Below are 121,896 nucleotides of genomic sequence, written 5' to 3'. Positions count from 1 at the left end.
CATCTAAGGGGATTATTCCACGATCCACCATCTTTTATCCACAATCCTGAAATCCAAAAAGCTTTGGAAACCAACAGATTTCCCACAAGTTGGGCACCATTTGGTTACACAACTTGACCTGACTTAACCAGGAACAATTTTTTGGTCCTGTCTTATCCCACTTACTGTGAAGGCCCACATAATTCCTTGAGGAAATATTAAGATGTGTGTGTTGCTGTTTTTTTGTTGTTGTTTTTTTTTTTTTGTTTTTTTTTTTTTTAATGAGGCAGTCTCAGATCCCGCTGAGAGTGTTCAGTAATACCTTGTATGCATTGGGGAAAATTTCCAAAATCTAAATTATTCCGAATTCTGTAAACATACCTGAGTTTAACCTTGGCCTGGGCAGTTTTTACAGCTAAGGAAACTGAGGCATTCCCTCCCAAAGCCAGATCTCCACGGTTCTGAGGCAGTCCCAGGCGCATTGATATTCTAAAAGCGTGAAGGGTCTCTCCATTGCAACACAGTTCTGGTTCGCAGAACTGCCAAACCGCAGAACTGCCAAACTGGCGCCCCTGAAGACTGGGCGCCTCAGGGGCTGAGAGCCCGGCAGGGAGAATCCTTGGCGGGCGGGGCGAGGGGGCTTCCGGGGCGGTGGCCACCTGGCCCGACCCGCTTAAGCCCCGCCCGCTTCTGCTCTGCGCGGTGATTCACTCCCTCCTTCGCCTCGGGGGCCCCCTTCCCGGCCAGACGGCTGGCAAGACGGCTGGGTGTGCAGCGTCCTCGAAAACACGAGCCAGCGAGCAGGTCTTTTGCGCCTCTTGGGACTCGGGTCCACACCATGGCGGATTCCGAGCGCCTCACGGCTCCCGGCTGCTGGGCCGCCTGCACCAGCTTCTCGCGCACCCAAAAGGGATTTCTTCTGTTTGCTGAGATTGTGAGCGTCCCGGGACTGGCGGGTGGGCAAGGGCGGGGTGGGGTGGCAGCAGCACGCGGAGCGGGGCAGCTCCGGGGGAGGCAGGCGCACGGCTGGGGGCTCTCGGCAGTGGGGCGCCAAGTGGGTGGGTTGATGGCGGAGGCCCGAAACCAGGGGCGCACGCAGGGCCAAATCAGTGAAGTCTTGGAGAAGGTGGTCAGGAGCTGCTGGCCCACGCGGTCAGGCAAGAGGCCCACAGGGCGTATGGCGGGCCCGGTGGAGACCCAGTAGACTCATCGGTGGACTCCTCGAAGGTGTCCCCAGGTCCTGGGTTTTGGGGGGACATCCCGTGGCAGGGCGTGGCGCGGCCTGGGCACAGGCAGGCGGGCTGGCAGAGGGCCCAGAGGCGGGACCTGTTGGGGTGGGGCCCCGCGCGCTCTAGTCCGTCAGGGTAGGGTGACTAGCTCTCCCCCAGTTCTTCCTAGACCCTCTGTGGTGGGGCCAGAAGGTCTTTAGCTATCTGGGCCGCTCAGGAGCCTCGGTTTCCCGTACTCCTCAAAGTGGACGCCTCCTTTGAGTCCTTTGTAAAAGGTGCAGCGCCTTTAATGGAGCCCTGCCCCTCTGGTGTTACTCTCACCGATTTCCAGAGAGGTTGCTGGGGGAACTGCATGTCCCGCCCTGTCAAAGCCCTGAAGCTGGTGCCCCGAGTGCTATAGGCAATACTCCCCATAGGGCATCCTAGAAGGAAAAAGATGGGAAACCGAGGCACCCAACTTTACCTATTAGCTGGGTGATTGTGGATAAGTCACTTCACATCTCTGTGCCTCATTTTCCTCATGTATAAAAAATAAAGGTACTAGTAATAGTACCCAGTTCACTAGGTTATTGTGATGACTGAGTGAATTAATACTTGTGCAGCTCTTAGAACAATATTTGGAACACAGTGTGCACACACTAAGAGTTTAGCTATTGCTATTTGTCCTTTTCCCAGTCCTGAGTTTGAGATGACCCCCCTTCCCCCACAATTGAAACCATTCCCCTCAGCCCTGGGAGTTGACTGAAGCCCCCTTTCACATGTCCTTCCAGATACTATGCCTGGTGATTCTGATCTGCTTTAGTACCTCGACATCAGGGTACTCTTTCTTGTCGGTGATAGAGATGATCTTTGCCGCCATCTTTTTTGTTGTCTACATGTGTGACCTGCACACCAAGATACAGATCATCAACTGGCCTTGGAGTGTGAGAAAGGGGCCACAATGGCAGGGCTAGGGAGGGATACGGGAAGTTGTGATTGTGGGGGGCAATTCTGAATGCTGACTTCGCTCTTCTCCCTACACCTCGCAGGATTTCTTCCGAACCCTTGTAGCAGTCATTCTCTACCTGATCACCTCCATTGTGGTGCTCGTTGAGAGAGGAAACAGCTCCAAAATCGCTGCAGGGGTAAAGGCTATGGAGTCAGCTTCTAAGCACAGAGAGAAGGGTTTGAGGATCCTGGGGCTATTTCTGCCTCTGCTTCTGCCAGAAAGTGTGTGACTCACAGTAGGTCACATTTGTCCTCAGGGCCTGCAGGGAAGTCAAACTGAGGCCCTGGTTTTCTTCCCCAAATCATCATTTGCTGTAAAGAGCCATCCCTTGTCTGACACAAGGATTTTTGTGGGAAGCACATAGAGGTGGAAGCACAAAGCACTATCACTGTCAATACATTAGACTAAACCATCTGCTAGAGCTTTGTTTCAATGCACAGTATGAATGCCATCCCCTATATGTGGGGCCTGGCTTCCCTGGTGGCTCAGTAGTAAAGAATCCACCTGCAGTGCAGAAGACCTATGTTCAATCGCTGGGTCGGGAAGATCCCCTGGAGAAGGGAATGGCAACCCACTCCAGTTTTCTTGCCTGGGAAATCCCATGGATAGAGTCGGACATGACTGAGGGACTAAACAACAACAACATATACGGGGCCACTGTGTCACTGTACTGTGTTGAGATGTACTAGGAAGAAGGAGGGTGGGGTAGAATCCAGTCTCTGGTCTTTCCCCAGGGCTCTCTGGGATCCCCACTTGCAGCTTTAACCATAATCCCTGCGTGGACTAGTCACTGGAGGTGGTGGATACAAGGAGATAGGAGGCTGGGTAGGCTGACCAGTCTAATATACCTGCCCTAACTCCCATCCCCAGGTGCTGGGCCTATGCGCTGCAGGCCTCTTTGGCTATGATGCCTACATTACCTTCCCCTTGCGGCAGCAGAGACATACAGCAGCCCCTACTGGTAAGTGTGTGGGTGTGTTGGGGGTGTTGCTAAGGGGGCTGAGAAGAAGATGGGTTTCCCAAGGGGCATGAATGCCAACTCTGTCTCTTGTTGGTACTTAAGGCTTTAGTGCCAATAAGTACCATAAGTTTCAGTATTCTTATCTGTAAAACAGGCATATGGATCCAACCAATGCTTTCTCTCTTTTCCTCTTGCAGACCCTGCAGATGGCCCGGTGTAGGTGAACTCTCTTCATTTCTCTCAGCAATCTGCAAATAACACCTCTATTGAAATAATTCCTCCCCACCCCTACAACACTCCCAGTCAACTCCCAGCTCCCTATTGAGGTAAAAGTGCCTTTGTCATGGAATTTTTCTTCCAGCCTGCCAATCAACCCTCCTGGGTATGGCTACCTTTATGGGTGTGCCTAGGGCCCCCTTCTGCAGTATCCGGAGACATCAGTTCTGCCTGGACAATGCCCCACCTAAGTCACAAAATGACAGGAGAGGGTACCTCAGATTTCAGACTCCAGGCTCCATGTTGTAACCCACTCTAAATAACCTCAGTGTGTGTAGGGGGTGGGGGTGTTCTGTGGAGCAATAAATAAATACTATGCAGATTATTAGAACATATGATAGTGAATAAATTAATCCTTTGATTAAATGTAGATAAATCTCAAGCATCAGTAGGGGGAAAATTGGGGAGGGGGGATGCTGGAGCAAGGAGGTAAAGAAGACAAGCCTGTTTTACAACAAATATTAAATTACTTCAGTAATACAAACAGACAAAGGAGGGAGGAAGGAAGGGGATCAATGACTTAAGTTGGGGTGTAGGTCTTCATCTACACTGACTTGAGAATGAAGCCCCCCCCAGAACTGTCACTCCTTCAAGCCAGGATGCAGTTCTTATCTCTGGCCTGTCGAGACATTCCTGGGCGAGAGTTCCCAGGGAGCTGTGGAGATGGGGAGTTGGTGGTCTCAGCCACAGTGTCTTGAGCAAGCACTGGCCTGCACAGGTGCGGGGACAGCGGGATGCGTTCCCCTAGGAAGTAGCCGTCCTCCTCTGAGGACTCTGAACTGGAACTGGAGGGTGAGCTGGAGCAAGATCCTGAGTCCGACCCTGATCCCAAGTCACATTGATGGTGGCGACGTCTGCCAAAGTGGCAGCGGTGGTGGTGATGGTGGTGGTGATGATGGTGGCGGTGGCGGTGGCGGCGACGACGTGTGGGGCCCCTGGGCGGGGGGCTGCGTGGTCTGCGGCGCTGGGCTGGGGGCGCACTCAGGGTCCGCCGAGGACCTCCCTCAGACACCAGAGGGTCGCGGAAGCTGACACGAGGGGCGCTCTGGCGACCAAAGGCACCATCTTCTGGTCGCGGATCCGGCTGGCTGGGAGGCCCCAGGGGTGTTTCGGGGACACTGCGGAGCCCCAGCTCAGGCATGGAGTGGCGGTGGGGGGCCCCTCTCAGAAAGTGGGTGGGCTCCTCAGGGCCTGCAGCTGGAAAAAGATGGGAGAGTCGCCCTATACCTCCTGCCCCACTCCCACCCCACCCAGGAGAGGCCTCTGGAAAGGACCTTCTCTCTCCCCAATCAAGACTGGGAAAATGGGGGCAGGCATCGGGGTGGGGCAGAAAGGTGGGGAGTCCAGGAAATATGAGGCCTTAGGCAGGTTCTGGGTGGAGGTGAAAGCAGGAGTAACAGGACAGGATTGGCGTATGAGGTGTGGCCCGGGTGGGGGCGTGGCCTCTGGTAGAAGGGGCGTGGTATAGGATGGAGCAGAATCCCGGCGAGGCCAGGGAACAGAGGGTGAGGGGTCAAGGGTTTGGAGGAGGAACTTGGGCTCAAGCTGGGACAAGTTGAGGTAGGGGAAGGGCCCTGCACAGAAGTGGGGCGGAACCAGGATTCACATGGGGTGTGGTTTGGGCTGGAGATTAGGCCTGGAATGGTTTGGGGATGGAGCCAGGACTGAGATAGGGGTTGGGCCAGGGATGCCAGGGTGAAGGGCCGGGGCTGGTCAAGGGGAAGGGACAGGGTTGGGGGAGGTGGGGTGGCTCACCAGGCACTGCCTCGGTGTTGGTGCCTTTGGTGGTAGTCTCAGATGCCCCCTCCACAGCAGAAAAAGAGGCTGTAGAGGCTGTGAGAGGTGTGGAGACCGTGCTTGTGCTCCAGCTGCGGCGGCTGTGCGCTGGAGCCATGGGCTCAGACCCCAGGCTGCAGGCTCGTGAGCAGAAGATTAGGCCACGGCGTGGCAGGAAGGGGCGGCCCAGGAGAGCTCGCCCGCAGCGACTACAACAGAAGCAGCGCTCTGAGGCGTGCCAGTGCTGGCCCTCATAAGCCATCTGGCCTTGGTCCAGGCCTGCAGGGATGGACAGGAGGGGGAAAACTGAGGCAGAGCCCTCAGGCATATCTCTGACCCTACTGAATAGGGGCCCTTCTTGGGAATCTGGGACAGGGTTCCTGGAGATGCCCTCTTGCCCCACCTCTCCAGACTGGGGCCCTTCCTCACCCTCCTCTCCTGGAAACTGGCTGATAAATGTCTCCTCTGCCTCCCTTTCTTTCCCCAGGTGGCCCCTCCCAGAGTGAAGGTGGGTATTAGACTCTAAGATGCGGGTCAGGCTTAGACATTAAGAGGTGGCTTCAGGTGGAGGGAGAATGGAAGGTAGACCTGAAGAAACCTGGGTGGTGGCAGCAGGACAGAGAAGGTAGGGCGTGGCTTTGGTGGGGAGGAAGTAGATCTTAGAAGGTTGAGTCTGGCTTAGAAGGTAGGGTTTACCTAGGCTGATGGAGGAGAGTGTGAGAGAACAGGGCATAGCTTAGAGTAGGGGCTAGGTTGAGAGGGTAGGAGAGTAACTTGGGGGGCGGGGTGCTAGAAATTAGAGGGCACTCTGGAGGTGGGCCTAGATATGTAGTGGTGCCTAGTGTAGCTGGGTTTAGAAAAGATGGCATGATGGGGGACATCAGTAATGGAATTGCAATGAAGGGTATAGGGCTACAGTGCTGGGGCTAGGATTAAAGTATGGGGTATAATGGGAGATGGGGCCTGGAAGACAGGGGAATCCTGGGGGTGGGGCTATGACCCAGTTGTCCATCCATTGCCCAGCCAGTCCCATGTTCACCCACCAATGTGCTCCCCGCAGCCATCACAGTACTCCGCGTGGCGGGCCTCATAGCAGGCACAGCAGTGGGGGCGACTCTGACGCATGACATAGCGCTGCCCCCCGAGCGATGCTTCACACTCAAAGCAGCAGAAGTGACCCATGTGCCAGTGCCGGCCCTCAGCTTCCGTGCACTCAGGGGAGAAGATGATCTGGCAAGCAAAGGCCATCGTGGCCATCAGAAGGGTCTGCCCCTGGCCCTGCCCACCCTCCATTCCCACCGTTGGGCAGAAAGGCACAAACCTCGTCACAGGCTTGGCAGCGTGGGCGCAGGCGTTCGGCGTGGTGGCGACCACAGTAGACCTTGCCAGCATGGTAGAAGTAGATGAGGTCCACCAGCAGCTCCCGGCACGTGGAACACACAAAGCACTGTGGGTGCCAGCAGGCACCTAGGCCTGCACGGCTGGCAAACACAGCAATGTCCCCACCTCCAATCTGCTTCCCACACTGTGGAACGACAGGTGAACACTGTCACCATCACCAAGATGGGCAGATGGATGGGGCTCAGCCAAGGTGTGTCACACCTGGGCCTTCCCCATGGTCTATGTGACCAGCCCCATCCAGGGGGTAACTTCAAGATAGGCCCTGCCTACATGGCTGGGGGTAAAGGTGGGAGCAGGAGCCTTTAGAGAACAACCCTGCTCCTGGAGAAAACCACAGAGACAGGCCCTATCTCTCGTGGGTGGCCTCAAAGGCAAGTCTCGCCTTTAGGGGGTTGGGAAAACCATAGAGTCAGGTCAGGCCCAGTTGGGGGATCTTAGCACAGACCTCACCTAACAGTAAGATCTAAGGTTAGGGTCCACCCACCGGGGGGGGGGGCCTCAGAGACAAATTCCACTCATTGCCCAGCTCTGAAGACATGCCCTGCCACTGTGGGTTGGTTCTTAAGAACAAGTCTCGATCATAAGAGGGCCAAAGAGATAGCCCACATCCCATGTCCACAGCATGGAAGGGAGGAAATGAATAGAGAAGGTCTACTAGGCTCTCCTTAGAGGCAGACCATACCTGACATGGGATCTGAGAAACAGGCCCCAGTCCACCAGGGAGCCCTACAGACAGACCTGGCTGGTCAGGGAGGCCTTAGATATGGTCCCTGCCCAACAGCAGAACATGAGGAAAAGACCCCACCTACCAGAGGGGACACTAGACAGACCACTAGGGCTTAGGTGGCCAGCCTCATCTTCCCAGGGCCTGGGAGATGGAGCACCCCAAGGCTTGGAGCAAAGGCACTACTTACTCACTGAGGCCCTCCATGGCTCACCTCCTCGCAGATGGCCCCAGTGATGGTCACGGGGAAGATGCGCACGGTGCCACGCCCCAGATTCTCCCTCTTCCGCTGCTGGCTGAAGGCTCTGAGCTCTTTCTTCTCCTCCTCTTCCAGTGCCGTACAGTACTGTACCTGGAGTAGCAGGGGTCTTCCAGGCTCTTCCCCTGATGCCTGCCCCACCCCGACCTTCTTCCAGATTTCATCCTTGCTCAGAAAGTTTACTTCTAGGCCTTTGTACAGGTATCTCAAATACCCACCCCTTACCTCTTCTCCCAAGGCCCAGCTGCAGTTTTTACCAAGGAATGTCCCCTGATTGCTCCTGCCTGTTTAGGCCTGTCCCCTCAGATCAGTTCACCTTTCCTCCTCTGAGCCTGCCCACTGCTTTCCAGCTCCCAGCATTTGTCCAGGCCGTGCCCCCTACCTGGCATGCCCTTCCTGTCTTCTGCCTCCTTACCTCACTGTCATGTGGGGGCAGCTGGTGCAGCAGCTGCTTGATCCTGTATTTTTCCCCAGGACTGTTCACATAGGGGACCTTGTCTTCTGGGAGGCAGCTGAAAAATTGGTATACCTGGAGGGACATAGGGGATGGCCGAAAATAATTGAGACTAGAGGCGGTGCAGTGGGGTGGTTGTTGTTCAGTGGCTCAGTCGTGTCTGACTCTTTGTGACCCCATAGACTGCAGCACACCAGGCTCCCCTGTCCTTCACTATCTCCCAGACTTTGCTCAAACTCATGTCCATTGAGTCAGTGTTGGTGGAGCCCTACTTTTCTGAGAAAATTAAAGTCATCAGGAGGGAATTTCTACTGACCCTGCTCCATCTCTCCTTCCTACAGGCCAGATCGTTCCTGCCACATCTCAAACATACCAAGAGTCCCTTAATGTCTTGACCCTTCATCTGCTGCTTCACTTTTCTTTCCACATTTACAGCAAAATTCCTCAAAAATGTATGCGTTTGCTATCTCCATTTCATCTCCTCCCATTCTCTCTAGACCCCACTCCAGTTGGGCTTCTCTGCCCCCTCTGTCTCTGTCCCTCCTCCAAAGCTATTCCTGTCATAGTCATTGATGATATCCAGATTGCTAAACTCATTTCTCAGGTCTCAGTCTTAATCCAGTTTGACCCATCAGTAACACTGGACACAGCCAATCACTCCCTGTTCCTGAAAACACTCTGTTCTGTTAGCTTCCACAAGACCACACAGCCCTGGGTTTGCTTCCTCCTACCTTATTGACTGCTCCTTCTCTGTCACTCTTTTGGTTCCTCTTCAGCTAGTTGATCCCTAAATGTGGGAGGGTCCTTAGTCTCAGTCCTTGGTCCTCTTCCCTCTGTCTACCTTCAGTTCTTTGGGAATCACATCCAACTTCATGGCTATAAATACCATCTCCTGGCTAATGCCTCACAAATGCATACCTCTAGCCCTGTGACTTCTTGTTGAGTTCCATTTTCATGTGACCACTCAGATGTCCAACAGGCATCTCAAACTCCAGACAGCCAAAACCAAATGTATGCTCTTAGCCTTCAAACTTGCTCCTGCCTTGGCCTGCCCCATATCAGTCAATCCATCCATCCTTTGTGTCATCTTTGACTCCTCTCTCATACCCACAAGAAAATCCTCTAAGCTCTAGTTTCAAAATATAACTAGACTCTGACTACCGCTCACTACTTCCACGGCCAATGTCATGATCAGGATCAGTCACCTGGACCACTGCAGTTGCCTCCTCTTCACTAATCCCCTGCTTCCATGCTCACTCTCACAGTCCATTCTACACTCAGCAGCCAGAGGGATCCTGTTAAATCCTAAGACAAATCACATCCCTTCTCTGCTCACAATCCTCTGGTGTCCTCTCCTTCATTCAAAGTGGAAGTCAAAGTTGTGTCCATGGCCCCCACCATCTCTGACCTCATCTCCAACCACTGGCCCCATTGCTCACTATGCTCCACATACACTGGCATCCTCACTGTTTCTCACACATGCCAAGCACACTCCTGCCTCAGGGCCTTTGCATTCGCTTTTCCCTCTGCCTGGATTGTTCTAACCTCTGATATCTGCATAGCTCACATCCTCACCTTCTTCAGGAAGCTCAAACATCATACTGCCACAGAGGCTGACCTGGGCACCTTATTTACAATTCCAACTTCTCTGTCTTTCCCCCACTTCCCTGCTCTATTTATTCCATAGCTCTTCCACCATTTGACATATTTTTTTAGGTTTGCTTATTGTCTCTTGTTCCCTTTGGGAATACAACCTCCAGGTGGGCAGGTGTATTTTTGTGTGGGTTTTTTGCTCTTTGTTATGTTCTCAGAACAGTGTCTGACATGCAGTAAGTGCTCAGTGACTGTTGAATGAATGAATCAATGGAAATACGGTGAATGAAAAGAGCTGGGATAAGGCCTGAGGTAAGGTGAGAACAGGAGTGGGGTGATCAGGTCCTGAGGAACTGGCCCAGCCATCAATCAGGGTTCCCTGCTAGATCACAGAGGGGTCAGAAGGACATGCACAGTCTGACCACATACTCTAGTGTTTCTCTGGAAATAGGTTCCCACCTGAGTGTGTGTGTGAGTATGTGTGTGTGCGTGCCCACTGGTGAGCAAGAGTGGGTGGTGGTGTTTGGTCACCTGCTCAGGCTTGAGACCAGGGGGCACCCAAGCATACTCCTCTGAGGCACAGCCTGAGTCATCATCGGAGATGGAGTGGCGCTGGAAGTCTGAGATTAGCCGACACATGATGCGTTCCAGGTCCACAGGCACTGCATGCACGGCGTGCTCCTCCCGCGGGCATTTGCAGTGCTGGCAGATCTTTCTGAGGGGGCCGGAATGGGGGTCAGTTCCAAAGGGATAGCCCACTGGGATCCCCCTTGGCGGCCCAAGGAAGTCTAACTGGAGGGGCAGAGACACTCAGATTATCGCCAGCAAAAGACTTGGAGCCTGAGAGGGCTCTGGGCTTGGAGGCGGTGCAGAGCCGACGTGAGGCTGTGAGCCAAACCGCTGTGGGGGAGTGGGCGGGGGCTGTGAAGGGCGGAGCAGCCACCTGGGCTGGGAGCTGCGAGCGGGGCTGTGGGCCTGGCCAGAGGATGTGAAGCGAGTGGTGGGGCTGTGGGAGGTCTCAAGGCCCTGACTTTCAGCACTGGGACTTGGGTCACACTCTCCTGGCAGCGGACCTGAGTAGGGGCGGGGCTGAATCTGAGATTGGAGTCCCCTTAGGACTTTGGAAGTTGTTGGGGGAACTTTTCCTAGAGGCGGGTTCTAGCTTGTGCTGAGGCTCTGAACTCGTAAATGGGTCGGGCTCTGAGCTCGTGAGTAGGGCTCTGTCTGTTGTATTCTGTGGGAGGTTTTGGGTACAGGGCTTCACTAGGAGGATAGGACCTGGGTGTGGGAGAGGAGTTCTGAGCCCAAGAAGGGGGCGGGAGGTCAGTGGGCGGTGCTCAGAACCCGGGACCCAGGCTCTCCCTAGAGACGAGACTCGGAAACTAGGATAATTATGGGGGCGGGGACATATAGTAGGCGGAGATCTCCTGGGAATGCCACAATTAGGACCGTGTCTGCCGAGGGAGGGGCTCTGGACCTGAGCTTTTCTCGAAGACCGGGCTCCAGGCTAGGGGAGTGGCCTACGTCTTGGTGGGTTCCCCTAAGGGCAGGACCCTGACGAAGGCAAGGTCACCTACCTCCAGCCGTGTAGCAGGAAGCCGGGGCACTGCTCCCTGCAGGAGTTGCAGGGCTGGCCGCGGTCTGGGTCCTCTGCCTCTGGAGGCTGTAGTGGGCGGGGACAGACGCGGGACCGGGCGAGGTGCGCGAGGGCGGGGAGGGAGAGAGAAATCAACGCCCGCCTCTCCATTCCAAGGACGGCAACCACAGGCCAGGGCCTGTCCCACCAGGGCAACGCCAGGCAGGCTGGGACAGAGCCCAGAGCAGAGGGGGACACCACCGAGGTAGAGGCGGGGCAGCTGAGGCTACCTCCCTACATGCCCCCCTTTCAGGGAATTTCCCCTCCCTGGGCCAGCCTCCGACTCCCCTCACCCAGCCTGGACACCTCCCACCAGCCTCTGAATCCTTCAGGCCTCAAAACACCTGAACTGAGTACTCTCCCCACCAGAGCAGAGACCCTAATCTGGGTGTCTCTTCCCAGGCCTCATCTCGCTGGGCCCCTTCTCCACTCAGGAACCAGCAGCACTCCAGTTCCACAGGTTGGGAGTCTGAGACCCCATCCTTACTTGGCATCCCCATGTGAACCCTATTCCTATTTCAGAAGCTCAAGAGCTCTTCTGGAGAAGGCAATGGCACCCCACTCCAGTACTCTTGCCTGGAAAATCCCATGGACGGAGGAGCCTGGTAGGCTACAGTCCATGGGGTCTATAAGAGTCAGACACGACTGAGCGGCTTCACTTTCACTTTTCACTTTCCTGCATTGGAGAAGGAAATGGCAACCCACTCCAGTGTTCTTGCCTCGAGAATCCCAGGGACAGGGGAGCCTGGTGGGCTGCCATCTATGGGGTCGCACAGAGTCGGACACGACTGAAGCGACTTAGCAGCAGCAGCAGCAGCAAGAGCTCTTCCCCAAACCCTGGCTTCACCTTTTCAAACCCAAGGAACTGAGACCCTTCTCTGGGATCTCAGGAGGCCCTTGAGCCATTCAGAAACTCACACCCCAAGAAGCCTTGGCCCTTATCCCTCATATCCTAGGGCTATTCACTCTTCTGGACCAGACCCCACCCAGACAGCCCCTCCAAAGGAAGACAGAGACCCTCCTATCTAGGAAGTCAAAAGCTCCGTGACTCAAGTGGAAGCCTGGAAGCTCTTTTACCCCCATATCCCTACCACTTGACTCTCAATATTCGGACACCCCAGGAGTGTAAGGCCTCACCCCTCAGTTCACCTTCCACCCAGGTACAGGGGGAGGTCCCTTTCTTCAGAAGCTCAGGAGGTCTCTGCTCAATCTAGGACTTCAGGACCCAATCTTTTGGCTCTCAGAATCCCCTCCCATAATTCACCCAAGATGGGAGTGCACCAAGTCCCCTGTGTACTGATAAAGGTGTGCGGAAAGGTGATTAGGGAGCAAGGACCACCAGATTTCTACATTCCTTCATCCACATGACTTCCAGCAGTCCTCCGGTCTGGGTATCCTGGGGATGGGGATTCCCAGATCCTCTGTGGAACACCTCCTCTCTATCCCTTGCTTCCTCTCCTGGGTCTCAGTTTATCCCGACCCCCATCGCTGCCCCGAGTCTCGCTCACCGCACGCCCGGAGCGGCGCCTCCGGGACCCACGCGCGAACATGGCGCGCCCAGGCAGGGTCCAGCCGGGCCGGGTCAGGCGAGCGGAATCCTTGTGGCCGTCTGGCCACCGCGCGTCCGGCAGGGGAGCTCTCGGTTCCGTAAACCTGACACCGGCGTAGGAGGAGCGCGCCCAGCGGAGTCCGCCCCTGCGCCTGTTGTCTCTCCCAGGCCAAGGCGCCCCCTGCCTAGAGGTGAGGGGCGCGCAGCCCAGGAGCGCCGTGCGCGACAGCTTCCCGGCACTCCTGCCTGGGCGGGAGCTGGGCCTCAGAAATCACAGCCCCCAGAACCCCAGGGTTCCATGTGATCTCTCACTAGATGTTCTAGGGCTGGAGGGCTCCGTTGTGGAGGAGGGGAACTTGAAAGTGGTGACCTGACTGCAAGGAGTGTGCGCTACAGTACTTGTATTGGCACTTTGTGTCAATTTATCTTGGATGTTTATTTGGGGGATGGGTTAAAGCCACCTCTTGGTCCTCCCCTCACTGGTGATGATCTGAGGGTCTCTTTCCCTCCAATTAATGCTGCACGAACGGTCTCCAATCCTATTGTAGGCCCGTCTGAAAGCTAGACCTTGTACACCCCCGCTCCCCATGTCCTCGCTCACATCCGCTTTCAGAGAGAGCCAGGGTTATTTGAGATTTATGGGAAAGGACTTAAACTGACTGGCCAGGTTCCGCGGCCCTCTTCCCATCCTTATAGTTCCAACTGCGAGGCCCCGTAAGTCCTTAGAAATATATTTTAAAGGCTTCTCTCCCCTGCTCCCGCTTTTCTCTCTCCAGGTATTCTTTCCCTGAGCTAGGAGTCTCTCCTTCGCCCTCTCAGGCTTCGCTATGCCTCAGGGTGGGAGGAGGGGGTCCCTGGCACACAGTCAGAACTCTGATGCCCGGCCAAGGTAGGCACTGCAACGGGCAGCAGTCCACCGGCCCTTCACGGTGGGCTCCGGGGACCCCGCCCCTCACCCCTCACCTTCCCACCCCCCCAACCCCCTACCCGCCTACTCTACCCTACCCCACCCCACCCCGGGCCCATTACGCAAACCGGGTCATTTCCCGCCCCTCCCTGCCCCAGGGAGGAGCCAGGAAAGGTTATGAAATGAATGAGAGAACTAACTAGTCCCCTCGGCGCCCCGCCTCCGCCTTGCTGCCTGGACGGTCTCCCAGTTCTCCAGCAGGAGCGCAGGCAAGGAAACGGAGAGACAGCAGGGTCTGAAGAATGCGAGGCAGGTGACTAGAGGGAAGTCTCCTTGTGAAGCATGGGGATCCTATTTTAACCCTTTGGGGATTCAAGGACAGGGCTCCCCAGAGTCTGGGAAACGGCCTAAGGAACCCAAATTAGAACCGAACTGTAAAGAGACTCACTGGTAAAGAATCTGCCTGCAGTGCTGGAGACACAGGAAGCTTGGGTTTGATCCCTGAGTCAGGAAGATACCCTGGAGGAGGAAATGGCAACCCACCCCAGTATTCTTGCCTGGAAAATTCTATGGACCGAGGAGCCCGGTGGGCTACTGTCCATGAGACCGCAAAGAGTCGGATGCGACTAGGCATTCAGTGGCGAGTAGTAGGGCAGTGGGCAGGGCTACTCTGAGTGTGACTTAGAACAATCGGCAAGTGAGGCTTCACAGAGGATGCAGCTCAGCAAAACACTGTTGGAGGGGCCGAAAATGGGTTTTCTTGAACGGTGTCCAGCAAGTCAGAGGTGGAGCTTTCTCTCACCTTCTTTTCCCTTTGTCCCCTGCCTCCGCGCCCCACCCCCACCCCCCGCAAAGACACTGAGAAGTCAGAGCCGCGTGGACTAGGTGGTTGAGGAATTTATTTAGGGGAGAATTAATCATATTTGTTCTTCCTCGGGGAGGGAGTCTTCAAACAATATCCAAGGGCACGGGAAAGGGAGAAGGTCTGGAGGGGTGGGGGAGGGGCAACAGCCAGACAAAATGGCAACACACGATCACAGGCACTACAGACGCCACAGACACAGCAGAGGGTGCAGGATAGGGGCTCCAGACCGGGCCTCCAACCACCCCGGGGAGGAAGCGGGTATGGAGGGAGGGAGGAGGCAAGGGAAGTGGGGAGAGAGGGTGGGTTGGCCCCACAGACCCTTTGGCTCTGTCCACTAATTGCCTAGCTGGCCCATCTCAAGGTGGGCAAAGGTGTGTGGGGGGTGCCTCTCTCTGGATCCCACCCCTTAACCTCCAAGTCTTATTTCTCAGCTCTTCCTGGGCCACCTCAGTCCCCAGCCTTGGCCAAAGATATTGCCCCCACCCCTAACAAAACCCATCCCTCAGCCCCAGCCAAGCTTCTCATCCTACCCTCCCCACTGCCAAGCCCATCCACTTTAAAATATATTTTCTTCACTGCTTCATTGTGGGGGCAGGGCTGCCCTTTTTGAAACCACCAGGCAGGCCCCACTATGAGCCCCCAACTGTCTAGAATCCCCACCATGACCTCACTCCAAGTTTGGCCCATTCCTGAACCCCACTTCTAGGCTTGCCCAAGGTCTGCCCCCTTTAGAATCAAACTCAGTCTATGGAATGTTCCAAGTCACACCCCTTTCATAGATTCTGGTCCCAATCCGAGACCCGTCCCCTCTGGAGCCTCATCCACTGTCTAGTTCAAGCCCCACCCTCTCTAAAACCAGCCCTCAGCATTTTTCTCTACCTGGTTCCCGGGTCTCAAGTCACACTTCTTCCTTAGAACTCTGTCCTACTCTAAACCCTGCCCACTGTGGGCCCTACCACTGCCTCACTTAAAGCTCCATCCCTTCTAGACCCCCACCCTCAGCCTCCTTCCAAGCCCCATTCTAGAATGCTGTAGGGCACCCTTCTTCTTGAGACTCCAAATCCAGTATGTCTGGAACCCAACCCATCAGCTTATTAGTCTCCTCCACTCCAGAACTCCTCTCCAAGACCACCTTGGGTCCCAGGCTCACCCAGTCTCTGCCTTTCTTCCCTCTTTAGTGTTGGATTTTCCCTAATGGCCCCTGTTCAGGAATTGCTGGAGGAAATCAAGGCCAGAGTCAGGAGGAGGAGAGGAAGAAAGGGGAGATAGTCTGAACTCACACCCACCCTCCCCACGCAGCCTTCTGTCTCCTCTCTGTGCCCCTTAAAGAGTCCCCCCAACCTCAGGGCACAGGGCCAGGGGCCAAAGGATGAAGGGGAAGGGGTAGGGGTAAGAGAAGGGCCCACTCAAGATCGGGTCCTTAATGCACAAGGGGAGTGGAGCGGGGGCAGGGCTTAGACAGATAAATAGATATTTATATATAATATATATATATATAAACAGCAAAGACAGTTAAGGGTCTCCTGGCTTGAGGGGTGGAGACCTGGGGTGTAGGGGTGGTAAGTGGGGGCAGGCCTTCTCCTGAGCTCTTGCCTACCCATGGGGTCCTCCCAGGCTGCACTGACCTGTGGAGACAAAAGACATAAAAAGGAGAGGTGGTCTAGACACAGGTAGTGCCTTTAGGGAAGGGCTGGGCTGCTATGCCTCTGCCCAGGCTTTACCCTCTATCTGCCATGCCCTTCTTCCTTCCTTCTTCCTTCACTTATAGTCTTGGGATCAGCTTCATCCCAGCTGCTCCTGTTGGGAAGATATACCTTACCTCCACTAGATTAGGTACCAAAGAAATTATGGTTTCCTTTTGGATTGGTTTCCCCTAATCCAAAAATATCTGTTAACAGGTACTGTTCTCCTCATTGCTGATAAACTACATTGAGCAGAGCAAAGATCCATATCTTTGTGGCGCTTACATTGTAGCAGGGGAGACAGAGAGACTTCAAACAATGACCATGATGTGTAAATAAATTATCTAGTATGACATAAGGTGATAATAAGTGAAATGGAAAAACAAAATTAGACTGGGATGAGGGGGATTAGGAGTGCCAGTAGGGAAAGAAAGGTTGCTCTAGTAAGTAGGTAGTCAGAGAAGACCTCATTGAAGAAGTGACATTGGAATAAAGACTTAAGGAGGTGAGGGAATGAACCATGCAGATAACCAAGGAGAATTACATTCTGGGCAGGGAGCACAGCTGCCAGTGCAAGGGCCCTGGGGTGAGACCACATCTAGTGTGTTTGAGGAACAGCAAGGAGATCTGTGGGGCTTCAATGGAGTGAGCAAGGGAGAGTGATAGAAGGTGATGTCAGAGAGATAGGTAATGGGGTCACATAGGACCTTGTGGACAAAGTTGTGAGGACTTCTGCTTTGACCCTGGATATTTTAAAATGATAGTAAAATGTTTCATGCTATGTTGTTTCAGTAAATGTTTCTTAACATTAGTAGTGCTCTGATTTATCTATGGCATGAATTAGTCATGGAGACATCCCCTAATCTAGTAGAAGAGATAGTAAATAAACATATCAACTAATAATTACAGACTGTGATAAAACATAGGGAAAGGTAAGAAAAGGGTCTTGTAAGGAGTTGGCCAGGTAAGGTTATCAGTGTGTGTGGGTTTGAAACTCCAAGGAGAAAGCAAGTACCAAGACCATGAAGTTGGACTGTGCCTGACACATCGAGATGGCCAGTGTGGCTGGAACAGAGTCAGGGGGAGTGGTTGGGGATGAGAGGTCAGAGAAGTGAGGGGTGGGGCTAGATAGTGTAGGGCCTCGTGGGCCATAATGAAGGCTTTGGCTTTTAATCTGAGTGAGCCTCAGCAGAGATCTGAGTTCTGAGCACAGGAAGGCTGTGGCTTGATTTAGGATTTAACAGGGTCCTTCCCCAAGCTGTAAGCAGAATATAATGGGAATGGGAGTGGAAACCAGTGAAGAGGTCCAGGGGGACAGTGTGAAGATTATAGATATATTTTGAAGGTAGAGCCAACAGGAATTTTTAATGAATTGTATATGAGATACCTAATAAACTCCTCCCTGCCCTTTCCATCCTGGCCAAGTGCCAGAAACTACCTCCACCTGTGTTGCCATTTCCTTGCCTTTCCCTCTAACGCCATCAGCCTGCCTCTATTTCGCATCTTCCCCTCTCATATGCGAGGGACATCTCGCTTCTCTTTAGGGTACCAACAAGGCAAGCAAGACTTTCCAATGCCCCCTGCTTCGCTTCGCCTCGCCCCTTTCCTTCTTGGAAATTCCACACCATCCCCCTCATCTCCACGGTTGCGGAGAGGTGGCGGATCTGTCACCTCCTTCCAGATTAGTAATCGCTGACCTTCATGATTCAAGCCCCTTTACCCTCATCATCCATTGGCCTTATCATAACACATTGGCTAAGACCCACCTCCTCTTCCTTCCTCGGCGCCTGCGCCCAGCCGACTTTCCAATATGCAAATCCTCCTGTTATTCCTCCTCTCATTGGTTGCTCTGCCCGCTTCTCTCCCCTCCCTTCCATCAGAGCAGCACTTCCACCTCTCTCCCATTGGCTCTTTATTCTGCCTATTTTCAAAAGCCACTCTTCTCCTCTCCACCATTGGCTAGTTACTCACCCTTAACATGTAGCTCCGCCTCTCTATTGGGGCCTTCAAACGGCCGTCCTTACTTGTCCAGCTAGCGTCCTATGGACCATATACTCCTGCCTCTTATTGGTTCATTGACCCGCCCATCTCCTTTCATGAGCCCTCATTGGCTACCTCACCCGTCTGTCACTCACCAGACTACATCTGATTGGAGAAGGATGTGGGTGCACCCTGAGGGCCGTAGCCTTGCTGCCCGTAGTCGCCCTGAGGCCCATAGCCACTGCCGCCGCTGCTGGCCGGCTGCCCGTAGTCTGGCTGATAGCCGCCCTGGGGCCCGTAGGAGTCCTGGGGCCCGTACCCGCCGGGGCCCTGCCCGTAGCCTGTCTCGCCATAGGCGTCCCCGGGCGCTGGTTGCTTCTCGGGGGCACCAGGAGGAGCGCGCAGGAATGGGGCGGCCCAGCCTGTCTCCTTGAACACGAACCACAGGTTGCCGACCCAGAGCACTAGGTTCAGGAAGCCAAACACCTGCGGGGAGACAAAGCTCTGCTGTCATCTAGCGCCCATTGCCCTGGTGGTCCCAGGGAACACTGAGGCTGTTTGCATCGAGCTTGGATTCACAGGCGCCCAGAGGGTGGTGGTTTCTGAGACCCTGACCCTCTGAGTCCAAGCACATGAATGTCTATGTGCAAAAAAATCACCCTGGTGGGGTGATTAGAATTCACATTCCCAGGGATATATGTGTTTATGTATTTGCATATATACACGTTTATACATGTACAGAATATAGTAAATCAATCTAATTTTGTAAGATATAGTAAAATGTTAAGCATAACTTTTTATTAAATACGTAGGCATAACACTAATAAACACATATACACAAAGTACATAAATGGGATTTTCCAGGCAAGAATACTGGAGTGGGTTGCCATTTCCTTCTCCAGGAGATCTTCTTGACCCAGGGATCAAACCCGCGTCTCCTGTGTCTCCTGCATTGCAGGCAGTTTCTTTACCACTAAGCCACCAGGGGCTTATGTATAAATACACATGTGTAAAGTATATAAATATATGATTTATACTAAAACAAAGATATGGAATTTGTATAAATATGTAAATGTAATTCAGTTTGGGGCCAGAAAGTAATATTTCTACTTTACAGTTGAGGAAACTGAGGTCCAGAGAAGCTAAGTGGCTGGAGGTCTGATAGCCAGCAATTGACAGAAAAAAATTGGAACCTTAGCATCTGTAACACTTGTATACGACTTACCATGTGCCAGGTCCTTTTCTAAGCATTTTGTATGTTATTATTCCACTAATCAACTCTTGTTTTCTATTTATATGCTCAAACTGAGGTCTGAGAGGCTATCTATTGATAGAGGTTATAGAGCTTGCAAGTGGCAGAGCCGGGATTTGAGCTCAGCCTGACTCTGGCCAGTAGGGGGCGTCCAGATGAGAAATAGTTCAAGTTCTTCTTTCATTTTGCATGTAAGGAAACAGGTTCCTAGTGGGTACTCACTGAGTTGCCAGAGATTCTACATGACTAGGCTGAGCCTGGGATCCAGGACCTAACTGAACAGAAAATCTCATGTCCCCTTTTTGGGAACAGTTTGTGGTGTCACAGTGATTATAATTACTATCTCATCCTTCAAGGCTCTGTTGTTTGCATGCCTCCTCCAAGGAGCCCTCTCAGATTTCTTCGGAATTCTCCTCTCATTTTTTTCTCTCCACCACTTCACCTCCCCATGCCAGATTAAGTTTCCCAGCCACCCTCCCCAGCTGTCTCAGCCAGCTTCCCAGGACTTACCACCGAGGTGTTGAGGCCAGAGGTCACAGGGTCCCTCAGCTCCTTGCATGTATTCCCTGGCTGGTGGCAGACATGCATCCCCTTAATAATGTTCTCTGGGTCTGTGGCCATCTTCACGTCTGACAGCCCCTTGGCCCAGGCCGATGAGCTAACCAGCCACATGAAGGCAAACACTGCCGTGGCCAGAAAATCCTAGGACAGGCAGGGGAGAGGGATACAGCACCATGAGTGGGCTGCTTCATGCTGGGATGTGGGGCCTCCTCAGATCACAGGCTTTCTTGGGGGGGGTCCCCCAGAATAAGCTTGTCTCTCCCTTGCCTTTCCAGCTCTTGAAGCCCCCAACACTCACTTGAAGGTGGTTCTTCTTGCTTGGACGTGTGTGTGTTTGTATATATATATGACCCAGAGGGTGTGAGAGTGTGATTGTGGTATGTGGGGTGTGTGTGTGTATGAGGAGGGTTCTGTGAGTTGGTTGTCTAATCTGTGGCAAGTAGTGTGTCTTTCCACTTTTGTCTGAATGTGGGGATTTGTGTAATTTTGTATCTGGAATGAGGGTGTATGAGTACAGCTGTATAGGAATCCAGTGTGTCTGTGTGGTGTGATGGATGACAAGCATGACTGATGTAATGAACCTCTGTGTGCTCCTTTCTTTCATCTAGACTGTGGGGTTTGGTGAGAGGTGGTAAGTTTCCAGGTGTCTGGAATTCCGTGTGGGCTGTAGATGTGTCCCTGTCATTCAACTAGTCAGTGTCTCTGATGCTCGTAGCAGCAGTGCTTGCGTGTGAGCCTGTCTGGAATTTGGTGTGGCCTCTGAAAATGGCTGTGTCCCCGAGGCTCCATGTCCCCTGGTCCCTGCATGCATGTGAGTGGCTGTGGGAGCTCACCAGCATGGGCCCTTTGTTGTTCTCTCGGTACTTGTTCTGCAGGAAGATGTAGGTAGCCAGAGCCCCCATGGAGTAGAGGAAGGCAAACACAGCCACGGTGACAAAGAATTCAGCTGATGAGGAGTAGTTCCCCACCAGGAAGATTTTTTTAGGGTCCCCTTGGCAGGTGGGTGCCTCAAAGTACACTTCGTGCAGCCTGTGGAGAGAGGTGGGCAGGTGTGGCCTAGGCCCTAAGAATTCCCTTCCCCTCCCCACTTCCCAGTCATGGGGCCTCCCAGATTCTGACATGGTCCCAGGAAGAGGAGGAGATAACCATTCACGAGCACCTACTGTGTACCAGTCACATTTCATGATTTGTTGTTGTTTGGCTTTTATGGTTGCACCACAGGGCTTGTGGGATCCTAGTTCCATGACCAGGGATTGAACCCGTGCCTTCAGCAGTGAAAGCATAGAGTCCTAACCACTAAACCACCAGGAAAGTCCTGCAGTCACATTTCAGGAGAACATCCCGGTGAAATAGGTGTTATTCAGCCCTCACTCCAATCTAAGCACTTGGCCCCTTAGTTATTCATAGAACACACCAGGCACCCTCCCACCCTAGGATATTTACACTAGAAAGCTCTCCTAGATATCTCATATCTTACCCACTCCATCTCCTTCAAGCTTTGCTACACTTGTCATCTTCTCAGTGAGGTCTTCCCTGATCTATTTAAAATTAAATCTAACCATTCCCTCCCAGCACTCCTTAGCCCCCTTCTTTACTCCATTTTCTCTGTAATTGTGATACCCTTGGACATACCATGTATGTTACTTTTTTCCTTGATTTTTGCTGTAAGTACAAGAGGGCAGGGCTTTTCCTTGGTTTTGTTCACTGTTGTGCCCTTAAGTCCCGGAACAGTGCTGCCACATAGTAGGGGCTCAATAAGTATTTATTAAATGAAATATGTGGAGGCAGAAACAGAGGCTCCAAGAAACGCAATGACTTGCCTAAAGTCACACAGCTGGCATGGGAATGACAGAATTGGGATCTGAATCCTGTGTTTTTTCCCTATGTCATGTTGACTCTTCTCTCCACCTCACTTCAGGTCCTCAAAAGAAAAACAAATGTGTACATAGCAGAGGAGAGCCCAGAGACTACAAGATAGGAGGAGATGGACAGAAAGACAGGAGGGTAGAAGGGATGCAAGAACAGGATGGGTGTATCTGAGGTGTGGGTGGAGTGGGTGGGGGGAGACTGGGAAGACATGTGGTGTGAGGGAAGAGGGGTCATAAGGAGGAATGTGTGTGGGGAGAAAGACTGGAGTGATGTCCCTGAGCTCCGACCTCAGGTTGGGGGGGCAGGATCCTGAGATAAGCAAATGGTGCCGATGCCCTTGTATAGCAAAGGGCCTAAGGGAAGGACTTAAACGTATTGATCAGCTCTAAGCATTTTACATAATTGCCTCTTTTAAGGACTCTCCCCCACAATTCTCTAAAGGAGGCATTATTATACCTGTTTTACAGAAGAACAAACAGAGGCTCTGCAAGACTAAGTTACTTATCCAGGGCTGCAAGGCTGCTAAATGATGGAGCTAGGAGTTGGGTCTAGTTTGAGTTTTTGGGTTTCTAGGGGGAATGAAGGGTCCTTAAGGGGGGTTATTGGGGCAATGGCAGGATTGGTCAAGGGAACACAGGCTAAAGATTTTTTCCCTGGCAGACTTGTGGGTAAAGGGCAGATCCTCAGGACCTGAGGCTCTAGGCATGGGAGGTGTTGGGGGCCACAGATTTTTGTGGCCTTCTAGATTCCAAGGTATCCCATGCTGCAACCCCTACTCCTTCCCCAAACTCCTTGGCTTCTGTGAGCTGGTGGATCCCTGGTTGCCATGCCCCCTCCCCAGCCTCTCAGACCATGCCTCCCTGGCACTTTTCTTTTGATTATTGCTCAGGGCCACTGCTGGACTATCCTCTCTTCAGTCTTCCCTCTCACCTTGGATGATCTCTTGAGCCTACATTTACCCTTAAAGCTCAAAAATCCCTAATTTCCAACTCAAACCCTGACCTCTTTCCCCAGTCCTTTAAACTTCTTTATTTCCCTTATTTTAACAAACACTTATGGAGTGCTTATTGTGTGTCTGGCACTGTGCTAAGCATTTTACAAGTATTAATTCACTTAATATGTATCATAACCCTGTAGGATGAGTATTATTATCCCCTTTGATGGGTGAAGAAATGGAGACCTGGAGCAGGTACGTGACTTGTCCTAGTAGTGGAAGAGCCCTTTAGGAGCCTCCATTAAAATTGTTCCTGTAAGTCTCTGTCTTTCCATGGCTAGGAGGGAAGCTTCTCCATTAGGGCAGCCACTTTGCCTGCTTGTGCTCACTCTCATGTACCTAGCACCCAGCATACAGTAAGAGCTCAAAAATTCTCAGAACTGCTTAATTGGGTTTAATCCTTCTCTATGGCTAAGCAGCACCCCCTCATTATTCTCTATCATAAGACCCTGCAGGAGGATCCCCTCCTTGGATTTCTCCCAATCTGCAATTATCTTTATTAATTTGTTTATTTGTTATAATTTTGGCTCCATGAGGGTAGGGAGCTTGGTCTGTTTTGTTCACTGTTTTATCCCCAGCACTTTGAGCAGTACCTGACATACAATAGGTTCTCAAGAAATGTATATGGAATGAATGAATGGGAATTAAATAATAATATTGGCTAACATTAGTATCCTATGGCATTAAGAATACATATATATGTGTGTGTGTGTGTATATATATATATATATAATTTTGAATCTTATTTATTGCTAGTCTCCTGTCCCTCCCCTTCACTAGAACATAGCCAGAGGGCAACAGCCTATACCTGTCTTGGTTGCCACGTGTCCTGGATGTCCAGAGCAGTGCCAGGCACAAGGTAGGTGCTCAGTGCATGCGCAGTGACCTGAGTGGGTGTGGTCTCCCGAGGTGGAGGCTGGGCAGGAGCCTCTGGGGTGGAGGTGTTGGCCAGTCCCAAGCCCCCACCCCCATCCCAGGCCTGTCAGGATCCCAGGGGTGGGCTAGAGTGGGGGCACACCTGAAGGGGTACTCGAATTCGACCTCGATGTTGAGGTCACTCTTGGTCTTGTTGGCACAGTCCACACTCAGCTGGAACTCCCCACTGTAACTGCCGCATGTGGCAAAGGCGAAGATGGCAAAGACCTTGGGCAGTAGGGGTGGGGATGGCCACAGTGAGCCTGTGTGCAAGTGGGATGGGGCTGCCCTCCTCTGGACAGATCAGGACCCAGCAAAGGCAGCAGCAGATGGACTAGTTCCCACCCCCACCCCCTAATCAGGGCTCATGGGGCCCAAGGACAAGCTGATTAGAGGGGTGTGACTATCTCTTCCAATCTTTCTCCCACTGTCTCTCTTGGGATCTACATCTCAATAATGCTCTGATTCCCCTTGTTCTGTCTCAGTCTCTATTTCTCTCTCTCTGTCTCTCTCTCTCTGTATTCTGCCTGTCTCTGTTGTCCTGTGTCTCTAGTTCTCTCAGTCTCTCTCTCTCTGTATTTCTCAATGTCTTTGTCTTTCTCAAATATCTCTGTCTTTGTTTCTCTCTCTACTTCTCTAGTATCTATGTGTGGCTCTTTCTGCCTCTTCTCTCTCTCTCTCTCTCTCTCTCTCTATCTCTCTCTCTCTGAATGTATGTCTCTCTGTGTGTGTGCCTTTCTGTTTCTTGGTCTGTTTCTAACTCCCTGCTTTGTCTCTGACTCGTTGTCTCTATGGTGCTCTCTCTGTCTCCCTCTTGCCTTTCTGTTTATCAATTTATCTCTTTTCGCAGTGGGTCTCTTCTTCTTCTATCTCTTTCTCTCCCCCACCCCACTTTTCTTCTTCTCTTCCTGTGTCTGTTTCTCTTTGCATCTCTGTTCATCTTTCTCTGTCTTCCATTTCTTTGTCTCTTTCTCATCTCTATATCTTTTTTCTGGGTATTTCCATCTCTGTCTCCATCATTCCTGATCTCCCATTCTCTCTGTCTCCTTCACTGTCTCTGGGTTTCTTTGGCTTTGTGTCTCTCCCTGGAGCAACCAGCTTCAGGCTTCACCTCCCTTGCCCCTCTCTCACCTCAGGAGAGGAAGTAGCACATCACAATATTCCACTTCATGATGTGGGTACCCTTGACCTTATGTGATGTTACATCACAGCCCATCCATTCTATGGCCCCAATGCCCTGGGACTTCACCCTGGAGCCCAATTTCCCCATACCCTTTGCCCCCCCACCCACCCATCTATTCCTCCCTCCCCATTCTGAATCCCAGTACCTCCCTCTTTCTCCCCACAGCTCAGACCACACTCACCCATTGCAGCACCTTCACGAAGCCGAGGGGCTCCTTGACCACCCGGAACTGACCCCCAGCCACCAGCTGAGGAGAGAAGTAGTGGGGAAGGGTGGGGTTGTTGGGGATGGAGAGGGAGGTGAGGGACAAGGCCACCAGGCAATAACCCCTGGGGATAAGGCATGTGATCTTGGGGAGAGAGTGACGTTTGGAGAGAAGGTGAAAAGGAGAAAGTGACACTTTGGGGAAGGTGTGAGCTCAGGGTCTCTGAAGAAGATCCCTGGGGTTCAGGGAGGTGGGGAGATAGATGGTAGAGGGGTTGAAGGGTGAGGAAGATGGGGATGGAGTCAGGACTAATTAAGGAGAGAAGGTTTGAAATCGTAAAGATGAGTCAGATGGCAAAGGGGATCAGGTGGAGAGACTGAAGAAGGGGTTGGGGCTCATTAAGGTGGGGGAAATGGTCTTGGATGGTGAAGGTGAGTCACAACAGGGAGGGAGTTGGGTTGGCTAGGGTGGGGGAGGGGTCTGCAGCGGTAAAGGTGAGTCAGATGATGGTGGTGGGGTGTCTGAGATGATGAGGATGGGGAGGGGTTAGTCCTGGTTAGAGATGGGCAAGGTTCTGAGGTGGTGAAGAAGAGTGCGATGGCAGAAGGTCTGGGCTGATTAAGGTGGAGGAGAGCTGGGACATGGCTTCACTGTATATGTGCTGGGGGAAGGGAGACTAGGGGTTTGGGAGAAGCGAAACCGATCGTCCCCCTTGGTCTGTTCTGGGGGAAGAGGTGGTCGTCTACCAGGGTACCATCTGGAAGGGTCTGGGAGGGGCAGGTGTCAGCCCTCCCTTGCACCCCCGCCCCCACTCCTTCTGTCGCTCTATTTCCTAGCTCATCCGCAGCACCCCCCAATCTTCCTTCCATTCTCCCTTCCCATCCCTCCTTGCCTTGCCTATACCCTAGCTCTAAGACCCCTCTTCTTCCTTGCTCGCCTGTAAGGAAATGGCTTCTGGCGGCTCCCGCTGCGGCAGTCAGGACAGCTCTCGCTGCGGCAAAGGGCGCACTCCTTTTCTCCACCTCCCCTTCCCTCCCCTCGTCTGCCGCAGACCCCAGCCCCAGAGCTGGGACCAGGCGTCCGCTGCTAGAATTCTGGCCACCACCTCTAAGAGTAGGCAGATTCACTGCGACCCGGGCGAGGAGGCCGGGCAGCGGCGGGCTCTGTCCGCGGTGCTGGAACACGTACCTGATTCACCACGTCCATGTCGGCCAGCAGCAGCATCAGCAATGCGGGGGGCGGGAGGCGCCTGCTAGCAAGGGCGGGCGCAGGGCGCGGCGGGGGCGGCGCGCGATCGTCGGAACAGCCCAGGCGGCCGCAGCTCCGCCCCTCGCACCCTCGCCTCACTCGCCAAGGGAGCCTGCGCACAGCGGCAGTGTCTAAATCTCACTGGTCGCCATTCCAGCCGGGAGGTTGGAACAGTGAAAATTCTCTGGGAAGGTCGTGATCTCTGAAAGCACGGCTAGAGATCTGGGGAGGTGGACCGTTCCGTCCTACAGTAGGACAGTTTGCCAGCCCTTTACTGAATTTGTTGAATGTGTTCATTTATTTAATCCTTAGAACGTCCCGATGTGGTAGGGACCATTGTCCCCGTTTTTACAGGTGAGGAAAATTAGTCCCCAGAGAGGTTAAGCGACTTGTATAAGGTTACCCAGCTAGTTATTGACAATGCCCAAAGTCCCTGCAATTTAAACGTAGTTCCCAAAGTCCCACCAATTTAAACGTAGTTCAGGGTCTTGAGGGTTTCTTCTTTTCTGAATTTTCAGCACATTAAAAAAACCCCAACACCCTCCCACTCCACCTGTCTCCCCTGTTTCTCTCTTCCTTAGTCAAAGGAACAACTTAGTCAACTCCCTACTCCAACTCTACGCTTGATACAACCTGTTTATTCCTCAGTCCTCCCTTAATTGGATTACACCTCCTTCATGCTGCCAAAACTAGGCTCACCGAGGTCAATGGCAATTGCCACGTTGTAGAAGCCAATGGATAAATACAGTTGGAATTTAAAATGCTAAGCCTCACTCATACTAAAAGAAATGCCTATAAAAGCTACCAAGACATTGTTTTTCACCTTTGAGGGTGGGGAATATAAAACAGTTTGATAATGCTCAATATTAGCATGTTGGCCAGAAACAGGCATTCTCATAAATTGCCCATGGAAGTTAAATTGGTATAACTTCTGTAGAGAATAATTTGGCAGGATGTAGCAAACCAACAAGTCCATATATGTGGCTCAGCACTTAACACTTGTAGAAATCTGTCTTGCAGGGAGATACATACACGTGCTAAAGGAGGTATGTATAAGATGATACACTGCAGTGCTCTTTATTTTTTATTATAAAAATAAGGAAGTGTGGACACTTCCCAAGTGCTCATTACTGGTGGCCGGTTTAACAAAAAACTCAGCTAGAGGCACAAAATGGAGTACTATGTAGCTGTCATTATTAATAATATGGAGCTGTGTAATGATATTCAAGATACTTAAGAAATGCAAGAGGCCAAACTATGTGGGAATTGTGTACAAACAGAAGGGATTACATCATAATGATAGAATAACTAACATTTTAAATTGTGGCGATTCTGTGAGCTTCTCATATATCACTCATTTAAATCTTCACAACAACTCTATGAGTCAGGTACTACTACTATCCCAAACTAAGCTGAAGGAATTTTCTAAAGTAATACAGTTGGAAAGTGATAGAACTAGAATTTGAACAGCTGGTAAGTGGTAGAACTTTGAACAGCTGGTAAGTGGCAGAGCTAGGATTTGAACCCAGGAAGTTTGGCTCCAGCACCTGTTACTGTTAGCCATTGTGCTAACTTATCAGTACAGCATCCTCTAACTGTATAAAAGATATCTGATAATACTGGTTGCCTCCAGAGGGAAGGGAAACTTTCACTTTATACTTCTCTGTACTTTTGAATTTTGAACTATCTGAATGTATAGTTCAAATGTATGTATGAAGAGCTTGGGCTTTGGCATCCAATTGCTGGAATTTGCATCCCACCTCTAATATCTGTTCCTGTATGACTTTGGACAGGTAAGATAATTTAAAATGGTAGTTATAGGATAGTTACACTGTTAAACAAGATAATCACTGTAACACACCTAGTTTGGGGCCCAGTAAATGGTTCATTTTACCTCTACACATCTCTGGAACCTACTCCCTTCTCTCCATTTCCTCTGCCACCTCCCCTGGCTAAGGCAACCATCATTCCTGCCAAATTTAGCATCTCCAGTCTCTTCCCCCTCCCTTCTGTTTTCAGCACAAACGTCAGAGCATCTATTTAAAATGCAAAGTTAACTATATCACTACCCTGCTCAAATTCCTCTCATGGCTCCCTACTACATTCAGGAAAAACCCCAGGGGTTGGGGCTTGGCATTTAAGGGTCTGCATCATCTGGCCTCAGGTGGCTTGTCCCACCTCATCCCTCAACAACTCCCTTCCCTCTCTTTACCCTACCCACAACTTACTTTCCCACCATACACAAACCCAACCACCCTAAGCCTTTGTTTCCAGACCTAGTGCAACTCTATATTCTGAGTCCCAGATCTCCAATTTTGGTTTCTCTCAAATTTCAGTCCTGGTTCAATTGGCACAAATTATACAAATGAGAAACCCCTGCTATGAGAGCTGGGGGGAGACTTTAGTTCAGACCCTCCCCATAGGTGGCCCCATCCTATGCCACTTCCAACACTACTTCAATTCCTTTGGCATGGGGATGACTAACACTTTGGACAAGTCTTGACACATGTCTAAGCCAGCTCAGTTTGTGCTAAGGGAAACCCAGAACAGTGCCTGGTACAAAACAAATGCCTGTTAAACCTTCACTGAATGAATGAGACCCCAAAGTTTGGGCAACGACTAAAGGTAGGAAAAGAAGCAGAAAGAGGAGCTGTGGGATCTGGGAATGGGGTACTCTAAGTTGGTCTCAGGAAAGCCAGGTTGGCCCTGAGTGGGTTCTCCCAGGCTAGAAACCTCACCCTAAGCTGTCACCCATGTCTTTTACAAATGGAGTTAGATTGTCTCTCTCTCTCTCTCTCTCTCTCTCTCTCTCTCTCTTTCTGGCCATGCTGTGTAGCATGCGGGATCTTAGTTCCCCACCAAGGATCGAACCCCATGCCCATGCAGTGGAAGTCCAATCTTAACCACCATACCACCAGGGAAGTCCTAGATTTTATTTTGTTCCAGCAGAAAAGGCAAAGTAGGAGACAGGGTGATCCCAATTTAGTCTCCCTCTCTGACACTGTCAGAGAGCCCCGCTGCCTAAGACACATCACATGGCAGGCTAATTCTAACCTCCAGGCCTTACTGCTGGCAGGCCTCGCCTGGAGGTTTCCGTATCTTTCCTTTCCATCCATCTGTCCTGCCTCAGTCTGATCTGCCTGACCCCTTGTGGAATCTCTGACTTTCCCCCACCCCTCATCCAAACCCCCACACATCCTCTCTCTCTCTCCACTTCCCTCCATCTGTCTAGTACCCTCCCTTCCCCCAGCACCTCCACTTTGTCTCCAGCTTTTTTTGGCTGCTGTCTCTTCCTCCTCCTCCTCCCTCCTTCCCTGACGCTGAATAATCAGGCCTGGCTGTCCTGGTTTCTGGAAATACCCATGTGTGGGCAGTGGCTCAGGGCTGATACAGGAGATGGATAGATGGGAGCCACTGGGCAGCCCCAGGCCTCCAGTGCAAAGACACCAAAATCCAGGAGTGTGGTCCACGGCTGTCTCCTTCTGAGGAAGGGAGGGAAGGAAGTTTATTGAGCAGTGGGGGAGGGGTAGGACTTCAGAGGGCATGGACGCAGGCCATCTCGTCTCCTAGGTCCTCCTCATCAAAACGGGAGAGGATGGACTCTTCGTCACTATACAGTGAGCTGGTCCCCTGTGCCAGCAGGTCACTGGCAGCACTGTCCATCTCGTCCAGGGTCAGGCGACATGCATCTGCAATCTCCTGCTTGGCCAGGGCCACGAAGCGTGGGTCTCGGGCAAAGAGGCCCAGGCCCTCAGAGATGAGCACCTAGGGGGCACAGATGGGATCTATGTTGACAGTGGGTGCAGCATGGAAGCAAGGCAGTATGCACAGAAGAGCTGCTGTGAATTAGTGATGAACCCATGAAGGCACACAGGGATGTCTGTGGAGGACAGTGGGCACACATCTTGCTGAGCAGAAGTTGCAGAGCAAAGAGAGAGCTACATGCACAACACAGAGACTGGGGACCCCTTTCCCCTCCTTCCCAAGCTCCCACCTCCTCCCCTTCTCTCCCGTCCCTCCTGCCCCCTCCCCTTCTGGACTCACAGCCTCCACCAGGCTGTCAGCACTGCCCCTTTTGCCATGGCTGGGGTCCAAGTGGGTTCCAGGCACATGCAGACAGGTGAAGGTGCGCAGTGGACTGCTGGATTTGCCGATGTATCCCTCCCCTGCTGCACCCTCCTCCACCAATAGCAGTGGGGCATATAGGAGTCGGCCCCGCTGAGGAGGGGTTGCCCAGGAACCCTGGACCAGAATAAACATCAGGGGCATAGTGATGGATGGATGGGGTATGAGGATCTAGGAATCACTCCCGTGCCTACCTCTTATCCCAAACCACAACTGGAGTCAAACTTAAAGGGTATAAATCAGACTTGAGTTTATTTAAGAGCACAGAAGGCCTGGCTTTGCCACCTACTAGCTGTGTGATCTTGGGTAAGCTTCTCTGGGCCTCAGTCTCTTCATCTGTAAACTGGGGCTAATAGTACCCACCTTACAGGCACAGTGAGGATTGTGTGAATTCACATGTGCCCCCTTCTTCAGAAGGAACTAATATATAGTGTATTTGATAAATTCAGCCTCGGCTGCCCCCACCCCTCCAGACCTCAGCCTCCCTCCCCCACCTCACCTGTGCCCTACTGGGCCCTGAGTTTCGTCCACGATGATAGGTGCCTGGGATGGGTAAATCTTCACAGCTGCCCTGGCGCCGCAGACACTGGATGGTGAAGGATGGCTTCCGACCTGGGGGTGTGGGGGGCACCATGAGCAAAGAGGAATGTCAGTGCCTCCCGAGCCCTCTGCCCTGATGGCCCAGGGAGGGGGGCCCACGTCCACTCTCACCTGCAGGCGTTGGGGGCAGCAGACGGCGGCGTGGTGCTTGGCGGCCATCCACGTATCTCTGGGGTCTGTGAGATGGCAAAAGGATGGGGCGTGGGGGAGCCCCTGCCTGTTCATCTAGGTAGGAGAGCCTGTCCATGAGGAATGGCTGGGGTGAGCTCAGGCCTGGACATGTGCAGTGGGTTACCATTCCACCCACACATGGGCTCATGGGCTCATCCTACGTGTCGTGGCCAGAGTGCTGGCTCAGGACTTCCTCTTGCTCATCCTGCTTCTCTTGCCCTTTGGTTGCCTTGGACTGAGAACTTCTTTCTTCTGGAATGGTGAAAATGAGAACCCCAGAGCTTCTCCTGGGGAAAGTGAGGCAAGTTAGGTAGACCAGACCCTCTCAATGTGGTCCTGAGCCCCTGATTCCCTCTCATTCCATGCCCTACCTTCTACAGAAACACCGGACTTTTAATTTTTTCCTAATTGAGAAAATTCACAAAACATAAAGTTAACATGTCATAATTTTAAGGCAAACGTAAGCTTTCTTTTAACAGTTGTCCGTCTCATTGGAAGCACCCAAAGTTTCCAAAAAATCAAAGCAGGCTCTCTCTTTGGCCTGTTGAAGAGAGCTTCAAAACAAGAACTGGAGGTGTGTTGGGGATGTGGTGAGGGGGAGGCTGTAAAAGCTAGGTGTGACCTCATTTCATCCATCATTCCCATGAGGTAAGTGCTACCATCACTCCCCATTCACAGGTGAGGAAATTGAGGACCACAGAAACTAAGTGACTAGCTCAAGGTCACTTAGCAAATGGCAGAGCCAGGATTTGAACTTAAACCCATTTTGCTCCACATCATGTGTTTTTGTATATTAAACCTCTTTATTGCCTCTCTCATATGAATCTCTTAGTACCCTCCGTTCCCACCAGAGCCATTGCATCCCCTCCATTTCTCCCCACATTGCCATTTGAAGGCCCTCTTATGCTAACCACCTCTGCGCCCTGAAGTTCCCATATAGTGGCTAGTCCCTGTCTTCCCTCACAAGCCTCCTGCAGAGCTTTGGTCATACCTGTGGGCATGGGACCCAGACTGGGGAACATTGGACTGTCTGGAGTTGGGAGCCCCCCCATCGTCATCACTGGGTCCAGGGGAAAGTGAATCTGGAGGTTTGTCTCCAGCAGGTAGAGACACAGAAATCACGGAGCTCCGGCGAGATGGGGGCTGGGAGCCCATCAGGGCCTGTGGAAATCACAGGATTGAGGATTGCATCCAGGTTATAACTAAGTCACTTGGTCACATAGTGTGTATCCAGCAAGTGCCCCGGGGGCTGAATCTGGGTCTTGCCCCCAGCCCAACAGCGGGTTCAGTTCAGTTCAGTTCAGTCACTCAGTCGTGTCTGACTCTTTGCGACCCCATGAATCGCAGCACGCCAGGCCTCCCTGTCCATCACTAACTCCCGGAGTTCACTCAGACTCATGTCCATCATACCAAATAAATGTTTGTCTACTGTAGGGTGTCTTCTCTGGGGGGCTTCCTCCCAGAGGCAGTATGGAAGTCACTCAAAGGGTTGAGGGAGTATTCAGTTCAGTTCAGTCACTCAGTCTTGTCCGACTCTTTGAGACCCCATGGATTGCAGCACGCCAGGCCTCCCTGTCCATCACCAACTCCCAGAGTTTACTCAAACTCATGTCCATTGAGTCGATGATGCAGTTGGCCAAAAAGTTCATTCAGGTTTTTCCGTAACAGGGTACTGAAAAGCCCAAACGAACTTTTTGGCCAACCCAATATTTTACGATCAAGAGTGTCTGGGGGAGTGAAAGCTTATTGTCCTTACTGTGTACGTTTCCAGGTCCTCGTGTTCCTCCTCTCCCTCCTGCCCCTCTTCCCCTTCCTCTTCCTCTGTGTCACAAGTGAGGGCCTGCCGCATCTCCGGACCCAAGTCTTGCAGGCTCCTCAGGCCAGCCTGTGGGGGTAGAAAAATAGGGAAGCAGGCAGCTCAGGGTCTAAACTTCCCTGCCCTTGGGTAGGAGTGTGGGGTGGGAAAGGAGCCCCACAGCCACCCCTGACCCTCTATGGGTCCTGGGGCCTCAGTTTCTTCATCTGTGACATGGCTTCCATGAGATCAGGAAGGCAGTCAACCTCAGCTACAATGCTCCCACATATCCCCACCCAGCTCAGCCCCTGCTCCCAAGACCTGAAGGGCAGAGGAGGTGCTTGGGGGGGCCTCGGTGCCTAGTAGCCCCTTTTCTTTCCTCCGCCGGAATTTGCGGAAGTAGTCCTGGATCAGAAATGTGGCGTAGAATTTGCCCACGGTAACTTCTTCCTCTGGGAGCAAGGGAGAAGAAGCAAGGTCACACAGAAGTCCTCTGTTCTCCCACCAAGGCTTGGACTCTCTCCCTGCACCCCTCCGTCTGTAGCCAGGGATGGTTTGGTGGTGGTGAGCAAATCCTCGACATTCAGAGGCGGGATTAAGAAATTGGGGTGGAGCCAGCTCACCATCAGCTGGTGGGATGACCTCATCTAGCAGCTTCTGCTTCATCCGCTTCCAGATCTTTTTGATGACAATCCGCAGCTCCTGATTGGCTTGCTCCAGGTTTCCTGCATCGGGAGAGGATATTCGCATAAGCCAATGGGAAGAACACTTCACAGCTACTCCCTCACTGTTGGAGGGGGCGTCACAAGCTTCTACTGCAGCCATACACTGCTCCGGTTGGACAGGTGGGAAAACAGACCTGGAGAAGACAAACTCACCTATTTTGAGGTTCAGAGCTAGGAGTGGGGCCCGTTCTCCAATTAGTTTGCTCCTAGCACCTTACCCAGGCACCCTCTCCCTCCTGCCCCTCCCCCTCTTCCCCACACACCTTCCGTCTTGATCTTCAGTGATGTCCGGACCAGGGCAAAGAGTGTGGCATTGAATGTCACTGTCCCATCTGAGTTGAGGGGCATGTTCATCGCCACAAGTCTCTGTGCACAGCAGGGATATGGAAGCCACTTTGGGCAAATGCCAGGGATGCAGGCATGTGATGCCCAAGGGCAGAAGCCTTTGAGGATGCCACCAAACACCCCTTCCCTACCCAAGGCAGGGTCCCTGCCCACCCCGGTCATATGGTGGACAGTCCTCTCCGAGGCAGTGGTGGGCAGGTGCACAGACCTTGCAGGCCACTCGGTGCGGGCACAGCTTCCCGAATCCCAGGGGGGGCTGAATGCGTCTCAGCAGGGCAACCACATCCAGGTGCTTGATGCGGCCTCTGGGGAAGGTAGGGGTGGATAGGAGGCACTACTGGGTTGGAGATAACCCCTCTAGTCCTTACTCAAGGTCCTACCAGCTCATCACTCCCTCCCCGCACCAACACCCCATAGCCTGCCAGGGGAGAGTTGGGAGGGGAAAAGGCCGAGGACAGCAGCAGTGGGAACTTTGGAGCATCTACTGCCTGGGTAGTGGGAAGCACAGGTGAGTGGTTCTGGGGTTGGAGGACTGTGTGGGGCAGTACACTGTCCTCTGGGATCCCAGGTATGGGGTTAGAGGGCATACTTGGCCCCAGGGTCATATTCAGACCAAATCCTCTTGAATTCATCGAGGTGATGGGGGCCCAGGATGGACCAATCTCTGGTTAGATAATCAAAGTTGTCCATGATCACAGCCACAAAGAGATTTATGATCTGTGGGCCAGTGAGTAGGAGAGGTTAGGTGAAGGGCAGAGCAGGGTATGTGGGTTTGGTGGGAGGCTGAGGTAAGCTTATATGGTCACTGACTCAGGAGTCCTTGGTTTGATCTTGTCAGGCCAGCCCTTTCATCTGCTCTGAAGATCTGGGCTCCCCACCTCATCCCCGGACTTCCTCAGAGCCAGCCCCTGGGACAGTGGTAATAGTGGTGGGGAAATGGTCCTTACCAGGAATGCACAGAGCATGAAGAAGCTGATAAAATAGGCGATGGCAAAATTGCTACCACAGCTAAACTCCTCACCAGGGCCGAAGTCAGACTCAGGGTCACACCGGCTTCCAGGAAGGCTGGCAAGCATTATCTCCTGCCATGCCTCACCAGTAGCACACCTGGGGGGTCACACAGGGATGCCATCTTGGAGGGGAGGCTGTGACATCATGACAAGGGGCTGTAGGGGCCAGAGGGGTGAGGAGATGACCTACTTCTTGCTAGGTGCAACATCTGGTAAAGATAGCATTTCAATATTTTAAAAGCTGGTGTGGCCATGTTGATGACTATCATGTTTTCATTTTATAGATGCAAGGTCTATGAAAGGTATACATCTTGCAGCCAGAAAAAGGATGGCTGAGACTAGACTATTCTAAAAGATTCTTTAGAACACAACCAGAAAAGGTCTTTGGGAATATGGAGTCTCACAGCACCAGCACTGGTGTTAGTTGCTCAGTCATGTCTGACTCTTTGCAACCCCATGGACTATAGCCTGCCAGGCTCCTCTGTCCATGGGATTCCCCAGGCAAGAATACTGGAGTGGGTAGCCATTTCCTTCTGCAGGAGATCTTCCCAACCCAGGGATCGAACCTGGGTCTTCTGCATTGCAGGCAGATTCTTTACCATCTGAGCCACCAGGGACACCCCATGGAGTCCCATGCTGCCCTATTATTTCCATAACTCAGGCAGTCTGGGGCCCAGAGAGGCTCTGTGCCCCCTCCAAAAGCATGCTGGAGATCAAAGCAGCAGGGAAGGGGTTTTTGTGTCACCTGAACAAAAGCAGTACAGCCTGTGGAAAGGTCTGGAAGTTGTTGTTTCGGTTGATCTGTGTGCCATCCTGAAGAGCCACCTTGCCAAACATCTGTGGGCACACAAGGGCTGTGTCAGAGGGGTGACTCTGTGCCCTTTACAGGATCCCACCCATTTCACAACGCCTAATACCTGAAGGATCCTCACCACGCTGACAAGCAGGCACTGCTGACCTCATTACACAGATGTGTGGACTGACTCAGGGTTATGCGGCTTGTCTGTCTTTATACCCCCACTTTGGGCTCATTCCTGTCTAGCCCCTTTCAACAGAAGAATGCCTGAGGGATTCCCCCTAGTGTTTTTCCACGTACCTGCATCCCAATGACTGCGTAAATGAAGAATATCATTGCGATGAGAAGAGCCACATAGGGTAAGGCCTAGATGGGTAGAGAGGACGATAGGTACTCAGGTCCAGGCAGAGAACTGTAAGCCCCAGAATGCACTGCTCTCTCAAGCCTGGGCCATATGAGAGATGTGGTCCATCCCCAAGGTGCCTACAACACAGTATTAAGTACAATAGAGGCCAAGACACGTTGGGAATTGAAAGCCTACAGAAGACAGAAAACGAAATAGTAAGCTGCTGGTGGGTATGACATGCTGGAAGGGGTAGTTCTGGGAGTGGTAAAAGGACAAGCTGAGAGGTGTGAGGTAGGGATGAGGAGTGGACAAAGGAGTGAGGGAGTTACCTGAAAAGACTTGATAAATGTCCAAAGTAATGTGCGAATCCCTTCACCCTTACTAAGAAGCTTGACCAATCGCATGACTCGGAAGAGGCGAAAGAAGGTGATCGAAATGCGGGAACTGTCCTCAGAGCTCTGGGATTGAGTGTGTGGTTAGTATGCTCAGTTCACATTTGCTTCAGCCACCTCCCGGTCTCGTACTTTGACCTCCCGAAGCCATCAAATCCCTCAGAACCCAGGCCCCAGAGTGGTTAGGGAACATTTCTAAGGACTTTCAGGCAGAAAGGAAAGGATGGTAGGTGAAGATAAAGGCATACAGTCCCTGCTGTGAGGTGGGGGGGTTACCTCGCCCAGGTGGCCACCATTCTGGATGGAGATATTACCGAAACAGAGGTGATGAGATCACAGGGTCAGTGAACAAGAGGAGAAATGATGGAGCAGATATGAGGGATAGTGGATGGCAGAGTTATTATCCAGGGATGATGAGGAAGGTTATGTAGTGATGGATCAGGATGGTTGAAGGAAAAGTTGGTAATAAGGGTGAAAGGGAAAGGAGAAGGTGCAGAAGATGATGGAGGAGAGATATTGCAGCCAGTGGAGGAAATGGTGGAGCCAGTGGTTTCGTGGACATGAGAGAACCGATGAAAGATCCAATGGAGAAGCCAGTGATGGAGATATGGACCCAGCAGCATTGTCAACGGAGGACCACGTAGTACCCAATGAAGAAGATGATGGAGCCAATGGTGCAATCAGTGGTGATGACAGAGCCGTGAAAGACCCAGTGTCAGAGACGATGGTGTTGGTGGAGGAAATGGAGCCAATAAAGGAATCAGAAGAGATGATGGAGTCAAAGCAGGAGTTGGTGGAGATGATGGGGCCAATGGAGGGGGATGTAGAGGCAATGAAGAAAATAATGGTAAAAACAAGAGAGTCATTTTAGGAGCTGCTGGAGGCAGGGCATAACTTGCAAATAAATGGGAGGGGGGAGGGCTGGGAGAAGAGGGCTTTGGCTGAACCCAACAGAGACTCAGAGAGATAGAGCTAGAGGAAGGAGTTCTGAGTCTCTGGGAGTGAGTAGGATGTGAGTGGGAACCACCTCCCCATGAGAGAAAGCCCCGGGGTTGAGGTGAGAGAAGGTTGGTAGGAGTAGAGTGGGTTAGTAGAGAGGCCAGTCCTCACATTGACTTCAGTGACGGCAATGTCCACTACGCTGCCCACCACAATAAGAGCATCAAATGTGTTCCAGGCATCAGTAAAGTAATGCTGTAGACAAGAGGAAAGCAGTGTCCTGTCTTCTCAGAGCTAGCAAGCTAGGGTATGGGGCTAGTAGCAGTTGGGGACATTGGGGAGGCAGGGTCTAGGTTGGACCATGATAGGGCTGCATCTAGATCCCTCTTCCTCCTTAGTCTCCTGACTCACTGGTTGCTGCCCCCCCTGGTGGTGGTGGTTTAGTTGCTAAGTTGTGTCCAACTCTTGCGACCCCAGGGACTGTAGCCCACCAGGCTCCTCTGTCCATGGGATTTTCCAGGTAAGAATACTGGAGTGGATTGCCATTTCCTTCTCCAGGGGATCTTCCCAACTCAGGAATCAAACCCAGGTCTCCTGCATTGCAGGCAGATTCTTTACCGACTGAGCTATGAGGGAAGTCCCTCCTGAGAGGTATGCAATGAGCTCCACCTTAAGGAATGGATTAGGTCTGGGAGGAGGGTACCTTGGGTTTGAAGGCAATGATTTTGAGCACCATCTCAACAGTGAAGAGGCCAGTGAAGACCATGTTGAGGATGTCCATGGCATAGTTGAAGGGAGCAGTCTGCTCATAGTGCTGCAGGAGAAAATCAGATGTGGGGATACAGCATGAGACAGAAAACCACCATAACAATCAAATATTCTCTGGCTTGGACTGAGGTGAGTCTGGGGATGTGGAAGCACAATGAGTTGGCCAAAACTCTCACACTGTCTGCTTCCCATTATGGATATTGGAAAGCCCAGCTCTTGATTTCTTAGCTTTCCTTGCAGCTAGTTCTGACTAATGAGACTGAAACATAAGTTTGCTGCTGCTTGGACAGCTTCTGTGAAAAATATTTTTGATTTCCAATAAAAGGATCAAAGAAGGAAATGGCAACCCACTCCAGTATTCTTGTCTGGAAAAATCCCATGGACAGAGGAGCCTGGCATGCTATAGTCCATGGGGTCACAAAGAATTGGACACGACTCAGAGACTAAACAACAAAAGGATCAAATGAGGAAAGTCCCTTACTGCAACCTTCCTTCCTTTTTCCTGCTTTGAATGTGGTTTTGATGCCTGGAGCTATGGCAGCCATTTTGTGACCATGAAGCAACAATCATGAGAATGAAAACCAACTTGCTAAGAATAGTGGAACAGAAAGAGCCTGGGTCCCTGGTGGGCAATAAGCAAATAGCTTACCTCTGCTTGCTATGTGAGATAACTCACATTTATTGATTCCAGGATATACATCTTTTCACATTTTAGAATCTCTGAAATTTGGGTGCATTTCACAGTCAATGGCAACTTATATTTGCCATCTGCCATATTTTTTCACATTCTCACATCCCTGAAATTAGGGTGAATAGGTCTGTAATTTGAAAAAATGTGACACATATCTTCAAAGCTTAAGTTTCTCTCAATTGGGGGTTTTGTTACTTGCAGCCTAAAGCATTTCTGATGGTTCTCAAGGATTTGTGCGGACAGAATAGGGTCAGGTGTCTGGTGGGGGTCAAGGTGGGGAGTTCAGACCTGCATGGCTAGAGCAACCGTGTTGAGCAGGATGAGCAGGAACATGAGATACTCGAAGGCAGCAGAGTTCACAGTGGCCCACACACGATACTGATGTGGGTTCTTGGGGATATAGCGACGGAGTGGTTGGGCCTTGAGGGCATATTCTACACACTGGCGCTGCATATGGGTGCAAGGCATGAGTGAGCGGTGGTGTCCCAAGGCAAGGAGTTGGGGAGGGGAGTTGGTGAATCAGGGGTCAGAGGTCACCTGGTTCTTATCCAGCTCACAGTCTTGGTACTCCTGCTCGCCCTGGGCTCGGAAGGTGATGATGACAAAGCCCACAAAGATGTTCATCATGAAGAATGCAATGATGATGATGTAGACAATGAAGAACACTGAGATCTCCACGTGGTAATTGTAGATGGGGCCCTTGTCCTCTGCGTTTGCATCAATGGCCTTGTATAGCAGCCTGGGGAGCCAGTGGGGGCAAGTGGGGGGATATCCCAGACTCCTCCAACCTACCCATAGACACCTTAGATACCCCAGAATATTCTTCTCAAATATCCCCCCCCCCCCGACCTAATCACCTGAGACCTCCACATCAGGTCATCAAAGACTCCCAAAGCCCAGCCCTCCAGAGACCCAGAGATCCCCATCCAACCCTCCAGAGAATTCCCCAATCAGGCTCTCTGGGACCCTCAAATCCCTTAAGTTCCCACAGATGCCCAATTCTCCTCCAGTCATCTTGGGGTCCCTATGCAGCTCCCCAGAACTCCCCCACAAGCCCCCAAAGATCTCTAAGTCCTCTGTCCCATCAGCTTGAATTCCTTGTTCCATCTCCCCCCAAACATCTTTGACTAATACCATGAAGACTTGTGCAGGTATCTGGAAACCACTGAATCTCCAGCTCCATCTCCTCCAAGACCTCCACCCAGCCCCCCAGACCCCTACCCAGGTACCCTCTAAATCGTATCCAGTCCTCTCTAGACTTCCACCTAGTGCCTCAGAGATCTCTACTCAATTCCTGGAAGCCCCCTCACCCAGGTCCCCAAAGCACCCTCAACCAACTTCTAGGAGATCCCCACTTAGTCATCTGATACATCCACCAGTCCCCAGAAAACTCTATCCATTCTCCAGAGACCTTCATCACATTTCAAGTTACCCTTCCACCCATCCCCAGGATATCCCAAGCCAATCCACTAGAGACTCTCGCCCAGTCCCCTGCCCATCCCTAGGGCCCTGTCCCTCACGCAGGCCAGCCTTCGAAGGTGGAGACAGTGAACAGGGCCATCATGGCTGAAAGGACATTGTCAAAGTTGAAATCGCTGTTGACCCAGAGCCGCTCCCGGACCAGAGGCCTTGACACATCTCCATCGGGGTAGACCAGGAAGGAGCCCCTGTGGATGTTGCAGACATGCTGGATGGATGAGGAGGGGTGGGGAGCTATGGAAAGGTGACTGGTGTCTCTAGCATGGAGGCAGCAGGGCATAGTGGTGGAGGTGAATAGCCTGGGTTCAAATCCTGGACTTCCATTTACTGACTGGGTGACCTTGGGCAGTTAGCCTCTCTGTGCTTCAGTTTTCCCCATTTATGAAATAAGGATAATGACAGAACATATTTCTTGGCTTGTTACAAGGATTAATTTTGTCAGTCAATGAGAACAGTGTCTGGTGCATTGTTGGGACCATATACATTAGCTATCGTCACCATTATTATCATCATCATTGTCATCCAGGAAAAAGCAATACTAATAATACCCAACATTTATCAGCACTAAGTATATGCCAGGCTCTGTGCTAGGCTTTACACGTACTACTTTTACATTGTAGTACACTCTCCATGTAGTAACTCATTTACTCTTCACAACAACCTTGTGAAATCCATACTCTTTTGATCCTCATTTTTCAGTTAAGGAAAATGGGACTCATTGAAGTTAAGAAACATACTCAAGTCTCATGAGATGAATTTGAACCAGGAATGTCTAATTTCAGTTAACTACTACCCTCTACAGGCTTCCCAGGTGCCCTAGTGGTGAAGAATTTGCCTGCAATGCAGGAGACGTAGGAGATGCAGATTTGATCCCTGGATTGGGAAGATCCCCTGAAGTAGGGGGACCCACTCCAGTATTCTTGCCTGGGAAACCCCATGGACAGAGGAGCCTGACAGGCTACACTGTCATGGTGCTGCAAAAGAGTCAGACACAGCTTAGTGGCTAAATATCAACTACCCTCCATAGGAGTCTCAAGGTGGAAGCTGGGGACTTGGTGGTGGTGGTGGGTGTTTGGGAATTGCCAGGGGGAGTGGAGGTAACTCTGGGGAATGTGAAGAGGGGTTTGGGGCAGTTACTTTTTTTGGGGGTATCTTAAGGATTAGTGAGTTCAGAGAGCCTTTGCAATTCTTAGAATTCTCAGGGTGTATCTTAGGGCCTTGAGGAATTCTGGGGTCTTGGGGGCCTTGATTAAAATCTGGGGGTGGCGCTTACCTTGTGGTCCAATGGTTAAGAATCTGCTTTGCAATGCAGGGGATGTGGGTTTGATTTCTGGTTGGGGAACTAAGATCCCACATGCCACAGAGCAACTAAGCCCACGTGCTCTGGAGCCAATGGGCTGCAACTACTGAGCCTATGTGCCATAACAAGAGAGTTCCGTGCACTGCAGCTGCAGCGGAAGATCCTGTGTGATGCAATGAAGATCTGTGTGCTGCAACTAGGACCCGACTTAGCCAAATAAATATGTGTGTGTGTGTATGTGTGTAGTCGCTCAGTCATGTCCAACTCTTGTGACCCTTTGGACTGTAGCCGGCCAGGCTTCTCTGTCCATGGGATTCTCCAGACAAGAATACTGGAGTGGGTTTCCATGCCCTCCTCCAGGGGATCTTCCCAACCCAGGAACCAAACCAGCATCTCCTGTGTCTCCTGCATTGGCAGGTGCATTCTTTATCCACTGAGCCCAGCCAAATAAATATTTTTAAAACTCTGGGGGTCTCTTCAGTTCTTTGGAGGAAGGTCTAGGGGTTTCAGAGGCCTGGGTGAGATCCAGGGACCTCTTTGGACTCTGGGAGGGGTCCTGGGCTGCATGGAGGGCAGGATTTGGGCACTCACTTGCATTCTTGGGGTGTGTGTTTGGCCTCATCAGTGCAACTGTAGAATTTCCCCTGCAGGGATGATATTTGTCAAACAGATTCATCCTTCATCCCCACCTCCCCGCCTTGACTCACATCTGAGCCTTTCCAGTGTTTCCTCTCACCTTGAAGAGCTGCACACCAATGCAGGCGAACATGAACTGCAGGAGCGTGGTCACGATCATGATATTTCCGATGGTCCGGATGGCCACGAACACACATTGCACCACGTGCTGCAGACACCCACAAATATGGCTCATGGACACCGCAGGCCATAACAGCCAGGGGGCACAAACTCTTGGCATGTGTGGGGCTCAGGGACTTGGGTTGAGAACATGCGGTCTTGGGTGAAGGACATGTGGGTACCAACTGGAAATAAGTGTTTGCCAGATGGGTATGAGTCCGCACATCAGAAACTTGGGTCATAGAAATGTGGCCTTTGGTAAGAAATGGAGACAGTAACTGTGCCCACTGTTCAGGGCTGGGTGGTTACAACATCAGGTCCAGGCTATGTGGTGAGGTTGTGGTTTTAGTCGCTAAGTCATGTCTGACTCTTTGCGACCCCATGGACTGTAACCTGCCAAGCTCCTCTGTCCATGGGATTCTCCAGGCAAGAACTGGGATGGGTTTCCATTTCCTTCTCCAGGGTATCTTTCCCACCCAAGAAATGAACCTGGGTCTCCTGAATTGAAGGCAGATTCTTTACCGACTGAACTCCGAGGGTCAGGCATCACTGCAAATGGCCACTCTGACCATGATCTTTGGCCCCAGGGGTGGGGCAGAGTCTGGGTCCCATGAATTTGGGTGGGATGTGGATACCTTGAGTCCTTTGGCCCTGTTGATAGCTCGAAGGGGCCGCAGTACTCGGAGTACACGCAGAATCTTCACCACTGAGATGGCGCTGGAGCTGAGGAGAGGGCAGTCCTCAGACCATGGACAGGGCCTGGCCTTGGCTCTTGGAGGGATGGAGTGGGCAAGGTGTCACTCACTGGATGCCAAAGGAGATGAGGGACACGCTGACCACCAGCAGATCCAGCAGATTGAACCAGCTACGGCAGAAGGAACCACGGTGCAGAAAAGCCCCGAACACTGTCATCTTGGGAGTAGGGGGATATAAGGCTAGTTAGACCACAGAGCTGGAGATGGGGAGGGCAGTTGGGGATGGAAACAGGAGTGGTGGGCTACAAGAGTGGGTGGAGAGTAGGTTGGGGCAACTGGGGGTATGATGGGGGCATATCAACTGTTGTTCAGTTGCTGAGTCATGTCCGCTGACTCTTTGTGACCCCATGAACTTCAGGGGCCCATTCATACCTTTAGTAGAATCTCCACAGTGAAAATGGAGGTGAAGGCATAATCGAAGTACCCCAGAATCTGGGGGGTGAGAAAGATGGGGGCACCAAGTCATGGATGAGGGAGATCCTAGCTGTGTGTCCCTCTCTGTAGGTTTTGCTGTTCCTCCTCCTTCCTTCCCTCTCTTCCTCACTCTCTCCTTCCTTCCTTCCCTCCCTCTCCTTCCCCTCTCTCATAACCATCAAGGACTTCTCTACAAGGTAAAAACCTTGGCCATCAGAAAGACAAGGCTTTGGATCTGGCATCCTCTCCTTCTACCCAGCTCCATGGGCACCCTTGGTCTGCTCAGCCTCTGAGTACAGCTTCCTCCTCTTCCAAATACTGATCACCTCCCCGGCGCTTCCCCAAGGGTGTTGCACACGTAATAAAGGCTAGTACTGCTGCACCTACCATTATTTCTTGTCTCTCTCTGCCTAACTAGGGGGTCTTGTCCCTGTCTGCACCCTGGCCATAGCTTGTATCCAGTAGGACAGCCCTGGGAGTGTCCCCTTGAGCCCCCAGCCCAAGGCTCACGTGGTTGCGGAAGGAGTGGGCTCGGATGGGATCCTCAGCGGCCAGGGACACACTGCTGAGGATGATAAACACCAGGATGAGATTGGTGAAGATGTGATGGTGGATGAGGGTGTGGCAGGCCTTCCTCAGCCTGGGGAGTGGAGAAATGGCCATGGTCAGAACCCAGGACCACAGAAGTGACTGAGGGAGCCCAAGGGAGACAGCCTGGGCCCTGTTGCATCAGGCTGTGCACCCCACCTGAGCCTTGGCTGCTCCCTGGCCCTCCCCATCTCCCTACCCCAAGCCCTCCTGTTTCCCTCCCCTCCTTTGCCCCCCCCAGCCCCCACCCCCCCACACACATTCGCAGCACTCACGGGTTGGTTTGGCTGAGGCAGAAGAAAGCACTGCCCTCAGGAATGGGCACCACCTTCTCCTTGGGTACAACTTCCTGCAGGAGTTCCACATGCCCGGCCCCCACTTCCTCTTCCTCCTCTTCCTCCTCCTCCTCCTCTTCCTCCATGTCTGGCACCAGAAGAAGATCAAAAGAGAGAGAATGAATTGAGAAGATGTATGTAGAGCACCTAGAACAGTGCTTTCCCATGGTAAAATTCTCATCTCCCTGCTAGAATGGCAGCTCCTCAGAGAAGGGATTTCAGTTCGTTTTGTTTACTTCTGTGTCCTCAGCACTTAGAACACAGGATCGAACCCAGGTCTCCCACATTGCAGGCAGATTCTTTACCAGCTGAGCCACAAGGGAAGCTCTGGGACACAGTAGGGGCTCAGTAAATGTGTGCTGAGTGAACATCGCCATCTTCAGGACTGTAGCCCACCAGGCTCTTCTGCCCATGGGATTTCCTAGGCAAGAATACTGGTGCACGTTGCCAATCCCTTCTTCAGGAGATCTTCTGTATCCAGGGATTGAACCTAGGTCTCCTGCACTGCAGTTAGATTCTCTACCATCTGAACCACTGGGGAAGCCCCTCTTCAGACATTTACACACTATTTTATAATAAAGGCTCTGAGAAGTTCTGCAATAAAACAAAATATTGGTTTCTCTTTTGGGGCTTCCCTGATGGTTCAGTCAGTAAAGAATCCATCTGCAATGTGGGAGACCTGGGTTTGATCCCTGGGTTGGGAAGATCCCCTGGAGGAGGACATGGCAACCCACTCCAGTATTCTTGCCTGGAGAATCTTCATGGAAAGAGGAGCTTGGCGGGCTGCAGTCCATGGGGTCGCAAAGAGTTGGACACGACTGAGCGACTAAGCACATCTTTAATCTCAGTGTCTTGAAACTTCCTGACCACACACCAAGTCCATTATTTTCAAGACCATCTCAGGGAAGGCTTCTCCCCAGAGAAGAGGGTCTCAGGGGTCACAAGGTCTGCCTGGGTGGTTTCCCCAAGGTCCCACGCCTCTTCCACCTGACCCTGCCCACTTGCCTGCTCCTTCATTTTTTGCAGATTCCTCTTCCTCATTCTCCCCACCAGGCACCTGGGGACAGGAAGATGGAGGTCATCGATGATGGGGGGTTCACCAGGGGATGGACACAGGGGAGGCACAGAAGGGATGCAATAAAGAAGGAATGAATAGGCAGAGGATGGGGGTTAAAGACACGCACACAGACAGATACTGGTGGTAGTGGGAGGTGTAGACAGTGCCCAGGCTTTTAACTCACCAGTGCTCCATTCTCCTGTGGAGTTTCCTCAGTGATCTTCTCCCTGGGCAAAGAAATATAGGGGGTGGTGTGGGCAGTGACTGTTAAAGATTGAAGCAGATTGGCAAGGCTGGTGGAGGAGGGGGTCACTGTAGTCAGAACAGACCTTTCTTAGGTCCCATAGAACCTCCCTGCTTCCTCCCTCATCTCCTTGGTCTATTCTCACAGCAGCAGAAGAGATCCTGTTAAGTTCTAAGTCTGGGACATTCCTCCTCTGCTCACACCCCTTCCATGGCTCCTCCCTTACTCAGAGCAAAACCGAAAGTCCTCACCATGGCCCAGGATACCCTTGATCTGGCTTCTCTATTTCCCCCTATTTGAGCTCATGCCCTATCACTCTCCTCCTTGTTCATGCCACTCCATGGCATCCATGGTGTCTCCAATGGTGTTGTTTTTTTTGCCACTCCCAGCAGCGTGTGGCATCTTAGTTCTCTGACTAAGGATTGAACCCGTGCCCCCTGCCCCTTTGCAGTAGAAGCATGGGGTCCTAATCCCTGGATCACCAGGAAAACCCCTCCGTGGTGTTTTTAAGATGTGCTAAGAATATTATCACCTCAAGACCTCTGCACTTGCTGTCCCCTTGCCTTGAACACTCTTACTCCAGATATTGGCATGGCTCACTCCCCTACTTCTTTCAAGCCTCTGTTCAATAGTCATCTTCCTTGATTACTCTAACCAAAACAGCAAGCATCATATGTCTCTATTTTCTTATTCTGCTTTCTTTTCCTTCATTACATATTGTAAACATATATTTAATTAAGTTATATTGTTATATATTCATTTGTTTGTGTTTTGCTTGCCTTTCCCAGCTAGAATGTCGGCTCCATGAAAGCAAGAACTCTGTTTACTTTGACCACTGCTTCTCCTTAGCATATAGAACAGGGCCTGGCAAAAAGTGTGCATGTATTATGTATTAGTCGCTCAGTTGTGTTCGACTCTTTGGGACCCCATAGACTACAGCCCTCCAGGCTCCTCTATCCATGGGATTTCCTGGGCAAGAATACTGGAATGGGTATTCCCTTCTCCAGGGGACCTTCCTTACCCAGGGATTGAACTGGGTAACAATGAGTCTCCTGCATTGCAGGGATATTCTTTACCATCTGAGCCACCAGGGAAGCCCTGAGCCACCAGGTAAAAAGCAGGTGCTCAGTAAATGCATGTCCAATGAATGAGGACTGGCAGGTTGGATCTGCAGATAGAGATTTACAGGGATACCAAAGCATCTTTGGTGGTATGGGATGTGTGTGTGAGGGTCCCAGTCAGGGATTCCAGGGCGAGAGTGTCTTGGAGGCAGAGTCAGACCTCACCTGCCCTTATCTTTGTCAGTGCCTGCATCTCCACTGGCCAGGTTGTCCACAGCGATGGCAAGAAACACATTCAATAGGATGTCTGGGGTGAGCTCAGGCTAGAGAGGATGGAGAAGCAGACTGCCTACAGAGTGCCCAGGTCCTCATTATCCTCCCCCAATCCTGCCATGATCCAGCCTCCCAAAGCTCTGAGGATACAATTGCCGCAGATGAAGAGGATGATGAAATACACGCACACCAGCATCCCTGGGAAGAAGGGGCCGCCATAGGCCATGATACCATCATACATGACCACATTCCAGTCCTCACCCGTCAGTATCTAGGGGTGGGAAGTCACCATGAAGTCCTTGGGACCCTCTCCCCAACCTTGGGTCCCTCCCCACTTGCCCACCCATCCCATGATCTCCAGGTCCCACCTGAAAGACAGTGAGGAGGGCCTGGGGAAAGGTGTCAAAGGTGCTTCGCTTGGTGTGGGTCTGGTCAAAGTTGAACTTGCCCCCAAACAGCTGCATGCCAAGCAGGGAGAAGATGATGATAAAGAGGAAGAGGAGAAGCAGCAAGGATGCAATGGATTTCATTGAATTGAGTAGAGATGCCACTAAATTGCTCAGAGATGCCCAGTGCCTGCAGCAGAGATGGAGGGGGAAGGGTTGACATGTCCAGTGGTGAGTCAGGAGCTAGGGCAGGGCTTCAGCTTGGGATGTACTGGGGCGGGTTAAGGTGAACTTTGATGTCACTGTTGGATGTGATTTTGGAGTTAGAGTGAGGTGAGAATAAGAAGGAAGGGGAAGGGGTTATTTGAGGTTAGGGTGGCATTAGGGAAGATGAGATTAGTATGGTGGGTATATGGAAGTTGGTGAAGCTAGAATTTGGTTTCAGATTGGGCCTGGGGCTGGGTTTGGGGTAAGGGATGGTAGCTGGGGATAGGCTTAGGGAATATTTGGAGTTGTAGATGACTGAGTTGGGGATAAGGTTGTGGTTGAGGGTTGGGATAGAGGAGAGGATGGATGGGGATGAGATTAGGGCTGGGATTTGGGACGAGTTTGCAGTTGGAGATAGGCTAATGGTTATGAGTTTGGGATGTGGGGATTGTGGTTAGTGATGGGGATGTATCTGGGAGTTAGAAATGAGGTTGGAGGTGGGGCTGGGCTTGGGCTTGGATATTGGGGCTGTAAATGACCTTGTGGATGATGAGTGGCTGGTGGTTGGAGTTAGAGATAGTGTTATGGTTGGGGGTGAGGGATGGGGTTTGGGTTGGTGATGAGTATGGGGTTGAATTTGGAGATGGGGTTGGGAATCATATTCTAGCTGAAGTTGAGGCTGAGGAAGGGGAAGGAAGTGGAGTAGACACCCTCCCCAACTGACTTTAATCTCTAGGAAGCCAGGAGCTATTGTCTGCTTTGATTCCTGGTGTTTCCCTAGGGCCTGGAAGGACACCTTGTATGCAGTAGGCACTCAATGGATATTTGACAAGTGAATGATGATGCAAATATAGTCATCATTGGAGCTGGGATGGTGGCTGTTGCAGCTGTGTTTGGGGTCTCAGTCTTCACCCTTCGCCACATACAACCACACCCCCACCCCCACCCCTCACATACCTGGTGACCTTAAAGATCCTGAGGAGGCGCACACAGCGGAGTACCGAGATGCCCAGGGGCTGCATGGCACCCACCTCCACCAGGGTAGTCTCCAGGATGCCCCCACAGACCACGAAGCAGTCAAAGCGGTTGAAGAAGGAGGACACGTAGACAGAGGGCCCCAGACCATACAACTTGAGAAGCATCTCCACCGTGAACAGACAGAGTAGCACTTTGTTGGCATACTCTGTGGAGAGAGGGGTAGGGGTGAGTGGGCTAGCCAGGTTTTATGGTGACATGTGGGGAGGTAGGGGCCATGGAGCGATCTGGGGCAGCTGGTATCAGACCAGGCACAGGCTGGTGATGTGGTTAGGATTGAGGATAGGGTGAGTTTGTAGGTCAGGGTGCATGAGGTTTTGAGAGTTTTGGAGCTGGGGCGAGGGCAGAGCTGGGGTGTGGGCCTCGGTTAGCCTCTGTGAATACAGAAAAACTCTGATTCACGGGTAGACTTAGAGCCTAGCATTTAGCTGGGACTGGGGCCGGTTTGAGGGTTGGGGTTAGAAGTTTGCTCAGTATTCAGGTTGGGGCTGAGATTAAAATGAATAATAGTAAAGGCTATTAATAACACTTATACAGTATTAACTCCATGTGGGTCAGGCAACATTCTAAGCATTTTTCACTTTAACTCATTTAATCCTCCCCACCATCCCTGGTGGCTCAGATGGTAAAGAATCTGTCTGCAATGCGCAAGACGTGGGCTCGATCCTTGGGTCAGGAAGATTCCCTGGAGAAGGGAACAGCTACCCACTCCAGTATTCTTGTCTGGAGAATTCCATGGACAGAGGAGCCTGGCAAGCTACAGTTCATGGGGTCTCAAAGAATCAGACAGAACTGAGCAACTAACACTTTCACTTTTGCTTTTAGCATCCCATGAAGTGGATACTATCACTATCCCCATTTTGTAGATGGGGAAATTGAGGCACAAAGGGTTTAACTTGTCCAGACAGTGTGGTGTTAAGAGCCTGAACTCTAGAGCCAGGCTGCCTGGGTTTGCCACTCAGTAGCTGAGTCCTGGGGTTAGTCATTTAACTCTTCAGGACCTTGGTGCTAGGCCTCTGTGCCTTAGTACTTAATTCACATAAAGTTGCAGTGAAGAGAAATTGAGTGAGAACATGTAAACCGCTGAGAACAGAGACTGTCACACACAGCAAGCGCTACATAAGTGTAAGCTGCAAGGTAGGACGGGACAGGTTTTCTGCATTTACTTGGGTGGGAGGGCCATATCTGGGGATCTAGGGCACCCAAGAGATCCTGCATCTGAGCTTCTGGGGTGGAAGGAATTGGGGGCTGGGGAGAGGGCTGGCAGGCTGGGGGGGTGCACCCTGGATCTGGGTGAGCCAGAAGGGCTGCCCGTGGTGCTCCGAGGCGATTGTCAGAGTGTTGAGGAAGACGAGCAGCAACACGGCCCAGTAGCAGGCATTGGACTTCACGGCCCTCCGGCAGCTCGCCCGAAGGCCCCGGTTGGCTCGGCGGAGACGGCGGCTGTGGGGACAGGGAGCCCACTGACAGAGATCACTTACCTGAACCTGTCCTGAGGGCTCAGGCTGGGGAGCCTGTTGGTCATGGGGGGCTTGGAGGTGGGGTTCACAAAGTCATAGGGTCTGGGAGTCACACAGCTTTCCCAACTCACCAAACGCTGGTTTTCATGATCTTATTTCTGGAAAAGGGGAAGATGGGAGGTGGGCATCATTGGGGGCTGAGGGGCACTCAGCAGCAGGGATTGGAGGTCAGGGCTAGGAAGTTGGAGGCTGAAGTCAGGACTGGGGCCAGGATCTGTTCCGGGTTCTGGGCTGGGTCAGAGGTCGAGGGCCGGGGCCTCACAGGCAGCGTGTACAGCTGGCTAGAGTGCCCTCTTCCTCTTCCTCGTCTCCTTGGGTCTCTGCCATTGAACCGGTGTCACTGGCTGGGAGGCTGGCTGTGGGCAGGGTGGGAGAAGAGGTCAGCGCATGAAGATTGCCAGGGTTCTGCTCTTGGCCTTCCCCTCTGCCTACTCATCCCACCCCCTCCTCAATCTGGTTGGATCCTCACCATGGCTGCTGGTGGAGTGGGTGGAGTGACTGAACCAGCGCAGACGTCCTCGTCTCCTATTGGTCAGCTCTTCCAGTTGTGGCCCTGTAAGCACAGGGAGGACATTTGGGGAACAGGGTCTGGGGTGAGGTTAGGACTCTGGGGTGAGGGGTGTTATTTGGAGTCTTTGTTCTGGGTACAGTCTGGGAAGGGTATCTGAGTCTGGGTTCTGTGTCATAGACCATAACCAGAGGCTGGGCCTAGAGTTGCTGAGGGCTGGGGCTAGATCTCAGGAGAGCAGCCCACATCTGAGGGACGCGTGAGGCAGGGAGTGGGCTGGGTTGAGATTGCCTACGGTGGCCGGCCAGGCCCTCTTCAGCCACGGAACCAAAGTTGCCAGCAGCTGAGGGGTCCTCCATGTCCAGCTCCTCCGCCTGTGTGATCCAGTCCAGGTAGCCCCGGAGGTCCTCCTCCAGCTGCTGCTTCTCCCGAAGCTTCTGGAAATCCCCTCGTGCCTTTGCCTTCTCCCTCTCTTTGGAGAACTCCCTGAGGAAGGAGAATAGAGGGCTACACAGAGGAACCACCCTGGCCCCCTTGCCATCACCATCCCAGCCACACCAACCTCCTTGCTGTGCTTTGAATATGCTAGGAACGTTTTAGCTTTGGGGACTTTGCACTGGTTCTTCCCTTTGCTTGGAACACTCTTTCCTCAGATATTCAGTATCTTTCCCATTTTTACTCAGATAACACCTTCTCAAGGAGGCCCGTCCCTGCTTGTCCTTATTTGTAATTACAATATCTCCTCATTCATTTCTTTCCATAGTACATATTTCATATGAGACAAAACACATTATGTGTGTATGTATGTATGTAATATCCAATAAAGCAGAGACTTTTGTCTTTTGTTCCATTCCTAAAACAGTGCCTCACACACAGTAGATGCTCAGTGTTGAGTGAATGAATGAAGGAGTATTTTAGATGGGTTTTGAAGGATGTCTAGAAGTTTGCAAGGAACAAAGTAAAGGGACAGGGGCTGAGGGGTTGGGTAAGTGTCTAGGCTCCTCACCCACTCAGGACACCAAGTACAAGGTTGAGGACGAAGAAGGATCCAAAGATGACGAGACTCACGAAATATACCCAGGGCAGCTCATACCCCATGGCATCCTGCATCTAGGGAAAGGGGAGGACATGCATCTCTCAGTGTATGCAGACCCTCCTGCCTGAGCTCAGGGAAGAAAGGCAGGTTCAGCTTCTGCACTGGGTGTCTGTCATTTCACCTCACCCAGTAGAGCACGTCGGTCCAGCCTTCCATGGTGATGCACTGGAAGACTGTCAGCATGGCGAAGAAAAAGTTGTCAAAGTTGGTGATGCCTCCGTTGGGCCCTGCCCAGCGCCCGCGGCACTCCGTCTGGTTCAGTGTGCAAGCACGCCCTGATCCTGAGGACGCACAGGGTGACGGGTCCTCCTCCGCCTCTATGTCTGTGGGAACACTGGAGCTCTGGAATCCGAAGTGCGCCCACCCACAGTCATGGGCACCTTGGAAGCCCGCCTACCTGGGAAGTTTGCCTCAGAGTTCTAGATTTTTCTAAATCAGACAACCCTTAGGGCTTCTCTGGTGGCTCAGTGATCAAGAATCTGCTTGCCAATGCAGGAGACCAGGATTTGATCCCTGGTCCCAAAAGATCCCACATACTTCAGAGCAACTAAGCCTGAATAGTGCAACTATTGAGCCTGTGCTCTAGAGCCTGAGAACTGCAACTACTGAAGTCCACACTCTAGAGCCTTTGAGCCACAACAAGAGAAGCCCGCACACTGCAATAAAGACCCAGCACAGCCATAAATAAATATATGAAATTAAAAAAATAGACAACCCTTAGCCTCTGACTGCTGGGTCAGGACTCTGAACCGCTGGGAAGCTGTGAAGTCCAACCACAGAGATCTGGGGAGTGGGACTGTAAATTTTGAGGCAGAATCTTGTGAATAACAGTGAGCCATGAGCCTAGGAGCAGAGTCTTGTGAATTTCAGAGGGTCATTTGAAAGAAGGGTGGGAGCAAGCCTTGGGTTTGGGTCTGGATAAAAAAGGCCTGCCTAGGAGTCTTCACTTCCCTGGTGGCTCAGTGGTAAAGAATGCTAATGCAGGAGATGCGGTAGACACCAGTTGGATCCCTGGTTTGGAAGATCCACTGGAGAAGGAAATGGAAACCCACTCTAGTATTCTTGCCTGGGAAATCCCAAGGACAGAGGAGCCTGGTGGGCTACAGTCCATGGGGTCACAGAAAGGTCTGCAATTAAGGGTAGAGTCTTGAATACATGGGGTGTGCTGTGTGTGTGTGCTAAGTGGCTTCAGTCATGTCCGAGTCTTTGAGACCCCATGGACTGTAGCCCGCCAGGCCCCTCTGTCCATGGGGTTCTCCAGGCAAGAATATTGGAGTGAATTGCCATTTCCTCCTCCAGGGGATCTTCCCAACCCAGGGACTGAACCCGTCTCTTATGTGTCCTGCATTGGCAGGTGGGTTCTTTACCACTAGCACCACTGGGAAGCCCGAATATATGGGGTAGGGCTTGTTGATCTGGTGGCAGAGCCTGAACCGGGGAGAAGAATCGCGTGTATTTGAGTGTGTCTCCTTGAGAACAGGGTGGGGCTTAGGAGCCAATGGAGGAGGCATGCCCTGTCTCGGGATGGGTGGGCTTGCTGACCAGATCCCAGGAAATAGCACGTTTTGTGCATGCGTCCGAGGAACAGCTCCAGTCCAATGATGGCGTAAATGATGATGACAAAGAGCACAAGAAGTGCAATATGCAACAGCGGCACCAGAGCCTTCATGATGGAATTGAGCACTATGTGCAGGCCTGTAGGGAGCCATGGGTGGGCAAAGTAGGGGCAGGGTCAGTTCAGCCCCCCACTCCTCCCACTCCCGTCCATCACCTCCAAGCCCGGGGATGTGCCACTCACTTGGGACTCCAGACACCAGCCTCAGTGGCCGCAGCACCCGAAATGCCCGCAATGCCTTCACATCGAAGCCCCCTGGCTTCCCTCCCATATGCGGGGTGTCCCCTGGGCGTCCGGGACCCTGCTCCAGCAGCACGCTGAACAGCCTGATGGGGGAGCATGAGAAAAGGAAGTAGGGGGTCAGGCCTTGGGATCCCCCCATTCCCTTACTTTCCTTCTCCTCTGAGAAGTACAAATCCCTGTAACTGGAAATGCAAATAGGTTTAAAATATGTTAATATTTCTGATTCTGGCTGCCAAATGGGGGCAGTCTGAAGCAGTCACTTCCCTGAGCCCCGAATTTAGCGGGTCTGTGGTGGGAAGTTGAACTAGGGTAGGGTGTGTCCCCTGCAGATGCGTACCCGACCACGACAATGATGAAGTCGAGCAGGTTCCAGCCGTTGCGGATGTAGGCGCTGGGGTGGAGCACCAGCCCGTAGGCCACGATCTTGAGCACCGTCTCCACAGTGAAAATCACCAAAAATACGTATTCCACCTGCTCCTGGGGGCAGAGCCGGGGGCGAGGCGGGAGATTGGGAAGTTATTTGGGAGTGAGGTTTGTTTGATAGGGGGAGGCAGGTCTTCCCTGGTGGCTCAGAGGATAAAGAATCCGCCTGCAATGTGGGAGACCTGAGTTCGATCCCTGGGTTGGGAAGAACCCCTGGAGAAGGGAACAGTTACCCACTCCAGTATTCTGGCCTGGAGAATTCCATGGACAGAGGAGCCTGGCGGGCTACAGTCCGTGGGATTGCCAAGCATCCGACACAACTGAGCAACTTTCTCTTCAGGGGGAGGCCAGCAAAGCAGAACGGAGGGTGGGGCTGGGCAGGAGAGGGTCATCTGTGTCAGCAGGGGCGGGGCCTGGCTGGAAGGCTTGAGGTGTGGCTCTACTGGAGCTATATCAAGCTGGAGGCGGGGAGGGCAAACCTCACCAGGTTGTGGTTGGCAGTGTTGGAGTCGTCCTCTGGGAAGGGGATGTAGACTCCCAGGGCCACGCAATTGGCAAAGATGGTCAGCAAGATGAGGATGTCGAAGGGCCTCAGGTGGACACAGTTAAGGACCCAGGCAGAGTGGCCTCAGAATATGACATTTCCTTGGGGCCCTCCCCACCCAGTGCTGACTCGACTCTAAGATGACCAACCTTGACATTCCTGGCCCCTGCTCTGACCAAGGCCTTGACTCTGACCCCCAGGGAAACTTTTAGCATCCTCAAGTCTGGCTGAGATTTAGTCTTTGACTCTTGACAACACCCCCTCCTCCAGACCTTCACCTTTCTCAACTCTCCCTTGAATCCAGTTCTTAACCCTTGATCCCTGGTGATCTCAGCCCTCTTTCATTCCAGCTCTGGCTTGATCCTTGACTCTTGGTACCCTGATGACCTTCACCCCTGAGCCCTGTCCCTGGCCTTCAAGGATGCTTCCATTCCACAATGCTGATGCAGGACCGCCGTAGGGGGTTTGCCAGGGTGAGGCAGAAGAGTGCCCGGGGTGACCGCTGGGCACTGGCTACTGCCACTGTCTTGTGCTTACTGTGCTGAGTCTTTCGCTTAGGGGTCCCTAGGCCCGATGCCCCGCTGATTTCACCATCTGATGCTGGGGGCCCAGGGCACAGCCCCCATTCGGGCCCAGGGCCTGTCCCATTGGCTGGACTGGGCTCTGGGGTGCTGTCTGTGTGAAGAAACAAAGTCAGGGTGAGGACAAGGTATTGGTTGCCTCCTACCTGATCCTACTCTTCTATCTGAGGGAAGGAGAGAGAGCATGTAAAATTAGGGAGAGTTGAGGGTACCTGGGAGTTGGTGGTGGACAGGGAGGCCTGGTGTGCTGCGTTTCATGGGGTTGCAAAGAGTTGGACATGACTGAGTGACTGAACTGAACTGAGGGCACCTGAGTTAAGGACTGGGGGATGAGTTGGTATTAGAATTGACTGAGGGTAAAGTGCAAGTTTATAGGTGAGAGAGGGTGAGATTATATTTCTAACTGAAGCAGATTTTGTGTTAGATTTGCGGGGGGGGGGGGGAGAGCTTAAATTTGCATGGGGTAGGACTGAGTTTATAGCTAGAAGCAAATGTAGGGTTAAACTTGAGTGGTAGATTTTGGGTTGGGTTTAAATTCAGGTGGGAGTAAAGTGTGCTTAAAATATGATTTGGGGTTAGGCCTAGATAGTTGAATGAGTTGGGATTTGAATCAGGATCAAGGTTAGCGTTAAAGTTGAGTTTGAGTTCAGGTGGGATCTGAGTTTTACATTGGGGTTTTCAGCTAAATCCATTCCCAATTCCTATGGCTTTATTTCTGCCTCCAAGGGGCAGTGGGTTGGTTTGGTTAAGATACCATCAGCTTTAGAGGAAAAAAAGCTGTTTGAGTTTAAATCCTGATTCTACCACTTGGTAGCTTTCTGTGGCCTTGAGCAAATTATGTAATCTCTCTGAGCCTCAATTTCCTTATTTGTATAATGAGATGACAATAAGAGTACCTACAACATAGGGTTGTTGTGAGGATTAAATGAGTTCAGCATTCAGAAGAATGTCTGACACACAGTATTATTCCCATTTTTCAGGTGGAGAAATTGATGCAAAAAGAGAGGTTAAGTTATTTGAAGAAGCGACTGAATTGGGAGTTAAACCCAGGGAGTCTCTGACTCTAAATCTTCACGACTTATTACCACCATCAAGTATGCATTCTGTCTTTCTCTCTGATCCTTAAAAATGGGTCTGTGCTCTTTCTGGAAAATCAGAGACCCATTCGCCAACAGTGCTGATATCCAGGGGTTGGGGTTGAGTTTAGGTGACTTTAGAGCTCATGGTAAGGTCTGTATCCATGTTGGGATTTGGACTCTAACAGGGGTTTGCCCTCTGGTTGGTAAAGTTTGTGTTAGGATTAAGCTTGGGGCTGACATTGGAGTTGAAGTTGGGGTGGGTGCTAGGATAGAGATCAGGGCCAGGATTGGGGTTGGGTTTCAAATTGGGATCTAAAGCTGTGGGCTGTATTGGGGCTGTCTGGGATGGGAACAGGGTAATATGATTCCAGTCCCCAAAAGGCTCTCCAAGGATAGGATCCTGGTGGGCAGTGGGTGGGTCAGAGGGGCAGAGGATAGAGCAGAGTCCAGGCTTGCTCCAAGGGTCTGTAGGGGTGGAAGGTTGCTCTCACCTTTCCCGCCTTCAGATGCTGACATCCTCCTTTCGAGACTGAAGAGCCATCTGCACACAGCCCCTGTCTCTTCCCCCAGCTTTGGAGGGATTAAGGTCACAGGGCGGGGCCATAACAGGGTCGGATGGGAGGGTGAGGAGGGGTGAAGATGGGACACTTGTGGGCCACAGCCTGGCAACAGAAAAGGCACTGATTAAAAAAAAAAAAAATATATATATATATATATGCACATATACGTTTATTTATTTTACAAAATATATACCAGCACCAGAGGCAGAAACTAAAATAAGAAAAATGATAATTGTTTTCCAAAAGTATCTGAAATTTGAAGTATGCAGGAATAGACGTAAGATAACATATGTACAAGATCTCCATGGGAAAAAATTATCAAATATTATCAAATGATTAAAGGGGATCTAAATAAATAGGTTAAATTTACTAATTGAAATAGTCAATATTATGAAGATGTCAATTCCTCCCAAAGTGATCCAGAGATTTAACGCAGTCCCAAATAAATTTCTAAAGATTTTTCCTTGACATTTGACAAACTAATTCTAAAATGTATATTGATATACAAAAGACCTAGAAAAGCAAAATCTTTGAAAAATAACAAGATGGGAGGACTTGCCATATTAGGGCAACTTGTAATAGAGCTAGAGTAATTAAGAACAAAATAGAGTTCAGAAACTCTATTTTGTCCCACATGATTTAATGACAAACGTGGCATTACTGATCAGTGAAGACAGGGTGGTCCTTTTAATGACTGGTGGTTATATGAATGCTTACTAGGTAATTATTCTCTGGAGTGTACACATATGTATAACATTAAAATAAAGCATTTATTGAATGCATGAATACTAGTGACTGTAGCTTAGTAGCTAGTAGCTCAGTCGTGTCTGACTCTTTGCAACCCTTTGCCTCTCAGGCTCCTCCGTCCATGGGATTTTCCAGGCAAGAGTGCTGGAGTGGATTGCCATTTCCTTCTCCAGGGGATCTTCCTGACCCAGGAATCGAACCCGGGTCTCCCGCATTGCAGGCAGATGCTTTACCGTCTGAGCCACCATAGTGCTTTTTTTTTTTTTTTTTTTACACTGTATTATGTATCACACACAGTTTAACAGCTGCCTTACATGAATTAGCCTCCAATGCGGGAGACCTGGGTTCGATCCCTGGGTCGGGAAGATCCCCTGGAGAAGGAAATGGTAACCCACTCCAGGATTCTTTTTTTTTATTATTTTATTTTTTTTCCACTCCAGGATTCTTGCCTGGAGAATCCCACGGACGGAGAAGCCTGGTAGGCTACAGTCCACGGGGTCGCAAAGAGTCGGACACGACTGAGCGACTTCACCTTCACCTTACATGAATTATGCTATGCTATGCTATGCTAAGTCACTTCAGTCGTGTCCAACTCTGTGTGACCCCATAGACGGCAGCCCACCAGGCTCCCCCGTCCCTGGGATTCTCCAGGCAAGAACACTGGAGTGGGTTGCCATTTCCTTCTCCAATGCATGAAAGTGAAAAGGGAAAGTGAAGTCGCTCAGTCGTGTCCGACTCCCAGCAACTCCATGGACTGCAGCCTACCAGGCTCCTCCGTCCATGGGATACATGAATTAATTCTCCTTTAATCCTAGGAAACAGGTACTATTAATAGTCCCATTTCACAGATGAGGAAACTAAGACAAAGGAAGCTATGTAACCTCCCCACTGTTGCACATTTAGCAGGCTGTGGAACTGAGACTCAAACCTAGTTGCTTTGTGCGAAAGCCCCTGCCTTAATTAACTTGTACACTTTTACAATCTAGAACATGAATGCCTTAAAAGGAATGAGTCAAGAAGCCTCTCGCGCTCTCTCTCTCCCCCGCCCCCCTCTCTCTCGCGTGCTCAGTACCATCCCTTGCCCACTTGGAAGAACACACTCGGCTGCAGGCAAAACAAAACAAAACGGAACCTACAACTCCCAGCAGTCATTGCGCGCTCAAGCGTGCACGCGCTCATTCACACCAGTACGACAGGGACCCGGCTTGCGTCAAACGCGCTCTCGGGACTACACTTCCCGACTCTCCTCGCGGAGCCCGTGACACTCCTTGGACCGCGAGCGGGGAGCGGGCTTTCCTCAGCTGCGCCTCTCTTCCTCGGACCCGGCCCTGGACCCAACCTCGGACTCCAAAACGGCTCCACCATGGAGGAGGCGGACCGAATCCTCATCCATTCCCTGCGCCAGGCCGGCACGTAAGGACACAGCCCCCGCCTACCTCGGAATGCCCACATCCGGGACTCCAAAACTCCGGATCCAGTCACCCGGGAACCTTAAAACCCCAGACCTTAACATCTAGGGATCCAACCTCCAGGACCCTAAGACCCTCCCTCCTCCATACACACACACACACACACACACACACACACGCACACACACACTCCCAAACCTTTGACCTCTACACTTGGTAAACCCCAAACTCCAGGACCTAGGCACCTCGAGACCTTAAAACCTTGCAATCTCAAGGCCTGGGCTCCTGAAGTCTGTGGATCTTAACATCAGTACCCTGGAACCCTGATATCTGGAGATTCTAAAACACCTGTATCCTGAGAACCAAGGAACTTAAAACCCTGGGGTCCTGGCACTCAGGGACTCCAAAACCCTCTGGGACAGGATACTTGGGAACCTTCAAACCTCTTTTCCCAACACCCAAGGCTTTTAAAATCCCAGAACTTTAAAATCTAGTGTTCTTAATGCCTGGTGACCCTGACACACTGGGACTCCTGTATCGAGGCTCCTAAAAACCCAGGATGACAACATATAGGAGCTTGACTTGCAGATTGCTTGAGACTAGGTGGTCTTGATATCCAGGGACTCTGACATTTGGAACTCCTGAAAATCCCAGCTTCCTGACGTCGAGTCTCAAAACCCTAGCAGTTCAATATCTAGGGGCCCCTGACATGCAGGGAATGTGGTATCTGGGGATGCAGAAACCCAGAGACCATTGCATCTGGGCTCCTAGGGCTTCCCAGACCCCAGGCATTTGGGACTTTTAGGCATAGGGAAATTTGAGATTTTTTGAATTTGGATCTCTTCCATCCACCATTCTACACTGAGGTCTTAGGACCTGAGGACTACCTCCCACCACCACCACCATTTTTAGTTTTACAAATGGAAGTCAGCTAGCAACACTGAGGACCTGTCTGAACTGTGTCCATCCTCACCACCCCATCCCAGTATTAGGGCTTACAGGAGACTGCATGGCTATGCCTCATCCCTGTTTCCTGACTGCTCCCATCCCCCTCATTGAGTCTGCCCCCTTCTTCTTCAGGGCAGTTCCTCCAGATGTGCAGACCCTGCGAGCCTTCACCACTGAGCTGGTGGTAGAAGCTGTGGTCCGCTGCCTGCGTGTGATCAACCCCGCTGTGGGCTCTGGCCTCAGCCCCCTGCTGCCTCTTGCCATGTCTGCCCGTTTCCGTTTGGCCATGAGCCTGGCTCAGGCCTGCATGGTGAGTGCCTTCCTCCCGATATACACAGCCTCTTCCTTCCTCCTTTACAGTCGCCAGACTCCCTTGAAACTCTTTTGACTTTCCTCTCTGCTACCTCCCCTTGTGACTTAGTGGTTAAGGCTGCTGGCTCTGTGGTCAAACTGCCTAAGTAACTGAGACCCTGGCTACAGCACTGGCTGTGTGTGACCCTAAACCTTGTAGCCCTCAGTTTCCTTCTCTGTGAAATTGGGATGATAAAAGTAGGGTTGTTAGGATCATCAAATGAGTTGATCCAGTTTGCACCTGGGTGACTCCTGGCTTCCATATTTTGAGCTTGCTGCTGCTGCTAAGTCGCTTCAGTCGTGTCCGACTCTGTGCGACCCCACAGACAGCAGCCCGCCAGGCTCCGCCATCCCTGGGATTCTCCAGGCAAGAACACCGGAGTGGGTTGCCATTTCCTTCTCCAATGCATGAAAGTGAAAGGTGAAAGTGAAGTTGCTCAGTCGTGTCCGACTCTTAGCGACCCCATGGACTGCAGCCTACCAGGTTCCTCCATCCATGGGATTTTCCAAGCAAGAGTACTGGAGTGGGATGCCATTGCCTTCTCCGATTTTGAGCTTAGCACCAAGTATTTTTCTAAACCCTATAATATCCATTTACCAGTTCTGAAACAGCCCTGTTTGATTAAATGCTCAGGCTGAAATTAACCACCTGTTCTCTGATTGGCCCAGCCTGGATCCTATGGTCATCCCTACAGGGCACTGTGAGTAGCTACTCCTTTAGGATCACATGGAGTTGGGGGAGGGAGGGTTATCCAAAGGAAGATATGCTGGTTAATTTAAACAGTGTCTGCACTAAAACTTCACTCTGCCCTGTTAGCCAGATAGGCTTGATCTGGCTTCTTGCATTCCAACAGCCTGTAGCTATGTAATGAATGTCAGCATACCCAACATACCCAGTATTTGGTGGTAGAGGGCCAATAGTGTTAACTACAGTAAAACGTTCCACTTAGCCCCAAGGGACAGGGTGGTCAGGTTTCTTGAATTTGTGCCTTGCTTGTGTAGTCTCTGTCTCTTAGAAATAGGCCTCTACCCAGCCTTCGGCTCTCAGGTTCACCTAGCTCTTAGGTGTTCTTGGGTTCTTCTGTCTCGGGCTTTTGGTGGCCTTCAAGGCAAGCAGTCTGTCCTCTGGCCTGGGGCTGTCTTCTTGAGAATGGCACTTTATAAGGGGAAACGTGGGTCCTCTGTCTAGACGGGGGCACAGTGAGACATGTTGAGGAGGGGCTGGGGCTTAGGCTTCTCCCAGTTTTCTGTTACCCGCTTCTCTCAGTGTTGTTTCCCACTGGATTTGATGGTGATCTACTTTTCTGCACACTAACTTTTGCGTGGGGAAGAGAGTGTGGCTTTTTTAATGATGGAGAAGTTCACGTAATTGTCTGGCCCCAAAGTCTTGGTTTGGCCTGAGCAGCTAGAAAGCCTGCTGTGTGTCCAACTCTTTGTGACTGACTCTTTGTGACGCCATGGACTGTAGCCCGCCAGGCTCCTCTGTCCATGGGATTTTCTGGGCAAGAATACTGGGGTGGGTTGCCATTTCCTTCTTCAGGGGATGCAAAAGCAAGTAGAGAAAGTTTCTTAACTCAGCTGGGTGCTGCTTCTGTAGCACACCTTGGCTCAGCACTGCCACCTTCTGGTGTCTGCCTTGTCATGTGCCCTGCTGCTGACACCGCTTTCTGCCACCCAGCCACCTCCATATTTTGGTGTCTGTCATTTCACACACCCCACTCCTGGAATGAGTTTCTGTATCAGTCACAACTCTTTGATTGCAGGTGTCGGGAAAAACCCAAAGTAAAGTAGCTTAAAAGACAGTGGTTTTTCACACTTTTTGTCTGCGACCCTCTGAAATAAATATGTCCCTCATTGTGACCAAATACACATATGTCTGTATAATAACGATGTTATATATAATCGTGATGTTTTCTGAGTGTTGCTCTGTGCTGGCTGTTGTGGTAAGTTGGCATCAAGCCACTGAATTCTTGAGCCAGCTTTCTGAAGTAGGCACTGTTGGTATCCTTTTACTCAGGTGAGGATAGTAAAGCTCAGAGAGGTTAAGTGATTTGCCTGTGGTCACACAGTTGGTAAGAAGCAAAGCTTAGATTTGAATCCAGAAAGTCTGCTTTCAGAATCCATGCAGCTCCAGACCAGAACCTTGATGGGCCTTTTTAACCACTTAAGTGAAAATGAAAGTGTTAGTCACTCAGTTGTGTTTGACTCTTTGTGACCCCATGGGCTGTAGGCTGCCAGGCTCCTCTGTCCAGGGGATTCTCCAGGCAATAATACTGGAGTGAGTTGTCATTCCCTCCTCCAGGGGATCCTAATCCAGGGATCAAACCCAGGTCTCCCACATTGCAGGTAGATTATTTACCATCTGAGCCACCAGGGAAGCCTTTTTTTTTTAAAATCCCTTAAAGCATCCACATAGAAACAGTACTGTCAGCCCCATTTTACAGCTAGAAACTGAACTGGGTGGTTAAATAATGAGTCCAAAGCTTTATAGCGAGTCAAGTAGCACAGGCTAGATTTCAGCTGCAACCTTTTTGACTCCAAAGCCCATAGTCTCTTTTGAAACCATTATTTACTATTTTATGGAGGTCATTTTTATCAGAGTCCAGTCCAGACACAGAAACCCTAGCAGTAATTTGAATAGGGAAAATTTAATATGAAGAGCTGTTGCCTTTCGACACTATCTAGACAGGGGTCCATATAGCATTGTTCTGGGTTCCCATCGTAACTTAAAGGGGAACTTTCACAGTGTCTGGAGCCCTTGATACCCTACAGATGAAGGAGGAGGATGTCCTTGAATTCCTTGCAGCAGAAACCCACTTAGGTGGCACCAACCTTGACTTCCAGATGGAACAGTATATCTACAGAAGGAAAAGTGATGACGTCTACATCATAAATCTGAAGAGAACCTGGGAGAAGCTTCTGTTGGCAGCTCATGCCATTGCCATTGAAAACCCAGCTGATGTCAGTGTCACCTTCTCTAGGAATACTGGCCAGTGAGCTGGGCTAAAGTTTGCTGCTGCCCCGGAGCCACTTCTGTTGCTGGCCACTTCACTCCTGGAACCTTTACTAACCAGATCCAGGCAGCCTTCCAGGAGCCAAGACTCCTGGTGGTTACTGATCCCAGGGCTGACCACAAGCCTCTCACAGAAGCCTCTTACGTTAACCTGCCTACTGTTGCTCGATGCAACACAGACTCTTCTCGGCAGGATGTGGACAGTGCTATCCCATGCAACAACAGGGGAGCTCACTCAGTGGGTCAGATGTGATGGATGCTCTGTGCCTGTGTGGCACGATCTCGTGTGAATACCCATGAGAGGTGTAGCCTGGCCTCTGCTTCTACAGAGATCTTGAAGAGATTGAAAAGGAAGAGCAGGTGGCAACTGAGAAGCTGTGACCAAGGAGGAATTTCAGGGTGAATGGACCACTCCAGCTGCAACTCAGCCTGAGGTGGTGGACTGGTCTGAAGGTGCTCATGTGCCTTCTGTGCTTATTCAGCAGCCTGCCACTGAAGACTTATCTGCAGCTCCCACTGCCCAGCCCACTGAATGGGGAGGGACAACTACCGAGGGGCCTTAAGCTGTGCTTCTACAAACTCTTAAAGTGGAAATTCAGTTGAGAGAAAATAAACAGTTTCTTAAAAAAGAACAAGAATTGTTAACTAGATGAAAGATGGTTAGTTACTGAAAGAGTAAATCTCCAAGGTGTGACAGAAGTGACGCGATACCTTGAGAAGTCTCACGTGCACTCCAAACCATTCACCTGGTTACCCTTACCTGGCTGCTGAGAGGGGGGTTACTTTGATTAGTTTCTTGTGTATCTTTCCAGTTTTTCAGAAAAAAATGAAGATATAAGCAAATATAAATATATATTCTTATTTCCCCCCTTTCTTACATAAGAACATATACCTAAATTCTTATCCTTTCTCCCCCCTTGCAGCATATCCTGGAAATCATTTCATATCAGACAATAGAGCTCTTCCTCATTTTTTTCTTTTTGCAGCTGTAGAGTAGTTCATTGTATGTACGCACTGTAGTTTATTCAATTACTCTCCTATGCTTGAACATTTAGGGAGTTTCCAGTATTTTGCAAATAATGCTGTAATGAATAATCTTGCACATCTATATTCATGAATTGTTGGAGGCATATCTTCATGGTAAACTAGAAGTAGGATTGCTAGGTGAAAGAGTAAATGCATGTGTCATTTTGTTAGATTTTGCCAAATCACCTTCATTGGGATTGTTTAATTTCTGTATTCCTGACAGCAGTGTATGAGAGAGTATGTGTTTTCCCACAGCGTCTTGCACTGAGTAAGTGTAGTGTCAGAGTTCTGCCTGTTCAATAGGTGAGGAATAGTATCTCCAAATAGTTTTCCTGCTAGTTTTGTACTTTGAAAAGCTTTTGAATTTAAGGAAAAATGAAAATAGAAACATAACATCTTTCTCCTAGCTTTCTATACTGTTAACATTTTACTTCATTCTTTTCTATCTGGGTACACACACACAAATTTCTTTTCTAAACCATTTGAAAACAGCAGACATTGTGATAACTTCATACCTAAAACTTTCAGTGCACCTCTCCTAAGTATAGATAAAAGGACAATCACCAGTTTAACCATAGTACCATGATCACACCCATAAAATTGAATATCGATAGAATAATAGTATCTAATATTTGTACATGGTCAGATTTCCTCAGTAATTACAAAGATATCCTTTACAGCTGTTTTTTTCCAATTACAGAATCCAATCAAAGATCATACATTTTATTTCACTGTTATATCTCTAATCTTCTGTATCCAGCAGCAGTCCTTAGTTTTTCTTTATTTCTTTTTGCAGTGACCCATGTGTGAAGCGAGGAGGCTGGTCATTCGATGGAATGCCCACAGTCTGATCTGATTGTTTGTTCATGACTAGATTGAAGTCTGGGGCAGTAACTCTGCCAGTGATAGTATCTCTCTACCCAAGTGGAACTTCAGGAGAACACAATGTCAGTTTGTCCCACATCAGTGATACTCATGTTGGGGCTCAGTGTGCTTTCAATTCAAGTCTCCCTTGTAAGTGAGGTTGGACATGTTTGCATATGTTTAAGGACCATTTTTTCATTCTTTTTCTGGGAATTGTCTCTCTGTGCCTATCTTTTGCCTCCTTTACTGTTGCACTGCTGGTCTTTCGGCTTGTGTGGTTTTAGGCGCTCTTTATATATTAGGTGGGCTTCCCAGGTGGCGCTAGTGGTAAAGAACCTAGCACCAGCGGTAAAGCCAGTGCAGAAGACAAGAGTTGCGGGTTTGATCGCTGGGTTGGGAAGATCCCCTGGAGAAAGAAATGGTAACCCACCCAGTATTCTTGCCTGGAGAATGTCATGGACAGAGTAGCCTGGTGGGCTACAGTCCATAGGGTCACAAAGAGTCGGACACGACTGAAGCAACTTAGCATGTATGCTATATACTAGGTAGATTCACTCTTTGCCTTTGATATGTTGATGTATGGGAGAAACCAACACAATATGTATAAAGCAGTTATCCTTCAATTAAACATAAATACATTTTTTAAAAAAGAATGCAGACAAGAGGCTGGATATGTGACAGCCAGTTGCAACATCTTAAATTAAAAAATCAACTCCAAATACTATTTTTTCCCATCTTGTTATTATGCTTTTGACATTGCTCATTATATTTTTTCTTTAAATTTTTTTTTTGTGTATTCAGAAACACTCATCTTCTCTTTTATGGCCTCTGGGTTTTGATCATATTTAGCAAGGCCAGAGCTTTAACTTTAAAGTTCTGGAGGCCGTGGGGAGCCAAGGGAAAGTTCAGAGGGTGGTGGCTGGTGAGAGCATGGTAGCATTTGGAGTCTCTGCCCTGGGCTCTCAGGTCAGGACAATCCTGCCTGTCAGACTCACAGGTGTCACCCTTTCCAACCCCCAGGACCTGGGCTACCCCTTGGAGCTTGGCTATCAGAACTTCCTCTATCCCAGTGAGCCTGACCTCCGAGACCTGCTTCTGTTCTTGGCTGAGCGTCTGCCCACTGATGCCTCTGAGGATGCAGACCAGTCTGCTGGTATGGGGCGCTTGGGGTGTGATGGGAGTGAGGGAGAGGGTGTTGTGGGGCTTGAGAAAAGAGGAAGGGGTGAAAAGTTTGACTGGTGGGGGTGGACTATGTGTCTTAGGGAGAGCTAAGTGGGAGGACTGGGGTGGGGAGGGGGATACAGGTCATGGGGAGGGAACTGGGGCTTGGGCTGACCCAGGTGGGGAGTTGGTGCTGGAAGGGTCCTGTGGCCTTACCTCCTGCCTTGCCTGCCCCCACTCTAACCACACTGGCCTCAGTGATGCTCCTCAGACACATCAGGCCACTCCAGCCTTAGGGCCTTTGCATCTGCTGGCTTACTCTCCCAGGTACTTACTCTCATGGTTCACTCCCTTACCCCTTGGAGTTTCCTGTTCATGTGTCACCTGAGGGAGGCCTTCCCTGGATTGCCTTGTTCAAAACGATATCTTCCTCTCCCTGGTCCTTAGCCTCCTTTCCTGACAACCACCTGCCAGTTTTCTGCATTGTACTTATGACCTCGGTCATGCCTCTATCAGCCTGCCGCCCTGGGAGGGCAGGAGGATATTTATCAGTTTGTTCACTGAGGTAGCCTAAGGGTCTAGAATGGGGACTGGTACAGAGTAGGCATTTAATAAGTGTTCCTTGAATGACTGTGAAAATGATAGCTACATAGATATGTATCTCTGTGAGGGGGTCAGGCTGCTCTCCCAGGGTGTATGCATTTTTGGAGTTGTGGCATTGTCACCTGATTGACACCCCCTCCCCTCTCCCCTAGGTGAATCTGCTATCCTCCTCCGGGCCATTGGGAGCCGGATCCGGGACCACCTGGCCCTGCCCTGGGTCCCACCCCTCCTTCGCACTCCTAAACTACAGTACCTCCAGGTGGGACCCCTCAACTCATGTTAATATTGCTTGTCACTGCCCTGCCTGCCTTGTCCCCAATTATTTGCTCAGGTTTTTGGCCCCTTCCCTCTGCCCACCCCCAAACACGATTCACCCTAGAGGCTCTCTGATTCTGCTCTCCCACCAGGGCTCAGCCCACCAGAAGCCTTTCCATGCCAGCAGGCTGGTCATGCCTGAGTTGAGCTCCAGAGGAGGTGAGCAGGAGGCTGTGGAGAGGGGCTGAAGGGAGGGGCAGAGGTGGGCCTGCCCGTGTGGTGAGGCCGGAGGGCTGGCTGACTCTTGCTGCTTCTAGAGTCCCGGGAGTTCCAGGCAGGTCCCCTGCTGCTACCAGTTCCTGCCCAGGTGCCTCAGCCAGCTGCCAGGGCGGCCTCGCTCCTCGAACACCATGCCATCCAGCTTTGCCAGCACACAGGCCGGGGCCGTGCTGGGGACGAGGACTGGGGCCACCGGACATCCCGCCTCCCCGCCCAGGTACTGCTTGGTGCTTGGCCCCCGCTGATGAGGCTGCTCCTCCCCACAGCTCCCATTTCATCTCCCTTTAGTCCTTTGCCCCTCTTTTTTCCCCACTTTGTCCCTTTCTTCCATTGTTTCCTCTCTGTGTGCAACTACCTGGTTCCCTGCCTGAAAGGACGCTGGAGCCAGAGAGTCAGTCCTCACACAAGTCAGTATGGCCCCTCGGAGCTTCGGTGTCCTGCTCAGAGACATGGGTGGTAATACTGCTCTCCTCCGAGGGTGATGTTCCACCAAAGGTCGTGCACGGGCAGCCAGAGCCATCAGGATCTCCTCCCTTTCTCCCTGCTTCTGTTACCTCCTTCCTGCCCCTAATTCGCTTCCTCTTTCTCTGTGTCGTCATCACCAATTACAGCCTCCAGATCTCTGACCAACTCTTCCCACCACTGGCTTTCTCATTTTGTGGTTTTGCTGCCCCTCTTTCTCTCTCCCCACCACTGTCTCATTTCTGTACTGTCTCCCCACCTCTGTCTACCTCTATATCTGTCCCTATATCCCCTCTGTCCACCTCAGTGTCTGTCTCCATCCCCTCCCCACTTTGTCTACCTCTATAACTGTCCCTTTCTGCCTCCCCCACTGCCATTTGTTCTGTCTTTATCTTTTTCTCTCATTTTAAAACTTACAGGCACTTCAAACACAGAAGTAGAGAGAGTAGTTTCATGAGCCCTATGGCCCTGTCATCCACCTTCAGTTAAAGCATTTTGCAGGACTTCCCTGGCAGCCCAGTGGTTAGGACTCCATGCTTTCACTGCCAGGCCCGGGTTCAATCCCTGGTCAGGGAATTAAGATCTTGCAAGCTCTGTGGTGCAGCCAAAAAGAAAAAAAAGATCCAAGCATTTTCCCAATCTTTCCTCATCTCTTCTTTATTTTTTGTGTGTATTATTTTAAAGCAAATCCAAGATATCATGTCATTTTTAAAAATTTATTTATTTTAATTGGAGGCCAATTACTTTACAGTATTTTAGTGGTTTTCACCATACATTGACTTGAGCTAGCCACGGGTGTACATGTGTTCCAGCTGGTGCTCTGGGACAACCCAGAGGGATGGGGTGGGGAGGGAGGAGGGAGGGGGGTTCAGGATGGGGGGACACATCATGTCATTTTAACTCTGAATACTTAGGCAGACATCTCGTAATTCAAAGGGGCATTCACTTTTTAAAAATAAATTTTTAAAATTTATTTAATTTATTTTTGGCTGTGCTGGGTCTTTGTTGCTTGGGCTTTTCTCTAGTTGTGGCAAGCAAGGACTACTTTATAGTTGTGGTACTCAGGCTTCTAATAGCTTCTCTTGTTGCAGAGAATAGGCTCTAGGCATGTGGGCTTCAGTAGTTGTGGCCCACAGGCTCTAGAACACAGGCTTAGTTGCTCCATAGCATGTGGGATTGTCCCGGATCAGGGACCAAACCTGTGTCTCCTGCATTGGCAGGCGGATTCTTTACCACTGAGCCACCAGAGAAGCCCCAGGGCATTGACTTTTTAATGCAACCAGCAGGCCATCTTCACAGTTAAGAAAATGAACAGTGACCTCTTAATACTATCCAACACTGAGTTCACAGATTTCTCCATTTGTCTCAAAACTGCCTCTGTTTTCATATCTCTCTGCTCCACTCTGCCTCCACCCCCTTCTTTTCCCAGCTCATCTGACTCAGTCTCCACTCTGTCCCCACATGTCCTTTCAGTGTTGGTCTCTAATTTGGGGGCTGCAGGCTTGTCTCCCTTTCCATAGCCTCCTCCATTGTGGAGAGCCGAGTGGGTGGAGAGAAATGGGGCTGTCCTCAGGGAGCTCCCAGGCTGGTGGGCCCAGACAGTGGGGCCGGGTCCTCTTGTTGGACAGGCTGGAGGGTGGGTACGACTTGGGGGTGGCCCCTTGTCAGGCAGCTCCCTGGTGGAGGCAGGGCCTCGGGTACCCAGCAGACCTCCACCCCCTTCCACTGTTTCCAGGAGGACACACGGGCTCAGCGGCAGCGGCTACAGAAGCACCTGGCCGAGCATCTGCGCCAGACCTGGGGCCGGCCAGGGCCCCCCCAACAAGCCCGAGACCTGGGAGAAGTGCTGCAGGCCTGGGGTGCTGGGGCCAGGCCTGGTACTCCCAAAGGCTCCCGCTTCACACATTCCAAGAAGTTCACCTTCCATCTGGTAGGTGGGGCTAGGGCATGCTGATGGCACCAAGGTTGCTGTAGGTATACACACCACTCTCTCTCTACACAAGAGGCCCCTGTTCCCACCAGACCTGCCTGCTCCCCACTGAGGTGGGTACCCAGAGGCGTCCCCTGGCTTCTTGGGAACTTCTGTGGAGAAAGGATCCAGGGGTGGGAGCCATGTAAGTGTGTAGGACTGCTCTTTGTGCAAAGCTCAGCTTTCTCTGGAGAGTTTCTTCTGGACATCTCTTCTTGGATGGTCACCTGGAGGGGCCCTCACCCCTCTCATGGGCAGGTGGGCAGGAGCTGTGTCAGAGTCAGGGAGGTTTTTTATAAGTAAACACTCCAGTCTAAGGTCACAGAGAGTGCTTTGATCCTCACACGTATTCCGACAGCCGTCAGTGCACTGTACATGAGTACTGTGCTGGGAGGGCGCACACAGGGGGTATTGAGGTTGGCTGTGAGGGCCTGGGCCTTCCCCGACCACCAAGATGCTCCTTCCTCCCTCCCCAGGAGCCTGAGGCCCAGGCAGCCCAGGTATCAGATGTGCCGGCCACCTCCCAGCGGCCTGAACAGGTGAGCAGAGCAATGGTGGGTGGGGCGGTGTTCTGGGCCCTTGGCTGTCTTTTGGGCCTGACACCCCCACATCGCCTGGCCTGTGTCTACCAGGACACGTGGGCAGCCCAGGAGCAGGAGCTGGAGTCTCTTCGGGAGCAGCTGGAGGGGGTGAACCACAACATTGAAGAGGTTGAAGCTAACATGAAGACGCTGGGAATCAACCTTGTGCAGGTGAGGGTAGGGGAGGGGCTGCCCACTGAGGTCGGGCCTAGGGGGCTTAGAGGGACTTGTGGGGGCTGAGGGTACTCTGTAGAGGTCTGCAGATGTCAGAAAGATTCATGGAAGCCATTGGGGACCTGTGGGACTCTTGAGGGTTCAGGAGAATCAGGGGGAGTGGGAGGGGGATGTGGGACCTGTAGGGGTTAGAGGTGCCTTGCTGTCTGTGAGTCGGGAGGGGTGTGACTGTCCATGGGCAACTGGAGGGGCCTGTGGGCCTCCTCGGGGCTTCCAGGGGAGTCAGTGTTGAGGTCAAGGAGTCAGAGGGGTCTGCTGTGGGTGCCCGTCTCTGCTTATATGTCTCTGTTGCTATTGGGAGGGGTCTGAGGGGCCTATAGGGGCATGCTAAGTCACTTCAGTTGTGAATCTTTGTAACCCCATGGACCGTAGCTCCTCTGTCCATGGGATTCTCCAGGCAGGAATGCTGGAGTGGGTTGCCATGCCCTCCTCCAGAGGATCTTCTGACTCAGCGATCGAACCCCCATCTCTTGCATCTCCTGCATTAGCAGGGGGGTTCTTTACCACTAATGCTACCTGGGAAGCCATAAGGGCTAGAGGGATGTATTGTCATCTGTTGAGGTTGGGCTAGGCCAGGGCTTTCCAGGCCCAGCAGGCTGGGCTCCCCCACTGACTGGGAGTAAGGGTTTCTGGGGTGCCAGGTGGAGACCGAGTGTCGGCAGAGTGAGCTCAGCATCATGGAGCGTGAGCAAGCCCTGCGTCTGAAGAGCCAGGCGGTAGAGCTGCTGCCCGACGGGGCTGCCAACCTCGCCAAGCTGCAGGTGGGGCTGGTGCTGAGGCTGGGCTGGGAGGGTCGGAGTTGGGCAGGCCCAGCCTGTGTTATCTGCAGCCCCCCTCCCACCATCACCCTCCAGCTTGTGGTAGAGAGCAGTGCCCAGCGGGTCATCCACTTGGCGGGTCAGTGGGAAAAGCACCGGGTCCCTCTCCTCGCTGAGTACCGCCACCTCCGAAAGCTCCAGGACTGCAGAGAGGTAGGTGGGGTCCCAGACCATGGGTGGGGCAGGTTCAGTCCCTCCCTAGGGGGCTAGTCCTGTGCTCTGCCTCACTACCCTCTCTCTGTGGGACCCTGGCAGCTGGAATCTTCTCGACGGCTGGCAGAGATCCAGGAGCTGCACCAGAGCGTTCGGGCAGCTGCCGAAGAAGCCCGCCGGAAGGAGGAGGTCTATAAGCAGCTGGTAAGACCCGTGGAGCTTCCCTGGTGACTCAGACAGTAAAGAATCCACCCACCAATGCAGGAGACATGGGTTTGATCCCTGATCTGGGAAGATCCCCTGGAGAAGGAAATGGCAACCCACTCCAGTATTCTTGCCTGGAGACTCCCCATGGACAGAGTAGCCTGGCGGGTTACAGTCCATGGGGTGGGTCGCAGAGTCAGACATGACTGAAGCGACTGACCAACCAACAACCAAAGACCTGTGTGGGGGCCTTGGGTGGCTCGGAGTGGGGGAGGTGTGGGTCCAAGGGGAGCACCCGCTGTTTCTGTGTAGGTGTCAGAGCTTGAGACCCTGCCCAAAGATGTGTCCCGGTTGGCCTATACCCAGCGTATCCTGGAGATTGTGGGCAATATCCGGAAGCAGAAGGAAGAGATCACTAAGGTACACCATTGTGGCTGTGGAAGGTGGGTTACGCAGGCAGACATGCCCAAGGGCAGGATGTGTGTTGCAGGGTGACACAGGGGCCTTACACCCTATGGAAGGCAGAGCTATCTGGCCATACTTGGCACAGCGCAGCCCCACATAGTCCATTCCAGCCACCCCTGAGCCTGTCTAAATGTGACAGCATGAATATGAATGGCCTCAGCTGGCTGGCTGCCTGTCCCAGACATGGGCTCACGGGTACTCTGGTCTCTGCCAGATCTTGTCTGACACGAAGGAGCTTCAGAAGGAAATCAACTCTCTGTCTGGGAAGCTGGACCGGACGTTTGCAGTGACTGATGAACTTGTGTTCAAGGTTTAGGGCAGGCCGGGCTGGGTGCAGGGGTGGGGTGGGTAGGCCTGGACCAGGTGTGAGTCTCGTAGTTACAGTGATGCTTGCGCCTGGCTTCGCCCCATGGAAGGTGAAGTCAGAGGAGTGGAAATGGGTGGCCTTGTGGGCGGAAGGTGGGGGTGGGGTGGGAGCGGGGCAGGACAGCCCACTGACACCTTCAAGATCCCCTGTTTCATCAGGATGCCAAAAAGGACGATGCTGTTCGGAAGGCCTACAAGTATCTAGCTGCCTTGCATGAGGTGAGGGGAGAAGTGTGCCTGGGGGCTGGCTGGGGAGGGGACAAATTTGGGTGTAAGCCTTCCACTCCTGCTGTCCCCAGAACTGCAGCCAGCTTATCCAGACCATCGAGGACACAGGCACGATCATGAGGGAGGTTCGAGACCTGGAGGAGCAGGTAAGGCCAGGGGGTGGGAGGGCTCAGCAAGGCAGGCCGGGGGACAGAGAGGCTGTGGGACCAGACCTAGCCAATGGCTGGGGTCTTAGCCCTGCCTGTTAGTAACTGGTTGTGTGACCTGGAACCGCCCAGTGGCCTGCTCTGACCCCCACCTTCCATCCTGAGGGTCCTCATACCTGCCTCCAGGGCCATTGGCAGAGGCTTCAGCTTAAGTATGGGCTGGGTGATCCTGCCATGCAGCCAAGGATGCTTCAGGTGGATGGGTGACATCTGCTAAGGCCTGGTGGTGGGACAGAGCAGGCTGTTATTGGGGCAGGGGGTGGGAGGAGCACAGTGGGGCCCTGAGTGGCTGCAGTGGGGTGTTGGCGGCAAGCAGGAACTGGGAAGGGGGCCCTGTGTGCTGAAGGGCTGTGGTTCACATTGCCTTAGATTGAGACGGAGATGGGCAAGAAGACCCTCAGCAACTTGGACAAGATCCGCGAGGACTACCGAGCCCTTCGCCAGGAGAACGCTGGGCTCCTGGGCCGGGTCCGCGAGGCCTGAGCAGCCCCACCAGAGGTCTGCCCCCGGCCTCAGGCAGGGATGTGGAGTGCTGGCGGCACTGGCCCTCGCTGTGCCCTCTGATTACCATCCAGTTCCTCCTGCTGCAGCCTTGGCCCCAGAGCCTCGCCCACCTCACCCCGACCCTTATCTGGGGCAATCATCCAGAGTGTGGGAGCTTGGCTTCAGTTTATTGTGAAGGGCATGGGGTGGGGGTTGGGGTCTTGGATCTCAAATAAATGAGGGACTCTGTCTGCAGTCGAAGCTGAGGCATGGAAGAGGGTGCAGGGCTCAGGGTGGGGGAGGGGTGGGTGGCAGGTGAGACACTGGATACATTTGGTGAGTCGGTGTGTGTAGCCCTGGGCGTCTGCCTGGGACTCCGGAGGCCCCTCAGGGTGCTGTGTGGGTGTGCATGTGCACATGAGACGTGCTGGTGAGTTCAGAGTCTGTGTGACCAAGCATGTGTGTCGGGAGCCACGCGTTACTGTGTGTGACCTGCGTGCATGCGTCTGGGTGGCTTTCTGGAACCTGACATCCTGAAGGTCCCGAGGCTGCTGCTGTGCTGTTTTCAGGGCCTGCCTCATGTGACACTGCACTTGTGGGCCTGGAAGCCGGCTGTGGGTATGTGCTTTGGGGGACGTGGGTTGACTGTGTGTGGGTGTGACTGTGTGACTGCAAACCTGAGGTGGTGTGAGTGTACTGAGGCAGGCTCTTCATGTTTTGGGGGTTTGTATTGAGTCCAGGGGACAGGATTGTGACTCTTTATGTGTCCTTCTCCAGCTCCAAGGTCATCTGTGAGAGTGACTGAGGCAGGCTGTGTGTGTGACTGTTTGTGAAGTCCCAGTTTGGCTGAAGAGCCCGTCGCAGGGGGCTGGGGAGTGGGTGCAGGGCTGGGCCTGGGGTCCCTCTGAGCATCCTTGGTGCAGAGCATGTGATCCAAGAGGGCGGTCAGCTGGGGAGTGGGGTCCCTGACTGGCAGGACAGTACACACCTTACTTCTTGGTCCCTGCGGGCATGTGCAGGGCTGGTCACCCCTGCCCCCAGCCACTTCGACCCCCTCCCCTGTCCTCCCTTCTCTTCTTGGCTCTGAGATCAGGGGCCAGGTGTGGGGTTGGAACACCTGCTGGGCCTCTGGCTCCTCTTCTTGCGGAACTCAAACTCATCCACGGTCCACACAGCCCCCTTCTCGCTCTCCACACGTACGAAACACTTGTGCAGGCTCAGGTTGTGGCGGATGGCATTCTGTGCAAGGAGGACCAGCCAGCCGGGCCAGGGCCGGGGGGTGGGGTGGATCAGGCAGTCATGCACTGATGCCAGCAGTGCCCACCCCAAACTGACCTGCCCTTTCCCAACACGCCTCCAAGCCCCCTCCCAGGCCCACCTGTGGTGGCATTTGAGGCCCTCCCAGCCACTGCCCCGTCCAAAGAAGCTCACCTTCCAGGTGGCTGGGTGGTTTCTGAAGAAGGCAAACATGCGTGTAAACCAGTGATAGATCTCGTTGAGTGTCCGCTGCTTCTCAGGAGCCTCCAGGATAGCCTGGAGGTTAGGGAGTGTGGGGGTGAGGGGAGCTGCTCCCCCAAATGCAGCCTGACAGGGGCACTGGCCCACCTTGGGCTGGCCTCTGACCTCGGTGGAATTGTGGGGACAGGGGAAGGAGGGAGATGGTGAGGGGTGACGGGTCAGAGACAGGGTTAGAAGTGGGGTGAGGGTGGGGCTGGGATGGGGTTAGGTGAAGGATCAGGGCTGGGGTTGGAGTTGCTTCTGGTTCAGGGTCAGGGCTGGAGTGAAGTTAAATTTCTGGGGTGGAGTTGGAGCTCTCGGGATGGGGGTAGGGTGAGATTTCAGGGTTTAGGAAGTTTAAGGGCCAGGGGTGGGGTACAGTTAGGGGTTTTGAAGGAATAAAGGGCCCAGCAGAGTTAGAGGTCAGATAAGTGACTGGTTAAGGGTCAGGCTGGGGATGAGGTGGGGTGAGTCAAGGGGCGAGGGGTGGGATGATGTGTAGCATTAGGTCAGGAGGCAGAGATGGGCCTAGTTATTTTGTGTGTCTGGATTGTAGTTAGGTCTTGACTGTGTGTGATCATTTAAGGATCAGGGATGGGATTGGGTGTGGAGTGAGGCTGAGGGTCTGGGAATTTGATCTGCTGGGATTTAGGAATGGAATTGCGTCAGGGGTCGGTGATCATGGCTGCAGTGAGCCTCCGGGTTTGGATGGGGTGAGGCAGGTGAACGAGTGGTGTTGTGTAGGGTTAGGTGTGGGCCTGGGATGAAGGTCCGGGTGGGATCTGGTGAAGCTTTGGGGAAGGCATTAGGGAGATTAAGATGAAGGGGTTGGGATGGGGTGAGGTGAAGGGTCAGGTATTACAAGGAAGGGGTTAGGGATGGGGTCTAGCAGGGGGATGTCTTGACAGACTAGGGTACGTCAGGGCTGAGGAAGGAGTTAGGGTGAACCTGAGGTGGGCATAGGGGAAGGGGCAGAGATCAGATTAGTTTGGGGGCTATTTATAGGCCCAGGAGGCAGTTAGGCATGGGGTTGAGGTGGTCGTTAGGAAAGGGGTAGATTTAGGGCCGGCTCTTGGCTTGCCGTGGCTTGGATAGCAGTTGAGGTGTGGGCTTGGGGTGTAGATGGGGGATCACATCTAAGGCATGGGTTTGTTCACACAGGAGGCCCCCTGAGGGTGTTTGGTGAGGGGAAGGTCCTCCACCCCAGCCCTCTCTTCCCTCTCCTCAGCCTGGCACCCCGCTTACCCAGCGGATGAGGGTGGCATAGGTGAAAGGGGGCCGCATGTTGTGGAACTTGAAGTAATCCATGTTGTGGAAGAACTCTGCAAGAGGTGGGGAGGGATCAGGTGCCATCTGGGAACTCCTCACTCCCTCTTCCACCCTCCTCTCTCCACCAGCTGTCGAGTCTGCATGCCTGAAATCCCACCGTGTACACCGCTTTCCAGGATCACAATCACTGTTGGCTAAGCACTCTATGTAAATGATACCATTTCCTCTTTACACTGCTCCCACCACTATAGGGCTTATTCTTCCCAAGGTTTAAAAGTAGTAACTTCCACACCAAAGGGATGTAACTGGTTAAGTGGCGGGGCCAGGAGGGCACTCAAAGGCCCTGATCCCTGTTAAACCCATAGCCCAGACCTTGTGGATGGCAGGGGATTGGTGAGCTCAGCAAGTCACCCTGCTTTTTCTTGGTGGTGGGGAGACAAAGAGTCCCTGGGAATTATTAAGCTAGCTCTCTCCCTCCTGCAGACCAAATAGAGTGAGTAGCTGAAGCTCAGAGTGAGTGAGTCCCAACCTCCAGGGAAGACAGAGCTAGACATCTGAGACCACAATGGGAGCTTGGAGGCCATGGAATTCCAGAGAGGAAGCTTTTGCAAGCAGTTGCCATTTCCCAAAGGCTGGGTGGCAGTGGTAGGGGAGAGTGGTCCCCAACCTTGTACCAGTTAGGGAGATGAGGGGTCAGGGGGCACCGTGTAGGACACGCACCACCCTTACCTGGGAATGTGCTGTTTCCATGGCTGCCCCAGAGGTGCCTCCGCACGGCAAACAGGCCATCAGGGGCCTCCTGGGGTCCTGGCCAGGCCGGGACGGTGGTGCCTGGGGTGCCAGTGGCTACGATACAGCAGGAGCCCTTGTCAGATGATGCCTGGGGGAAGAGGGAGGGGCTGGTGACCTAGAGGCTTAAACTTTCCACTTTAGTTTTAAATAAATGTTTTTATTAACAAAAGCAAGGGCGTCCTCAGTTCCACTCTGATGTAGAATCCGACGAAGCAGCACAAACCATATTTATTACAGTGGAGGTGTGGACAAATGGGTGTAGAGCTCCAGTGATGGGGCCACAAGCTAGGGTTGAATTGGGCTCTTCTGCCACCCAACTGGGGCCTTGAGGAAGTCACCTAAGCCTCCCTGGCCTCAGTTTTCCTCATCTGTGAAGTAGGGATGATAGTAATACCTCACACAGGCGTCATGAGGAATTAAATAAGGTAACATTACCAAAGTGCTCAGAAACAATGCCTGACACCCTGGGCTGGCTTCTATATGATCACTGCAGGTGCCCAGGGCCTGGCACTTTGTTTAATGTTCTGCAATCATCACTTTGAAATCCGAGCCCTGTGATTTCATTTTGCACCAGGCCCTGTGAGTTATATAGGTGGTTCTGCCAGCAGCACGTGGTCTGTGTTCAGCGTTGGGTGATTTGCTGTTGCTTTGCAAACTCAAGATTGTGATGTCTGGGGATCTTAAGATCAGAGAGTTTGTAAGCAGAAAGCGACAGATTCCCAGGTCTGGATGTGTTTGGAGCTGGGGACGGGCCCAGAGATCCCAGGACCTGGGTGCAAGGATAGGTCCCCTGCACCCTGCAGGAGCCTCTCCCACTGCCCAGCCGTCCGTGCCACCTGTGGGTCTGGGGTGGCTCACCGCAGATGGAGCCTTGGTTTGGGCCATCTTCCCGGCCAGATGGGCCTGCATAGCACCCAGCTTCTCCTTCTCCAGCACCAGCTGTGAGGACAGGCACAGAGTGAGGCCTCAACCCGCTCTTTCTCTTCCACTTCTTTGCCCGGGCTGTGGTCTTCCCTGGGAGTGCCCTGCCCCCTTCCTTCCTTCAGGCCAGGCCCCTTCCTGGGTGAGCTTGGCTCCTGGCATGGGGTGGACTGACCATTTACCACACCCCCACATCACCTGTTGCTCCAGAGATTGCACCACCTCCCTCTGGAGCAGACACTGCGCCCTGCCCTTCTCATCCAGGAGATGGTCTGCCTGGCAGTGCCTGGGTAGGGGGAAGAGTCCACGCGGGTGACCATGGTGGGCCCAGCCTTCTGGCTCAACATTCTGAGGGGAAAGGGCTCAGACTCTCTGGGAGGAAGGTCTCTTCAGAGTCTCAGCCTCCCTCCCCTCTGTTGACCTCAGTCTCCCTCTCACACCTGTCATTCCTTCAACGCATGCCACTTGGCATCTACTCTATGGCCAGGGTGCTGGAGATGATGATGGATGGGTAGTGAGCTGAGAGCAGGCCAGGTAAGTGAGAGTGGGAAAGGCATTCCAGATGGAGAGGACAGCCTGTGCAAAGGCCTGGTCGTGAAGACAGGATGCACTGAGTTGCACACTGATAGTTGGGTATGGTTGGAGAAGGGGGTGGGTGTGAGACAGAGAGAAACAGACTGTGTATGTGTGTGTGTGTGATGGGGCTGAGAGGAGGCAGCAACAGCCACTGTGAGGATCTGGGACTTCGGGGATCAATAAACTCAGACTGGTGTGTTGGCATGACAGGGTAGCAGGGCAAAGCAGTTAGGAGTATGGATTCTGGAGGCTGGCTATCACTCAGAAGCTAGGTGATCTTGATCAAGACACTTAACCTCACTGGCCTCAATTTCTTTGTCTGTAAAATGGAGGCAATCAGCACACACCTCTATTGTGATGCCCCATTATACAGATGAGGAAACTGAGGCTCAGAGAAACTAATTTGCCCAAGATCAGAGCCCATGAGTGATCGAGTCAGGCTCTGAACCCACAGTCTCAGCTTTTGCCTCGTTCATCTTACTCCCTATCAGGATGAGGTGTGAGCTGAAACCTGCACCCCCAGACCTCCCACAAACTGACCCCCACCCCTGGACCAGAATGGGCCTGGTGGGCCCGGCTCACTCACTTGAGGAAGTCTTCTGGCTCCTTGAAGACCTTCTCACATCCGGGCCACTTGCAGACGCCATTTGCTAGCAGTGAGTAGGAGCCCTGGGGCACAGTCGAAAGGGTGCTAGGGGGGACAAAGAGTGTCAGGGGCGGGGGTGGCAGGGCAGGGAGCCTTCCCAGCCCTGTGTACTGACCTGTCTTTCCTAGGCATGCCGGGGCTTGGGAAGGTGCAGAGCAGTGCTGGCTCCCTGGAAACCCACTCCAGGCTGGCCACGTTGATTCCTGCAGGGGGGACAGGGCACCTCTGGGTGCCAGGCTCTGAAGCTTGGCCCCGACCGGGCCTCTCGTTTTGAGCTTCCGACCCCCCCTGAGTTTAGCAGGCCCAGACTCCCAGGGGGCTCTGTGGTCCCTAACCTCCAAAGCTTCTGTAGAACAGCTCAAAGACTGTGCTGACATTTCAACTAACTGCAAAAGATCTGTGGTTCTGGGATTTTGACATTCTGCGTCTTTAAGATTCTGACATTTTTGAGAGGTTGGAGTTTCCAAGATGATAAGACCTGACCCCTCTGGCCCCCCGAGGGCCATGATTCAGCAGCCCACACTGCTTTAGTTCAAGGATTGGGGGCTCTGGGGTTCTGTGGAACTGTGGGGTACAGTGTTACCAGGTGGCAGGCCGGGCCGGGCCTTGAGAGAGAAGAGCCCCGTAGCAGCAGTGGGTGGCGGGAGGCTGATCATAGCTGGGCTGTCCAGTGGGCGCACCTGCAGCACAGGGGTCCGGGCATGGGCATCCACCGTTGAGAGCTGGGGGCACATGAGGGCTGTGGTTCAACCTGGTCCCCTCCCCAGTTCTCCCGCCTGCTCCACCCTCCCTACCCATGCTGAGCTGGTACCTGGTGCACGAAGTGTGGCCTGTCCTGGAGGAGCGCCTGCAAGTGGGGCGAGGGACCCAGCCGAGCTCCGGAGGGTGCCACCATGACAAGGGGTACTGTGGGCATCTGGGGGAAGGCAGGTGGGTGACATGCTATCCTTATGCTCGTTCTACATGTCTAATCTCTATACTCCTCACTACAACCCTGCCTACTGGGTACTATGACCATCCCCATTTTACATATGTGGAAACTGAGGCTAAGGGAGACTGGGTGACTGTTTCAAGGTCAAGCCAGCTAGTAAGTTTCGGAGCTTGCTTCCATCCCGTCACCTTACCTCCGTGGGCCCCCAGCCCTTTGTCACATGGGGTGGAGACACACACGGCTATGCCTGTGGGACGATGATGGGGTCTCCTCTCCTGAGATATGGGTTGGGAGGTTGGCGAGAGCCTCGAATCTCTGAGACCTGCTATGTGGGGACTTTCTTGGCCCCGTGACATCTGCATAAGTCACAGACTTGCCTGGGACCCAGAAAACCACTTCCTGTGCCCCGGCTGGGCCCCCCCTCCCAGTGCCACAGTAAAGGTCGGCACCTGTAGGCCCAGGTGCCCCACCCTGCCTGCCCTATCCTGGACCCTAGGCCTTACCTGCAGCTGTGATGGTGGCATGGGGTTCAAGGAGGAAGAGGAGGTGTGGGCCCCGCTTCGGAGATCCCGGCCTTGGAAAGTTGTCCCTGGGCTCTTGGTGCCCAGCTGGTCTGAGGCCTTGGGTGCAGCCCTCCAGCTGGGCGAGGCTCCTGGGGATGGGCTGAGTACCAAGGAAGGGGCCAAGGGCTTGGCTGGCCTGGGGTTGGGCATTGGGTCCTTGTTCAAGGGCAGGCTGCAGGGACACAAGAAGAAGGAAGTTACATGTGTGCTGCGCTGTGCGTGTACGAAATACTCAACTGTTTGAACCATGTGGACACCCCCTCTGGTCAGAGCAGGCACTGGCCAGGGATTGTCCCAAAGGGACCTCAGCTCTGGTCACATGTGTGTGCCTGTGCACACACATACTTGGTGTCAGGGACACAGGTGTGCCTATTATGTCTCAAAGCACACCCCCCGTGCAGACATACATAGACCGAGTACACAGCCTGCCCGCACACACTGGCACAACCCTGCTGGGGAATTCAGGCTGGTTTTGGGGGCTTCAGTCAGGGTAGATCTCAGCACTTGAGTGGTGGACTTCAAGCCTCCGCCCTCCTGTGCTTCCGGAACTGGGTACAAGCCACACAACCTTTGCTGACCCTGCTAGGACTGGGTTCTGATTTTCTCCTGGGAGCATTGTTACCCCAGTGACTTGGGCATATCTGGGAGTAAGAGGGGGGCATGGAGTCAAAAGATCCCTCTGGCTGCTGTAAGAGGGGGATGCTCTAAGGAGGTGAGGGCAGAAGTAGGGGGAATAGTGAGGAGGCTACTACAATAGTCCAGGCAAGCGACAGTCCAGACCAGGCTGATGGCAGTGGAGATGGTGAGAAGTGGTGAGTTATGGTGAGTTATGTTTTGAAGGTGGAGTCAGGAGAACTGGATGGCAGCTTGGATGTGGGAGGTGAGAGAGGGAGGGTCATGGTGACTTATGGGTGTTAGCTGGGCAGCCGGAGGGACAAAGCTGACATGACCTGGGATGGGGGAGACATGGGGGAGCAGGGTAGGGGGTCATGATCCAGGTGTGGAGGGACATGGAAAGTCTGGCATTAGATGTGCAAGTGGCAAGGCTGGGTAGGAGCTGAGTGAAGAAGTCTGGAGCTTAGACGGGCATCTCTAAGATCATCTCCACGCTCCCACCCTGCACGGAGCTGGCAGGGCAGGTACCAGAAAGGAGGAAATACAGATTCTCTTGAGCCAGGGCTGGTACAAGCTCCTTGACTTGGCTCCCACCAGAGTTTACCCCAGTCTCTGCTTTGCAGGCCTGCCTCCCAGCCATTGCTCATGCTATTCGACCTACCCGGAATGCTTGCTCTTCTTCCTATCCAGAAAGCCCTGTCCAGAAAGTTCTCCTAAATGGCTCCAGAACCTTACACTCTCTGATGGGCAGGGCCTTGGTTTCTCAGATTCATGTAATCCCAGTCTGAGAGGAAGCCAGAACTGGAAGGGACTGCCAAGTCCAACTTCCATGTTATGGAAGTGGCTAACCAGGTACAGTGTCCCACAGCCCCATGGTGACTTGAGAACTCTACTTTCTCCAGAAAGTGTGTGTGTGTGTGTTCATGTCCCAGTCTCACCCCACAGCACTGGGATGGGCACAGAGCTGCTGAGAGCAGACCTGGGGAGTAGAAGGGAGGGTTCTGAGGGGGCAGTAGCTCCTTTTTTTCTTTGCTGTCAGCGGGTGTCAGAGCTATGGTGCTGAAGGAAGTAGGGGTAAGAATCCAGGTATTTAAACCCCTAGTCTTTCAGGGGCTTAGGGCATTACTGCCTGAGAATTAAGAGCCTGGGTCTATGGATGCTCAGAGCAAGGGCCAGAGAGAGTGTCGAAGACCCTGAAGACGTGAGTGAATGAATGAGTGGATGAAGGCAGGCAGAGATCACAGTGAGGCTTGAACAAGCCAAGGGACATCAGGCTGCCAGCAAACCATCCAAAGCTATGAAAGACGCATGAACAGATTCTCATACCCCTGTGAGGAACCACCCCTGCCGACACCTTGATCTCGGACTTCGGCCTCCAGAACTGTGCGACAAACCATTTCTGTTGTGTAAGCCACCTAGTTTGTGGTACTTTGTCACAGAAGACCTGAGCAAACCAATACCGGTTTTGGTGGATGCATGAATGTTTCCCAGCGCTCTGGCCTGGTCCACAAGGCTAGCTTGTGGTTGGTTCTCCAGTCGCCTGGACCCTTGGCCAGAGCATATAAGAAACCACTTCCCCAGATACATCTGGAACCACCTGAGTCAGGGCAGCATAGATACATTCTCAGAAAGGGGCCGTGGATATGGTCTGTCTGGTGGTGGGGTACCTGGAGGGCCAGACTGGGCAGCCGGCTTCCTGCACTGTCTGTTGGGGCGTCCCTTTCTGACTATTTCTCAGAAGCCACATGGAGGATGTTTCTGGGACACAGATTGTATTTTCGTATCGGGGTCTGCATCTGAGCCCTGCTGTCACAGCCCCCGACTTCCCCAGATATTTCTGCCATTGACGTCATGGCGGCCGGATGCACTGGGCTTCATCAGTACCAAGGAGGAAAAGAAGGGGGCAGGTACCCCACCCCACGGGTTTCATTCCGAGAATTGGCCATCCCGTCCTGCAGCTGGTTTGGCCCAGGTGGGGTGATGTGGGTGCTGGCGGATGTGGTGAGTGACGTCCATCTGGCCACCATGACGAGCCCTGGGCCCTGTAGACCTGGCCCTTCTTGGGCCATGGAGAGGCCCAGGGTTTGATGCTTGGGGAGCGCCATGTAGACCCCACAGAGACTGGGGCCCTCGGAGTCTTCAAATGGTACTATGCCAGAACCTTAGAATCATAGAACATTATTTCTTAGATTCAAAGGATCCCAGAATCTTGAACCCACAGACTCTGTGGGGTCCATGGGCTCAGCTTCTCAGTATGTGAAGGCCTACGTCCCTGGTGCCCAAATTCACTGGAACTTCCTGAAGTTCACAGTGCCTCCTGCCTACCAGGCCTGGAATTGCAGCAAGCCTCCCCTCGGCCTCCCTCCTAAGTTCTGGGAAAGCAGGAAGGTCAGAATCATCCTCTCTGCTTCCCCCAGCCTGGAACCAGGCTCTGACACTAACCAGCTATAACATTCCTCAGGCTCAAATGTAAATTTAGACAATAATAGTACCCATCTTCCAAAGTTAATGCGTACTAAATGCTTAATGAAATGTCAGTGACCAGTAGATGGACCCGTGAAGGGTCTGTCTTCCTGTCCATTCTGGGACAAAGCTCCCAGACTCACAGCCACTATGCCAGAGATGTGGGAGGGAAGGAAGGGGACGTTGAGGCCAGCACACCTTTGGCTAGGACCTCATGGTGGGAGCAGGAAAGGCCCTGGTCTTTGCCAGTAGAGAGTGCACCATCAGGCTCTCTGGAGGGGCTCCAGGATAGAGTCCCAGGGACCAGTGCCAACTCTGGGGACATGGCTGAGCCCTGTCCACAGCCAGACTCACAAACAGACCAACTGATGTCCCTCTAGTATCACCACCCTCTGGCCATGAGGCTTCCTGACTCATGGGGCCCTGGGACCCCACCCAGCCTAGCTCTTGTGAGGCTGGTCCCACACTGTGACCCTGAGGGTCCAACTCGTGAGAGGGCTGAAGGGAGAATGGCAGCAGATGGGAGGCAGCCCAGGGTCCCCCTGTGCCTGTGATGGGTGCCGAGGAGTAGTCTGAGGCCTATGGTTGGGGAGAGAGACAGAGCCAGGGCCCCTCTGAGAGTCTCGGGATCTGAGCTCGGGTCTCAGCTCTGCCACTATGTCTCTGTGAGGGCTTCATGGAGTCCTCCTGCCCATCTCCCGGCCTCAATCTGCCCCCTCTGTATGCTGGGAAGGGGAGGGGTGTGGAGTGGATGAGGGCCAGGGGCCTTGTGCTCTGTGTCTGGGTGAGCGGCTAGGTGTCTGTAGGCCTTTGATTCGATACTGCCCTTCTATCCAGGGGAATAGCTGGAGACAGGGATACAGAAAGAAAAAGAGACAGAAACAAACATAAGCAAATTGAGAGACCCAGAGGACAAGAGCTACAGAGAGAGATGGGAGAGACATGGGGTGGGACAGAGAGAGACACTCGGAGAGAGAAACAAAGAGAATGAGAAAGATGAGAGAGGAGAGACAGTGAGGACGAGCAAGGAACCCACAGGAGCAGAACGTCAAAGACAGAGAACAAGAGAGACAGAAACAACACAGGGAAATGGGGAGAGACAAAGAGACCGATAAGAGAGACAGCAAGAAACAGAGAAAGAGAGAGAGACGGAGAGAGACAGAGGGAGAGAGATGCTCCAAGTAAGAACAGTTGTTGGTCTCTGGCTGGAGGGACTGATCCTTTGTTATTCCACAATAACAAAGGAATAACAAAGGGCAAGGTGCCAGGGCTTTCAGTGGGTGCTACATTGTAGCGAAGAGCAACAATCACAAAATGCTGTGGCCCTGGCCCCAGAAGAGACACTGAGGAACAGAACAGAAGGGGAAAAGCTCAAATACAGACCATGTATTTGAGTTCAAAAACATCTACAGGGAATGGAGTTGTGATGAATGTGGCACGTGGCATTTCAAACCAGGAGACATTGAAAGAGACTGTTTAACAAATGTTTCTGGGATAATTAAGGGGACAATAAAGTTAATGACTGACCAGTCCATTTTCCCACCAACCCCTCCCTGCCTAGTGTGAAATGTCACCCTCATCATATACCCTAAAATAAATTCCAGATCCATTAAAGGGATAAATAATAATATCCTATATTGCTCTTGGGTTTATTGTATGCCAGGCCCTATGCTAAGCATTTAAGAAGGTTGAGAGATTTAATCCTTGCGACCAGCCTTTGAGGTTGGTACTATTATAACCATCACAGTACCAATGAGGAAATGGAGGTATAGAGAGGTTAGATGCCTGGCTAAAAATCACACAGATTGCTTGGGCTGAGGTTGGGTTTGTCCCAGACAGTTTGGCTCCAATACCCACACTCTTAACCTCTAAAGTAAATGGAAAAAATGAAGCCATAAAACAGAAGAGAAGCCAACACAGGTGAACATTTATCTCATTTTCAAGTGGGAAAGGACTTTCTAAGCATAAAACCAGAGACAGTAACCACAGAAGAAAAGACTAACCTCGTTGACAATATAAAAACATCATAAGCATCACAAAACAGCAGAAATAGAAAAACAACTTCAGCAAATGATGAATTGAGAGAGAATATTTGCTGTATATGTATGGCTGAGAGAAGGTTAATATCCTTTTATATAAAGAGCTGTGACACATCAATAAATTAAAAGAATGAACACCCTATTAGGACTAAGGACATGACCAGACAACTGGGGGGGAAAAAGCATGAATGGTCAACAAACAGTATTACCAAAAGGTGCAAATTTCAACAACATGGTAATATTTTTCTTACCTGTTATGTTGGGAAAGGACTAAAAAATGATAATACCCACCCATGGTTAGCTCAAGTAGAGGGAACATAAAACAGGACAACCTTTTGGGAGAACAATTTGTAGAAAAGGTCAGAAACCTTAAAAATGCACAAACCCTTTGCCCTAGCCACTCGACTTGTAGGAATCCGAGGGATTAATCAGGGATGATTATGGGAAAAACTAGAAACAACCTGAATGTCCAAAAATTAGCACTTGGTCAAACCAGCCGTGGTTCACACCAAAGTGAAGATAGTCTGGACAGTTATAAAAGATCATTTTATGTTGAAACATTTTTCAGTGACCTACAAAAATGCTCCTATTCATTGAATAAAGCAGAAACAAAATCAACAGATAGCCAGATAGCATGATTCTAATTTGGTTAAAAAAAAAATACTAACAGTTAACATTCAGTGAGCACTTGCTAAGCCTGCAGAGATAAAATCACACTGACCCTGAATGATCTACTCTGTTACTGGACATGGATCCTGGCCACACACACATACACACACCAGGTCCTAAGGGTATGACCCTGCAGCTAAACCATGGTTGACAATGGTGTGAAGTGCCCCCCAGGAGGCTCTCATCATGCGGTGCGAGCACAAGTTCATGTTAAGGGCTCAGCCCAACCCAACTCCTCTTTTAATCAGGGCAAACAGAATTGAAGCTCATTCTTGTAAAATGTAAATGTCCTTCTCAACGTTATTTAACACACTGTTATTAACCACCAACTGTACAAAGTTCAGTGCTAGACTTTGGGGTGTGGGGAGGCAGGCAGGGAGAAGGCAAGACGAGTGAATAGGAAAGGTGGTGGGAGAGACGGAGGAAAGGAGACAGACGGAGTGTGGTCAAGATGGAGGAGAGAGCAACAGGGGAGATGGTCAGAGCCAGAGAGAGACAGAGGGATGGAGAGTGTGCATTCCAGGGAAAGACAGAAAAAGAGTGGGGCAGAGAAACATAAAAAGAACGAGACAGAGAGGGATGGGAGGTATCGAGAGAAGAGCCGAAGAGATGCCACAGACGTAATTGAAATTTCCAGTTTTACCTGGATAGTATTTCAAGTTGTTCAAAGCTCTGCAATTCATAAAGATTGGCAGTTGATATATTTAAAATATCTTACCCATCCACTCCTTGATCCATTTATTTATCTTTGCCTCTGCCTCAGCACTGATTAAGTGCTTATCTATCAGTCTTCTGGCGTTTGTTATTACTATTATTACTGTAAATAATACCTTACCTGACCAGGACCACAGGAGCTGTGTGCGTCTTGACAGTCCCCAAGGGCCCCCGATCCCCTCAATGCCTACCTCACTGTCGCCTCTTCCGTTGTACCCACATCTGGTGGGGGAGAGTGGGGACACTCACCTTGGTGAACTGGACTGACAGAAAAGGATCAGCTTGGCTTGTGGGAAACTGTCACATATCAAAAACAACTTTGCTTTTATACCGAGAAGAAAAACCACGGTGTGGAAGCCACAGACCTCTCTCTTCTAATAATCCAATTTTTTTTTTGATGAGTGTGTATGCTGATAATCACGGGGTGGGGGGGGTTCTCATAGTTTTTTTCTTCTCTCTCTCTCTCTCACTCGCTTGCTCTGTTTCTTCTCTTCTTGATTATGAGACTTAAACGGAAATTTTGAAATTTTGGGTTTTTTCTTTGCCCTTTACGAGTCATCTGAAAATATGATTTCTTCCCCTCACTACAGAGGTGAGAGGTATCAATGAGATAACAAGGCTCATGAGAAACCACAGTTTTTAAAACAATTGTGTAGAGTTAGAAAAAAAGGGAAAAGAACTCAAATAAATCACAGGGGCTTCTCAGGCAAGTAGAGATGCCACCCCATGAGTGAAGGCATATGTGAGGGTCTCTGAGGAAAGGGAGAGACGAACTACAGGCTATGCATGGATGGGAAATGCCAGGGAAATAAATGAAATAGGGTTGCATTTCCAGAGGCCTTGCTCTGTCCAGGCCTGTTTACCCTTAAGTGGAACTGACATGGTCATCACGCTCTTACTGCCCAAGGATGAGGAGCTCTGGACATTCTTGCAACCCATCTTCTGAGGTTGAGGGGCATATAAGTTAATTTACCGAGAAAAAATGCAGGGAGTCCCTCCCTACCCCCGCACAATTCACAGAATCCAAGAGTCTGGGAATCACTCCCAGAATCCACTGAACATCATTGAATGAGGAAAGGGAGAAAAGTCTTGCCTCATTATATCTCATGGCCTGAGAACTCTGACCCAGAGGCTACCCTACCAGGAAGGTCCCAACCAGGCCCCAGTATTAATGTATCCATCCTCGCAAAGCCTGGAGAGGCCCGTTGGGATACCAAACTTCTCATGGTCAGGTACATCATGTTCTGATGCTTCTGAGGCCCTCAGCCTTTGTAATTTTCTACTCTGACAAATCCCAGTTTCTAAGGATTTAGTATTCCAAATATCCACCATCATCCCCATAGCTGACAGTTATCTCAGATTTTCCATGTGCCAGGCACAGCACTGAACACTTCTCACAACTAATCATGTTTAATCCTCACCACAGCCCTTGGAGATCCATCTGTCATCACGGCGGTTATACATATCGGGAAAACGGAGACATGAGGTAGTCCGGCAATGTGCCTGGGATCACAGAGCTGGTGAATAGGGGCCCTGTGTCCCATCGGTGGTGGAGTTTGAAACCCCCATGTTTCCTTGAGCACAATGGTCTCATGTTTTAAATTCTAGGCTGCAATGACAGGGAGGTTCTGAGATTTGGAGATTCTTCTGGGGGCTTGAAGGTTTCAGGTTGTGCAAGACTTGGTGGCTGCATTTCCTCACCTCAGTGAGCTTTCCCTCCAATCAATGGTCAACAGGTGTGAGCAGCCCTCGGGCTTCTCCAGATAAGCCATGGCTGAGACTCTCTGCCCTCAGCACTCCAGTGCCCTGCAGAGCCTAGAGTTCTGCCATCCAATGTCTACTCCAACCCATCTGCAAGACTGGCTTCAGGCCTGGGGAACAGAAATTGGGAAGAGCTTATTCACATAGTATAAACCTCCTGTCCAAGACCCAACCCCTTCACTTCTTTTTCTCCCCATTCCCTCCCAAGTTTTCAAAAGAAGGAGAGCCTCTTTCCTCCACTCAGACTTACCTTTCTGGAAAAGTGCAGAGGGGCCTGGTGGCCTGGCTTTGTAAAGACAAGAAAAAAAAAAGTGAATAGAGAAAAAAGACCTAAAAAAAAAAAAAGCCAACAACAATAAAGAAAAAAAAAAAAAAAAAAACACCAAATCTCCCTACCATTAGTTCAAAACAATTTCACTGGTTGAGGCGTTTGAGGTGGTAGGATATGTCTGAGACCCAAAGATGGCCCATGTGTGCCAAGCAGCCACGGGAGGCACCAAGTGGGGTAAGGTCTCAGGCTGGAGGCCTTCAGGGATCCTGCATACAGCAGGAGCTTAAAAGATGTGGCATGTGGTTAAGAGCAAGAGATGGGGTGAGGAACGGGCTTGTCAGGAAGGAGTCTGACTTTACGGATGTCCCTTGCTCCTTGTGGACTTGGGGGGTCTGAACTATATAACTGTAAACCAGGTCAGTTCTAAAAGCTGAGGCCCCATTCCCTGCCCCAGGACCTGTTCCCTCCTGAGAGAGGGGGCTCTTTTTTCCCTTTCAGAGTCCAAGGTGTGGGTTGCATCCTCCCCACAGGGCCCCTACCCATCCTCTCACTCTGTGAGAGGAGCACCAGAAAAGGAGGGAGAAGGCTGAGTGAGGGGTGATGCTGCTGCTGTTGGGGGCCAGGACTCATGCACAGCGAGGACCAAGGGGTCAAGTGGGCAGAGGCCAGGGTCACCACCTCTCTGCACTGGACTACATCCTCTCGCAGAGGAGGCTTCTATGGGAGAGGGGACAGGATTAAATAGAGAGGCTGGCGAAAGTCTGCAGAGAAGTGGGCCTTTGACAAAGATTTGAAGGAGGTGAGGGGGGAGTCATGTAGATGATATCTGAGCAATTCAAGAGGAAATAGCCAGTGCTAAGATCCTGATGTGGGAGTGTGCCTGATCTGCTCAAAATATACCAAGGAGGTCCGTGTGGTTAGAATGGTGCAAGTGAGAGAAACAGGGGTAGGAGGTGAGGTAAGACAGGGGACTGGGGGGAAGGGCATTGAACCATACAGGACCTTATAGCCCATGGTAAGGACTTTGGCTTTTACTGAATGAGCAGGAGGCCATGGGAGGGTTGTGAGCAGGGGAGAGATGTGAACTGTCATAGGATTTAACAGAATCCTTTTGATTGCTGAGTGTAGAATGGACTGTAGGAGTGAGGGTGGAAGCAGAGGCGTCAGTGAGAGAAAGGCTACTGCAGTAATCCATCATCCACCACTGATGATGGTGCTGGCAGTGGAGGGAGTGGGAGAGGGCATATTTGGGAAATACAGCAAATGGAGAGCTGACAGGATTTGCTGAAGGATGACAGTCTTAGGCCAGACCAGGACACAGACGAAGGAGTTCCTGGACTACTTAACATCTTGAAATTTTAGGTGAGAAAAAAAAAAGTTCTATCTTGTTTAAGCCCATATTATTTTGTGTGGGTTTCCCTGTTATTTGCAACTAAACATATTAGTTTCTGGCCATGACCCTATCCTGGACACAGACCTGAGGAGGGGAGCCCACCGGGAGAACTGCCTTTCTCCTAGGGATGTTGTGAGTCAGAACCTTCCATACAGTAGGTGTCCAGAAAAATCCTCCCAGGATGGAGGGAGAACATGTCATGTTCAGTGGACACAAGCTACAATTCCGTTCCCACAGGAGGCAGGGTTTCAAAGTAAGAGTGGAAAGGGAGTGAGAGGAGTTCATTAGATGACCAAGAAGGAGCAGTACTCTTGGAGGAAGGAACAGTAGGAGTAGAGACCCGAGACAGAAAGAAGGGAGCTGAGGCCACTGTGGGGTGTGGAGTTTGAGTCAGGCAAGAAAGACAGGGCTCTGGTTTGTAATTACATTAGTCAATGTCTGCCAACATGCTCAACCAACTCCTGGATGCATACAGTCATCACTCAGTGTTTCTGAGCTGGAGTTAGAAAAAGCTAATCTTCCCCACAAAGCTCTGACTCTCATTTGGCCATTCACTCAAGAATGATGCCAAGTCTGGAGAATACTGAAGATGATAATCAGGGGCATTCTTGGCTAGTGGTACCGCTCAAGAAAAGGCTCGGAGCTGGGTCGAGCAGGCCCAGCAACCGCGACAGGAGAGGTCCGTTTTGCCTTCTTAGGTTTCACACGAGGATGCAATCTAGGTCTCAGGGGCTCTGGGCATTCACACTCCGGGGGCAACAGGGAGTCACAGAGGATTCAGGAGAATGTAAATTCATCCATCACCGACTCGATGGACGTGAGTTTGAGTGAACTCCGGGAGTTGGTGATGGACAGGGAGGCGATTCATGGGGTCGCAGAGTCGGACACGACTGAGCGACTGAACTGAACTGAAATTCATCCGTCAGAGGTGTACTCTTCCTAAGGGCTGCCTACATTCTACAGATCAGTGGCCTGATCACCCTACAGCTCAGGCGGCCTACGCACTGTCCTCTTCTCTGGCCTTCTTATTGGCTGTTCATCTCCTTTACAACACCTAAAACATCCCAGTTGGTTCTTCTCTTTGCAGTCCCGCCTCCGGGTCCTTCTACACTTTCTGGCTTCGGCATTGGTTCATCCCGTTCTAGCACTGCCCTTTGCGGTCTCAACTGCTTTCACTCTGGCTCCCCCATTGGCTACCTGGCAGCTCTTCCTTGCTACTTCATCGCCCACCCCATTGGCTCTTCCCCTCCCCTCCCCGCTGAGGCTGCTGACACCACCTCCTGTTCATCTTTTTTAGCCTCCTTATTGGTTACGTCTGCCCTGGCACCGCCCCTTAAAGGCGTAGTGCACACTTACAAGACTCTCCATTGGCTCACTGCAGCTATTATCGTCATCCTTCCTTACATCACCGGCGCGCGGCTCCCCATTGGCTCCTCGCTGTCTCTCTCTTCCGTCCCACTACCTACGCAACCTACGGATCTCCTACTTTTCTGGCCTTTCTGTTCGCTCCCTGCTGCCCCATCGCCTGTAGCCATTCCACTTTCCCCACCACCCCAGCTCACACTTCCCCATTAGCTATGCTACTTCTGCTCTCTTCATCCAGGGCCCGCACCCCCCACGCATCCAGGCCTCTCCATTGATTCCTCGATCATCCCGCCTCGTACACCGCCCACTCTCGGGCATCCCCATTGGTTGTGTGCTTCCCCTGCACGCGCTTCATCGCCTACGTCACGCATGCGCGGATCCCCATTGGTTCTCCGCTATACCTGTCTTCGTTTCACCGCCTACGTCCCCCGTGAGTCGTAACCCTCCCCCGCGCTGGCCTTCCCATTGGCTGCCCGCCCCTTCAGGCCCTGCCCCCGCCGGTCCCGCTGCCGGTGCCGTCGGTGCCGCCGCCGCCGCCAATATGGCGCGCACGGCCCCTGTGGAGCCCCCGCTGCGGCATCCCGCGCCCCCCTCGCTGGCCTCGGGCGAGCCCCGCACCTCAGTAGAGGCAGCGGTGGCCCCGCGGAGGGTGCTGTTCGCCGACGAGGCCCTGGGGCTGCCGCTGGCGCAGCTGCGCCGCTACCGGCCGTGGGGCGGGCCCGGGGCGGGCAAGATGGCGGCGGCGGCCGGGCAAGATGGTGACGGCGGCGGGGCTGAGGACGACGATGGCGAGGATGGGGATGAAGGGGAGGAGGAAGAGGAGGCTTGCCCCGAGCCCTCGCCGTTGTGCCCCGTTCCCGCTGGCGGGGGGTTTTACCTGGTGCCCACATTTTCGCTGCCGCCCGCGCCGGGCCGTCTGGAGCGCTTGGGGCGCGTCATGGTGGAGCTGGAGGCGCTGCTGCCGCCTCCCGGAGCGGTCCCCGGGGGTGCCGGGGTGTGGGTGCCTGGGGGGCGCCCGCCAGTGCTGCGAGGGTTGGTCCGCGTGCTGAACCGCTCTTTCGAGAAGGTGGTGCACGTGCGGGCCTCACACGACGGCTGGGCTTCCTTCTGCGACCACCCAGCACGCTACGTCCCGCGCAGCCCGCCGGGGGCAGGAGCGGGAGGACCAGGAGCAGGAGATCCCATCTTGGATCTGGGCCTTGGCCTGGGCCCTGGCCAGGTGTCCGCCTCCTCGCCCGACGACGGTGGCCGCACTGACCGCTTTGCCTTCCAGCTGCCCTTTGCTGAGGGCGCGGGCGATGGGGCGCGCCTGGACTTCGTGGTGCGCTATGAGACCCCCGAGGGCACTTTCTGGGCCAACAACCACGGCCGCAACTACACAGTTCTGCTCCGGATTGCACCCGCTCCCATACCCACTGATGCCGAAGGGCTGCTCCAGCAGCAGCAGCTGGAGCCACAGCCCGAGTGCCAGGGCCCCGTGGAGGCTGAGGCCAGGCAGCTGAAGAGCTGCATGAAGCCGATGAGGCGCAGGTAATGTCTGCCAGCGCCACCTCCGCCAACGCAGGGCTGTGTTTAGGATGGAGGACAAGCATTCCAACAACCCTCAGGCCTGCTGTCCAGGACAGGGAGGAGGGCACGTTCAGTCAGTCAGTCAAAGAGTAATGGAGACCAAACGTGCTAGGCTGTGTTTTAATTACTGGGGTTTCATTGATTTATTGAGGTCCACTGTAAAGCCCTGAACAAGACAGACATCTTCCCTGCCCTCAAGGTTCATACAAGCTTTTATAAGCATGGTTTGAAAAAAACCCACAGGTATATAAGATACATAGGATAAGATTAACTGCTGAGAGAAAAGTAAAATAGAGTAAGGGGATAGTTTGGGAGGGAATAGCTGCTTTAGGCAGGATGTTTGGGGAGGGCCTTTGAGGGAGTGAATCCTGGATGCTGGTAAAGAGTTATGTACAGATATGGGGGGTTGTAGAAAAGGGAACAGGGAGGACTTTCTGAGGAGGTGCTGTTTTAACTGAGCCCTGAATGATAAAGAGGAATAGCTATGCACATATGATGGGAGCAAGGGTGTTCTAGGGAGCGAGAACAGCAAGTGCAAAGGTCCTGAGCTGGGAATGAATCTGGTATGAATGAAGGATAATGTGCTGGAGTGAAGAGAACTGCAGTGATATGGTAGTGTGGACCAAGGGCGTTGCCAGTGGGAGGCGGGGGAATCTGATCCCCATTTGATGGAGCAGGAGGCCAGGGTTCCAGAGGGGGAAACTGGTTGAGGAAGTGATGGTGCCTGGCTTTTCCAGTTCAGCCATGTCTGACCTTGAAGCCTGTGCACTCTTTCCTGCTTCGCTCTAATATAGTCTGATATCTCCTGTGGACTTGAGGGGCTGCGCCCCTGCTTTCACAGGCAAGCAGTGCCTCTGGCAGAGGCAGAACCAGATGGGCCTGGACTGGAAGCTCTTGATCTTTGTTTTTGCTGTACCACCTGTGACGGACCATTCAGGTCCTGGGAGAATGAACCCGTTAACCCCAGAAGGTCTTGATATAAGATTCTCCTATCAAGTCGCGAGTTCGTCAAGAGTAGCAGCTAGGCCTGATTTTGAGGAGAACCACTTAAGTCTAACCTGGGATAAGTAGATTCTTTGTGCACTTGTGGGAAATGCATGCATTTCCCCACTCTTTGGAGGACTGGAAATTGGAATGGGAAAATGCTTTTTGGATCTTGTATATGCTTGATCAGAAGCCTCTGGCTGCAGCAAGATGTTTGTGATTCTGGCAAAGTCTTAGGCTGTGAGTAGTTTGAAAGGTCTAGCTTGGGTCTGGTGCGCAGATGTGCCTGGGTAAGTGAGCAAGCAGACAAGTACCCACTTACCAACCAGTGAGCCCCACAGTAACCTGAACAGGGCAAGCAGCAAGGCTGAGCAGTGAGTGGATTCTGACATCAGTGCCTGAGTTCAAATCCTGGTCCTGTCTGTTAGCCTTGTGACCTTGGGCAACTCATCTCAGTGCACTGTGCCTCAGTACTCTCATCTGGAAAACATAATTATTGCACCTGCTTCACAGGAGACAAGTAAGAGCATTCGGAACTGAGCCTGGCTTTTAGTGGGGCCATATAGGTGTCAATATTAATACTTAGGGAATCACAGACGGTTTCTTGGATTCTGTTCCCCATCTCTGCTCTGCTCGTCATCAGCTGTGTAGCCTTGCATCAGTTTCTTCATCTGTGAGCCTCAGTTTTCCCATCTGCTAAAGGGATGTGACAGTCACTTTGGTGCTTGGATTGGATGCAGCAAGCATGGGCAAGGTAACTGAAGCATAGTGGCAGCTTCGAAAGATTGACAGTGGCCAGCATTTACTGATCTCTGTGAGAGCTTCGAGTTTGTTCTCTCTTGAGTCCTGCTGTGCATACTGTGTGCTGTAGATGCTATGATTATGCCCATTTAACAGAGGGGAAAACTGAGGTAGTTCAGAGAAGTGAGCCAACTTGTTCAAGTATACTCAGCTAGTGAGTGACAGGACCAGGGAGGAGAAGTAGGGACTTTTAAAAAACTACTGTTCCTCTTGAAGGCCTGATAGGATTCAGGGCAAATTCTACATTTTACTCCTGGTGTTTCTGTGTTTCCAGCATGTCTTGCTTTCCTTTTATCTTTTTTTTTTCTTTATTGATCTTAAGTGTAAAGCTCAATAGATTTTTACATATGTACGCCTTTGTGAAACCATCACCTAGATCAAGATAATTGAGTTGTTCCAGTGCCCCAGAATCACCCTCATTTCTGTCAGTTTTCCCAAGTCATCATCCCAGGCAGCTGTCGTGGGAGCTCTGTCTAAGACGCGACAGTTTGGGTAGCAGAGTTTGGTCATTTTAGAGTGTGAAAGGAAGGGAACAGAGAAATCAAAAGCTTGCAGGGCCAAGGTGGGTGGAGAGGGTGTTTTTCTTTTAAAATACATGGGTGGTTTTAAGGAGAAATTGAAGCGGCCCGTTCAGACAATTGTTTTGGTATCTGGCCCCAGGTCTGTGGTTCCTAACATGACTTGTGATATTATTTTAAGTGGGCAGATGGCTTTTGATAGCTTCTTTATCTTGATCTCAGCTCTTGCAAAGGGGAGGTTGGTGCTCACTGCAAGATCAGCGATGATCAGTGATAAGATTTTCTTTGTAGGTCGGTGGCTTTCTTGGCGAGTACATTTCAACTTATTATTGTTTTAAAACCTGGGTGCTGCTGGTGACATGGAGCGCTGTTGAAGAACAGCCACTCCCTGCGACCCAGCCCTCTTAGGAGATGGTAGAGGATCTTAGGGGCTAGCCTTCTGCGGGAGCCCTGTCATAGACGGCTTGCCATTCAGAAAGTGTTGGCTGCAGGCCTGTTGTGCACCAGCACAGCCACATCATGTTGGGGCATGGGAGAAGTCTGTGCTAGCCCTTGGGATACAGCTCAGAAACTGAAATGGCTGCATTCCTCAAGTTGCTGGACTAGGCTTTTGATAACCCTCAGGCTTAGAGATGACCCATCAGCAAGCATTTATTGAAGGCCTGCCATGTGCTGGGCACAGTGCTAGGTTCAAATAGGGCAAAAACTGCAGACTGGTGCTAAGTTGTCAAAGGGTTGGTGGTGGAACTGGGTGGGAGGGGCAGGGATGGAGGGCTTGTTGAACAAGATCTGGCAGAGACCCTGCGGAGTATTTGCGTGCACAGTCTTATCTAACCCTTTCAATGTTCTCTGTGAGAAAGACTGTTTTGATCCTTCTTTTCTGGATGAGCAAACTGAGGCTCCCAGAGTCCAGAATCCCAGGGCCGGTGTGGGGAGGAGAGGCTTCCAGGTCTGCCTCGGCTTACACCCTTGGGAAGTGTCCTGTTCCTCTTAAAAATAAAGACAAGGAAGGCCTCAGCATGTCCTTTGAGCACCTCCTGCCTTCTCCCCCAGTCTGGCCTCCAGGTCTACTTGTTTCACCTCACGCCATCCTTTGCCTTCTGAGCTTCTGTCACTGGGGTCTTTGCAAGGTGCTTTGCCCTTTCCTGCCTCAGAGCCTTTGTCCCTGCTGTTTCCCTCACCAAGAATGTTGGTCCTGTGCCCCTTGCAGCTCCTCATTTTGATCCTTCAGTTCCCCTCCTGGAAGCCTGTCCGTCCCAATGACCTCAGGCTCAGGTCTTTTTATAGCACTGATCAGCCAAGCAGGCAAGCCCTGATAGAGACTGTCATATAGCAGAGCAGATGAGCATTTCCACAGATCCAGGATCACTTTCCACCTTGCCTGGCAGTCCTACTTTATTCTGAGCCACTCTTGTCTTATCCCTAAAGTGACTCTTTTGAATGTTCTTTACCTTCAGACTTCCTGCTTCAAAAAAACAAGTAGAAACCATAAGAGTGGAACTCCCTATGACTTGTAGCCCCCAAGCCTGCAAACTGATTTCCCACCTTTGTGTTTCCTCCCTTAGGCCAGTCCCCTGCTTACACTCTGTGTTCCATTTTTCTGCACCTTGCTCCAGAACCTGACATAATCAGTTACACTTTCTCTTCTGGCAGCTTTTCACTGCCCTCCTTGGCTGAGCCTCTCTATTGGCCTTTATACATGCCAGCGTCTCTACTGTCTTAACCATATGCCATTTGACCTCACTTCTGTCCATGCTGCTCCTAGTTAGCACCCAATCACCCTTCTCCCCTTCACTGTTGACCTGTCTCTGAAGAGGTACCTACACCTCTCCACTCCTGCCCCTGCATCTACCAGATTCCATAGGGGAATTTTGTTTTCTTGAAGTGGTTGAACACTCCTATTTAAAATACTTTCTTTCCTTGCCTTGGGACCACCCTCTGCTGCGTTTCCTCTGAACTCTCTGGCCCTTCTCTTTCTCTGCTCTTTTCTTCAGCCTCATATGTATTAACTCAGTACCTCTACTTGGCTGATGTCCCAAAGATGCCTCAAACTCTCCTCATTCAAGATTGACTCCATCACCTCTTCCATAGAGTCCTGAGCAGCCCCTTACTCCCCAACCCCTCCATTGCTCATTTTTCTTATAAGCATCCTAAGCCCTCTCTGATCCTGTAGTCTGGGCCAAGGCCCCTTGTTCTAGGGCATTCTTTGCTTTTCTGAAGGCCCTGGCCTCAGTTTGTAGTGAGACGTTCATTAGGGGATTATTGGATGACCCTTTCTGCCCTGCTAGACTGTAAGCTCCGTGAGGGGTAGGGACATGGTCTGCTTTTGTTCACCACTGTATTCCCACAGGGCCTGTCACAGTGCCTGGCACTTAACAGGTGCTCAATAAATGTTTGTTGAAAGAATGAGTGTGAGTATCTTTTTTTGATATCTTCCTGCACACTGAATTGTAAGCCTCCTAGTCAGATTTGCTCACCATTTTGTCTCCAGGGTCTGTCCCTGGGCTGATGCACAGTAAGGCCTCCATGATTTTTAGGTGTACCTGTAGGCGAATGAATGGGGACCTGACTTGCTATCCGAGTTAGCAGTTGGGACATCAGAACAATCAAAGTTGAAACAGGACGGGCCAGGGGTCATCTTAGTTGTCTAGAGAGTGAGGATTTTAGTGGGAAAGTGATCCTCTTTTATTCCATGGAAAACTAGTAGGGCATCATGGTCGAGGATGTGGGCCTGAGGCCACATTTTATGAAAATGGTACAGCTGGAATCTGAGCTGGGAGCTCCTGCTCTGGCACCCCAGGTCTCAACTGCTGTGCCAGGCTGGGTGATGGGTCTTACCAGCTGGGCAAGTTTCCTTCCTCTTTAGAGCCTCAGTTTCTTTCAGTGGGAATTTGGATGGGAGTACTGTTGGTTAAGCACTTTAAAGGCAATTTCCAAATATTTCCTCAATCTGCCAAACAGCTCTCTGAGGTAGGTATTACTATTACACCCTCTTCACAATGAGGAAACTGAGGCACAGAGAGGTTAAATAACTTGCTCTAGGTCACACAGCTGGTAGGTGGTAGAGCTGGGGTTATTCAAAACTACATGTCATGACCCTTTATTGAGATGTGAGATTGGTTTACTCGATTCCAACAAACATTAAAAAACAGCATAGAAAATAATGAGTGCATCACAACATGTAGTAAAGGTAAGTGTTCAAAGAACAACTGGTTTTCAGATATATGTCTATATATTTACACATGTATGAGCGTGTACTGGGTTATGATGTAAAATGTATCTCACTGTGGGTCACTGCGAAGTGAATAGAGGCATTGCTTTAACAGAAACTCGTAGCACAATAAACTGCTCAGCTTCCTCCCTCCACCCTACTGGGTTGTCCGTAAGTTCCAGAACTGACACACACAGCTGGGGAAGGCAAAGCAGTGCCCCACATAACTTGGCTTTCTCAGCCTCCTTCAAACCCCATTCTTTTCAGAAAGCAGATGGCTCACGGTAACTGGGATTCCAAGTATCTTGGGCAAGTTTCCGAAGCCACCTGTCCCCTTGGAGAGTCAGCATTATCTTTGGGCTGACTGCATGGGAGCTGGGGTCTGCTGAGTTTCCCTTTGGGTTTCATTGCATGACCCACTTTGGGCTGGCCAGGTTCTTTGAAAACACGAGTGTTGGTGCTCTCAGAGGACTTGGGTGGTGGTGGCAGTGATGTGACATCCCTAAAAGTCTGCTTTGCTCTTCTCCATGGTTCTCCACAGGGGTTGTCAGCCATCACTTGCTCGCTCACTGTGACGATGCACTTTTTTGTTCTGTCTTGGCTGGCCTAGGCTGGGGCCCCCAGCAGCTCTTTCAGAAACCCCACCCCCAGTCTCAGCTGCCATCAGGTCAGAGGCCACTGAGTCTCCTGATGGCAGGAACACTTCTCAGGCCCAGGAGACAGGCGTGCAGGCCTGACATGGCCCCTTCTAGGCCACACTGTCTTGACTAGCTGTCAGAAGAGCACCCAAGATGCCCCCTGATCTGTGTGCTCCAGCTTGTGACTGCTCATAACCCTTAAGGTGATACCATGTGGCATGTGTGGGGTTGGTGCCAAAAGGGCAGGTTTCCTTCTCAAAAATTAGCAAGCACACTGGAGGTACAGTTTTGTTCTTAATCTCCCTCTCCAGTTTTCTAAGAACCCCTCTTCTCTGTTACCGATTAGTGAGTCAGTATACATTTGTACTCCCATTTCTTTTACTATCCTCCTTTTGATTAAAATCCTAGCTGCCTCCAAATATTTACTGTGAAAGACAGTTCAAGGATAGTTTTTTTTTTTTTAGGGCCCAAAGTTTTCTTCAAAATGGAACCCTCTTTGGATGTTATCAGAGTGGTGTGTAGTTAGTAGTTAGTGTGTATAGAGAGTTCCTTGAGCCTCAGTTTCTGCATTTGCGAAGTTTCTGCAAAAGGAAGGGTATTGCTTTGAAGGATAGATATGAAGGTTTTCAGATGACTTAAGTGTATCAGTGAAAAGGGTCCACGGTGGAGGAGAACGATGTTTGTGCCTCCTGCTTTCATTTCTCTGACGTCAGAGGAAAGGAGAATGAACTGTATACTTCTGCTGACTTCATGGATCTTGGGATTGGCTGAATTGCTTGACCCAATTTTTGGATGTCCCCCCTCTTCTCACCTTCCCCGGCTGTGGAAGAGATGTTCTAGGGGCAGAAGGATTGTTATGTCTTTGTTTTTCTTCTCTCTCTTCCTTCAAATGGACCGTGGAGTTCTTTCCTTGCTGGTTGCTGCATCCTGAGTTCCCCCTCTTATCTCATATACACCCAGGGCTCTGGAGTGGCTTTTAGAAGTCTGATTGTTGTGTACATGCACTGGGCCAGATGGCAGGGGAAGGCTGGCTTAGTCCTGCCCTGGAAGGAGGGTTGCCTCTCTGTTTGTTTGTGGGTCTTCTTAAGGATGCTTGAGAAGACCCTGGAAGATGACATTTTCTTTAATGAAGGACTACATTAGCCAAAGAAGTCAGCGGAATTTGCGTTGGGCCACAAATCCAAAGACCTGGATTTTCAACCTACTCAAGGGACTGGTGCAGGACCAAGCCAGTTTGCTCCAAATCCCCCTTTCTCATCCATGAAGTGCAGGAGATGATGGCTGAGCTCCTAAAGTCAGCCACTCCATGCCCTGTAGTCTCTGATTCTGGGGAATGTGAGCCCCAGTCTGTGGAGAAGGACAGATGGTCCTTTCTGGATCTTCCAGACTCTAGATCCATGTGCATTGTTCAAGCTTTTTATTAGCACCCTCCCCAAGGGTGCTAATAAAAAGCAGTTCTTTCAGCCATTTCTGTGTCTGGTGGTCTCCTAGCCACATGTCCCACAAAGGCAGGGAAACTGGGAATGACAGTGTGGGCAAAAGGCAAATTGAAAGCAAAGCTTGAATGAAGATGGAGGGAGGGGTCTTGTCCAGTATTGCTGCTTCCTATCTTCTCTGGAAAGGATTGGAGATGGGGCTGTGGTAAGATCCCAGCCTCCCTCATCAGTTTGTTGGTTTAGAGCACAGACTTAGGAGCTGAAAGGCCTATGTTTCTATCTTCACTGCATGACTGAGCTGTTTACTTGGCTTCTGTTTCATCATCTGTAAGATAAGGATAATACTGTCTACTTCAAAAGAATAAAAGTATCTCATAGGGTTCTCATGAGAATTAAGTGAATACATGTGAAGCTATGCTACGAAGTACCATAGTAAGCACTATATTCAGGTCAGCTAGTGATAATTCTGTTTCTGTAGGTAATTGTGAAGATAATCGATTATATGTTTTCAAAAAAGTTACAACCACTTCCGGAAGTGTCAATATCATACTGTTACTTCTTAGAAAGAAAAAAGCTCTGAGCTATTGCCTCAGCTCTTCTCAGATCTCCATAAGATTTTAGTTAATGGCTCCCTCATTGGAAACAGCTGATACTCATGAGAACAATGATTTCCGCATGATCCTCATGCCCTCACTTGTGGTAGGGACTGGGTGAAATACACTTGGTTTCTGCTACTCAGACCTTGGGGTCAGACTTGTCTGGCAAAGGAGGAGAAGACCAAAAAAATATCTATTCAGCCCCTGCTCTGTGCCAGGCCCTGGTGTCTGGCTTGAAGTCCTCATTTCCCACGACTGCCCTGTGCTTGGCGTATACATCCTGGCTCCTCTGTGCTCCGTTTTAAGATGAGGAGGGTGAGGTTCAGGAAGGTTAAGTATCCTGCCAGGCTGATACAGCAATGGGTGGAGGGTTGGCAGAGGGACCTAGGCCTCTGCAACCTCAAATAACTGCCTTTTCTTCTGACCTTCCTGTTTTCCATTTGCTTCCTTCCTTCCTGTTGCTGTTTCCTGTGCCCCACAGTCCTCACTTGCCATTTCTTGGAAAAGATGGTTTCCTCCACAGCCAGAAATATACCCTAGAGAAATAATCCAAAGCTATGTCCTGGCAACCCACTCCAGTATTCTTGCCTGGAGAATCCCAGGGACGGGAGCCTGGTGGGCTGCCATCTACGGGGTCGCACAGAGTCGGACATGACTAAAGTGACTTAGCAGTAGCAATGATGCCTGCTGAAGTCTCCTTTGCCAGAGCAAGATGAAAGAAATAACCTAGCTGCCCAGTAGGAAGGGAATGGCTATGTACATTAAGGTCAGCCCATGTGATAGGAGCAGTAAACAGCCATTTCAGATGGTTACAAAAGTATATAATTCTGCTTCTTACTGTTAAGTGGACAAAACAAGCTGCAAAATTATGCCTGTAGAATCTAAATGATTCGTAGAATGTGTGGAATGAAATTTTCCAGAACAGTAATGGTGGTTGCCTCTGGCTGATGCATGACTTTCCTCCTGCTTCTTTACACGTTCCTGTATTTCGTCAGTTTTCTACAGTGAGTGTGTAGACTTTATGACCAGAGGATAGAGAGAGACAGCAGAAGAGAAACTGCAGCTATCAGGTGAGGGTGGGCCAGCAGAGAGGCTCAGAAAGTGCCGGTAGGTGGCAGAACTGGCCTTTCAGGGCATCAGATCCATGCATTCTCTCCTCCGCCCCACAGGCCTAACGAAGAGCTGAAGATGAAGAGTGCGGACGATAATACCCCTGCTGTGGGTAAGCAATTGGCAGGCTGTGGGAGTTTTAGCTTATATTTACTATTTCTATCTTCCTCTTCTTTCTCCATAAATTAAGAGGCACCCTCTGCCTTAGATTGTCACAGAAAGCTTCAGAGGCAAATCGGACAACTGGCTAGAAGCATTTATTTTCTTAATCAAACCAGGCCAGTTCATATACTTGCCTGGCCCCAACGCTGTCCTCCTCTTTCCAGCAGAGCGTCCTGATGTCCAGGAGACAGTGGGTCCCTTGGTGGCCCCCACACCTCTCCGTCCGTGGCCCCAGATGACACTTCAGGTAAGCAGACCTGGCAGCCTCTGGATGAACGGCCCAATGAGAGGCTGGGTGGTGGGGGCTGACTTGCTCTGGGTCAACCCTAGGTAGAAGTTTGTTGCTGTTTAGTCGCTAAGTGGTGTCCGACTCTTTGAGACCCCATGGACTGCAGCACACCGGGCTTCCCTGTCCTTCACTATCTCTCGGATTTTGCTCAAACTAATGTCCACTGAGTCGGGGGAGACCCCCAAGTCAGAACTTGGTGGCAGAAGGGTAGAATGCAGTTATTTGTCTGGGCTTATAGAAATGTCATTTGTTTAGCAAATATTTATTGAGTGCTTGCTCTGTGCCAAGCACTGTTATGGACACTGGTTACACAGTAATGACCAAAAACACTGTCTTCATGGGGCTTACTTACATTTTAGCGGAGTGAGACATAATAAAACAAAGTAGTAGTTAAAATGTATTGTATTTTACCAATTAAAAAACAAATTTTAAAAATATGGTATTTTAGATGATGAGTGCTAAGGAAAAAAAATAAAGGGATAAGGAGAGAGAGTATGTTGGTGTGTGTGTGGGAGGGGGGTTTAGAGGAGGGCAGATGTTTGCTCCCCTTCAGATTGGGTGGCAAGGGAAGGCCTTAGTGGTCAGTGAGATTTGAGTGAAGAGCTGAAGAAAGTGAAATAGTGAGGCATGTGGATAACTAAGGGAAGAACATCTCAGGCTAGTGCAAAGTTCCCAACCGGGGCTGTGGCTAATATGTGTGAGGAGCAGCAAGGAGGTCAGTGCAGAGGGGCAGAGTGAGTGCAGGGGAGCAGCAGGAGGTGAGGTGGGAGAGGTTGGGGAGGACAGATTGTGTGGGACCTCATGGGCTGTGGAGAGGACTCTGGCTTTTACTCTAAATGGCAGGGGAACAGAGTGGGGCTGTGATCTGACTTAGGGTTTAGCTGGTTCCCTCTGGCTGCTTTGAGGAAAATAGACCGTGGGGTTGAGGGCAGAAGCTGGGGGACCCTTAGGAAGAGGAGGTTACTGCAGTGGTGCAGGTGAATGATGCTGGTGCTGGCAGGGAGAGAAAGAGATTCTAGAGATGTAAGTGTGTGTGTGTGTGTGTGTTAACTTTTTAATACAAAGATTTTCAAGCGTATCAAAGTAAAGAAACCAGGAATTCCCTGGCAGTCCAGTGGTTAGGATTCCATGCTTCCACTGCACAGGGCGTGGGTTTGATCCCTGGTCAGTGAAATTAAGATTCTGCATGCCATGCTATGCTAAGTCACTTCAGTCATGTCCGACTCTGTGCGACCCCATAGACGGCAGCCCACCAGGCTCCCCCGTCCCTGGGATTCTCCAGGCAAGAACACCGGAGCGGGTTGCCATTTCCTTCTCCAATGCATGAAAGTGAAAAGTGAAAGTGCAGTCGCTCAGTCGTGTCCGACTCTTAGCGACCCCATGGACTGCAGCCCCACAGGCTCCTCTGTCCATGGGATTCTCCAAGCAAGAGTGCTGGAGTGGGACGCCATTGCCTTCTCCTCTGCATGCCATAGGAGCAGCCAAAATAATAATAATAATAAGGAAACTAGTATAAGGAATGGAGAAGCAATGGCACCCCACTCCAGTACTCTTGCCTGGAAAATTCCATGGACGGAGGAGCCTGGTAGGCTGCAGTCCATGGGGTCGCTAAGAGTTGGACACGACTGAGCGACTTCACTTTCGCTTTTCACTTTCATGCATTGGAGAAGGAAATGGCAACCCACTCCAGTGTTCTTGCCTGGAGAATCCCAGGGACGGGGGAGCCTGGTGGGCTGCCGTCTATGGGGTCACACAGAGTCGGAGACGACTGAGGCGACTTAGCAGCAGCAGCAGCAGTATAAGGAACCCACATATACTTATCACCCAGCTTCAACAAATTTTAGCACATCCATTCCTACTTTTTCTATACTCCACCCACCCCTTCTTCTCGCCTTCCCTATGAAATTATTTTGGAGAAGATTTAGACATTATGTCATCCACAAATACTTCAGTTTGTATTTCAGAAAATTAAGCACTCAAAAAAAAAAAAAAAACCCACAATGCATCATTCCCCCTCAGAAGATTAACAGTAATTCCTTAGTATTACCAAATATTTGGTCAGTGTTCAAATTTCCTTATATTGTAAGTGTTTTAGGGTTCAAACAAGGTCAACACATTGCATTTGGTTGATGAGTCTTTTTAGAATTTTAAATCTATTTTACAGTTGTAAAATTGTTTGTTGACGAAGACTTGTTTGTCCTATAGAGTTTCCCACGGTCTGGATTTGGCTGATTGCATCCACGTGGAAACACATTTCTACTTAATTTTTATTAATTTATTCTATTTTATTTGATCTAATATTAGATTTAATTAATTTATTAAACTATTAATTTTTATTAAATAAATTTATTAAATCTGTTATTAAAATAATTTAAATAGAATCAATTCTGTTTACTTCTATTTCCATTTTATTTATTAGCTGGAATTCTTCTCTAAAGAAAAGCTTTCTCGCATCAACTATTTGGCTACCTTGAGCATATATACACTGAGGATGTATATGGTTTGTATAGAAAGCTGGATAAATATTTAAAATTTTCCCTTTCATTTACCAGTTTTCAGAAGAAATGAACACCAAAGGTGACCAATTAGGGATTTAAGTTTTGGGGTGACATTATTAACTCATGAATTTTAAACATATTTGATGAGTTTCAACCCATCGCACCTATTTATTTATTTTGATAATAAATTTAACTGCTTAAGTTGAACTGTCTCTGGCCAGTGGGAGTTTATTTTCATTGGCTCCAGACTTGTTTTGACACATCCCCAACATTCTTTGAGCACTTTCTCACATTCTGGTATGTCAATATGTCACAACCTCGTCTTGTACTTTTCCTTCCCCAGACTTGAAAAACAGTCATTTATTTCAGGATCCCTGATTCCTTTTAGTGGAGAATGGTATTTAGAAACCAAGATCTGGGAGCTAGGAATGCTTGTTGCTACTAGACTGGTCATTGTTTCTAGGCCTTGTCAAAAGACAGTGCTAGGAAATACAATTTTTTTTTAAAGAGAAAATATATGAATTCATATGGATGTCCTGGATATGTTTTGGAGGTCAACCAATAGTTTTTACTGATAGTTGTTCATCAAATATTGGTGCCCACTGAATTCCTCAGCTTTATGATCTGCAGGAAGTCCCCTTTTATTCCATCTATTTTAATATAGGCATACTCTTTGGAGTTAAGGAAATTATAGTTCTTTAAGGAGTTTTCATCTGGAAACACTTGTGGGGCTGGATGCAGGCTGTCACCAGTTCTCACTGTCTCTGCTTGTTTCCCTGCCTCCCCTGCCTCTTCATTCCCTTCCCTTTCTCTCTGCTCCCACCTCCCACCATGGTTTCCAGGTTTCTGAAGTTACAGTGACTGGCAGACCCTCAGAGGAAGGTGATGTCACCAGAAGCAGCCCGCCTGTGACTTTCACAGAGGTTCCCCAGGCACCGGCCATCAGGATTCCCCTCTCTTCTTCTCTCTGCGGCCTGGGTCGCTCTCCCCGGGACCAGGCCTCGGGGCCTGATGCAAGTGAGGGGGCAGCTGGGCCTCTCCTGGAACCGAGCCAGCGACAGATGGAGGCTACGTGGGAAGTATCCAGCGAGAATGGAAGGGGCCGAAAGGAGCCCATAGTGGGAGCTGTCATGGACAAGCCTCCTGGGGGGCTGGAGGTCGTGAGTGGGTTGGAGGAGCTGCTTGGAGAGGACACCATCGACCAAGAGCTGGAGCAGCTCTACCTGTCCCACCTGAGCCGCCTGCGGGCTGCCGTGGCTGCTGGTGGGGCGGGAGGTGGTGGGGAGGGGTCCATAGATGGAGGGGTGTCCCCCAGCCATCCCCTGGGCATACTCACAGACCGCGACCTGATCTTGAAGTGGCCTGGCCCTGAGCGGGCCCTGAACAGTGCCCTGGCTGAGGAGATCACACTGCACTATGCCCGGCTGGGGCGCGGTGTGGAGCTCATCAAGGACACCGAGGACCCTGATGAGGAGGGGGAGGGGGAAGAGGGGCTCTCCATCATACCCTCCAGCCCAGAAGGGGACACCCCTAAGGAATCACCTCCAGAAATCCTCTCAGGGGCCCCTTCTTTGGTAGCCACTATGGGAGATGTGTGGCTCCCATGGGCGGAGGGTTCTGGATGTAACAGCCCTGTGGCTCTGGGTATAGAGGGTCAATTCAGTGGGGCTCCAGAGAAGGGGACAAGCAAGGACTCTGACTCTTTGCATGTGAGTAGGATGATATCTGGGGTGACTGGGTCCTCAGGGGCCACAGAAGCCCAGATGGAGTTTACCACTGAGTTGGCAGACAGGCTGATTTCTATATCTGGCCAGGAGCCAGCTTCTCTGGTCCTGCAGGGGCGGCAAGATCTCTCCCTCCTTGGTCCCTTAGGGACTGAAGTCTGTCCTTCCAGCCTGGCCAGGCCCCATGTAAGCCCCCAGGATGAAGGGGGTTCAGGCCCAAGCCTTGAGCCCCCAAAGAGGTCTCCTACCCTAGCAGACCCTGCAGAGAGCGTGTGTGTATTGCCTCCCCAGCTCTGGGGACCCCTGACCCAGACTCTGGGGGTCCTAGCTGTGCTGGTGGTGGTCCCTGTGGCTCTGAACAATGGTATGTCCCTCCTGGTGCTTGCACTGTGCCTCTCTCTGGTCTGGTTCTTGTAGGAGCTGCTTGTGAGATGAGCAATAACAGGTTTCCCCTCTCTGGGGAGGGGCAGCCCCTGCATCACCCCCCCCTCCCCAGAGGGTTCAGATGGGTTGTGTGGTCTGTTCAGTGAACAGTCCTTTGCTTCTGAGAATGCTTGACTGGAGAGAGACCTCTCTGTCCCTCAGCTCTCCAGTGAGCATGGGGTTCCCTGTGGCGATACCAGTGGAGAGAAGTGGCATGGGGGGATGGTGTAAGAACTTGCAGAATGGAATTTGGCATGTCCTCCCCTCCCACCCCACCCTCAAGCCTGTATTTATTTTTGTATAATTCTCTGGTTGAGGGAGAGTGGTCATGAGCTGGTCTTGGGGCACAATTACCCAGAGATGTATTTATTAACAGCCAACCTGTGCAACCTGCTGGAGCTTTATTTTTAATTTAATTTATATAGAGTACCTATTATTATACGCCACAATAGAACTCTATGAGAAACAATGTGTCTTGTTGTGCAGTGTTTTCCTCTTTGGGCCTAAATGTGCAGGGTGGCCACGTTCTGTGGAAGGACCATGGTGGACAGTGGGTGGGGGTGGATGGGTGGGGTGGGATGTGGTCATACCTGCTGCTGCTGCTTCAATATGTCCTTGAGGATCTTTGTCATCTCACCTATGGTACTAATCTGTAGTCTGGTGGTCTTGCGGGAGTGGGGGCAGATCCTTTGGTCTTTTCCACCTTCTGCCAGGGGTGGAGGAAGAATGGTGGCCACATGAGTGTTTGATGTCACACATATGACTCTATGACATGTGGCCAGCTGTGGATGAGGGGATATTGGTTGTGAATCAGCCACAAGGTTTTGAGGTTAGTGAAAAAAAAAACAGCCTTTGACACACAGGGAGAGCCCTCTGCCCTCAGGATTGGGATGGCTTCAGAAAGGACAGAGGACTTAATGTGTCATAGTTGAGTTGCTGTCCAAGACATTGCATTCTAACTCAAAACTGGAAACCCAGAACCTTTGAAAGAAAGGATAGATGTATATACTGCATGCAAATGAAAAACTCTATATAGCAAAATAAAACACCATATATTTATTTACTTGCCTCCACAGCAAAACTTTATGTCATCTTTCTTTAGTCCTTCTCCTCCAGGGCTCCAATGCTTTTCTGAAACAGCCCCAGTTGGATTTTTTTGCCTAGCCACTTCAGCAAAAGTGCTGAAGACACTGATGATACTCACATTATGCTATTGACAGTCATCTCAGACCTAATCTTACTTAATTGATTGACAGTATTTGACACAGTGGACCATCAACTCAACCTTGAAATCCTTTCTTCACTTGGTTTCCAGGATACCACACTCTTGTAAGTTTTCCTCTTTCCCCACTGGCCACTCTTCTAGAACAGTACCTGGCACATTTTGAGAGAAATAAGTGAACAAACAAATGTATGTGGGGAAATACAGAGACATGGCTAGAGAACTTAGCCGATCATTCAGTGGTTACAGCTCATTTCATCTCCACAAGTGTTGATGTGTGCTCTGCTCTAGGACATAGAGGAAAGGGCCCATGGTCTAGTGGGAGAGACAGACACAGGGGGTTAGTACCACAGTGTGGTTAGAGCATTAGCAGCAATGGATCCAGTGAGCTGTGGGGGCCCTAGGACAGGTGCTCAGTCCAGTGTAGGGACTCTGAAAGCCTTCTTGGAGGATGTGGTGCCTGAGCTGCATTTTGAAAAACAAGAAATGGGAAGTCCCTGGTGGTTCAGTGGTTTGGTGCTTTCACTGCCACAGCCCAGGTTCCATCCCTGGTCAGGGAACTAAGATCCCATAAGCCGCTTGGCACAGAAAAACAAATAAAACTAACAACAACCCTCCTTCTTCCCTACAAAACAAGAAGGAATCCACCAGGTGATGAAGGGAAGAGAGGGTAGTCCCGTCAGAGGGAATAGCATTGCTGAGGTCAGGAAGTAGAAAACAGCTTGTTGTTGTTCAGTTGGTAAGTTGTGTCTGACTCTCTGTGACCCCATGGACAGCGGCACACCAGGATTACCTGTCCCTCACCATCTCTCGGAGTTTACCCAAGTTTCTCTGCCAAGAAAACAGCTGTGTGTGCTAAGTCACTTCAATCATGTCCGACTCTTTGTGGCCCCATTGACTGTAGCCTGCCAGGCTCCTCTGTCTAAGAGATTTTCCAGGCAAGAAAACTGCAGTGGGCTGCCATTTCCTTTTCCAGGGGATCTTCCCAATCCAGGGATCAAACCTGTGTTTCTTGTGTTAGCAGGAGGATTCTTTCAACACACTCATATTTCACCTTTTAATGAGCACACTCATAATTCACCTTTTAATGAGGATACTCTGACTTTGTTAAGTATCAAAGTTTAGACATGTGCCCTTGGCCTTCCACTGATGTGATAATTTGCTCAGTGTCCAAAACAGAAACATTATGCCAATTGGGCTGAAAAATTAGGTAAAATGGACAAATCACTCGCAGACATATAATTTGCCAAAACTGACTCAGATGGCTTCAGTGGCAAAATGCTCTGAGGAATAATAATAATGTGTAATAATTACAATAATAATTCCAATTTTATAAAAGCAATTCTATATTGTAGAAAAAGAGGGAGCATTTCTAATTCACTTCATGGGACTTATATAACCTTGATACTAAAACCTTCTGAAAAAAGAAAAAAAAAAAGAAAAAAAAAAGAAAACCTTCTGAGTGAAAAAAATATTAATGAGATATTAGAAAATAGATGTGGGACTTTACTGGTGGTTCAGTGGCTAAGACTCTGCACTCCCAATGCAGGGCCCCAGTAACTAGATCCCACATGCCGCAACTAAGACCTGAAGCAGACAAATAAATATTAAAAAAGAAAATAGATGTAAATGTTTTAAACTAAATGAAAACTTCCTGTCTTTGTTCAGGCTACTATAACAAAATAGTGTAGACTAGGTGGCTAATAGACAAAAACATTTATTTCTCATAGTTATGGAGGCTGGGAAATCCAAGATCAAGGTGCTGGCAGATTTGGTGTCTGGTGAGGGCCAACTTCCTGGTTCATGGGCGGCTCTCTTCTTGCTGTGTCCCCACACAGTGAAGGAACGAGGATGCTCTCTGGGCTATTTTATTAAAGCACTAATCCCATTCATCACGGGCTTCCCTGGTGGATCAGCTGGTAAAGAATCCGCCTGCAATGCGGAAGACCTGGATTTGATCCCTGGAGAAGGGAACAGCTACCCACTCCAGTATTCTGGCCTGGAGAATTCCATGGACTGTATAGTCCATGGGGTCGCAAAGAGTCAGACACAACTGAGTGACTTTCACTCTCTCTTTTTCAATCCCATTCATGAGGGCTCCACTTTCATGACCTTGTCACCTTCCAAAGACCTCCTCCTAATGCCCTCACACTGAGGATTAGGTTTCAACTTTTGAATTTTGAGGGGACACAAACACAGTCTATAGTTATACTGAGCGACAAACACACACACACACAGGATGCCTGCTATCACCATTTCTGCTCAGTATCGTACTGGGGGGCCTAGTAAGCACAGTAAGGCAAGGAAAAGAAGTACAGAATTGCCATTATTTGTAGATGATGCGTGTGTGCATGCTCAGTTGCTTCAGTCGTGTCCCACTCTGAGACCCCATGGACTCTGTAGCCCACTAGGCTCCTCAGTCCATGGGATTCCCCAGGCAAGAATACTGGAGTGGGTTGCCATGCCCTCCTCCAGGGGATCTTCTTGACCCAGGGGTGGAACCTGGGTCTTCTGCATTATAGGCGGATTCTTTATCACTGAGCCACCAGGGAAGCCCCATTTGTAGATGATACCACTGTATATTTAGAAAATTCAAAATAGTCCATGGATAAATTATAAGAATTATTAAGTGTTTTATATTTCTGGGACTTCCTCAGTGGTCCAGTGGTTAAGACTGTGCTTCCACTGCAGGGGCCATGGATTTGATCCCTGGTGGGGGAACTAAGATACTGCATGCTGTACGGTGAGGCCAAAAAAAAAAAAAAGAGAGAATTTTAAGATTTCTGATTTAAAATCCATATTTAAAAATCTACTGCTTTTATATGCTAACAACAAAGAAAATTTTAATAAAGATACCATTTGTGAACTTCTTAGAAATTAACAAAAGAAGCCAACATTCTTGGGAAAAATATAAAACTTTATAGAAAGAAATTTTAAAATAGTAAATAGATAGACGTATTTATCGAATGGAAGACTCAATGTCATAAAGCTTTCAGTTCCCTCTAAACTGATTTCATAGGTTCAATACAAGTAAAGTCATGATTTCAATAGATATTGTGTCTGTGTATCACAACAAGATAATTCTTAAATTTATGTGGAAGTTCCAACAAGCCAGGGCACCTATACTTATTCTAAAGGTATAGCAATTAAGATGGTGTGATACTGCTGCAAGGGTAGACAAATAGACCAATGAAAGATAGTAGTCTCAGAAACAGACCCACTTGTATGTTGACAGAGAATATGTGGCCAAGGAGGTACTGTGAGATCAGACTTCCCATATGGTTAGATTTCTAATAAATGGAACAATCTGTTTTCCATACTGAAAAAAATGAAATCGGATCCCTACCTCACAATACAAATAAAAATAATACTAGATGGATTGAAAACCTAAATGTGAAAGACAAAAGAGCTTTAAGACTTTAATATAGTATAGAGGTTTTTCTTAAGACAGAAAAAACACTAACCATAAATGACAATTATAAAACATTCAATTACATTAAGAATGTCTATTAATCAAAACTACCATAAAGAGAATGAAAACCACAAATTGGGGCACAAATTGGGAGAAGATAACTGAAACACATTTAACTGATTAAAGGCTCAAACGTAGAATATATTAAAAACTACAAATAGAAAAACCAAAAGTGACATGAAGTGTGTAAATAGTTTATTCGTAGAATGGACTATTGTGCAATAAGAATGAAATATCTATGAATACATGGAACAGCCTGGATGAACCACACAGATATGCTGTTGAGCAAAAGAGTGAAATCGCTCAGTCATGTTCAACTCTTTGCGACCCCGTGGACTGTAACCTACCAGGCTCCTCCGTCCGTGGGATTTTCCAGGCAAGAATACTGGAGTGGGTTGCCATTTCCTTCTCCAGGGGATCTTCCTGACCCAGGGATTGAACCTGGGTCTCCCGCCTTGCAGGCAGACGCTTTAACCTCTGAGCCACCAGGGAAGCCCAAACATAAATGCTTACACACTGTATGACTCACTCACACAAAATTCAAAAACAGGTGAAGTGAATCCATTACTACTGGTAAAATTACAAAGAGAATCAAGGGAATAATAATCGTCAAGTCATAATAGTGTTTACTTCTGGAGGAGGGAAGAATATGATTGGGAAGGGATCCAGGGGACTTCTGGAATGTGGATAATGGTCTACTGCTTGATCTGGGTGGTTGTTCATAGATATGAAATTCATTAATATTCATTAAGATGTACATTTCTCAAGTAAAAAAAAAACACCAAAGAAACAACTAAAAATGCAGTGAGAAGTAGGAGTAATATGATTCTCTGGGACTCCTCCACACAGGCTCTGAGCCACCCCAATTTCCTTGTCTAGACCACGAAGTGTAGACTACTTCCGTCAGAACCTCCTCTGGAGTCAGAGTCCTCTTAACCATCAGTCTTGGAAGTTACTGACGTTCCCTCAGCCCTGTCTGTGGAAGTCATATTTGCAGAAATTGTTTATTCTTTATCTCCTGACACCAGCGGTGGTGTGGGGATACCTCTCTGAGGGGATGGATCAGTTCAGTTCAGTTCATTTGCCCAGTTGTGTCTGACTCTTTGTGACCCCAAGGATTGCAGCACACCGAGTTTCCCCATACTTCACCATCTGCCAGAGTTTGCTCAAACTCATGTCCATTGAGTTGGTGACGCCATCCAACCATCTCATCCTCTGTCATCTCCTTCTCCTCCTGCCCTCAATCTTTCCCAGCATCAGGGTCTTTTTCAATGAGTTAGTTCTTCACATCAGGTAGCTAAAAAAAGTATTGGAGCTTCAGCTTCAGCATCAGTCCTTCCAATGAATATTCAGGACTGGTTTCCTTTAGGACTGACAGGTTTGAGGGGATGGATAGGATCTGCTAATTTTGTCCTCAGACTCTGGAGTCCATATTCCCTTGGACCTCATTCACATTCATACTAACTGAGGAAATGTGCTTTTAGAGTCTGGTAAATGTGCTATAAAGGCCAGAACCTCAAGTCCTGGTTGTGTGACCTCGGGCAAATCATCTTTCCTCTTCTGGCCTTTGTTTCTCATTCATAAGAGGGGGTTAGTGCCCACCGGGCTTTGGAGAAAATATGTATAATGGCCTTATTTATGACCACATTTTTTTTTTTCACAGCACCATACAGCTTGTGGGATCTTAGTTCCCCAATAAGGGATTGAACCTGGGCCCCTGACAGTGAAAGCACCAAGTCCTAACCACTGGACCTCCAGGGAATTTCCCATGACCACATTTGATTAATCTAGTAATCCAGGCAGTGGAGTAGGGTGAGCAAGAGGCGGGGCTCTGGAATGACACAGTCCAGGACTAAATTTCCATGATGTCACATGATGGGCAAGTTACACAATCTCTCTGTGTCTCCCTTTGCTCCTCTGTCATCAGGAGTGATGACTTTCCCTCCTCACAGGGTTGTGGTGAAGGTTAAATGAGATAACACTTTCACCTGGGGCAGTGCTCGGCCTGAGCAAGTAAACATCAGTTGTTATCAGCCCCTTCTAGATCTCACAATCACAGGCTCATGACACTTTGTGTCTACCTTCAAGTATGTGTATTATTATAGTGGTGGATAATGAGCAGGGGGCCTCCTTTGTATCCCAGGCCCCTTCCCTGTCTGCCACCTTGAGAAGCACTGGGTCCCAATATACCCTCCTCAGTGGACCTGCACCCTCCTGTCTCCCCCTGTCTCAGAGACTGACGGAAGGGACAGAGCCACCATCTCATCCCAGGGCCAGGGGCCACAGGACTGGACATTTCTGATAGAGTGGGGGCCTGAGAAGGAGGAAGGAAGGGAGTGGAGAGGATATGTGTTTCCCCATCTGCTGCTGCTGCTGCTGCTAAGTCGCTTCAGTCGTGTCCGACTCTGTGTGACCCCATAGACTAGACGGCAGCCCACCAGGCTTCCCCATCCCTGGGATTCTCCAGGCAAGAACACTGGAGTGGGTTGCCATTTCCTTCTCCAATGCATGAAAGTGAAAAGTGAAAGTGAAGTCACTCATTCATGTCCGACTCTTCGCGACCCCATGGACTGCAGCCCACCAGGCTCCTCCATCCATGGGATTTTCTAGGCAAAAGTACTGGAGTGGGGTGCCATGGCCTTCTCCGTTCCCCATCTAGTGGTTTCCTGTTATTGATGTGACAAATTTACAACAAACTCAGTGGCTTAAAACAACACAAATGTATTATCTTTCAGTTCTGGAGGTCAGAAGTCTCACAAGGTGTCCTCAGGGCTGCATTCCTTCTGGGCCTTCTGGGGGCTCTCGGTGAGAAACCATTCCCCTGCCTTTTCAAACTTCTAGAGGCAGCCTGCAGTCCTTGGCCCCTTTCTTCCATCTTCAAAGCCAGCAATAACCAGTCTAGTCTTTCTCACATCAAATCACTCTCTTTCTTGCCTTCTTCTTTCACTTATAAGGACCCTCATGATTACACTGGGCTCACCCAGATAATCCAGGATGATCTCCTCATTTCAAAATACTTAAATTTAATCACATCCACAAAGTCTCTGTTGCCATGTAAGGTGACATATTCCAGGTCCTGTGGTTTGGGACATGGACATCTTTTGAGGGGGCATTATTCTGCCTTATCAAATACCCCTTCCTTCACCAGACCTCTCTGGTGACTGCCAGTGTCCCCACACTGGAGCCACAGAGGTGGACCAATGGGGTTTACCATTGAAGGAGACAAGGTGCCCACCCCGTGGGGGAGAAGAGCATGTCAACAATTATTTAAGACTGAGTGATTCTTGTAATAATAAAAATAACAATACCATCACCATTAACCTCACAGCTACTCTGTACCAGATGTTAGTGGATCACATTACATGAATCATGCTTTTCTCACACCAACTGCATGATGTAAATTCAACTTTTATCACCACTATACAGATGGGCAAACTGAGGCTCTGAGTGCTTTCCATGTTCTCATCAGCCCTGAGTACAGTCCTTTGCCTTCCTGATCTTCCTCTCTCTCTTTCTCCTCATTACGAGGCCCAGTATCTTGATCTCACAGTGGCCTCTCTCTCTGTCCTGATTCTCTCGGCCCTCAGCCTGGCTGTTACTGGACCACCTCCTATAACCTCCCCAATTCCCATTCTGGATGTCTGTGATGCAGGGTGAGTCCAGGTCCAAACCTGAGGATGCTGCTAAGTTAAATCAGCCTTTTGTTTTCATTCATGGAAGCTTGCCTGAAGCCTTGGCCCCACAGGAGGTCTTGGCATCACCAGGCACAGCTCAGCCACCAACTGTCCACATTACAGAGATACCTGCCTTTGCCAGCAGGAGCGTCTCATCTCCAAGACTGGGAAAGTGTCTGAGAACACAGAGGAGGAACAGAGGCAGAAACATTCACACCTGAGAAGGTCACAGGCCTCTGGGTGTGTGAGCCCCAGGCCTGGGTGTCCCTTGGAGCCTCCTTCTCTGTGAATGGACAGCTGGGGGCAGCCTAAGGTCAGCTCTGCCTCTTGCTCCTGGGGGACCCTGGAAGACTCTGGTTTAAGCTCAGGGTCTTTTGCAGATGGCCATCCCAATTTGGAGGGGGCAGCATGGATTTGATTCCCGGTCAAGTAACTAGATCTCACATGCTGCAACGAAGATAGGAAATCAAGCATGCTGCGACTAAGATCCGGCACAGCCAAATAAATAAATATAAAAAAAATTAAAAATGAAAAAAATCATACAGTAAAATTGACCTTGGGAGTTCTGTGAGTTTTAACATGTGTGGATTCATGTAACTACCACCACATTCAGGATACATGACTGTCCTATCACCCTACAGAACTTCCTTGTGCTGTCCCTTCATAGCCACACCTTCCCACACAAATATGACTGATATTTTAAAAAGGTGTGTCTATGTGTCTATAACCCTTTGCCAATACTACACTGTCTTGACTATTGTAACTTTATAGTAATTCTTAAAAGCCATGTTGGGGCTTCCCAAGTGACGCTATGGTAAAGAATCTGCTTGCCAATGCGGGAGACAGTAAAAGACATGGGTTTGATCCCTGGGTTGGGAAGAGCCCCTGAAGGAGAGCATGGCAATCCACTCCAGTATTCTTGCCTGGGAAATCCCATGGACAGAGGAGCCTGGCAGGCTGCAGTCCATAGGGTCCCATAGAGTTGGACATAACTGAAGCAACTTTGCACGAAAAACCATGTTAGTCCTCCAATTTTGTTCCTCCTTTTCAAAATTATTTTGACAATTGTAGTTCTTTGTTTTTTAACATCTATTTTATTCTCTATTTTTTTTAATTAAAAAAAGTCTTTTGGCCACGACACACAGCTTATGCAATCTTAGTTCTCCAAACAGGGATTGAACCCTAGGCCCTTGGCAGTGAAAGCACAGAGTCCTAACCACTGAAAAGCCAAGGAATGTCATCCACATACATTTTAGAACCAATTATTCTGTATTAAAAAAATTCCTGCTGAGATTTTGAATGGAATTGCATTAAATCTAAAGATCAACTCGGGGAAAACTGACATCCTAACTACATTGAACCTGTCAGTCCATAAACACTACATTTGTTTGTTTAGGCCTTCTATTTCTTTCATCAGCTTCTTGTAGTTTTCAACATCCACAGATCCTGTACATGTTTTGCTAGATTTTTTGAGGAGCTGTTGTAAAAGAGTATTGTGTGTGTCTGTTTAAATTTTGGTTTTGTCTCTTGATAGTATATAGAAATAAGCTTGATTTTTGTGTGTTGAGCACTATTTTCTCATCCCCATTCTGCCATTGAACCCATGCACTGAGATTTTTATTTGGCTATCATATTTTTCACTTCTAAAATTTCCATTTATTTCTTGAACTATTCTCTCTCTGTGCCAAGATTCCTGTTTCTCCATTTGTTTAAAAAATGTTCATGATTAATTTGTTGAAGCATTAAAAATATAGGTGCTTTAAGGACTTCCCTGGTGGACCAGTGGTTCATAATCCAATTTTCAAAGCAGTGGAGGCAGGTTTGGTTCCTGGTCCAGGAACTAAGGTCCCATATGCCTCGGGGCCAACTAAGCCCACACACCACAACTAGAGAAAGCCTGTGTGCCACAACCAAGACCGAGCACAGCTAAAGCACAAAAACAAACAAACAAAAAAGATGATATCAGGGTTTCCCTGGTGGCTTAGTGGTAAAGAATCCGACTGCCAAGGCAGGGGACACAGGTTTGATCCCTGGTCCAGGAAGATCCCACATGCCAAGGGACGACTAAGCCTGTGTGCAAAAACTACTGAGTCAGCGCTCTAAGGCCAGTGAGCTGCGACTACTGAAGCAGGTGCCTATCGCCGGTGCTCCACAAGAGAAACCACTTCAGTGAGAAACCTGTGCACCACAACTAGAGAGTAGCCCCGATCTCTGCAACTGGAGAACACCCACGAGGAGCAATAAAGACCAGCACAGCCATAAATAAATACATCTTTAAAATTAGACGATGTCAGATAATACTTAGCATCTTAGTCTTTTCTACATTGGTGTCAGTTGATTGTCTTTCCCATGTAAGCTCAGATTTTCCTGGTTTTTCACATTTTGAGCAATTTTTTTTCACTTAAAAATTTAATACAATTTTAGAAGTTACTTTTCATTTACAGTTATTATAGAATATTGGTTATATAATACATTAAGCCTATCTTGCACCCTATAGTTTGTACTTCCAATGCCTCTACCCCTATATTGCCCCTCCCACCACTGGTATGCAGTAGTTTGTTCTCTATATATGTGAGTCTGCTTTTTTGTTTTATTCACTAGTTTGCTGTATTTTTTAGATTCTACATCTAAGTGATATCATACAATATTTGTCTTTCTCTGACATTTCACTTAGCATAATACCATCCAAATCCCTCCAGGTTGCTGCATTCTTTTTTATGGCTATTATTCTCTTGTATGTATCTATCATGCATCTTTATCCATTCATCTCTTTGGGTACACTTTGGCTGTTTCCGTGTCTTCACAACTATACATAATGCTGCTATGAACATTGGGGCACATGTATCTTTCCCAATTAGTGTTTTTGTTTCTTTTGGATATATATACCCATGAGTGGGATTCCTGGGCCACATGGTAGTTCTGTTTTTATTTTCTTGAGTATTTCTGATCAATTTTGAATCATACGTTGGACATTTTGAATATTAGGTTCTGAGGCTTGTGCTTGCTGCTGCTGCTGCTGCTAAGTCGCTTCAGTCGTGTCCGACTCTGTGCAACCCCATAGACGGCAGCCCACCAGGCTCCGCCGCCCCTGGGATTCTCCAGGCAAGAACACTGGAGTGGGTTGCCATTTCCTTCTCCAATGCAGGAAAGTGAAAAGTGAAAGTGACGTCACTCAGTCGTGTCCGACTCCTCGAGACCCCATGGACTGCAGCCCACCAGGCTCCTCCATCCATGGGATTTTCCAGGCAAGAGTACTGGAGTGGGGTACCATTGCTTAGCCATGTCTGATTCTTTGCAACCCCATGGACTGTAGCCTGCCTGGCTCCTCTGTCTATGGGGATTCTCCAGGCAAGAACATTGGAGTGGGTTGCCATGCCCTCCTCCCAGGAATCTTCCCAACCCAGAGATTGAACCCAGATATCCTGCACTGCAGGTGGATTCTTCACTGTCTGAGCCACCAGGGAAGCCTAAGAATACTCGAGTGGGTAGCCTAACCCTTCTCCAGTAATCTTCCTGACCCAGGAATAAAGCCGGGGTCTTCTTCTGCATTGCAGGTGGATTCTTTGCCAGCTGAGCTACCAGGGAATGTGTAAATTCTATGGAGTATATTGTACTTTGGTTTTAGCAGGCATTATATCTCACTTCACAGGCAGCCACCACAGCCCTTGTCCTAGTGGCAGGGCTGGGATAATGGAAAACAGTACACCAGAGTGGAAAGGGACAGTAGAAAGTGGGGCGAGTCTTGGAGGCGTTACTTGAGGCACCTGCGCCCTGGAAGAAATGGAGCTGATGACAGAGCACAGACATGGAAATCATCGGGGTTGGGGGCGGGGTGGTAATCCGTTGGGGGAGTTGGGCGGGGAAACTAGCTCACGCGGCGCAGGAGAGACTGGATGGGCGCTTTCCCGAAGGCCCTTGCGGTGCAGCGTGTGATCTGGGTGCCGAGCTCTGAAGCTCGCATCTTGACTTTTGCTTCTTTCTATTTGGCCGAGACTAAACAGGTAGGTCCACCGATATTTCCTGTCTGGAGTTTAAGTGTGCATGTGTTTCAGGGGGAGCCAGTGGGCTTTGGGCTGGTCAGGCAGTGCCATCTTTAACTTTTGACGAGGAAGGCCCTCGAGGTCAGCCTCCATAGCTCTTGTGCTGGTGGCGGGAGAGTTAGGGCAGCGGGCCGCGGAGGTCAGGGAGTCAGATAAAGGTGGGGGTGAGTCCTGGGGTGCTACTGGAGGTATCTGGGTCCTGGAGGCGTTAGAACTGACGACAGAGCACAGAAACGGGAGTTATCCGTTGAGGGGCGGGTGGCAGTGGGGGGGGGGGGCTCATCCCTGCAGAGATGGGGAGGGGCGGAGAAACCAGCCCAAGCGGCGCACGAGAAACATAGTGCGCATGCCCAGGGTTGCGTGGCTTCCCGTCGGCCATTGGCGTGCCGCGTGCATAACGTGGTCTGGGTGCCAAGCTGTTCGGGTCGCGTCTTAACGTCTGCGTTCCTTCTACCTGGCTGAGACTCACCAGGTAGCCACCGATATGTCCTGTCTGGAATTTAAGTGTGAATGTGTTTCAGGGGGAGCCAGTGGGCTTTGGGCGGGTCAGGCGGTGCCATCTTTCACTTTTTGAAGAGAAAGGTCCTCGAGGTCAGCCGCCATAGCTCTTGTTCTGGTGGCGGGAGAGTTAGGGCAGCGGGCGGCAGAGGTCAGGGAGTCAGATGAAGGTGGGGGTGAGTCTTGGGGTGCTACTGAAGGTAATGGGTCCTGGGGGTGAGTCCTGGGGTGCTACTGGAGGTATCTGGGTTAGTCTTGGGGTGCTACTCGAGGTATCTGCGTCCTGGAGTCGTTAGAACTGACGACAGAGCACAGAAACGGGAGTTATCCGCTGAGGGGAGGTGGCGGGGGGGGGGGGGGGGTCATCCTTGCAAAGAAGGGGAGGGGCGGGGAAACCAGCCCAAGCGGCGCACGAGAAACATAGTGCGCATGCC

General features: G+C 50.8%; 8 protein-coding genes and 1 pseudogene across 22 annotated transcripts in view; 5 read left to right on the top strand and 4 right to left on the bottom strand.

The window, feature by feature from the left end:
- Positions 1-668: 668 nt before the first annotated feature.
- Positions 669-3,768, top strand: PLP2 (proteolipid protein 2). The gene is made up of 5 exons (XM_006073656.3): positions 669-913; positions 1,979-2,131; positions 2,237-2,332; positions 3,067-3,157; positions 3,355-3,768. The coding sequence occupies exons 1-5, from the start codon at positions 818-820 to the stop codon at positions 3,375-3,377; spliced, it is 459 nt and encodes a 152-aa protein (XP_006073718.1). The 5' UTR covers positions 669-817; the 3' UTR covers positions 3,378-3,768.
- PRICKLE3 (prickle planar cell polarity protein 3) lies at positions 3,756-12,942 on the bottom strand. Of its 2 annotated transcripts, XM_006073658.4 has the most exons (9): positions 12,785-12,942; positions 11,218-11,303; positions 10,172-10,355; positions 8,009-8,122; positions 7,549-7,686; positions 6,531-6,734; positions 6,253-6,439; positions 5,189-5,488; positions 3,756-4,630 (listed from the first exon to the last, which is right to left on the bottom strand). In XM_006073658.4, the coding sequence occupies exons 1-9, from the start codon at positions 12,824-12,826 to the stop codon at positions 4,023-4,025; spliced, it is 1,863 nt and encodes a 620-aa protein (XP_006073720.1). In that variant the 5' UTR covers positions 12,827-12,942; the 3' UTR covers positions 3,756-4,022. The 2 variants fall into 2 exon arrangements, with proteins under 2 accessions (XP_006073720.1, XP_006073719.1); XM_006073657.4 differs by lacking the exon at positions 5,189-5,488.
- A 2,210-nt stretch (positions 12,943-15,152) lies between these two features.
- LOC102408162 (synaptophysin) lies at positions 15,153-26,523 on the bottom strand. The gene is made up of 7 exons (XM_006073655.4): positions 26,427-26,523; positions 25,215-25,280; positions 23,954-24,078; positions 20,906-21,101; positions 20,022-20,213; positions 18,415-18,745; positions 15,153-16,222 (listed from the first exon to the last, which is right to left on the bottom strand). Exons 1-6 carry the CDS (start codon positions 26,460-26,462, stop codon positions 18,419-18,421), a joined length of 942 nt encoding a protein of 313 aa, XP_006073717.2. The 5' UTR covers positions 26,463-26,523; the 3' UTR covers positions 15,153-16,222; positions 18,415-18,418.
- A 3,423-nt stretch (positions 26,524-29,946) lies between these two features.
- Positions 29,947-57,380, bottom strand: CACNA1F (calcium voltage-gated channel subunit alpha1 F). Its single transcript, XM_044936725.2, has 48 exons — positions 57,219-57,380; positions 55,493-55,742; positions 55,008-55,113; positions 54,438-54,577; positions 54,041-54,183; positions 53,785-53,937; positions 52,369-52,565; positions 52,153-52,256; positions 51,442-51,632; positions 51,108-51,191; positions 50,901-50,994; positions 50,710-50,736; positions 50,401-50,561; positions 49,041-49,266; positions 47,859-48,066; positions 47,641-47,761; positions 47,443-47,524; positions 46,097-46,139; positions 45,861-45,912; positions 44,796-44,943; positions 44,443-44,572; positions 43,891-43,950; positions 43,569-43,675; positions 43,399-43,486; positions 42,705-42,812; positions 42,560-42,612; positions 40,710-40,856; positions 39,727-39,928; positions 39,478-39,636; positions 38,434-38,544; positions 37,902-37,985; positions 37,068-37,088; positions 36,729-36,857; positions 36,354-36,419; positions 36,003-36,094; positions 35,195-35,354; positions 34,837-34,964; positions 34,456-34,552; positions 34,166-34,268; positions 33,801-33,902; positions 33,499-33,629; positions 33,139-33,267; positions 32,374-32,543; positions 31,544-31,669; positions 31,323-31,450; positions 31,111-31,223; positions 30,531-30,728; positions 29,947-30,251 (listed from the first exon to the last, which is right to left on the bottom strand). Exons 1-48 carry the CDS (start codon positions 57,241-57,243, stop codon positions 30,021-30,023), a joined length of 5,928 nt encoding a protein of 1,975 aa, XP_044792660.2. The 5' UTR covers positions 57,244-57,380; the 3' UTR covers positions 29,947-30,020.
- A 1,834-nt stretch (positions 57,381-59,214) lies between these two features.
- Positions 59,215-74,367, top strand: CCDC22 (coiled-coil domain containing 22). Its single transcript, XM_006073644.3, has 17 exons — positions 59,215-59,447; positions 60,524-60,701; positions 66,666-66,798; positions 67,562-67,668; positions 67,817-67,883; positions 67,982-68,160; positions 70,141-70,335; positions 70,851-70,913; positions 71,007-71,126; positions 71,831-71,950; positions 72,044-72,160; positions 72,263-72,364; positions 72,677-72,784; positions 73,044-73,139; positions 73,355-73,414; positions 73,495-73,569; positions 73,999-74,367. The coding sequence occupies exons 1-17, from the start codon at positions 59,398-59,400 to the stop codon at positions 74,110-74,112; spliced, it is 1,884 nt and encodes a 627-aa protein (XP_006073706.1). The 5' UTR covers positions 59,215-59,397; the 3' UTR covers positions 74,113-74,367.
- On the top strand, positions 63,070-65,570 carry LOC112582335 (annotated as a pseudogene).
- A 377-nt stretch (positions 74,368-74,744) lies between the features above and the next one.
- Positions 74,745-93,613, bottom strand: FOXP3 (forkhead box P3). Of its 6 annotated transcripts, none has more exons than XM_006073648.4 (14): positions 93,475-93,613; positions 89,819-89,854; positions 88,057-89,678; positions 81,248-81,479; positions 80,625-80,729; positions 80,397-80,535; positions 79,929-80,016; positions 79,754-79,858; positions 78,790-78,877; positions 78,529-78,609; positions 77,608-77,758; positions 76,855-76,931; positions 75,544-75,645; positions 74,745-75,351 (listed from the first exon to the last, which is right to left on the bottom strand). In XM_006073648.4, exons 4-14 carry the CDS (start codon positions 81,455-81,457, stop codon positions 75,202-75,204), a joined length of 1,296 nt encoding a protein of 431 aa, XP_006073710.1. In that variant the 5' UTR covers positions 81,458-81,479; positions 88,057-89,678; positions 89,819-89,854; positions 93,475-93,613; the 3' UTR covers positions 74,745-75,201. The 6 variants fall into 6 exon arrangements, with proteins under 6 accessions (XP_006073710.1, XP_006073707.2, XP_025133009.2 ...); XM_006073645.4 differs by having other exon boundaries at positions 89,509-89,678; XM_025277224.3 differs by having other exon boundaries at positions 80,397-80,493; positions 89,509-89,678.
- Positions 92,688-109,615, top strand: PPP1R3F (protein phosphatase 1 regulatory subunit 3F). 8 transcript variants are annotated; one of them, XM_006073651.4, is made up of 4 exons: positions 92,688-94,127; positions 103,520-103,572; positions 103,790-103,869; positions 107,252-109,615. In XM_006073651.4, exons 1-4 carry the CDS (start codon positions 93,139-93,141, stop codon positions 108,548-108,550), a joined length of 2,421 nt encoding a protein of 806 aa, XP_006073713.2. In that variant the 5' UTR covers positions 92,688-93,138; the 3' UTR covers positions 108,551-109,615. The 8 variants fall into 8 exon arrangements, with proteins under 8 accessions (XP_006073713.2, XP_006073712.1, XP_044793470.1 ...); XM_006073650.4 differs by having other exon boundaries at positions 103,787-103,869; XM_044937535.2 differs by lacking the exon at positions 92,688-94,127 and adding an exon at positions 94,134-102,665.
- An 11,216-nt stretch (positions 109,616-120,831) lies between these two features.
- Positions 120,832-121,896, top strand: part of LOC102414988 (X antigen family member 5) — a 17,278-nt gene continuing 16,213 nt past the window's right edge. Inside the window, exon 1 of one of the 2 annotated variants that reach the window (XM_025276490.3) lies at positions 120,832-120,925. The gene's annotated coding sequence lies outside the window, so the exon portion shown is untranslated. Of the gene's footprint in view, positions 120,926-121,355; positions 121,437-121,896 lie in introns of those variants that run through there. The other variant, XM_025276489.3, reaches the window with a different exon arrangement.

The sequence above is a fragment of the Bubalus bubalis genome, chromosome X, assembly GCF_019923935.1.
Source record: "Bubalus bubalis isolate 160015118507 breed Murrah chromosome X, NDDB_SH_1, whole genome shotgun sequence".
In the NCBI taxonomy this organism is placed as follows: Eukaryota; Metazoa; Chordata; class Mammalia; order Artiodactyla; family Bovidae; genus Bubalus; species Bubalus bubalis.
The sequence above is the reverse complement of the archived record's forward strand: the minus strand, read 5'-3'. Positions and strand labels throughout refer to the sequence as shown.

Excerpts from the sequence above, each read along its gene's own strand:
- CACNA1F (XM_044936725.2), bottom strand. The coding sequence starts at position 57,243 with ATGTCAGCATCTGAAGGCGGGAAAG. Across the intron at positions 55,114-55,492 it reads ATCAGCATTGTGGAATGGAA|GCCCTTCGACATCCTCATCT; the intron begins GCATCCTTGAAG and ends TGTCCACCTGAG. Across the intron at positions 34,269-34,455 it reads CGCACCGAGTGGCCTGCAAG|AGACTTGTGGCGATGAACAT; the intron begins GTCTGTGCACCT and ends TGCTGTGCACAG.
- PRICKLE3 (XM_006073658.4), bottom strand. The coding sequence starts at position 12,826 with ATGTTCGCGCGTGGGTCCCGGAGGCGCCGCTCCGGGCGTGCG. Across the intron at positions 8,123-10,171 it reads CTGGTCTCAAGCCTGAGCAG|GTATACCAATTTTTCAGCTG; the intron begins GTGACCAAACAC and ends ATGTCCCTCCAG. Across the intron at positions 5,489-6,252 it reads TGGCTGCGGGGAGCACATTG|GCCTGGACCAAGGCCAGATG; the intron begins GTGGGTGAACAT and ends CCATCCCTGCAG.
- LOC102408162 (XM_006073655.4), bottom strand. The coding sequence starts at position 26,462 with ATGCTGCTGCTGGCCGACATGGACGTGGTGAATCAG. Across the intron at positions 25,281-26,426 it reads ACATGGACGTGGTGAATCAG|CTGGTGGCTGGGGGTCAGTT; the intron begins GTACGTGTTCCA and ends TTCTCTCCTCAG. Across the intron at positions 20,214-20,905 it reads ACAACAAAGGGCCCATGCTG|GATTTTCTGGCCACGGCAGT; the intron begins GTGAGCTCCCAC and ends TGCCTGTCCTAG.
- FOXP3 (XM_006073645.4), bottom strand. The coding sequence starts at position 89,579 with ATGGCTTATCTGGAGAAGCCCGAGGGCTGCTCACACCTGTTGACCATT. Across the intron at positions 76,932-77,607 it reads TGGAAACAGCACATTCCCAG|AGTTCTTCCACAACATGGAT; the intron begins GTAAGGGTGGTG and ends CACCTCTTGCAG. Across the intron at positions 75,352-75,543 it reads ACCACCCAGCCACCTGGAAG|AATGCCATCCGCCACAACCT; the intron begins GTGAGCTTCTTT and ends CTCCTTGCACAG.
- CCDC22 (XM_006073644.3), top strand. The coding sequence starts at position 59,398 with ATGGAGGAGGCGGACCGAATCCTCATCCATTCCCTGCGCCAGGCCGGC. Across the intron at positions 66,799-67,561 it reads GGATGCAGACCAGTCTGCTG|GTGAATCTGCTATCCTCCTC; the intron begins GTATGGGGCGCT and ends CCTCTCCCCTAG. Across the intron at positions 71,127-71,830 it reads TGGGAATCAACCTTGTGCAG|GTGGAGACCGAGTGTCGGCA; the intron begins GTGAGGGTAGGG and ends CTGGGGTGCCAG.
- PLP2 (XM_006073656.3), top strand. The coding sequence starts at position 818 with ATGGCGGATTCCGAGCGCCTCACGGCTCCCGGCTGCTGGGCCGCCTGC. Across the intron at positions 914-1,978 it reads TTCTTCTGTTTGCTGAGATT|ATACTATGCCTGGTGATTCT; the intron begins GTGAGCGTCCCG and ends ATGTCCTTCCAG. Across the intron at positions 3,158-3,354 it reads ACATACAGCAGCCCCTACTG|ACCCTGCAGATGGCCCGGTG; the intron begins GTAAGTGTGTGG and ends TTCCTCTTGCAG.
- PPP1R3F (XM_006073650.4), top strand. The coding sequence starts at position 93,139 with ATGGCGCGCACGGCCCCTGTGGAGCCCCCGCTGCGGCATCCCGCGCCC. Across the intron at positions 103,573-103,786 it reads CGATAATACCCCTGCTGTGG|CAGAGCGTCCTGATGTCCAG; the intron begins GTAAGCAATTGG and ends TCCTCTTTCCAG. Across the intron at positions 103,870-107,251 it reads GGCCCCAGATGACACTTCAG|GTTTCTGAAGTTACAGTGAC; the intron begins GTAAGCAGACCT and ends CATGGTTTCCAG.